The sequence below is a fragment of the Megalobrama amblycephala genome, linkage group LG12 (assembly GCF_018812025.1).
Source record: "Megalobrama amblycephala isolate DHTTF-2021 linkage group LG12, ASM1881202v1, whole genome shotgun sequence".
NCBI classification, from domain to species: domain Eukaryota; kingdom Metazoa; phylum Chordata; class Actinopteri; order Cypriniformes; family Xenocyprididae; genus Megalobrama; species Megalobrama amblycephala.
Window position 1 is genome coordinate 7317124 of NC_063055.1, and position 135697 is coordinate 7452820.

General features: G+C 36.8%; 1 protein-coding gene and 2 long non-coding RNA genes across 4 annotated transcripts; all 3 read left to right on the top strand.

Moving 5' to 3' along the window:
- Nucleotides 1–16475: 16475 nt before the first annotated feature.
- LOC125279970 lies at nucleotides 16476–20631 on the top strand. Its single transcript, XR_007187497.1, has 3 exons — nucleotides 16476–17245; nucleotides 17455–17576; nucleotides 19809–20631. It is a non-coding gene; the product is annotated as an uncharacterized LOC125279970 (long non-coding RNA).
- A 24284-nt stretch (nucleotides 20632–44915) lies between these two features.
- LOC125280695 lies at nucleotides 44916–49525 on the top strand. Its single transcript, XR_007187702.1, has 3 exons — nucleotides 44916–45900; nucleotides 45988–46058; nucleotides 49054–49525. It is a non-coding gene; the product is annotated as an uncharacterized LOC125280695 (long non-coding RNA).
- Nucleotides 49526–57930: 8405 nt separating this feature from the next.
- On the top strand, nucleotides 57931–113844 carry tafa5l (TAFA chemokine like family member 5, like). 2 transcript variants are annotated; one of them, XM_048210588.1, is made up of 6 exons: nucleotides 57931–58283; nucleotides 58737–59386; nucleotides 77839–77988; nucleotides 87590–87717; nucleotides 107754–107801; nucleotides 112951–113844. In XM_048210588.1, the coding sequence occupies exons 2-5, from the start codon at nucleotides 59290–59292 to the stop codon at nucleotides 107775–107777; spliced, it is 399 nt and encodes a 132-aa protein (XP_048066545.1). In that variant the 5' UTR covers nucleotides 57931–58283; nucleotides 58737–59289; the 3' UTR covers nucleotides 107778–107801; nucleotides 112951–113844. The 2 variants fall into 2 exon arrangements, with proteins under 2 accessions (XP_048066545.1, XP_048066543.1); XM_048210586.1 differs by lacking the exon at nucleotides 57931–58283 and having other exon boundaries at nucleotides 58351–59386.
- The last annotated feature ends 21853 nt before the right edge of the window (nucleotides 113845–135697 follow it).

Consider the following 135697-nt stretch of genomic DNA (forward strand, 5'->3'; position numbering starts at 1 on the left):
TCATCAAAAATATCTTAGTTTGTGTTCTGAAGATCTAACGGGTTTGGAACAACATGGGAGTGAGTAACTAATTTCATTTTTGTGTGAACTAACCCTTTAAAGAGACGGACTGAAGGGTTTTGGTTTTCACTGTGGTACTGAAGCGTGGCTGGGTAATACCTAGCAGACACGCTTCAAGCGGCACAAATCATAATCTTAAATACTGCTGAAGAACAGTAGATGAAGTCTCAAACCACTGTGAAAAGGCATCTACCATTCGCACGTCCATTTAATCTCCCAGGGCAACCAAATTATGCAGATGTTTATGCTAATCAGATGTAGATGATCTGATTATCTCTCTTGTCCCTTTGAACCCTTGTTTCACCTCTCGGTATATTTATTACCTCCGGCTGATTCGTTTCGATTGGTGATTAATTGTTCAAGTTCTGGATCTTTCCAAAGTAGATGTGTGGTGATCATAAATTGGCGTGTAATGCGAAATGATTTTCTCTGACTTAACAGAAGCAAATATTTTCATTAAAACCTCTAATCATTTCGTATAACTTGGACCAAAACCCTGCATGGATAATCTGAATAATAAATTAAATAAGTGTCTTTCTGCTTTAATTATTGATGCAAACGGAGGATATTGATTAGAGGAAGGTGTCAGAATCAGTTAAAAGTTATGCTGTTGAACTTCTAGCTCAGCGCTGTGGAGGATTTGGAGTTTGCTGATGTTTAACGCTTGAATAATGTACATTTTGTCGGCTCGCTGTCCTTATTCATCTGTCAGTGACATTTGAAACCACCTGCGCCGTACGGTCTTGCTGTTACAATCTATTTTTGATGAAGCATTTGCAGTGCTGCACTCTTATTTTGAAGTGAACTGGAATGTATTCCTTTTTCTTTAGGTTTATGTCTTTGCATAGTTTAATGAACTGATATTCACTCCAGAGATAATTAGTTTGCTCGTCACCCCTTTAAAGTGCACTAATGAAAGGGTGACTTTTTGTCGAGGGTTGACATTGCTGACCCTGGTGAGGAGATGAGGCGGTAATTATTCATGAGATGCGTTGAGTGAACTTACAAATTAGTTCCCAGTTTTAGTCTTTTGAATGACATGAAAGTTTGAATTGACTGTAATAATGAATCTGTTGTTCTGTTAAAACTTGTTTAAGTCAACATGAAATCAAAATGGACACCACTTTCTTAATACATACAGTATTGCTGGTCTTATTGTTCATTAGTGTACATTGAGATTTGGCCTTCATAATCTTCATCACTGCCTCTGAAACACCTTGTCACTTAAGCTAATGGATCAAGTTAACCAATAACCATAAAGATGCCCTTGAGGGTGAATTTGACCATCAGGCTCCATGTCCGACTCTTAAAATGTGGGTGCTGGTCAATGCCTAATCAAAATGTTTTATCTTGCTCTAGTTAATCAAAAAAGTATTTCTTAACCAGTTATTGCTGAGCCAAGTACTGTACACCACAGTTCAAAAGTGTGGGTTGGTAAGATTTGTTTTTAATGTTTTGAAAGAAGTCTCTTATGCTCACAAAGGCTGCATTTATTTGATCAGAAATACGGTAAAATCAGTAATATTGTGAAACATTATTATAATTTACAAACATGTTTCTATTTTTCAAATGCAATTAATTCCTGTAATGGCAAAGCTGAATTTTCAGCATCATTACTTCAGTCTTCAGTGTCACATGTTGATCTGGTGATCAATAAACATTTATTTTCAGGGCTTGACATTAACTTTTTTGCTCACGAAAATTACTAGCCACTCAGCATTTTCACTGGACACAATTTTGACATCGATACCATGAGAAAAACCTGCCATATAGATATTTTTAATAGCATCTCAAAATGTGGCATCGGGTATAATAGGCTGCTGTCACTTTAAGACCTGACGCACGGATCCATTATACTGTTACACATGCGTTTTCTTTCTCAACTGTTTACGTTCACTTAAAACATGACTGACTGTGTTTGCGTGAATACTCGCCAAGACTGGCATTTTGACATTATTTTGTGTGAATTTGACTGTTTAAGCACAATAAGCAGCGAAAAAGAACTCAATTTAGTACTGAGAGGTGGCTTTATGTGTGCGTACTTTGGGAGTGAGAAAAAATCTGCAGGAATAAATAAAATTATGCACAGTACAGCAACACTACATTGCACTTAGTTTTGTACTTTAGATGCCTTTTTAAAAGACTACAATTAAAAAATGTATATATTATATATAAAATTTAACCTGCCAAAGTGGTTAGTAGGAGTGACTGCGTTACACACCACTGCTGAAATCCACATGCATTTGGTGGGTTGGTGTGTGTTAATGTCAAGCCCTGTTTATTATTATCTTTGCTGAAAACCGTTTTGCTGCGTAAGATTTTTGTGAAAGCCATGATACTTTTTTTTTTTTTTTTTTTTTTTTTTTTTTTCCAGGATTCGTTGATGAATAGAAAAAGTTCAAAAGAACAGCATTTATTTGAAATATAAACTTTTGTAACATTAAAAATCTCTTCATTTTTGATCAATTTAATGCATCATTGCTGCATAAAAGTATTAATATCCTTCAAAAAACACTAGTGTGTATACTTCAAAAGCAATTTTCTTTCATTTCAATTAGAGAACCTACTGTATAAAGCTCCCAGCCAATACAATGGCTTTATTGAGGAAGGAGGATATGATTCTGCAGTAGTTCAGGATCTCGCATGATGATGCAGATGGTGTTTCAGGGGCAGAGTAGTCCTTCACAATCCACTGAAAACTCGCATACAGCTTCATTCTGGTACAGTATGTAATGATTACCTCCCATCATCTGATTTACCAATGATTTACATCCATTACCAATTCCTGATGGATAAAATATTAACGTCCCACCCTGCATTTTGTTCTGGAATATTCTGTTCCACTTAAATTGGTTGCAAATGCCATTTCATGTTGACTTTTACACTTCTGGGCATCTTTCATCATGAATGTTTTTGAATTTCTCAGACACATCTTGATTGTATTACATCTATTGCCTTTTCCTGTATGTGCATTCATACTTTGTTTTCGGAAATACACATTAAACCACAGGTTTTTGATTATTTCATCTGCCTATGGTACAAACGATGAGTATTTTCTTATTGTGAATCTTAGGCCCCGTTTACACTGGTATTAAGAAGCATTTTTCGACCAATTCCAGAGGTAGTCGAAAACTCGATTCGATTGCTTTCGTAGTGTAGATGCTCATGTGGTCGAATGCGTTCAAACAGACACAAAAGACCGCCTACTCTCTCGCCTTCTGACCTGTGGAAACACTATGGGAAGCTAGCCAGATGGGATTTAAACTTTGTCACCTGAAGACCCAGGTTTGGTTTAAAGATGAAAAAGGTACCAAGGACAATGTTCTCTCACCATTCACACACTCACCAAGCTGATGCTCTCCTGATGTTTTTCTGTTATCGTCTTTCGGATTCAACTTATTTGTCCATTACATCGAAAGATCTGAAAAAGCCCATACATTTACCCATCCATAGCCCCTTCCTTTAAAGAAATCAGGTCAGAAGTCTACTTGTGATCCAAACAAACAAAACGCATCTTAATACCAGGTGGAAACAGGTCCTTACTCATGTTGTTCATGATTTCATATAATTGTTTTTTTGTTGCTGTTGTTGTTGTTTTTACTTTGTTCTGGCCTTTTTATTTTGAGCGAGTCGACTGTGGTTGGTAGACTTGATGTTTTTTCCTTTTGTTTTATTTCGTTCCCTTTTTTTTTTTTTTTTAAAAAAAAGAAAAGGTGTGCGCCCTGCCGGTACGGCCACCATGTCTATTTATAGACATGTCCTCTGTCTTAAGTTATTTGTCTCCTTCCAGTGACTTGTCCTGGGATTTCCTGCTCTTTCCTTCTCTCCATTTTGGGCACTCTGCTTGACATCATTCCTCCTTTCATTTATCCATTCTATCCATCGGGGCTGTGTTTGAAAGTTGGTTCTTTTTTTGATTTATTCAAAATGTACTCTATAATTTTAGGATCAAATATTTGCCTTCGGTCTGCAAATAGAAATGGTGCTTCTACTTGTATTAGTCATTCTACTTGTGGAGAGGGTGTGTTTTTTTTTTTTTTCTTTTCTTTTCTTTTTTCCTCAGTTTTATGATAATGTAGATGTGGAAGAACAGTACTGTGGTTTATGCGGCTCATAGCATCATGATTGTGTTCACAGTTTGCAATGCAAATGAGTCTCTGTAGCAGCTTCATGGTGCGTCCTGATGCCAGATCTCTGTTGTTCTTTTATTTGTGTTGTTTCCCCCTCTGCGTAAAATGCCAAAATCCTTGAGTCACTGGGTTCTTCTTGCTTAATCAGTGCTTTTGTAGTCCACGCTGCTTTTAGCCTTAAAGAAAAGAGGAAACGTGGGAGTTTTCTGCTGTATGTTTGATTTTTGGATTCTATTAAACTGTTGCTACTCTGTTTTAATTCCATTATTGTGTGTATGTGTGTGCGCGCGCATGTGAAGAATGACCGCGTCCTCTTGATGAGTCCAGGCAGCTGACGCTCGGAAGCGCCCTGTGGAAATGTCAGCTGTAATTAGCGCTTGTTAAGCAAATGGCAGGGTTAATGACCTCGTCGTCTCCCTGCCCACAGCCACAGTCTGTTGACTGTTGACTGACTGCGACCGAACCGGCATTAAACATTTATTATTCAATTTGACCGTTCCGTCCAAGGTGTTGATGGCCATTCCAGGATGCTGCGAATTTCGGGGGAATTATGGGACATTATAACAGCTAATTGAGCCGTTTGGCGTTTATTTTTAGCCATCCTGTCAAACATCAGGACACTTACGGGGGAAAGAAACCAAAGGACAAAAGGTGATTTCACAGCCACGCCGATATTGGGTGACAAGTAAGTCCATAGAGAGAGTGTACTGAGAGAGAGTACGCTGACGGACTGGCAGGCAAAGTGTTTTGGGCCTCAGCGGTGCACTGTCCTCATGAGAAATGACGAGGGAAGATTTTTAAATGAGTCATTTTGAATTATGTGAAATGTTTGGCCTTTACATGTCAGCAGCTTTCTGCTTTAGGGGGATCTATGTTGGAGCGTACCGAAGGTAACGGCACGCAACCAACGGGGCACAGTGACAGAGCAACGCAAGCTTTGGTTAAAGGGGTAGGTTTTTTCTAGGCAGTAACCCTTTTAACTGTGGTAAAAGCACTGGGATGCACAGCCTTGAATGGTGTATTGCTTTTATTAAAAGGGTAGAATAAAAGAAAAATGCAAATGTGCAATAAATAATTGCATTTATTATTAATAACCACATTATGATTTTGTAATGTGTGTCATTATCCTCACTGCTGGCTAATTACAGCAACATAAAGATTGGTTTTAAGGGTTTTAGGGGGAGTCAACCTACAGTGTATGAATGGCTTACTAATAATAATTGAATGGCTCTCTGCAATACTTGATTCTGGTTGATCAGTTGCAGCATTCTCTCATAAAAAAAAAAAAAAAATGTATTTCTGAGTGCTTATCCAGCTACCAATGTCCTACATACCCATGCTTTTATGTTTCTCTCGTATCACAAGGAACAAGAAACTAGTAAGAGACACAAAGACTTCGATGTGAAAGAACTTTAAAAAGAGAATAACTTTTTTTTTTAAGTAACTTTTTCAGATTATATAAATAATAATATCTAAATTAATATTGTTTTGTTGTTCCTAGGCCAAATTTCTCCATGCAGTAATGAACTATTATTTTAAAGAGAGAGATGTATATTAAGCTATAATTTATTTGGTACCAGTATAGGTCAGCCGGTTAAAGACGCACAGCTAAAGTAGTTCCAGGCAGGTCTTGACCGCATTACAGTTCCATATCACTTCGCCAAATTATTTCAGTTCTTTCAAACAGCTACAACAGCAAAAGCAAATACATATAGTAAACAATAGGATAAAAACGACAAATTAGTGTCATGGTTTTTGCCACAAAATACGATTTATTATATCCTAAAAGGTCATACTCTCTTTCTCGCGCTTTTTCTCTCTCATTTAGATGCACACGCGCACAGAAACATGTTGTCAGCGCTGCTCTGACGAATTAATCAGTAAAATAGTCTAGCAACTTAAAAGCTACATGACATTTCTCACCAGCGAGGTAATAACGGTGCGGTTCGTGAGGTAGATAAACAGTTTCGCTATTAGACTGCTTCTGAACACTGATAGATGCACAAACTCAGGTACGTTAGGCTACTTTTTGTGCACCAAAAAAACAAAATAATGACTTTTCAACAATATAGTGATGGACCGATTTCAAAACACTGCTTCGGAGCTTTACGTATCGAATCTGTGACTCGAATCTCCTATCAAACGGCTAAACTGCTGAAATCACGTGACTTTGGCGCTCCGAGTCACTAGCTGTGTCCGAAACTGCTCACTCGTTCACTCATTCACTATTCCCTATATAGTGTATGGCATTTGAGTGCACTATATCTGCATGGAGTGAACGAAATGAAGTGAGTGAATTCGGACACTGACGTATACACTGTGCGTCGGAGAGCTGGAGCTGTCGCAGAAACGGCTCGATGCGATAAAACAATTTTATCCTACATGTTACTTACATTATAAAATAATGTTAATAACAATAACAATCATAATGACTTTATTTTGTAATCATACATGCCAGCTTTGTAGTTTAATCGATTGTATAATTGGTTTGTCATGCTTAATATGTGTTCATAATCATTAAATACTATAAAATACTGTAAACAAAAAATAAACACATTAGCAAGTGTACATTATTTCATGTATTTATTCTTTTTAATAAAGTTTTTTTAGTTTGTTATAAACTCTCACGCTCACAGATGAGGTGGTGTTTGAGCGCCCTCAGGCGACCGTTATGATTTGAATACGCTACTGATGATTAACGACAGTCCTCTCCGCATTGGATTTTGGGAAATAGTGCTTCAGCGAGTGTACATCGAATGTACACTCGAAATCAGAGAGAATTGTGGGGAAAAAGTAGTGAACGAATGTAGGGAATTAAGTCACTCACTCAGAATTCGGACACCACTACAAAATGGCCGACACCCGATATAGTGGACTATATAGTGGATAGGGAGCGGTTTCGGACACAGCTACTGATTCGATTCGCAAAGCTTCAAGCAGTGTTTTGAAATCGGCCCATCACTATATTGTTAAAACTGCAGTCCACAACTTTTTTTTTGTTAAAAATTGTCCAAAATCAAATTTTGAGCAAGTACATAACCAGCCAGTGTTCAAAACGATCTAATTTTCTTGTCTCGATTCACAATGGTAAGCTTATAATGTTTTATAATAAGAGCGACATGGCGGATTTCTGCGGGAAATTTGAGCATGCAGCAGTTCTGTGCGTCATTACGTCACGTCCGTAAACAGAAAGGAAGGAGTTCCGTTCAGGCTAGTCAGTTTTATCACATGAGGACGCTGCTTGTAGCGGATCATTTATAGCCTTTTCAAACAGCAGCTTAAATAATTAAACTTATCATTTTGATGGCGGATTGTAACCCAGAAAGATCCAAATGACAATCATCGGTGACAACTGGAGATTCACCCGTTGTGGACTGTGGAGTGGCTACAGAAATTGAAATCTACAGGTAACGCTAATATACACATTGTCACGCAATGCTGATGTTGTTAACATTAACAATTTGAGAACAATATAACAGTAATAATAATTTGCACGGTTTGGCGTGATCAAAGCTAAGCGATCGTTACATTTAATCACCTTTGGCAGCGTGATTTATTGTAGGCCTAATGCTTTTCCCCTCAGTTGGTCAGAACAAAAGTGTCAGAAATGTTACTTACTTGTTCAGATGATATTTTCCAGTGAAAATTCTTATATTGGTCATACTTTCAAGACGTTGAATCTGTTATTCTGAAGTTCAGTATCCACACCGGTGCGGTGACTGACAGCAAGCATTAGATTCATCCGCGCTGACGAGCTGTGCCGAGGCACAACGCACGTACAGATAACTGTTCCGCATATGACTGCAATTGCAGGTTTTAAACAAGAGATGGCGACAAAGAGGAAAAATCGCGGATTGCAGCTTTAAAGTCGTCATTTTGTTTTTTTGGCGCAAAAAAAAAATATCCTCGTCGCTTTATAATATTAAGGTAGAACTACTGAACTTGAATGTTTTAAATATGTTTTTAGTACCTTAATGGATCTTGAGAGAGGAAATGTCTTTGCTGTGAATGCAGGCTTCACTGAGCCATTGGATTTCATCAAAAATATCTTAATTTGTGTTCTGAAGATAAATGAAGGCCTTACGGGTGTGGAAGTAATGACATGAGGGTGAGTAATGAATGACATTATTTTCATTTTTGGGTAAACTAACCCTTTAATATTGTAATTTTATTATTGCTAGTCCAATTGTTTTTCATGCTTTATTTATTTATCCATCTATTTCACAGGATATGATAATGTACAGTCAGCCAGGTATTTTTTGCCAATAAACCCATTTAGGCTGATATACTGTTATGATCATCCTGTTTATTTTGTGATAATGACCAGCTGACTTGACATTATGACACAACTACTTACTAAGCAAAATGGACATAAAATATTAATTTTTGAAATTTTCTTTCTCTGTATAGTACTATATGGTGGGATGGTAGAAAGTATCAATGTAAAAAAAATGCTTAAAATTAACTTAAAGTTACCTTTAAAATTACAAAATTACTTTACTTTACTTCATACTTTATTTGTCCCTGTTAAGGGAAAATTGTCTTGGGCAATACAGGTAAAGGGATGGGAGCTCTGGGGGCCGTGGATCACCGGTTGACGCAGGAGAAGTAATTAATACAATAATTAACATACACAAAGTTTTAAAATTTAAATGTCCTTTTCATATTTTTATTATGTAGTAGTTTATCTTTTATAAAATCAATAATGCACTTTGTTGTGCTTCCTTTATTCGTGACCATATTAACAATATAGCACAGCCTCTCACTTCATTTTAGATTCCAGCTACACTTCCTCCCCCCCTCAAGCATACTTTCTACTTCCTGTCACTCTCCATCTCTCTGTCTTTCCGCTTGGTTTGCTCTCATCCACAACCCTATTTGCAGGTGGACCATTGTGATCTGTCTAAATATTACTTCTCCTGCGTCCCCGGTGCTCCACGGCCCCCGGAGCTCCCATCCGTCAGGGCTGATGGAGGCGCGGGAGGCAGGAACGGCTCTCCCATGCAGAAGGCCTCAGTCTACGGCTGAAATATTGATCACAGCAACTCATGGAAGAGCTGCCACCCAAAGCCCGTGACAGCACTCGGGTCACTGTGACAAAGACAGAGGTGAGTGATTTTGTGTGATTAGGTATAGCCAGAGGCACTTGTGGCATTTCCAGTCTCAAGTGTGCTGAAAGGGATGGAAACGAAGAGCGCCGGGGGGGGGGAGAGAAGAAAGAGAGCGAGAGACAGAGGAAGTGAATCTACTTCTAGGTCCTTTCAACCGGAGTGCCATTATTCAGGGAAGCTGATTCAGGAATTCAATAATGGATGGAGTGAGCTCTCTCTTTCTCTGTGGAAGAGTAAAAGCTGCAGCTGAAAGGTCATTGATGCTTCTCTTCCAGTCTCTCTCTCTATCCTCATTTCCTCCCGGTTCCCATCCAGTAGCTAATCAGTGACTGACAGCTCAACCCACGTTCTCTCTCTCTCTCTCTCTCTCTCTCTCTCTCTCTCTCCTCTCTCTACACCTGTGTTTGTCTCTTATCTGCAGATGGAGGGATAATGGTGTGATTGTGCCTTTGAGTAGTCACTGAACATGTCTGAAGGAACAGAACATTAAGACGCTGTGCCATTAACGGAATAATGTCCCCTGTTCTTTACACAATCTGAACAGAAGGTCAAGAAGTCGGAGTCGTCATGTTCCACGTGACCGTGTTCTTGCTAGTGCTCGGCAACATTCGGGAGGTTTACAGGTGGAGATCTGGTTTCGCATTCAAATGGCAAGGGCTGGCTGAAATCAGCAGTTGCATTGCGATGTTTCAAAGCATCTTATTTACATTTATTTGTTTTGCAGATGCTTTTATTCAAAGCAAATTAGTCAAAGTTAACTTTAGAAACATTTTTAGCACATCGCATGACAATGGATAAAAAAACATAATGCAGTTCCTTCAGTAAACAACAGCAGCTATGTTTCCATCCAAGGTTGTGAACTTAACTTGTTCGCAAAATTACCAGAGTTGGGGGTAACGCATTACAAGTAACTTGAGTTACGTAATCGGATTACTTTTTTCAAGTAACTAGTAAAGCAACGCATTACTTTTTCAATTTACAACAAAATATCTAAGATACTTTTTCAAATAAGTAATGCAACTTTGTTTTCCTGTGTATTGACTGACAATTCTCCTGTCCCCATGTTGAGAGAAATAGGGTAAGTGCAGAGGTGTTGTGTGCGCTGTGTGAACATGATGGTTATTGTAGTTCTAAATGTGAACATGCATTTACTTGCATCTCACTTGCACAAAAAACATTCCTCAAAATGAATAAAAACAGTGAAATGCAATCTCAGAATATTGCTCAAACCTGCAATAATTAAAGGTGCCATCGAATTGAAAATTGAATTTATCTTGGCATAGTTAAATAACAAGAGTTCAGTACATGGAAATGACATACTGTGAGTCTCAAACTCCATTGTTTCCTCCTCCTTATATAAATCTCATTTGTTTAAAAGACCAGGCAAATCTCAAAATAACACCGATACTAACACTGTTACGTAACAGTCGGGATCATTAATATGTATGCCCCCAATATTTGCATAGGGCAGCTCATGTTCAAGCATTAGACAAGGGCAGGACATCTGGATGTGCACAGCTGAATCATCAGACTAGGTAAGGACAACAGCGAAAAATGGCAGATGGAGCAATAATAACTGACATGATCCATGATTACATGATATTTTTAGTGATATTTGTAAATTGCCTTTCTAAATGTTTCGTTAGCATGTTGCTAATGTACTGTTAAATGAGGTTAAAGTTACCATTGTTTCTTACTGTATTCACGGAGACAAGAGAGTCGTCGCTATTTTCATTTTTAAACACTTGCAGTCTGTATAATTCATAAACACAACTTCATTCTTTATAAATCTCTCCAACAGTGTAGCATTAGCCGTTAGCCACGGAGCATAGCCTCAAACTCATTCAGAATCAAATGTAAACATCCAAATAAATACAATTCTTACGCGATTAGACATGCTGCATGATGAACACTTTGTAAAGATCCATTTTGAGGGTTATATTAGCTGTGTGAACTTTGTTTATGCAATGATAGAGTCGAGATCTTGGGAGGGGGCGGATAGCGTGAACAATTAAAGGGGCCGCAGCCTGAATCGGCGCATTTCTAGTTATGCCTCAAAATAGGCAGTTAAAAAAATTAATCAAAAAAAAAAAATCTATGGGGTATTTTGAGCTGCAACTTCACAACACATTCAGGGGAGACCTTAGACTTATATTATATCTTGTAAAAAAACGTTCGATGGCACCTTTAAATATATTAAATTGCACAAATATACTTTGTATTTAATATCACTTTATTAACCAATTTGTTTGCTGCTGACATTCAATGATCTAATTCAACCATACTAGTAAGCAAAAATGACTTTAGATTTATAAATAAGAGTGTTGAACTTCCTTCTCCTGTATCCTATTCTTCAGAATGGCAGCACAGCTGAAAGGTTTGTTTGAGCTGCACCCTCTACTGTACAATATGCATTTCCTTCAGCCTGAGGCTTATTTCTTTCACTTTTGGTGTGAAAGGCCTTAAAGGGATAGTTCACCCAAAAATGAAAATTTTATGTTTATCTGCTTACCCCCAGCGCATCCAAGATGTAGGTGACTTTGTTTCTTCAGTAGAACACAAATGATTATTTTTAACTGCAAACATTGCAGTCTGTCAGTCGTATAATGCATGTCAATGGGAACTTCATCTATAAGAGTAAAAAAAACATGCACAGACAAATCCAAATTAAAACCTGCGGCTCGTGACGACACATTGATGTCCTAAGACACGAAACGATCGGTTTGTGCGAGAAACCGAACAGTATTTATATAATTTTTTACCTCTAAAACACCATGTCCAGCTGCCCTTCACATCCGGTTGGTGAGGTCAGAAAACACATTCTGATGACGGAAGTGATGTCTCGCGCTTTGCTTCAATGAGTGCGAGACATCACTTCCGTTGTCAGAGCGTCCAGTTATCCAATCACATCCACTGTTGAGGCAAAGTCATGTGAGTTTTTTGTTGCACATTGAGGGATTTATTTAGCAATATTCCAGAATTTGCATAAAATGAATGGAAACATAGTTAAGTGACACATGTAGTAGACAGTCACATGGTCTAAAAGGTAACAGTAAATACAGACTATAACACCAAAAGGTGCACAGCGTAAAAAAAAAAAAGAATTGACAGTTAAAGTTGGTAATATATACATAGTTCAACAGCTGTGTGCTATGATTGATTTGTAAGTACTAAGTGAATAAATATATATTATATATCAAATATTACTATTAAGTGAATAAATTATATGCAGTAATTGCACATAAGTGATTTAATAGAAAATATTATACTTTCAAATTGGGTAGAGTGACGTTGAACAGGTCCCACTTTATATTAGGTGGCCTTAACTATTATGTACTTGCATTGAAATTAATAATTTGATACAATGCACTTATTGTGTACGTACATGTTTTACATTATATTTTAAAAATACCAACATCTGTAATTATATTTATAATTACACTGTTGACCCATCCCTTACACCTTAACCCACTACCCATACCACCAAACCTGTCCCTAACTTTACCCATATCCCACCTCAATAGTGTTTTGCAATACAATATGAACTTGATTTTTTTCATGTAAGTGTATAGTAGTTAAGGCCACATAATACAAAGTGGGACCTAATAGTAAGCAATTTATTATGAGAGCCAACAATATTTGTAGTGCACAATGCCAAGTTTATGATATCCCAATATAATAATAGCACAGTCCACTTTTTAATCCTAAAGAGTGAAAGGAAATTAGTAGTTCCACTCAATGCAATGTCTCTAAAATTTCCTATGGGTTTTTACAGTGTGGCAGTTGATTTCGAAGTGAAATGAGATCTTTGATTCATAGATTGTCTTACAAAATGTGAAATGACAATCATCAGAAATTGTGTATGTGTTAAGAAATGAGTATGTACTTTTCTGTTGATCTTATAGATCTTACACAATACAGTGTTTGAAGTATCAACCTGATAAATTGTAAATTGTGTCTCTTAAATGTGTCCCTTAAAAACCTGACCGTTGTATAAAGCCAGGCAGTCTTATTGAAATTGACAATTTCCACTAGCTCTTGCCATTGTTGCGCTCACTTTGCATCAGACAGTCAGTAAACGGGTCCATGGCCAAACCTTGCTACAAAAAATTATATTTCAAATAAATGCTGTTCTTTTGAACTTTCTATTCATAAAAGAATCCAGAAAAAAAAAAAAACTGTATTACAGTTTCCACCAAAATACTAACTGTTTTCAACATTGGTAATAATAATAATAATAAATGTTTCTTGAGCACCAAGGATCATGTGACACTGAAGACTGGAGTAATGATGCTGAATATATATATATATATATATATATATATATATATATATATATATATATATATATATATATATATAGGAATAAATTATATTTTAAAAGATATTCAAATAGAAAACAGTTATTTTAAATGGTAATAATGTTTAGTTTTTGCCTTCTTGATCAAATAAATGCAGCCTTAGTAATCATATTTTCAAAAATATTAAAACATCTTACCGACTCCAAACATTTGTACAGTATTGTGTATATATATACGGTCAAAAGTCTGCTTGCACATATCATGTAGGTGGAAATGACCTTCCATATTGATCTGAATGCCTCCACCCACACCCGTTTAATGACTTTTTGAGTCACCTTTGAGACTCATGCAAGTCCTGTGTTGATTAGAAGTGTTATGAATCAAAAAAGAAAAAAATGTTTGCCCCTTTAACTCTGCAGATCTCATATCTCCAGAAGTCTCTGAGGCTGTGCCATTTGGAGGGTGTTATATAATGCACAAGTCAACCAACAAACATCAGACACACATTAGGCTTGAATAAATATCACCAACACAACTTCATATTCACAAGCTCACGGGTCAGGACACATGAAAGGTCATAGTTGGGTGTTTGTGTATTATATAAATATACAGTGAAACTGACAACTTCTGCTGGTTCTTATGGATCTAGGATCATCCTTGAAGCATTATGTGTTTCTGCTGGTTTTCTTTTCTTTGTTCCCACAGATGGATTGAGATATTTCACACTTATACCTCCTACACAATTCTCAGAGTTTGTAATCAACATATGTTGTGCACACCTTCAAAGACGTGCTAGTTTGCACATAAGAGTCAAACAACTTCTGAGAAACACAAAAATTGGTGAATGTGTGCCAAACATTATAGCAGACAAAGATGGAATGGAATTGTTTCAATTGCATTAGCACGAATGGCGACTGAAGACGTGTTGCACCAGGTTTAACGCCAGTAAAATATTATTGGTTTTCCATTGTCACTGAAGTTAAACTTAGGGCATTGAGTTTTCATGCTCCATATTTTAGTGTACACAGATGAGATTTGAGAGCTATGGTGTAAGAAAAAGGATTTTTTTTTTTAGCTCAACTGTAGAAATAAAAGCTATATATAAAGTTTTTTGTTCATTACTATTTTTTAGTAATATTGTATGGCAGCTTTACAGCACATTTTTATATGAATAATTTTAGTGAATTGATTCTTTCATTTAAAGGGGTCATAAAATGCCAGTTTTACAATATGTAAAATAAGTCTCTGATGTCCCCAGAGTGTGTAGGTAAAGTTTTAGTTCAAAGTACACTACAGGAGCTCCTGTTAGCAGCACTGCAGCTCCGATTAACTGCGTTACCTCACGCAGACTCACTGAAAATGATAGAGACTTTCCAGCCTTTCATGTTCAAATCGGAGTTGGACACGATGGAGAGACTCAAGAAGAAGTGACACGTAGAGTGCAACAGGACGTTTCTGAACGGTTAATTGATGAATTTATGTAGCTGATGTAGAGTTAACTAAAGTCATTAATTAGCATATTCTGCATCTATAAATGGCTCATGTGGGAACGTGTAAGATGCCTACAGATCCAGAGAATATATGCTGCATGAAGATAGAACAGGTATAGTTTAGTTTAATTACAGATATAACTTGTCATGTTGTCATCTTGCTTTTATGACATGCTATTGCATTTGTGTTTCATACTGTATTGCAGTAATATGGCCCCACCCCTTTGTTGCGTGTTCTCGGGGGCAGGGTTTATGTAAATTTTAGAAGAAGCTTGTTGTAGTCCTTAAAAAAAAATATTTAAAAGAAAATATCTCCCTTATGCTCAAACAGCAACATTACACACTAACTAAAGTTAAAAAAGTGAAATCATAATCAACCACTCCTTTAAATGAGCCAGTTCATAAAGTCGTAACGTTTAGCATTGTTAGCTATGCTTTCAAAAGAATATCTCAGCTATACAGTATATCAAAAATCTAAAAATGTTATAAAACATTCTTATCCTTAAAGCTGCTTTGAGTAAATGTGTCTGCAAAATGAATAAATGTGTTATTTTAGTACTATTTATATACCTTTGTAGTATTTATTTTAAAAATGATTAGCTTTCATAGCTTTTTATATTTAAAGTTTTTTTTTAGTTTGTCTTAGTAAAATTATGAATTTAAAGGTGCTACAGAGGATCATTTCGTCGACTGAGAAACCAAAGACTGTTAGTGAGTTTTTGAAATGAGCGCATGCATAAGAACAACCCCCTCCTTCACAGCTCATTTCGAGGGAACGCCTCCCAAAACTCGTGCACGAGTATTGGAACGCGAGTGTTTACCACCGGCATTCGCTGTGTCGTGTTAGTGGATTCATTATGTCGGACTCACCGCAGGTAACTCATAATCTGCAGTTGTTACTCCTGTCTCCTGACAAAAACACTGCATGCGGCGCCTGTGGAGTGTGGAAAGTTACTGGAGCGCGCAGCCGCGCACGTCTCTCACAAGGAACGTCACGGCAGTGATTGACAAGCCAGAGGGCCAATCGTTTACGCGATCATCGGCTAATGTTTTTAAGGCCCTACCTCGTGCACAGATGATGTATATTAATATTATTCCTTTTAGTGCACCTAATAAATAGTCTTTTATCAGTTAGTAAAGACAGTTTCAAGTAATATTGCAAAAATGTAAAACAAAACATCCTCTTTAGCACCTTTAAGTATTTCTATTTAACTTACATTTTTAATATTTCAGTTTTAGTACTTCAACTTATTTTTTTATTTCAATTAGTTTCCAAAGCAAAATTTCTAAGTTCTGTTTAAATGTTTTTGTTTTGTTTTATGTTATGTTATGTTATGTTATGTTATGTTATGTTATGTTATGTTATGTTATGTTATGTTTGACTGTTTGACTGTGTTTTGTTTTTTGATTTGTTTTTGTTTTGTTTTGTTTTGTGCTTTGCTTTGCTTTCAATGTTTTTGGTTTCACTAAATGTTTTCATTCATGAGTAGCTTGTAGTTTGACAAGCTAAAATTTCATGAAAGGAACAAGCCCTGGATTGCAGCAACGTGGGTGAGTAAATTACATAATTTTCATTTTTCTTTGAATGTAGTCCCATTTATTTACATTCATGTACCGATAAAAGTGAATATTACTGCAGAACTGTTATCTGAACTTATCTCTCTGACGGTCTATGACAGGTGCCAAACAGGCTTTATGAATGTGTAGTGAGGTTATGAATGCAGCCTGAAGTCATGATGAAGGGATTTAGATGGGTTTACAGCTTTAAACTTAATCCTAAATTGGAGGGTTTCCTTCCAAACCCCCACATGGCCCAAATCTCTCAATAAAACATGAGCGAGGCAGCAGAGGAGCCTGGATACATATTTAAACAGGTTATTGAATATAGAGAGAATGCGTCTTGTGTTTAAATATGTGTTTTAACAACTGTGTGTACATGTGTGTGTTCATTTAGCAGCCTCATTGTCGAGGCACTTCCTGTGATTTCTGTTTCCTGTGTTCTTTCGAGGCTTGCTTGAGTTTCAAACGCGGCCTGATTCAAATATTCTTTTTCTTCTTCAAAAACCCATAAAGTGCTGATAAATGGTTTAAAGAGAGACACTAAAAGCATGAAACTCCAGAGAAGAGAAAGAACGGAGTGAGTGCGGTATCAGGTGTGTAAATATGTGTGTGTGTGTGTGTGTGTGTGTGTGTGTGTGTGTGTGTGTGTGTGTGTGTGTGTGTGTGTGTGTGTGTGTGTGTGTGTGTGTGTGGCCAGCCCTGTCAGTTATGTTGGATAAATGATGTGACGGGTGAGAGTGTGCTGGAGTGTTTGAGAGGTGGATGAGTCTGTCACACTGATTGATTTTCTTTCTTCGAGCAGCGCAGGCGTCGATGGGGAATGCAAACAAGTGGCCATCTCACTCTCCACCATCTGCGCTCTGAAGACAGCTTTTCAGCGGCCACAAGCATTCTTCAAACGCTCTTTGGAGACTGGTTTGGAAAGTTTGTGCTGCTGAATATCTCTCTGTTTTAAACTCTAAAGACTAAACTTTAAAGTCACAACTTTTTTCAAAGGTTTTTAGAAGTTTGATCTCTTGCGCCTTTTTTGTGAACTAAGGCCACATTCTACGCAAGTATGCAAACATAGATGCCAGTTCTTGGCCCAGTGCATTGCAAGTGCTCATACTTGTCTTTACTGTAGTTGTGATGTTACTCCAGTACTCAAGGGGGTGCTAGAGTTACTTTCAAAATTCTGTGCCATTAAACTAGATGATTTATTACGTCAGAGACTTGAGATAAACAAAGACAGTGCAGTCTTTGTCACCTGATGGAGTTTGGGTTCCTTGCCGCTGTCGCCTTTGGCTTGCTTAGTTGGGGACACTTGACATTTGATATTCAATAGTATTCTTGACATTTATTCAACAGTGCTTCTGATCTGCCTGCATTGACACTATTATTTAAGAGCTGCTGTGCAGCCAAATTATGTACCAGCTATCAATGTAAAGCTGCTTTGACACAATCTGCATTGTAAAAAGCGCTATATAAATAAAGGTGACTTGACTTGACTTGACAGTCATATTACTATGAGTGGGAGAAAGTGCAAAGTGCAATATGGCGGAATAAGCCCCGCCTTCTAAATAAGGTCATTGCATCGCTGCCAGTGCTTGAAATGGGCCGGTATGCACAGACACTTTTCACATGTTGTCAGATTTCATTGCTGATTTCAAATGTGAAGTTTAATAGTAAGCTTGGTGAACAGCTTTGTAGAATTTGATGTTTCCCCATTAAAAGAGATAGGAACTGTACTCGCATGACTGAAATAGCTGCCTGAGAGGCGTTTCCAAGATGGCCGCTGAGTGTGATTACTTGTCTTAAAGGGACTTTGTTTATATTCATGTACTTGCATAAAATATATTTCAGTTTTATGTGAATGTGACTAGTCCCACAAAAATATTTAAGTCACACTTTGCATTCACCTGGGGCGTTGATGCTTGATGGAGGCCATTTCTGAAGTTTGGTGCTGATGCTACAGTCTTAGTGACAACATCCAATGCTAACGTCTATTTGCATAAGATGCTCTGATTGGTTGACGCCTGCATCAGTTAAAACTTTTCAACTTCTGCCACGAGCAATGCCAGTGACGCAACGCAACGAAACCCACAATTCAGTTCGGCAATGCATGAGGTCACCCATTCAAAGTAAATGAAAAGCGTTAATGCCAATGCCCCGTGTGAATGCACCGTTAAGTCGCACTTAAAAATATTTTATAACTAGCATTGTTATTTTAGCATTGTCTATATACAATTTTAGTATTTATTAATTTTTTGATTTTATCTTTATATTTTATATAAAAAATATATAATTTACATTTATTATAATAAACATTTTTATAATGAAAATATAAAATATTTACTTTATACTTTTATATTTTCATTTTAGTTTGTTTTTAGTGTTTTTGTTGTGCTTTTTTCATTTTTATTAGTTAGGTGTTTTTTTTTTTTTTTTTTTCTTGTTTTTACTCATTTTATTACTTCAACTTAAAAAGCTTGGCAACTAACTAAAATAATTTTAAGTTTTTCATTGAATGTTTATATTTTATTTCAGCTTTATTTTAATTTCTGAAAACTGTACTGGCATCTGCAAACAAATAGTGCTACAGTTTTTCTCAGAACTAATACAGCGTTCTTTACTATGTCATATTGTGGGATATTCCTACTGGATATCTCTGACTTACAACCATACAGGTGTTCAACAAGTGGGAGTGCTTTGCAGTGTTCGACTGCTGACTAAGAAGTCTCCTAGCAACTAAATTGTAGAGGATAATTGACATGATGCAATGCTAGCAATTGTTTTGCAGGTGTAAAATAATCAAGAAATCATTATAATAATTATCAGAAATGCTCATTTACTAGATTTTGCACACTTGCCTCTGCAATCAGTTTTTTTAATCATGTGACGTTTGGGCTCATTGTTGCATTTCATTTTATTTAAAGTACAAAATGTTCCTGGATCAACATCTTTAATGATCCTGGAACAACATTGTGTTGTTCCAGGATCAACAAAATAGGTTGATCAGGAACGCTTTTAACTTTAACTAAAATTTTACAGGTGTTTGGGCTGTGACATTCAGATGTTTTTAAGTGTCCAAAAACTTTTTGGTTGCCACTGAAAAATTACAGTCCAACAAATGGAAGTGCAGTATCTATAACAGTGTTTTTTCTATATTATTCCTAGGAGATCTTGGATAGCGTTCTTCAGGATGTTCCTCACTGCCGTTTGTCGGATAATAACCTCGGTACGGTGGCCACCAGCATCCTCCTGCCCTCCGGACCACGCAGCCCTCTCTACAGCTGGAGGTGGTACCCGCAAACATGCCTCTCTCTGACAGGCCTCTCACCAAGATGAATTCATCGCCAGCACGGGTTGAAATACTCTGGCCAAAACAAGTAATTTGATTGCCCCGACCGCAAATTAAGTTAGTGTGATTCAATTTTCGATTTGGAGCTATCCAGCAGCCATACATCACAGCAGACATATTTCATTACCCAGCTAAAGCAGGTTCGGGGCGGGGCCAGGGGTGCAGGTCTCCACAGGAAGACATCATAGCATTGTTATGGCACACATTCAGTCCCTCACACTCCTTTCCTCCCAGCTACAATGTGGCTATTTATAACACACAAACACATATGGCTGTCACCACACGCACTCTCGAGCGCATCAGATATATCTAGATAATTGTGATTGTCTCTGTCCGTTCGGTGAGAGATGATGTAAACAGCATTATCGCCACTGTTTTGGAAAGGAAATGTGTGTGTGTGCATGTAAGAAAAACGGCACTCTGTCATGGAGTGATGCAAAACGACACTTCTCGCAGTTTATGCCTCTGAGAATTTTTGTCCGTTTCCCTGGTGACCGGCCATCACACTGATTGCGCTGACATAAATAATATTCTGAGTGCTGTTCGTAGTCTGATGAGGGTTCTGTGAAAAATGAAATTTTTGTGTGCCTCCATTTCTTTCCCGGTTGTTTTGTATTTTTATCATTAACAGTGTTATTTTAATATTGATAAAATATGATTGAAGTATTTATTAATATTTTTGCTTAATAAATTTGCTTTTATTTTTGTCATTTTAGTTATAGTCATTTTTATGTCATTTTTATCAGTTTTGTTTTTTTTATATTTCTTTTTAGTTTAATTTATTTGGATTTCTTATTAGTTTTAGTAATTTTAGAACTTATTAAACCGATTTATATCAGTTGAGGTGCCTCCCAATGTGCATATGCACTATTTTATGATGTTTTGTTGTATAATTAGTGCGAGTAGTGTGTTCACACTGAAAATTTCAAATAGAAAAAGTGCACTTTAAATGATACACTTAATTTACTGAAAAAACAAAGTGTGGAATGTTGGACACGACATGCACTCAACTGTCGCAGCTTTAATAGATCCTTTTCACAGACTGTGATGACGCGTTTTAACGGTCATCAATATCGTAAATCATGCAAAGTTTTTTATATTCTTTTTTTTTTTTTTTATGTAGGTACATTTATAACACTATACTTAGTATTATATTACCTTTGCATCAAATTTAAAAAATCTAGTTAACGCTGCTGTGATTTATTTCACGATTTTCATGAGTGACAGTAAAAATGACATCCTTCTCTCTTCTGACTACCGTTAACAATCGCTCTCTATTTTTTTCTTCTTTTTGAAAGTTGTGAAAACACTATTGTGGAGTTTTTCTTTTCCTATTTGCTATTTAAAAATATATTTAATGTATTCTCTTATTCACCGCTATGGAATTTTAACCAACTATGACGACTTCCGCTTCTGAGAATGTGAAATGTGAAAAGAGTCTATTACGTAGCGGAGGGGGAGGGGCTACCAGACTCCAACGTTGAATGACAAAATAACCTTATAAAATTCACACAATACACGTTTGAGTACATAGTGCATAAGTACATGGTGTATAGTGCGTCATTTGGGACACGGCTTTAGTTGCCAAGGCAACATTTTTAATTTAGATTTAAGTTTTTAATAATTTGTTCCCTTGTTTTACTAAATCGTGCACAGTGCACACTATATAATAATTAATTCCCTCATTTTGCTAAATTGTGCGCATGATATAATAATTGGTTCCCTCGTTTTGCTTAACTGGCACACAAATAATTAGTTCCCTCGTTTTACTAAATCATGCACATGATATAATAATTAGTTCCCTCATTTTACTAAATCATGCACATGATATAATAATTAGTTCCCTCATTTTACTAAATCGTGCACACGATATAATTGACCCTTCGCCGGAGTTTGATTGACAGGTGATCTAACCAATCATAACGCTGATTCCACCATTTTGTCCGACAAAGCAGTCAGGAGTTAGAAGATGAACCTCGGTGGACTTGAACTTGAAAATGGTGTGTACTGTCGTCTTTTTGCATTTGAAACAACATTCCTTCTCATGTTCATTCATGTTTAATGCTATAAATTAACTAGTAGGAAGAGATGATTGGTTTACAAGCCGCTTGAGCTGGCTGAGGCACCACAGCCTGTCACGACACATTAAAGAGCGTCAAAATGGTTTTTATTGTTCAAATTTCTTAAAAAATTACACAATTTGAAAGCTGGGACTTTAATATCATAAGTATCCTGCTCTGTCTTGTCTGTTGACGTGTTGTCAGTGTCCTCTTTGCTCCGCGATGTATTTTTCACTCTGTGTGGCTTGACAGCGCCATGGCTTGTCGGACAAAGCAACAGTAACCAAGGGGGGCGGGTCTTTGCGAAGGGTCAATTAGTTCCCTGGTTTTACTAAAGCACGCACACGATATAATTAGTTCCCTAGTTTTACTAAATCTTCTGCACCAGGGCCGCCCATAGCATAGGCGACATTGGCAGTTGCCTAGGGCGCAAAATGACTGGGGGGCGCAACACAAAAGTATTTTTTTTTCTCGGAAGAGCGCCCTCTTGTGGCCATCTTGTGACTCTTTGCTTGAGTTAACTGCTTATTTAATTTTACTTTATTTTCTATAAAATAAATGTAAGCTTCTGCAATGTTGTTTTAATTTCAGTTACATTACTGCTTGCTTTTAATTCACCAAAAAGTGCAGTAAATGTCTTTTGAAAAAGACCATGACTATGACTATAATCTAGCATTCATGGATTAAAATAATTTAATTAGCATCTCAGTGGACTTGCTGTCATCAGCATCAATAATGATGTTTCTCAGAATTTGTCATTTGATGCAGTCATTGATGACTTTGCTGCAAAGAAATCCAGGTGTGCTTAGTTTTGAAACTGTTCTGTAATTTTGAAAATATAATAGTTTTTTGCACTTTTTTGTTGATTTGCACTTTAATTTCTAATTAAAATTTTGTGTTATTCTTCAGGTGACTGTGAGTCAAATTTGTTTTTTATTATCACAATTTATTCACTACTTATTTATGTTAATACTTATCAGTATGTTATATTATGTTATATTATAGTAAAGTTTTGAAAAATCTGCATTTTCTGAATTTTTTAATGGTGGTGGGGGGATGGGGGGGGATCTAAAATCTCACCTGGGGCACCAAAAGAGCCTGGGCCGGCTCTGTTGCGCACAATATAATTAGTTCCTTCGTTTCACTAAATTGTGCGCACAATATAATTAGATCCCTAGTTTTACTAAATGATGCGCACAATATAATAATTTGTATCCTTGTTTTACTAAATCAAAATGAGGGAACGAATTAGTATGATGTGGCCACAATTTACTGAACTGAGGGAATGAATTAACATTTTGTGTGCACAATTTACTTAAAATGAGGGAACAATTTTTTAATTTGTGACTATAATATATATTTTTGTCCACATGTCATGTACAGGGCACTGTAATGTCAATAACTGAACACAATTTTTTTTATATAGTTTTAGTTAACAATAACACATCATTAGCTATCATTCCAAGTGACATCTGCAAACAAAGCTTTAATTTATTTCTAATTCACCTAGTTTTACTTAGTAATTTTAGTACTTAAAGGATTAGTTCACTTTCAAATTAAAATTTAAAATGTTATATGTTTTAACCATAAATGCTCATCTTGAACTAGCTCTCTTCTTCTTCTCTATTTGAAGTCCAGCAGTGTAGACACTGCTAAGTGTATTACTGCCCTCCACAGGTCAAAGTTTGAACTAAATTGTCATATACAATATGCTAGTGCAAGTATACAACAATTAGTTCAAACTTTGACCTGTGGAGGGCAGTAATACACTTAGCAGTGTCTACACTGCTGGAATTCAAATAGAGAAGAAGAAGAGTGCTAGTTCAAGATGAGCATTTATGGTTAAAACGTATAATATTTTACATTTTTTTTAGAAAATGAGTGATGGTTTCTCTAGATAAGACCCTTATTCCTCGTCTGGGATCGTGTAGAACATTTTGAAGCTGCAATGAAACTGTAATTTTGACCTTGAGCCGTTTGGAGGCCATTGAAGTCCACTATATGGAGAAAAATCCTGGAATGTTTTCATCAAAAACCTTAATTTCTTTTCGACTGAAGAGAGAAAGACATGAACATCTTGGATGACGTGGGTGAGTAAATTATCAGGAAATTTTAATTTGAAAGTGAACTAATCCTTTAATCTTATTTATTTCAGTAGTTGCCCAGGCAACATTTCTAATTTGCATTTAAGTTTTTCATCTAATATTTATATTTTATGTTTGCTTTATTTCAATTACAGAAACAATGATTGCTTGTGTTCTCGCAAAATGGTTGTGGAGTCGTGCAATGTGACAAATACACTCTAAAGTGTGCACTTCTTTTTCAGCATGCTGGCTGACTTTTGAATAGTCACTTATTGACGGATTTGTAAACAGAATATGGTGTTTATGTCTGTTGCCCCTTAAGCCGAATGTGGCAATCTATGTGGTGAGATTGGGCTGTTGAAGTGGAAGTAAACAGACTGAGTTATATTTCATTATCCTGATCATTTCCCACAGATGTATCTATGAAAACACTGATTAAAATGCGTATAAAGAATTTTTATAGCTCCGGGGAGGAAAAGAAGTGGTGTTTGAATCACAGCTGAGGCCGTATTGAATCTGCGGTCAATTAGGAAGATGAAAACACATTTTCTGAGCACATATTAAAATAAGAAGAACCCAGGAAGGGGTGAGAGCCGTTTCCATGTTTCTAGTTTGTTAGGCTCGAGGGAAGTCTAGTGGAGAACTCTCGCAGCAGTCCGTGCTGCTAACCGCTTTAAATACAGCACGAATTTCCTGCGGATCTCGGCCGGTGTAATTGGAAAGGCGTGTTATTGATTGCATTGGAGACTATGACTAATGAATAGATTTAGCTCGAGTTCCCGCTCCTGTTTTTTCAGCTCTCAGTCAATGACAGCGGCGCCGCAGAGCAACAGGCCGAGATTACTGTAACAATCCTGTTATTCTGTTCTCTAATTAGGACGGGTCACTCTATTTACCGGTATGATGCAATTCATGTTGCGAATGGAACTCGGTCCATTTGCGCTCAGTCATTATTTTCCGGTTTAATGGGGGTGTCGAGACAGGGTGTTTTTGTGAGTCCGTGAGCTCTTTAAAGACAATTGGACTTGTAATAGACAGAGAAATGCTTGGCTGGTTCATTGCAGCTGTTGTTGTCAATTATATCGAACACCTGAACTTGTGAAACATCAATACTTCTTTCTCTCTGCCGACGCATTATTATTATTATTAAATGTATCTGTTGGCATGATAGTGTGTAGTAAATGTGCTTTAAGTGTTTTTTAGTACACCTTGCATCTCTGACTCTGCCTGTCGTTTATTTTCTTTCGTTTGCTGACGTCAGATTGGCTGACATGTCTTTAGAGGCGGGGTTTTGGAGAGAGGGTTTATGGCTGAAGTTAAAGCAAAAGTTATAACACCTTTGTAGTTTCTACAGTAGCATAATTTTGTTTATTCTTTATATGTAAATAATACAATTAGCCTATTGAATTTTTGATGGCCTCAGCCTTGTTTAGTACTTTGAGCTGGTGTGGTGTATTGGTTAAAGGTGCCCTAGAATCAAAAATTGAATTTACCTTGTCATAGTTGAATAACAAGAGTTCAGTACATGGAAAAGACATACGTTGAGTTTCAAACTCCATTGCTTCCTTCTTCTTATATAAATCTCATTTGTTTAAAAGACCTCCTAGAAAACAGGCGAATCTCAAAATAACACCGACTGTTACGTAACAGTCGGGATCATTAATATGTATGACCCCAATATTTGCATATGCCAGTCCATGTTCAAGGCATTAGACAAGGGCAGCCAGTATTAATGTCTGGATCTGTGCACAGCTGAATCATCAGACTAGGTAAACAAGCAAGAACAATAGCGAAAAATGGCAGATGGAGCGATAATAACTGACAAGATCCATGATTACATGATATTTTTAGTGATATTTGTAAATTGTCTTTCTAAATGTTTTGTTAGCATGTTGCTAATGTACTGTTAAATGTGGTTAAAGTTACCATCGTTTATTACTGTATTCGCGGAGACAAGAGCCGTCGCTATTTTCATTTTAAAACACTTGCAGTCTGTATAATTCATAAACACAACTTCATTCTTTATAAATATCTCCATCAGTGTAGCATTTTGAGCTGAAATTTCACAGACACATTCAGGGGACACCTTAGACATAACATCTTTTGAAAAAACGTTCTACGGCACCTTTGGTTAAGGCTCAAAACGCAAGTATTGGAACACAAGCACTGCTAGCTAACTTGTAGTCTCAGCCTCAGTCGGACCGTTGGCTGAAAGTCTGATGAATATGGCACACTGAACTGGAAACATTTCAGGATTTTCAAAGTCATCATCTGGTTGGTTGAATTCTACAGGATGTCTGGGAGACGTGTGCGTTGCGTTCTTTAATTGTCCTCCTGGAAACAAATGCTGTGATGCCAAACCCCCTCGCGGAAGAAGAACGCTGTCATGTTTACAACTGTGACAATGAGCGTTTATCAGGATCAAGTATGTGAAGTTTGAAGCTCCATTGTTGCAGTAAACTTGCACAACGTTCTTGAATGAATAATTTATTAGATGCATGTCGATCTGTTATTGTAGGACATCGACTTTACATTTACACGCCCCTAAATATGACTCGGAACAAAATGATCTGTAATTGGTTGCGTTACATGTCAATCAAATGTCCTATTGGGCGGTCCTTGGCCAATGAAAGCTGCAATAGAGTCCATACCTTCTGCCGTCAGTCCGACGGTCTGGCTACGCGAGACTAGCTAACATGTAGATCCAAATCACGAATTAATCAATATGTGTCAGATTTCAAATCCATCAAGTCGTTTATTATCTGAACAGTAGAAGAACATGTGAAATCTGACTTCTACAAACTTGATCCAAACCAGTAATGTGACTAGATTCATCCATCCTGGTTTGTTTTTGTTTGTTTGTCTACTTATTTATTTGTTTATTTATTCATGTTTATTTTATTTGTGTTTATTCATCCATGTTTGTATTTATTTGTTTATTTATGCATTTGTGTTTCTTTTTATTTCATTTATGTGTATTTATTAATTTGTTTATAATTTATTTATTTAGGGTTAGGATTTATTAATTTACTCATGTTTATTTATTCATTTTTGTTTGTTTATACATATGTATTCATGTTTATTTATTTATTCATATTTATTAATCTGTGTTTTTATTTATTTGTTTTTGTTTATGCATTTGTGTTTGTTTTTATTTGTTTATTCATTTGTGTTTATGCATATGTATTCATGTTTATTTATTTGTTTATTCATTCATTTGTGTTTATGCATATGTATTCACATTTGTTTATTTGTTTATTTATTCATTTGTATTTATTATTTATTCATTTATTCATGTTTTTGTATATTTGTTTACTTTTTTTTATGCATTTGTGTTTATTTATTTTTATTTGTGTTTATTTATTTGTTTATTTATTTATTTATTTATTTCTGTTTTAATTTCTTTAGGGTTAGGATTTATTTATTCATGTTTAATTATTTATTCTTTCGTGTTTATGCATATTTATTTGTATTTGTTTTGTTTTGTTTATGTGTTGTGTAGACTATGAACATCTAAACAGATTTTGATTTAGATCCATTTGTTTAGATCCATATGTTGAATTGTTTTTAGTGTGAACAGCAACAACAACAAAAAATCTGGATCTGTTTAAATTAATCCATGTGGTTTGTAGGATTCTGATTTTGTGTGTAATTTGGATCAGGTTTGTAATATGAGGTTTATTCTGTTCATACTACAAACAATTAAAATGGATTTGAGTCTGATTCTTTTGCATCCTATTGTTTTGTTATTTGTGGCCTGAGCAACAAAAAAACAAACAGAAAAACATGAAATACGATTGCAATCCTGATCTAAACCACATACGAATCCAACTCTCATCTGTTGACTTGTTTGTAGTCTGATTAGTACAATTCCACATAGTAGTGTCATAGTAGAAACCAATTTTTTTCACTCAGATATGGTCAAAAAAAAAAAAAGAAACTATTTCTGCTGTGTGTCTGAACAAAGCCACTGATCTGGAGGTTGTCTGAGATCATGATTGATGCGTTTGAGCAGCAGTGATCTAAAGGAACTCTCGGCACATTCTCCTGCAAATGATGATTGCTTTGCCTCACTGCTGAGGCAGAAGCCCTTGCTGGAATACCAAATTATATCTGTACGTTTTGTAGATTGTATTCACGCCTGATTATGTCTTATCTGCTCTTTCTCTTTCTCTCCCTGCAACGTCTCACCTCTCCCTCTCTTCTCACTCATCTAGTTCCTCGCACTCTTTAAAGCAGTTAGATTAGTTCTACTGTTCTTGTCTTGTCTCATTATTTAGTGAGTGCTGGAGCTGAGGAGCTAGCGCTGTAACCTCGAGAGACGGGGGACACTTATTTCAGTCGGCCCTCGTCTTACGTCTTCCTCAGAACGATTGACTCTCATCTCTTCAGTTTCTCAAGGTGTCCATTTAGGTGCATTAGCCTTAACGTAAGATTAAGACCTGTTTTGCAGGAGCCCGTATGCAAAACAGAGGCATCATATCAGTATGCATGAGGTTGTCACATCTTTCTGAAAAATTCATCGGAGCAAATGGAGCTACAATGCAAATAGTTCCCCCGCTGTGCAGTGATTTCTGTGCTGTGCCAGGTGCCCTGTTCAAACAAATGTAAATGAAAAGAAAGCAAAGGTTCCATTATGGCGTGGAAAACAGCGAGACGTACTCGGGTCGGTCGGCCGCGGCTCGACGTATAGCACGTGTGTGCGCCGGGGAGGATCGTGGGACGTTCTCTGCGGTGAAATTTCATTGCACATTTACATCTCATCCTTCTCTGTCGCAAATGGAATTCTGATGGGAAAATTATTTAAATGTTAAACCAAAAACTGTCACCTAGAGCATTAGATGCATTCATAAATAGTCAGAGCGAGAAAACAATATGACTTATTTACTTCCTCTCCATAACTCTCGCTCTACTTTTTCACTTTTCACTTCTTTTTCTGTCTTTTTCCTGCTCTGAATTTTCGAAGGCATCTAATGATCAAAACATTGACTATTTGAAGTGCGCAAAATAGACAGTAATTGCGTTTGAAGGATTTCTTGGAAATGTTACAGCAGAGACCTTTCTGTGATCAAACTCTAAGGACTGATAACAGCAGGGATCTGATAAATGCTTGATTATGTGTTTCACAGCAGTTGCCGGTGCTAGAGATTAGTAGGTGCTTATGGGACACAGTGTTCTGGCCTCCTTGCTTGTAGGTACTGGGCTCTACGAAGTTAAATTGGGAATTTGGAGGTGCTGATTCTGGTTTCCAAGATATAACACAAACCCCCATAATGCATGAAGCACAATGATTAAAGAGGTGGTTAATTATGATTTCACTTTAGTTAGAGCGTAATGTTGCTGTTTGAGCATAAACAACATCTGCAAAGTTACGACGCTGCAAAGTTCAATGCAACGGGAGATATTTTCTTTTGAAGAATTTGCTGTTAAGGACTACAACAAATGGCTTGTAGGGACTGCAATGAGCTTCTTCCCAGGTTAGTGACATCACAAACCCTAAAATTTACATAAACCTTGCCCCTGAGAACACACAACAAATGGGGAAGAGGAAGAGTTGTTGTAGTAGAGTGTTGTTGCCATGACGCCTTTGAGTGCTTTGACTGCTTCACAAATGAGGGTCAATTCTGCTGGATTTGCACAAAAGATTAACAAGACAGCACATGCTAGTTGAATCAACTCCACTGCAACTATAAACTCATCCACTAACCATTCAGAAACGTCCAGTTTCATTCTAAAAGTTGTAACCTCTTCCTGAGTCTCTCCATCAGTGTCCGACTCCGGTTTGAACAATGTAAGGCTGAACACCGTTACTGACAATCCTCATTTTGGCTGCGTGAGATTCTCCAGCTTTGTTGTTGTTGAGCAACAGAAGCTCGAGCTGTTAAAGCTCCACCATCTTTGGAAAGGGGGCCGGGAGCAGCAGCTCATTTGCATTTAAAGGGACACACACACAAACGGTGTGATTTTGCTCACACCCAAATAGTGGTAAATTTGATATGCTATAATAAATGATCTGTGGGGTATTTTGAGCTGAAACTTCACAGACACATTCAGGTAACACTTGCATCTTGTAAAAGGGGCATTATAGGTCCCATTTAATGTAATTCACTTAGAATTTTGGGGCAGTCGTGGCCTCATGGCTAGAGAGTCAAACTGGTAACCCGAAGGTTGCGGGTTCGATTCTCAATTCTCAACCTAACCCGCAATCGCTCCCCAGGTGCTGCGTTGAATGGCTGTCCTCTGCTCCGGGTGTGTGTGACCACGGTTTGCAGTGTTTGTGTTCTAGTTAATCAAAATAACTGAGCTAAATGAAGTCTAACTACAAACAGAAAGAAAAAGGAGATGTGGCTTAATGTGACGTGACGTGTAGTCAAGTATGGTGCCCCAATTTGTGCTTTGCATTTCACCTGTCCAAGTGCACACACACAGCAGTGAGTATTGAACACACACAGAGAAGCAGAGGGCAGCTATTTTTTGCTGCGGCATCCAGGGAGTGATTGGGGGTTAGGTATCTTGCTCAAGGGCACCTCAGTTGTGGGTAATGAAAGTGGAAGAGAGCATTATTCATTCACTCCCCCCACCTACATTTCCTGCTGGTACTGAGACTTGAACCTGTGACCTTTGGGTTACAATCTGACTCTCTAACCATTAGGCCACAACTAGCTTAGGTGAAATAATGTGATATGTAATGTAAATTATATTAATATGTGTTCATGATTAAGACAAAAAATGCACTCTAAAGTGATTTTCTATTACTTTTTCAAATCACTGAATAGAGTACCCATAAAGCTGTCTCATCCAATAGAAATGCTTTGTTGAGCAGTTGAATGGGATCTGCATGACAATCGAATTTTGCTATTCGGATTACTAAAAAACTAAACTTATACATAAAATGCATGTATATAGATCCAATTTTGTTGCTTATAATCTGAACAAAGATCCATTTTGATGATTAATATATACAGTGGCATGAAAAAGTATGTGAACCCCTTGCAGAATCTGTGAAAATGAGAATTATTTTAATAAAATAAGAGGGATAATAAAAAATGCATGTTATTTTTTGTTTAGTACTGTCCTGAGTAAGATATTTTACATAAAAGATGTTTGCATTTAGTTCACAAGACAAAACAATAGCTGAATTTATTAAAATAACCCCATTCATAAGTATGTGAACCATTGATTCTCAATACTGTGTGTGGTTACCTGATGATCCACGACTGTTTTTATGTTTTGTGATGGTTGTTCATGAGTCTCTTGTTTGTCCTGAGCAGTTAAACTGAGCTCTGTTCTTCAGAAAAATCCTCCAGCTCCTGCAGATTCATCAGTTTTCAAGCATTTTTGCATATTTGAACCCTTTCCAGCAGTGGCTGTATGATTTTGAAATCTGTGTTTTCATACTGAGGACAACTGAGGGACTCAAACTCAACTATTAAAAAAGATTCAAACATTCACTGAAGCTCCAGAAGGAAACACGATGCATTAAGAGCCGAGGGGTGAAAACTTTTTGTTTTGTCTCTTATGCTCACCAAGACTGCATGTAATTGATCAAAAACAAAGTAAAAATAGTATTATAGTGAAATATATTTTTACAATTTAAAACAAATTTTTTCTATTTTAATATGTTTTAAAATGTAATTTATTTCTGTGATGCAAAGCTGAATTTTCAGCATCATTACTCCAGTCTTCAGTGTCACATGATCCTTCAGAAATCATAATGATGATTTGGTGCTCAAGAAACCTCTTATTATCATCAATGTTAAAAACAGTTATTATTTTGCTTAATTTTTTTTTTGTGAAAAGTGAAAACCATGATACAAAAAACACTGCAATTAGAAATCGTTTATAACATTATAAATGTCTTTAGTTATGTGATCAATTTAATTAATTCTTGCCTAATCTTATTAACCCCAAGTTTCTGAATGGTAGTGCATATATTTTTTTGTATCCAATATTTGTATCTTTATTATATAGTGGTCTTATATTAGTAGCTTACATAAAAAAAAATGTAGCAACACTTTTCAGTTGCGACTATATTCATAATAGCATATCCACTCGTAGCTTATTGCTTCAGTATATTTACCGTGCAATGGGTCACTGGGTACTGTGAGAGTCGTACCAGCTCATTGACTTGGGCTTGTGGGTTTTGTGATGCTTATTGATACTTACAGTCATGATTCCCTACAAGGAAGATACTAGGCTCTGAAAGCAACTTACTAATGGCACAGTTTTGCACTCTCAAAATTCAGTGAGCTGTGCTAAAGCTGGTAGTGGATGAATACTGTATGATAAATCTATTTTATAGTAGCCAAAACCCTAGACGCATGAATGAAAACATGAATCAGAGACTGGAGTTGCAAAATGATTCATGCATGCACGACGAGTCAAACCCTGAGATGTGCACGAACAGGCAACAGGCTCTTAGTGCAATTTTTTGTTGATGTTTACTCAGTTACGCCTTGTGGTTAGCGGATATGCTCAACACACTTACTGTGATTTCACTAAGTAGGACATGTTCCTGGATCAACAAATCGATGCAAATTCGCTAATCATGGGTTAGGCTTTTAGTTCAAAGCTTGCATTTTATTTAGAGTTATTTTCAGACTTGTGCTCCTTTTCCATCTTTAATGACAGTTGCAGATAGTCTAGTGTTTAATGCCAGTTGGTTATAGTTTTCAGTGCATTAGTGCCATAAAATGCACTGATATGTGTAGCTGTAGTGGCAGCAATTTTTTGCATTTGGTGGAAATGATAACTGATTAACATATTACCTTCCATGTTTGCTCAGAATACAATAACTGATGTTAACTTGTCCTACTTTAAATGTTAAAATGGGTAACACTTTATTTTACAGTGTCATTGTTACATATGTTACATGTAGTTACTATAGTAATAACTATAAATTATGCATAATTACATGCAACTAACCTTAAACCAAACCAAACCCTAATTCTAACCCTATAGGAAGTACATGTAGTTACTTAATATTACTCAGTACTTAAATGTATAATTACAGCGTAACAAAGGCACCTTAAAATAAAGTGTAACCCTTTATTTTAAGGTGACGTAGTTATAATGTACTTACTCAAATAAGTACTGAGTAAAATTAATTAACTACGTGTACTTGTAGAGTTACGGTTAGGGTTAGTTACTTGTATAATTTACTGTTTTTAATAAGTACATGTAGTAACGTGTAACTACGTTACCCTAAAATAAAGTGGGTTACACTTTATTTTAAGTTTTCTGTATTACAGTGTAATTATACATTTTAAGTACTAAGTAATAATAATTAACTACAAGTACTTACTATAGGGTTAGGGTTAGGATTGGGATTTGAATTAGGGTTAGTTGCATGTAATTATGCATAATTTATAGTTATTACTACAGTAACTACATGTAGCATGTAACAAGGACACTGTAAAATAAAGTGTTACCAAATATTGTTACAGTACTTCATGATGCTACTGTGTTAAAGGTATAATTCACTCAAAAATGAAAATTCTGTCATCATTTACTCAATATTTTGAAGAATGTAACTGGGTTGTTGCGGGTAACGCATTACAAGTATTTGAAAAAAGTAATCCGATTACATCACTCGGTGAGTTACGTAATTGGATTACTTTTTTCAAATAGTGAGTAAAGTAACATTACTTTTAAATTCACAAAATATCTGAGTTACTTTTTCAAATAAGTAACGCAAGTTACTTTTTCCCATTTATTGACTGACACCTGAGAGAAATCTCAGGTGCGCCCTCTACTGTACAGATGTTAATTTGCATTTCCTTCAGCCTGAAGCTTATTCATTTCACTTTTTTGTGTAAAAGGGCCATTTTGCCAAAAATATAACTTTGTGTTTTTTTGTTTGTTTGTTTGTTTGTTTGTTTGTTTGTTTGTTTGTTTTAGTTAAAAACAAACAAGCAAGCCCAGCCCAGGTGAAAAAAGTAACGCAAAAGTAACATAATGCATTATTTTCTATACAAAGTAACTTAACATGATTAGTTACTTTTTTAAGTATGCAATATTGTAACACATTACTTTTAAAAGTAACTTTCCCCAACACCTGTATTCATTTTACCCTATCGACTTTCATAGTATGAAGTTGAACACAAAAAAAGCAAGATATTTTTGTCAATCTAACTTGTTTTGTGTGTTCCATAGAATAAATGAAAGTCATACAGGTTTGAAACCACATAAATAATGACACAAGTTTCATTTTTGGGTAAGCTATCCCTTTAAGTAATGTTGAACTTTATTGTAAAGTGTTACCAAATCCATTCCTTTTCAAAACATACACACAAAATATTCACGGTTGGTAGGAAAGCAATTTTTGCAGTATGACAAGACCAGTGTACCAGGACCAATTACCAAAATCACACTCACCCTCTAACACACTGAGTTTGAATCCGGCTCGTAACTTTGCCTCCTCATCTCCCTATATTTTTCAGTCAAATCTAAAAAAAAAAATATATAATTCTGTCATATCTTTCACTGTACTATCTATGAAAGTAGCAAAATAGGCCAAAAATAATTAATAGGAAGGATTTAAATCATCTGATTCTGACCTAACAGACCATAAACTGAATTCTCCCACACACAATGTTCCTTTTGTGGTTTCTGCTCCATGTAATTTCCAGCTGCTTTAAGTGGCCAATCAGTATGCGGCATCCAGCTAGCAAATCCTTGCTGACAAACACGACTGCTTAAAATCCGTTGTAAGGCTCCTGTCAACATAATTTAGTAGTCGATAGCACCACTTTATGATTTTGTGCTTGGTCACAGTCATGTGATCAGACTTCAGGTTCTCTCTTCATGTTACAGTATGTGGTTATCGTCAGAATCTGCACGTTGCTTAGCAACCCCACACTATTCATTTTGTGAGCTGGTATTCGCCCTGTCAGTGGAGGATAATGGTGAGATTTGATCATAGACTCCTTTTTCATTTCTCTGCAACTTATGCACTTCGATTTATTTTTTTTTAGACTGTTAAGCTTGGAATAATGGAAAGGAAAAATAAAACAGTACAATAAAAGTCTCACGCAAGAAGAAACATCACACGGTAGTCGCTAATCACTCCTTGCTGTCGTTCCAGGGACATGTTCAGGTCTGTTGCAACCGAGGGCGCCTCGCAGTGCTATCACTCACAAGCCCGATGTGAATGGGAAGAACTTTCCAGAACAAAAGAAGCACAAGCCCAGTGAGCAGACAAAGGGGAAGGGTGTCTCGAATACTATTGCGAAACCAAAGTCTGTACAGGTAGCACTTCTCAAAAGTGGAAAACACAGTTTCTGTCTCTTCCCGATGAGGCCGCGTTTCCCAGAGAGCAGCTAATGAGGAGAATGCAAGTTAAATGAGAGAGGAGAAACCTGCAGATTGCAAGAAGAGAGGTTGTTCTGTACACTGTAAAAAATTATAGTAATTTTAAATGGTAGAAGACTGTAAAAATGCTATGGTACAAAATGTGTTAATTTGTTAACGGTAAGTTCCCTTAATATATATGGTGATCTTACTGGGTATGTTAAATTTAAAGTTTTTGGAAGTGAAAAAGAACATGTCATCTTATACTTTACAGTGGAAAAAATGCAATTTGCCATTCCCAGAATTCTGTGTGACACTTCATATTATATTATATTATATTATATTATATTATATTATATTATATTATATTATATTATATTATATTATATTATATTATATTATATTATATTTTTCCCCAACAGTTGGTTTAATTTATTTTACCTATTTGAAGAATGATAAGCCCCCAAAATATTAATATAATTTTAAAAATTTATATTGTATTATATTACATTTTATACAAAAATGTAAAAAAAAAACAAAAAAACTTTTTTGCCAACAGTAGAGTTAATTTCTTTGACCTATTTGAAGAATGTTAGGCCACCAAAATATTAAATGTAATTGTAATAATTTATATTACATTATATTACATTATATTACATTTATACAAAAATGTAAAAAAAAAAAAAAAAAAAAATCCCAACAGTAGATTTCATTTATTAGACCTATTTGAGGAATGTTAGGCCCCAAAATTATAATTTTAATAATTTATTATATTATATTATATTATAGCATATTATATTATAGTTTATAATATTGTATTATAGTATAGTATATTATAGTATATTACAGTATTTTATATTAGCCTACAGTATAGTAGCACCAAATGGAAATACAAAAATATTAACTTTTTTTCAAATAGGTTTCTTGATCACTCACCCTGTTCGCTGTTGGTTAGACAAGCACATAGTCCCATCCCAGACGCTGTGATGTTCAACCAGAGTTTTTAGACTTTTCTTGGGATCAACCCAAGTGAACATGTTCTCATTACCAGCTGTGTTTTTGGTGCTTGTCAGTGTATTATAAAGGTATAAAACAGATTTTAGTATTGTACTTCAGTAGATATTTTAACATTATTTCAGTCATTGAAATAGCTGTACATATATTTTTAAAAAGTTAAATTCATAAAACCTAAAATGTTTTTACGGTAGTTCTGGCAACAGATGCCTTTTTTTTTTTTACAGTTCTCCAAAGCTCTAGGCACCAGAGTGATAATCTGCTTTATACTGGACTGAGATGTACAATATTTGGCGGAGGGCTTGATGCGTGTGGTTAGGGCTTTGGCTTGTGTGCACAGAGCTTGGAGAACCGAGTACATGTGAGGTTCTGATGCTGAGAATTCATCATTCACGGAGACCGGCGTGATAGCCATCTCTTATCGCATTGCTCTAACAGAGCCAAAGCTTTACCTAAAACAGTATCTCAAAGGCAGCCGTTGGAAAGCAGCAATGTATCAAACCGCAGGGCGCTCCCAGGAGCGGTTGTTCGAGAGCGATGAGCTTAAAGCGGCGAGCGCGACTTCTTACATTCACCATAAGTGCGTCTCGGTGTCGAGGACCCAGACTAACAGCTTGTAGCAACTTTAACCTATGTTTTAAATATGAGGCGTGTCGGCAAGCTAGTCCGAGTGCATTTATAGTGGCTGAAAATTGCTCTGAGACCAAACTCTATCTTTTATCACACTTTTATCTACCCTCAGAACTGCTGTCTGTCCGAAATGAAAATCAATTTGTATTCAAATTTTATTCTGTCCACCCAGGCCGCTCGCAAAATGCACAATTTCCCGGAAGGGGAAGATTTTTTTAAAGAGCATCTTCTGGCTCCCTGGAAAAACATCCCAATGAAAAATGGATGTTTTGCTCTGTGCTATACCTGCGCTTTGAGTTGGCCGTGAGCCGGGGAACATTCCTGCCACTGTCAGGGTGAAGCTGCATTAGCGAAAACGACAGAGACAGCCGAGCGTTCTCTGGTTCGCTCCACCGCCTGACAATCTGACAATTCTACACAAGCTCTGCACTGCATGTTTTATGTGCTCTGCTCTCCAGACTGGCCTAAAGTTTTTTGGGGGCAATGGTGTGGATGCTCTGACGAGACAGGCCTGACTGTGCGAGGGTAGATACTTCAGTTGTGGTGGTACAGTTTTAGTGTTAATCTTTGTCAGAAAGATGGATGTTTGTAAATTCTCTTGGTACAAAGCGATGTTGAGGTGTCACGCAGGGGAGCGCTCACTGCAAACAACAACAAGGCAAATGCTTGAGATTATTGGACTGCATTATGCAAGAGCTGTGTCTGTTTCTGTGCTGTGAATTACGTCAAACATGAAACGTCTGTCCCAGGGCTTTAGAAAACAGTCAAATTTAATAACATGCACCATGAAAACCCTTATTAGCCTATATTTTTACACCATAAATATGGTGTAAAGTCATTGATGTCTGTTTAAGCATTATTGTGTGCATTTAATTACTAATATAAATGACCATTATGAATGAATTTTCATGAAGAAAATTTAGCCTGTCATTCTTTATTTTCTTTTATGATGTTATTTTAATGACGACTATGAATCAGGGCATTTTTTAAAATATTATTTATAAATTCCTATTTTTCTTAAGTTTTCTCATTATATTCTTACCACTGTAATGCTGTATTTTTACAGTAAAATCAGCATAAATGAAAGACGGCAAAACTAAAATATTAATGATGATAATAATAACAGTAACAACATTAACAATTGTTCACAAGTGTGATTAACTTGTTAATTTGTTAACAGTTCCCTTAATATATATGGTGAAAAACTAATAAATCTTAATGGATATGTTAAATTTAAAGTTTTTGGAAGTGAAAAAGAACATGTCATCTTATACTTTACAGTGGAAAAAATGCAATTTGCCATTCCCAGAATTCTGTGTGACACTTCATATTATATTTATTATATTATATTATATTATATTATATTATATTATATTATATTATATTATATTATATTATATTATATTATATTATATTATATTATATTATATTATATTATATTATATTATATTATATTATATTATATTATATTATATTATATTATATTATATTATATTTTTCCCCAACAGTAGATTTAATTTCTTTGACCTATTTGAAGAATGTTAGGCCACCAAAATATTAAATGTAATTGTAATAATTTATATTACATTATATTACATTTATTCAAAAATGTAAAAAAAAAAAAAAAAATCCCAACAGTAGATTTCATTTATTAGACCTATTTGAGGAATGTTAGGCCCCAAAATTATAATTTTAATAATATATTATATTATATTATATTATATTATGTTATATTATATTATAGCATATTATATTATAGCATATTATATCATATTATAGCATATTATATTATAGTTTATAATATTGTATTATGTTCTGACGTCATTCTTTATTTTCTTTTATGATGTTATTTTAATGACAACTATGAATCAGGGCATTTTTTTTAAATATTTTTTATAAATTCCTATTTTTCTTAAGTTTTCTCATTATATTCTTACCACTGTAATGCTGTATTTTTACAGTAAAATCAGCATAAATGAAAGACAGTAAAACTAAAATATTAATGATAATAATAATAACAGCAACAACATTAACAATTGTTCACAAGTGTGATTAATGAAAGTAAAGGAAATTAATGAAAGGACAAATGTAATACTAAATAATTTGTAAATATGTAAGCAAATAAGGTACGAGAGGCTGTGCTGTATCGTGAATAAATCACGGCCGAAGGGCGTTGTTAGGCACGATGCGAAGCAACCCCTTCAGCCGTGACTTATTCACGATACAGCACTAGCCTGGAGTACCTTATTGCTTTTATAAAACGGTTACCAATACAAATAGTAAAGCCAAAAATATGTATCAGTGCAACTCTCATGAAGTAAACTTTCACTAAAGCCTTCCTTCCGCCGGAAAAAAAATAGTCCCTGACCGTGAACAGCAACAGAATTTACATTATTACGCCATTAGATGGCGGCAAAGACTGTCTTAATGAGTGTGTCAGTCGGTAGCGAAGACTTTTACATTGAAAAGACTGAATTGTTGTGAACACGGAACAAGACGCAACTGACAAATGCTTTGACTAGCGCTGTCAGTCACGGGAAAACCCCTTAACTGTTAAAAAAACACAGCTATTGACCAATCAGAATCAAGGTCAGGAACTAACTGTTTTATAAAATATATTATAATATTAGCCTATATATATTGACATATTAGGGTAATGTCCTGTATTATCATGGAAATATTGTCACAATGCAAACAAATGTTAATATTAATTTATATAAATTACTTTATTAATAATATTATGTATTTACAAATTATTTAGCGTATCATTGTTTTTCTTTGCATTAGGATAATGTGCTTACTTATCATGGAAATATTGTCACAATGCAAAGAAATACTAATATGTATTTTAATAATATGAATAAAGTATTGTATTACAATTAGTAGTATTATATATTTACAAATTATATTTAGAATGATTTGGGGGGATGGGGGGGGGGGGTTGTGAGAATCTTCCCACAATGTTTTTACATTTACAATGTTTGAGTAAAAACCACTAGCAGCACTCAACTGCAAACATGCATTGCTGAACATCGGTGATTCTTCTAGAGGAATCCTCTGTTAGCTTTGTGCATCATGATCTGTAGGTGAAGCAGGGACAGTATATGTGCTTTTCTCCGCAGATCAGTGCACGCTTGAACTCCTTCCATGAGCAGCACTAAACAATTTTAAGGCTGTCTGTGCGTGTTAGACGCTGAGACCAAACCGTTTACTTTGGGGGGTATCCACAGAGACCAGTCTGTGCAGGAATGTGTGTGTGTGTGTGTGTGTGTGTATATGTGTGTGCGCGCGTGTGTGTGCGTATGTGTGTGCGTCTGTGTGCGCGCGCTTGTTTAAGAGAGAGAAAAATAGAGTGTTTGTGTATTCTGGGATCAGCGCTGAGACCACACGTGACACGTTATGATGCTTAAACTGTGTTCACTGTTTCTGGTCCTTTTTTTCAGTGTCTTTCCTCTCAGAATATGAAATCAGTTTTATCTGAAGCCATGTTATATTATGAGAGCCTATGAAATGGTTCAATTTCATTGTGTGTGTGTGTGTGTGTGTGGTTCAAGTACACAAATATGGCAATATCCGAAATCCTTGTCCTTGTGGGGACATTTTTTGGTGCCCATGAGGAAGGCAGCTTATAAATCATACTAAGTGATGTTTTTTTAAAAGAAAAGTTTTCTGTGAGGGTTATGTTTAGGGGATAGAATATACAGTTTGTACAGTATAAAAAATGCTGGGTTAAAAACAACCCAAGTTGGTTTGAAAATGGACAAACCCAGCAAATGGGTTGTTTTAAGCCAGCGGTGGTAGTTTTATTTAACTCAACCATTGTTTAAAAATTACTGTATTGCTTGTTAAATTAACCCAAAGTTTGTTGGAAATTAACATTTATTAGTAAGTTTAATGAATAATAATTAAACAAACATTAAATTGCTTATTAATTAATGTCCAGCTTTTGATTATGCAAACTCCTCACCTTTCAGTGACAACTCACCTTTTTGCGATCAAAATAGGTCACTTATGGGATTTGCATAGATCCAATGAGAAAGTGTTTTTATGGGTTGGGGGGGGGGGTAATATTTAAGCCAATATTGTCTTAAATAACCACTTTATCTTTTTATAACATGAGATAATTTTTTTTTTTTAAAGATTTATTTTTGGCATTTTTGCCTTTTATTATGATAGGACAGTTACTAGACAGGAAGCGAAGTGGGAGAGAGAGAGGGGGACGGGATCGGGAAGGACCACAAGCCGGGACTTGAACTCGGGTCGCCCGAACTCGGGACTCGAACTCGGGACTCGAACTCGGGACTCGAACTCGGGTCGCCCGAAGCACATTGACGCTACATGTGGCCCATGAGGCCATCGGCGCCGACATAACATGAGATTTTGACCAAATGTAGCCTATTCAATCTTGATTTTGGTGAGATGTTGCAACAGTTTTTGTGTGTGTGTGTGTGTGTGTGTGTGTGTGTGTGTGTGTGTGTGTGTGTGTGTGTGTGTGTGCGTGCGTGTGCGTGTCAAAAATGACAGTTTTGGACATACAAGGTAATAAATAAATTTAAAAAATCCATTAAAGTAACTACAAATGAATATGTAAAGCAAATATCTTTAAAAAAAAAAAATCTGTTCGAAGCATGCCCCCACCCCACTCAATGTTCTCACCTTTTTCCCCCCTTACCTGTTTGCATCCCTGTTATTAATGTTGCCTCTAGTAATTATGTGTCTGATTTTTAATTTCCAACCCATTTTGGGTTCATTTTAAGCCAGCCATATAGTAATTTTTAAACAATAGTTGGGTTAAATAAAACTGCCCAGCACGTTGGGCTAACATTTAATCCAATCGCTTGGTCAAAACAACCTAATCGCTGAGTTTGTCCATTTTCAACCCAGTTTGGGTTGTTTTTAACCCAGCATTTTTAGAGTGTATAGTATATAAATCATTATGTCTATGGAACGTCCCCATAAAACATGGAAACTGTGTGTGTGTGTGTGTGTGTGTGTGTGTGTGTGTGTATTGAATCTACTCTTGGACGAAAAGTTTTTCTTTCGTTGCCTGTCTCATGCTAAATGTTTCCTCCAAAGTAACTAGAGAAACATTTTGTTCCCTTTTCCACCGATGAGCAAAAATGAAACTTTGTTTTGACACCTTTGAAACCTTGATTTACCTTTTATCATGACAGAATCTCCCCTTCCACCCAATGTGAAAAATGATCAAATATCTCTTGAAACTTTTGTAGGAAAGTTTCAGTACAGATTAAAAGACTATTAGAGACCGTGATGATAATTTAAACAGAATGCTTAAATTTCTGGATGCATGTGAAAATGTAGTAGAATGGACGTGGTTAATTGGTGTCTAAGTGAACTTGGTTGACAGTGCGTGTTGATATACTGAGGATAAAAAGTTATTAATGTCACATGTGATTAGCTATTGTTGCTCTGAGTATCTTTGAGCTCCTCTCCAGTGCTTTTTAGCCATCATGTTTTTTATGTCATCCGTTTCCTAATATCCACTCTCTGTTTAGTTGGGTTCACAGGAAGTTGAAAGTTAAACCCCATTTTTCTCTCCGGACAGACAATTTTTTAAAGTATTCAGTGACTCGGTTAAGAGTCCGATTGTTGCGTTAATCTCACCAGCACTTGTGGAAAATGTTTTATCACTGTTTTGTAATGTTTCAGAGACATCAGCACTTGGTGCTGCATGATTGTGTGTGAATTTTAGAGCTGTTTTAAGGCTGGATTTTAGCTTGACCATGTTTGAGGATAGAATATTTTTGTAATTTTAATACAAATGATCTATAAAAAAAAAAAATGATTGGATCATGAAAAGTGTTTTCTATATATATATTTCATGTTTACTTTGAGAGTGTTAGATACATGCTGCGAGTGTACTGTATAACCTTTTCTTCTATCTTACAAAAAAACACATTTGTGCAACAACAGTATAATTTTCAGATATGCAGATATTAAGATTTCACAAGCCAAAGAAGAATACAAAGATCTCAAAGCAGTTAATTATGAGCTTTTTTAATTTCCTGTCTGCTGTTTAGCCTGAATCAGGTACCTGAATATCTCAGCTTTGTATTTGCTGCTTTTGACTTTCTCTTTCATAGATGCTCAGCACACAGAGTTGATGTTCATTTATTCTTGTATCATGCCATATGTCTTTAACTGCTGACTTGCACATAAAGAGGTCCAACTGTGTGAGTGTGTGTGTGTGAAGGAGAAACGTTATAGTGTTTTACACTCTTTATAACCTATAACTCTTTATAACAATTTTTTTAAACCTCTCTACAGCATATAGTGGGGTTAAAAAAAACTAAAGTTTTGGATTTTTAAACATTTATAAAATGTTAAGAAAATGTTTTAAGATTTTTCACTGTTTCTAGACACTCTTAAAAATAATGTTTCTTTATTGGCGTTGATGGTTCGATGAAGAAGCATTAACATCCACTGAACCTTTCCATTATAGTGGAAAACAGATTTTCAGATTATTAAAATGTTCTTCACATTAAGAAAAAATTATTATTTTAAAGGCCCACTGCTGGAACACGCAGCATTATTCAATGTGTTGACGTAATAGAGTGCCCCAGGGATGACGTGTTTTTGTAGGCCAAACCGGAAGTTAGCGGCGCACGGGTTCCCTCGGTTGAAAGCCTATGCATTTTTCCCATAGACTTTTGGAAAATCGCGGAAAATAAGCTCTGTGTTTAACAAAGGGTTATGACACTTACACGTTTTGTCTATCAAGATAATCTTTACAAGTTAACACAACATTTATAGATTTTGAAGCCTAAATAAAGTCGTCAGATATAAAAGGCTAACAGTAGGCTATAAACGGACTACAGCACACCATGGTCGCGGATCAACATCGTCACCACCAAGCTTCCTCAAACTTTATTTAGAAAACAACTTTATTTAAAAACATGTTCACTGATTATGATCTGCGCTGTTATGAATACTTATCCACTTTTTCATGAGAAATGCTGTCCAAATGTCCCGTTTTTAATGATGATGTCTAAAGTCCCCGCCAAAGGAAGTAGTCCCTTTTAACAATTTGTTAGCAACCGCCGTTTTTAAGACACAGTAAAAGTTAAAAAAATCACAAGTGGGTTATAACTGGTGTGTTTTATATCATAGATCAAAACGTGAAAGTATTTAGAGGCTTTGTTAACCACAGACCTTATTTCAGGCGATTTAGCAAAAACCCATTCAAAAAACCTATAGACTTGACGGCGTCGGAACCGGAAGTCCTAAAATGCTAACTCGCTTCCGGGTTTTGCCTACAAAAATGCGTCATCCCTGAGGCACTCTATTTCAACTGAAACAGGAAGACAGGGCGGGATATATCGAACAGCTCCTCCCCCTTTTAAAAATAGCCAATAGCGTTTCGTTTTATACCACTGCTCGGCCAGAGCTGTTGCGCTCAATAAAGCCTCAGTTTCCTTCTAATCTCTAACCGTTTCTGCTTCTAATCTCCTCCATATCGCTTTAAAATATTGTATTCTGTGCAGAATTCAAATGGGTGACCGCAGTTCAGTGACCGCAGTTTCAGCGTCTATTTATAATGTAGTGTAAGGGACACTTCAGATTCTAGAGAGCATTTGATTGGACAGAAGATCTGATGAGAAGCTGAAGTCTGCCGTGATGTCATGAAAATCCGTGTTCCATTTTAGCGGAAGTGAGAGACTGTAAGTTTTGAATGCTAATATCTCCTAAATGCGAATTTTGTCATTGTTTTGGAACACACCAGCTTATCTTAAGCCTAACACATTCATAAAAGGTAAAAAACTTTAAAAACTGATCATTGAGAGGTTCTTTGGGAAACCAAAAAAAAAAAAAAAAGGTTCTTATGGCATCACTGTGGATCCTACTAATTTTTTATATTGATCATGGGAAATAAGATTTCCTTGCTTCCATTAAAGCACAAGATGTTTTTTGGAATAAATCATGTCATTGCTGGAGAACACAATCATCAGGTTTTATTCATGTCCGCTCCATTGCTTATTTTCAATTCCAGTTTTTCTTTGTTATGCTGAGAGTATGAAAAAAGGTTATTAAATTATAGAATAGAAGCTTGGTCTTATACTTTGGACTTGCTAATCACCAGCAACATTTATCACCAATGATAACTGATGCTCAGAGCAATAACAGATTGTAAGCAGCATTAGCATTTCTGCATTGCATATTTTCAGCTGCATATGTTTTTCATTCGAGGTGAAGTCTAGAGAAGATGAAATGTGGGTTTGATGTCGTTTGGAGGCAGCTAGCTCTTGTTTCCCCCACAAAGACCCTAGATGCTATTTCAGTGGCCACATTGGAACAGAAATACCACAGGATCACACAGAACATTTGTGCAGGGCTGATGTTGCGTGCTCCACGTTGTGTAGGAGTATGGATCTGGATCAGCTTGTTTTGTAACGTTTAAAACATAAAGATGTAAGGAAATAGACATGGAGGGAGAGAGAGTTTTACCTGAAATACATTAGCATAAATGTGTGTGCCCTCACATAGAAATCATTTTGTCTCCTGTTGTATGCATGTTTTTTCCTCAGAGGTGGAACATTGTGTTTATAATGTTTAAGTTGCTAAAACTCCCAATTCCAGGAAGGCTTTTGTTGTTGTTATTGTTTGTGGAAAAACCTTCATCCAAAATCTGTTGTTCCAGCAGATTCCGGAAAGCAATGCAGTCAGTGCGCCGCCTCAGGCCTTAAAACCATTAAAGCAAAGTAAACAAGAGGTGCCTACAACCAGACCCTCTGATAACAACAATTCAATTTAAAACAAAGACACAGAAACCTGTTGTGCTGTTTTGGAGGTGGCTGTGGAATCAGCAGGTAAATGCATCAGAAGTTTAAAATGTATTTACAAGGTGGTTTGTGCAATAATAAATATTGTGCTTTTTTTTTTTTTTTTTTTTTCAGAACATTTACATTCTCAAGAGAACTTTTGCTGAATTGCATTTTCAACATTATAATCAAGGCAGAAGCAATAGGTGAGTACTGTTTGAAAAAGCAAGGCAAGATATTAAAATAACTACAAATGTTTATTACCATTCTACCATATTATGTTTTGTTATATGTCATGTCATGTCATGTGTTTTATATTATATTATATTATATTATATTATATTATATTATATTATATTATATTATATTATATTATATTATATTATATAAATGAAAAGAAACTATTTTTGCCCAGTAGTATTTAATTTGACCTATTTAAAGAATTTTAGGATACAAAAATATATATTTATATTTTATTCTTTATTTTTTATTATTATATTAAATGATATATAATATTCTATTCATGATATATGATATGATATGATATAATATAATATATGATATCATATGATAGAAATGTAAAGAAAATATTTTTGCCCAGTATTTAATTTGATCTATTTGAAGAATTTTAGGCTACAAAAATATATATTTTATATATATATTTATTATTATATTATATTATATTATATTATATTATATTATATTATATTATATTATATTATATTATATTTATTATTATATTATATTGTATTGTATTGTATTGTATTATATTCTTTATTTTTTATTATTATATTAAATGATATATAATATTCTATTCATGATATATGATATGATATGATATGATATATGATATCATATGATAGAAATGTCAAGAAAATCTTTCCCCCCCAAAATTTATGTGACCTATTTGAAGAATGTTAGGTCCCAAAAAATATTCATATAATTTTATTAATGATTACATTACCTTACATATCCCAGACTCAGTTCATTGAGTTTCTGTAAATCATCATGTACTGTGGCTGTGTTTTTCCAGTTCAAATTGTATTCTTCACATGCTTTGAGCTCTCCTCAAGGTTGTACTGCAAAAAAAAAAAAAATTCTATTTTTCATTGTTTGGGTCAATAAGTATTCTTTGGAGCTTGACGTTAGAGTTTAGTATATATATGAGGTCCGGTCATTGAGGTGTATCACAATAATGGCTTTCTGATCATTTCATTATAAACAGATTTTTTTCAAACTAGACTAGATAAAACTTCATCTCAGCTCCAGTAACACCATGTGACCTTGAGAGCCTGCTGCACGGTTCTTTTCGTCCCCTGTGATTTGGAGAAAATAAGGGAGAGATCTGGTCGTGTATCGGTTATCACAGACGACTGAATCACTACATTTTAATGAGCAGATCTGGCCACGTTCTGGAGCGTTTGATGAGCATACTGTCGAGTGTTTCTTTCTTCTGTAAAGAACTTCCTATTTACTGCTATTAATGCAGCTGTAATTATTCACTCCCAGATTATTCACTCCCAATACTTCCGCTATAACGAGCTCAAGAAGATTAATGATTGGACGGCCATTGTCCACAAAGTACATTCACTAATCACTGGAAGTGTAAGAAGAAAAAAAAAAGCTATTAAACAATGCAAATCAAACCACATTCCTCAAACCAGCTCGGTTCCACTGTTCGGGCTGATAGCGGAGAAATTGCAGATAACTCCATTAGGGGGAAGAATTGAAAATACGATAAAGCAGAGAGGCTGATGTATGATGTTTCCTCTGGCTGCAGGTTCCGATAAAGAGCTCATTTCCAATGAAAGAAGCACTTGACAGAGGCAATTTTGCTGTTTTAACGAACACTGTCGTTAACAGGCGTGAGATAAGAAACACAAGTGATTGCCCATAATGCCATCATCAAAACGCACGCTATTATGCTCTGTCATTAACAAAAATCTCATCTGCGTGATAGAGTAAAGATGTAAAGCATAACGGTTTTTTAACATCTGAAATTTGTTATATACCGGCTATGTTCCTTTTGGCTCTTAAAACGGACCTTGTGTCACTTTATTTCTCTGGTTATCGTGCACTTAGTTTTGTTTGTTTTATTCTTCTCAGCATTATTTATAAAGGAGAAAGACCACAGAAGTAATTCCCCTGTAAGTCACAGCTTCATCCAAACAAGGAAGTGACTATGCTGAAACATTTTTCATTGAAATGGGATTTTGTGTGTCTAAATTTATAGGTCAAATTTGCTTTTATATATATATATATATATATATATATATATATATATATATATATATATATATATATATATATATATATATATATATATATATATGTGTGTGTGTGTTATTGATGACTTTATAACAACATCCAATCATTGGAGTTTTATTTTATAATATTGATTTAACCTTGAAGGCTTTATTCTGTTGTTTGTCAGCACTGACAGTCTGGAGGCCTTCTAATTACAAATGGGATGCTGTTGTCATATTACCATCCCTTAATGAAAGTCATAATTCTGGGCATGTCACGGACCTTTCTCATAAAGTAATATGAATGAGTTATAAATCCTAAATGGTCATTCTTGTAATTGCAAACACAGATGGCCAATACAGAACCCTGTTAATCAAAACCAATTTGCATATCATCCTACTTTGTGTGCTGGGTTGATGAAGAGTTTCATAGATTAGACCATAGTTTCTCACATCTGAAAGGAATAATCATTCAACATACACAACGAGTAAACTTAATTTTGTTGCTCATTGTTTCCAATTTTAGATTGTCTTATGTAACCCCTCAGCTTAATCAATAAGGCTTATATAGTAAACTATGTTTAAATGTATTCAGATATATTCATACTTATAATATATTTATAATATGTCAGTATATTTAGTCACAATCTCCCATTTAGTACAAAAGTGGTTTATCACACATATATATATATATATATATATATATTTAATAATTCATTATTATTATATAGGTAGATAAATACATAAGGAAAAAAATATCTGTGGTAAATTTATTTATAGGTTACACTTGTTAATGTATTAACTAACACGAACTAACAAAGAGCAATACTGTTACGGACATATACTCAGGAGAATAGGTATATCACAAAGAGGGTGTTACAACAACGGCGAATACAGCGATGCAGGGGATGTGCAGATGTAATGATGATGATAGTGATACAGTCTTTTCTTACAGGTGCAGGAGGTCGTGGATGGATAGATGGATGATGGAGGGAAGCAGACACACACTCAACTGGAAGTAAGTTGTCACACGAAGACACAGGAACACACAGACGAGGAGAACACACTGGAGGATCGTTGGAGAACAGTACTGGGAAACAGGAGATAATCACACAGAGGATTCGTAGGAGAAACACATGGAGAAGGTCCTCTACATTCAAACGAGATTTGTCTTTGGAGTGAGGTGAGGAGTGTGCTTAAGTGTAGCTTGTGTGATGAGGTGACGACGGAACAGGTGCGGGTGATTGCTGAGTGTGAACAGGTGAGTTGAAGGAGGGATTATGGGAAATGGCGTTCAGTGAAGGCAAGACAGACGGTGACAAATACATTTGTTATGGTATTTATTCATCTTTGTTAATGTTAGTTAATAACAATACAACTGTTTGTTCTTGTTAGTTCACAGTGCATTAACTAATGTTAACAAATACAACATTTAAATTTTAATAATGTATTAGTAAATGTTGAAATTAACATTTAAAGGTGCCCTAGATTATGTTTTTAAAAGATGTAATATAAGTCTAAGGTGTCCCCTGAATGTGTCTGTGAAGTTTCAGCTCAAAATACCCCATAGATTTTTTTTTATTAATTTTTTTAACTGCCTATTTTGGGGCATCATTATAAACGCGCCGATTTATGCTGTGGCCCCTTTAAATCCCGTGCTCTCCGCCCACAGAGCTCGCGCTTGCCTTGAACAGTGCCTTAACAAAGTTTACACAGCTAATATAACCCTCAAAATGGATCTTTACAAAGTGTTCGTCATGCATGCGGCATGCATGCGTCGGATTATGTGAGTATTGTATACTGTTATATTGTTTACATTGATTCTGAATGAGTTTGAGGCTATGCTGCGTGGCTAAAACAAACATTACACACTGTTGGAGAGATTTATAAAGAATGAAGTTGTGTTTATGAATTATACAGACTGCAAGTGTTTAAAAATGAAAATAGCGACGGCTCTTGTCTCCATGAATACAGTAAGAAACGATGGTAACTTTAACCACATTTAACAGTACATTAGCAACATGCTAACGAAACATTTAGAAAGACAATTTACAAATATCACTAAAAATATCATGATATCATGGATCATGTCAGTTATTATTGCTCCATCTGCCATTTTTCGCTGTTGTTCTTGCTTGCTTGCCTAGTCTGATGATTCAGCTATGCACATCCAGACATTTTGCCCTTGTCTAATGCCTTTCATAATGATAATGTTGGGACCGTGGGCTGGCATATGCAAATATTGGGGGCGTACACCCCGACTGTTACGTAACAGTCGGTGTTATGTTGAGATTCGCCTGTTCTTCGGAGGTCTTTTAAACAAATGAGATTTATATAAGAAGGAGGAAACAATGGAGTTTGAGACTCACTGTATGTCATTTGCATGTACTGAACTATTGTTATTTAACTATGGCAAGATAAATTAAATTTTTCATTCGAGGGCACCTTTAAGATTAATAAATGCTGTATAAAAGTATTAACTCTTAGTTCATGTTAACTAATGTTAGGGCTGGGCGATATATCGCATGCGATTGTCACGCGCATTTCGTCAGAAAGCCGGTTCCCTGATTACCGCTAAATCGCCATCACCTGCTTTCAAATGGAGCGGCATTTAATAGACAGAGCCGTAGTTCACTGATAAGCCACGCAAATATCGCGTTCATTATCGAAGGCGATTCATCTGCGATATGAACGCGATATTGCGTGGCTTTTCAGTGAACTACGGCTCTGTCTATTAAATGCCGCTCCATTTGAAAGCAGGTGATGGCGATTTAGCGGTAATCAGGGAACCGGCTTTCTGACGAAATGCGCGTGACAATCGCATGCGATATATCGCCCAGCCCTAACTAATGTTAACTAATTGTACAGTGTTACCTATTTATAATACTGTATAATAATTGTTAGTAAGCAGTGTTGGAGGCATTACAAGTTACTTGTTACGTAATCAGATTACTTTTCCAAGTAACTAGTAAAGTAATGCATTACTTTTTCAATTTACAACAAAGTATCTAACTTACTTTTTCACATTTATTGATTGACAGCTGTGCCCATGTTGTGAAAAAATAAACCGCAGAGGTGTTGTGTGTGCTGTGTGAACATGCATTTACTCATCTCGCTTGCACAAAAACATTCAGTATTCCTCAAAATGAATAGAAACAGTGAAATTAACTATTACATAAACATACTTTATTTATTTAATCTCACTGTATTAACCAATGTCTTTGCTGCTGACGTTCAATGATCTAATTCAACCTCACTAATAAGCAAAAATGACTTGAGATTAGATTTAGAAATAAGAGTGTTGAACTTCCTTCTCCGGTATCCTAAGCTGCGTTCCATTCGACAGGGTCCCTACGCAGTGTTCACTGCTCCCTACTCCCTGAGCATGGTATATCCATTGAAGTGGACTTTGCTGACAATAATTGCTCATTTGGAACGCCCTGCAAACGTCATCAAAGAAAGTCAACGACGGTGTCGCTCAGATTATGATATAACATAAATAAATAGATATTATAATTTACTTTCGAATTTAAAATTGACTCTGAACAGATTTGAAGCTGTAACTGTCATGCCATATGAAAATAAATTTTCATTTGGTTAACTGTATAAATGTATTCTTAATCTATGGTCTGGGCCTCATCCCGTGCGCTTTCTTTTCCATGCGCGGCCGCATAGTAAACACTTCTGAGGTAAATAAAGTAAAATAAAAAAATGTCATGTTTATGGAACGCATCTCGATTCTTCTTTAATCCAGAATGGCAGCACAGCTGAAAGGTTTGTTTGAGCTGCGCCCTCTACTGTACAGGTGTAAATATGCATTTCCTTCTGTCTGAGGCTGAGGCCTTAACATTTGCCAAACTTTTTGTTGTTATTAAAAAACAAAGCAAGCCCAGCCCAGATGAGAAAAAGTAATGCAAAAGTAATGTAATGCATTACTTTTCATAAAAAGTAACTAAGTAATGCAATAGTAATGCAATATTGTAATGCATTGCTTTTAAAAGTAACTTTCCCCAACACTGGTAGTAATAGTTCTACTACTTTGCATTTCCCATAAACATTTAACTGCACAAACTAAGCAGTTAATTGCAAAGAGATTAATTGTGTTTACTTCTTTTGACAGCCCTAATATTTTTATTTTAAAGCCTTAATTTTTGTTTTATAGGTTTAACAAAACTGAAATCTCTCCAAGTACCCGCTGGGAACACGTACCCCTTGTTGAGAATCACTAGTGTGTTTGACATTAACATACACTATATTCATATATTCATTGTAGAAGAGACTAACAGCATCCATTATGCGCTTCTACATAATTGTTTTTATACAGTAATTGGATTGCATTTATTCCCACTTCTTACAAATTGGCAGAAAATGTCAGCTTACAGATTGTGTTGTGGCAGCACAGTTCCGCAGAACCATAACTGAGGACCAGTACAGCAGAAAGTGATAAAACTGAGACAATGGATGCAAAGGCACAGCCACAGTTGTAAATATTGATTGCCGTAGAGTGAGGTCTGTTCTTACCACACTCTTGCAAGAGTAATGATGTTCCACAGACAGCCAAATTGTGATATTTCTCTCAAGGTGCGAGGTAGAGGATGCTAATAATGAAAAGCAAACACTAACACTAACCATATGCTGCCTCTGCATGGATGAAATCCTGTGATTCAAAGCAGCTGATTCCTTTTGGATGGATTTCCAGACATCTGCCAAAGAGACACTGAATCCACTCGGTTCTCCCCAAGCGACAGTGGTGACATAGCTAAAGAATTCACTTCAACTCTCAGACCATTAAAATGAAGGATGAACAGCCCGGGGGCCGATGACAGAGGGTCTTTTTTAATAGACTTTGGTGCCAAAGGTCTTCCAATCCTGTCACGCTCTCTCGTCCTGAAGAATAACCCGCATCACCTTTGTGAGATCATTGGTAAAGTTGTCATCAACATCAGATAATTACGTCCACGTTCACTGCGAACATTTTCCGTGGGACCCTGATGGCGTGAGAGTGTCCCCTCAGACCGCAGATGAGGCTGGTGGTTGTAGGGTCTGGGTCTGAATTATTGATATGGTTCTGTATGAGTGGGGAGTTTTTAACGACGGTCATTTAGAAGATGGAGAGGCATCAGCAGGGCGCTAAATCTGACAGCGTGCTCCACAAACAGCGACTTTATTGGCCGCACAGATGGCCCGTGTGTACTGACTTCAGAGCGCCAGTACATCACACACACACATACGCACAAAGGGCTAGAATACAATATATGAAATTAGATTTGTGTCGATGTGTGATAATGCATTTAGATATGTTTGCACGGTATGTTTCAAGGTTTGGGTCAAAAGAGAGAGCGTTTTGTTGCATTTTCTCAGGCACGTTTTCTTTTCTGAGAGGAAGTGAGTGGTGCTGGTTTAAGATTATTGCTTTTTAAGGGCTGCTGGTCACGTTTCTGAGCTCAGATGCTCTGTAAAATATAGCTTGGGTGTCATCTGTTGTTTACTGTTGTGTAGCCCATCCTAAAGAAGACTGTAGACGAGGGCAAATCGATGTAGAAAATCTGTCAGTATGACTTCTGAAAAAAGGCTTAATGGACATTTAAGGGTTTCTATAAAAAAGTGTGTGCCCTGTGCTGTCTGCAGTACGTGAAAGTCTTGCTAGGACATAGAAAATGCTTAATTAGTAAGTCTTTCAGTGTACTTAAAGGGATAGTTCGTCCAATAATTAAAATTCTCTCATCATTTACTCACCCTCATGCCATTCCCGATGTATATGAATTTCTTTCTTTAGATAAACACAAACAAAGATTTTTATAAAAATAATCAATCTCTATTTAATGCAAGTGAATGGCTGCTGCTTGGTTGACGCTTAAAAAAAAAACACACACAAACCTGGATCATGACAAGGGTTTAACGTTAACAGCAGTGGCGTGTAATGCAGTCACTCCTACTAGACACTTTGGCAGGTTAAATTTTATATATAATATGTACATTTTTCAATTGTTGTCTGATATAAAAAAAACTGTGCAATGTAGTGTTGTTAAAAAATAAAAAAAATTTCAGTACAATATCTGAAACGCTTCCAATACTCATATTCCGCAGAATAGATACCAGCTGCGCTTTCACGCTCTCATCTCTCCGTCAGCAAGTTGACACACAAACCCGCCTCCCCTCACTCACTCGTTTCTTTTGCTCCGGATGAATAATGTTGGTGTTACAGAGCTTGAATTTCGCCATGGGATTGCATGCTTTGCGCATAATTTTACTCATTCCTGCCTCTAATTTCACTGCTTATTGTGCTTAAACAGCCAAATACACACAAAATAATGTCAAAATGCCGGTCTTGGCGAGTATTCATGTAAACACAGTCGGTTATGTTTTAAGTGAACGTAAACATTTGAGAAAGAAAATGCATATGTTACAATAACAGATCTTAAAGTGACAGCCTAATATACCTGCTGCCAAATTATGAGATAATATTAAAAAATATATATATGGCAGTTTTTCCCAGTGGAAACAATGTCAAAATTGTGGCCAGTGAAAATGCTGAGGCGAGTAACCTGTAACAGTGGCTGGTGAGCAAAAAAGTTTGTCAAGCCCTGATTGTGACATAATCCATACAACCCAATCAATGTCTTTTGAAGCGAAGCCATAGGTGTGATACTAATGTTTTAATCAGCCATATAGCCCAAGACTGGTTGCCCACTGAAGCTAAGCAGGGCCGAGCCTGGTTAGTACCTGGATGAGAGACCTCCTGGGAAAACTAGGTTGCTGCTGGAAGAGGTGTTAGTGAGGCCAGCAGGGGATGCTCACCCTGTGGTCTGTGGGGGTCCTAATGCCCCAGTATAATGATGTGAACACTGTACTGTCAAAAAGCACCATTCTTCGGATGAGACGTTAAACTGAGGTCCTGACTCTCTGTGGTTATTAAAAATCCCAGGATGTCCTTCGAAAAGAGTAGGGGTGTAACCCTGGCATCCTGGCCAAATTTGCCCATTGGCTTCTATCTATTATGGTCTCCTAATCATCCCCATATACTGATTGGCTTCATCACTCTGTCTCCTCTCCACCAATAAGCTGGTGTGTGGTGGGCGTCACATCATCCAGGTGATGCTGCACATTGGTGGTGGTTGAGGAGATTCCCCCTTCTATATGTAAAGCGCTATATAAATGTAACAAATTAAATTAACTATAAACCATCATTTGGGGCCAACTGTCATAGGCGCATTTACAAGCTCAGCATGACATAAGCATAAGTGTTTTGTGAAGTTCGCATGAGAAGTATAGTAGACAAGCTTCACAATGCATTTATGTCTCGTGCCACAACAGCCCTCTTGAGAATGCACATATGGCAGTATACCGGAATCAATGATTTATAGTTTAAAAAGTTAAAAATATTAGTATTTTTCTTACACACCCATCGCTTCGCTTCAGAAGACATTGATTTATTCACTGGGGTCGTATGGGTTACCATCTCGATCGCTGTGTGTGGTTTCTCAAGCTTCAACCAAGTGCCGCCCTTTAAATGGCATTATATGGACTCACAGAGATGGATTATTTTCCTAAAAATTTTCGTTTCTTTTTATCTGAAGAAAGAACGCCATAAACATTGGGGATGGCATGAGGGTGAGTAAATGATGAGAGAATTTTCATTTTTTTTGGTGAACTGTCCTTTTAAAGGAAAAGTCTACCCAAAAATACAGATTCTGTCATCATGTTCTTACTCATACTATTGTAAAGCTGTATTTTAACTGCATAAGATGATGTTTTGACTTATGTTAAAACTGCTTTTTCGATGCAAAAAGTTTTTTTTTTTTTCCACTTGTGGAACCAATGACCACCAAGCTCCAAAACAGGACACAAAAGCATAATAATAAGAGTCCAAAAGAGGAGAAAATATATATCCTACAAGTTGAATACTTTTATGGTGTCTTGTTGTCTTTTTGTCATTCTTTGAAAGGAAAAGCACAACATTTTTTCAACATATCATCTTTTGTGATCCACAAAAAATGTCAGTCATACTGGTTCAGAAAGACACAAGGGTAAGTAAATAATAATTTTATTTGTTTTGTTTTTTTTTTTGTTTCTTTTTCTTTCACATTGCCTGCTAAGGATGGGGAATTTTCTTTTCATGCCATTAGCAAAAGGAGAAAAAAAATGTCTAATGGTGGTTTGCCGTGAACGTTGAAAGATGCGAATGGATTGTACACCAGCGCAGTGCAGTACAGAATACCAAAATATGGAGATGAAGCACTGTACCTGGTCTTATCTCCCAGGGAATGACGTGCAGATTTTGGGAGGGAGAGAGTGAGAGGAAAAACAACACACTGAGAGCACAGTAGAATTTGCAATGAAAAAAACAACTTGACTCCATTTGACATTTTTTTTGTGGTGTGTTTTGTGAAGCATTCTCATGTCAGTCACTCCAGCTTATAGAATATTTCTATGAATCGCCTGAGGTATGTGTCTGTTAATCTCTTTATGATGTATGATCTTTCCTTTGTAATGCCGATAGTTGTATATAACACCATTTTTAAACCTGTGTTACATAATTGTATATATATTCCTTTTGCATTCTAAGTTAGATAGATTGTGACCCTGCTTAAAGGGTTAGTTCACCCAGAAATGAAAATAATGTAATTTATTACTTACCCTCATGCCGTTCCACACCCGTAACACCTTCGTTAATGTTCGGAACACAAATTAAGATATTTTATTTGAAATCCGATGGCTCGGTGAGGCCTCCATAGGGAGCAATGACTCTTCCTCTCTCAAGATCCATATAGGGACTAAAAACATATTTAAATCAGTTCATGTGAGTACAGTGGTTCAATATTAATATTATAAAGCGACGAGAATATTTTTGGTGCGCCAAAAAACAAAATAACGACTTATTTAGTGATGGCCGATTTCAAAACACTGCTTCAGGAAGATTCGGAGCACAAATGAATCAGTGTATCGAATGAATCTGCTGTTCGGAGCGCCAAAGTCACGTGATTTCAGCCGTTGGCAGTTTGACACGCGATCTGAATCATGATTCGATATACTGATTCATGTCATTGCTCCCTATGGAGGCCTCACTGAGTCATCGGATTTCAACTAAAATATCTTAATTTGTGTTCCGAAGATTAACGAAGGTCTACGGATGTGGAACGGCATGAGGGTAAGTAATAAATGACATTATTTTCATTTTTGGGTGAACTAACCCTTTAATACAATCTAACTTCATGGAAATGCTGTTGTTTAAATCATCCTGTTTGGATAATGCACACAGCTCTATGCATATTGCATTAGAAGAGGTTTTTTATCTGCTGATATTTTATGTATATATATACACCAATATAAAAGAAGGCATTCCATTTATTTATGTGTGTATCTAATCCTGTATATTATTCATATCTGGATTTCATATTAGACTCTTATTTAGTTGCAATTCCAGTCACAACCCTATACTTTGTTACAAGATTTTGTAATACTTGGCTGGGTCATTCCACAAAAACGTGTTTTGTGTAAGCAATGACTATATGGGAAAAAAAGTGGTATTGTAATTTATTTTAACAATTGACAATAAAGGGTCTTCTCTTTTGTATCTCTTGTTAGTTTTTTTCAGTAGGAGGTGATCTGAAAGTCAACCTGTTAGCGTGAGTTTGAAAAGTAACAACTAATCATTAAAAATTGGATATTTAGAGGTATGTAGAAAGGCATATATATGTAAAAATCTCAGCATAACATTATCGACGGCTATGACTAAATGAACTGTAAAACTTGGTTACTTTTCAAAGGCACGGCTATGTAAATATATTAACATTTTTAATTTAGCTTGAACAATTCATTGATGTTTAAAGACCATCTTTGTCTGATAGAATGGCTAAATATAAAAATATAATTTACTTAAAAAATAGCCTTTTCAAAAATGGAAAGCACGAATTTAGTGGAATGAACCAGCCATTCAGTATTATTGTTTAAAATACGCCTATATGTCTGCAGTCCTGAAGGAGTGACTCTAATGAACCGCTTCTTTTTATTGACTCGAACACCGACGACGCGAGCAGTACAAATCGATTCCCGAGGGAGTGACTCTGAAGAGTCGGTTCATTTCATTGAATCAAACGCATAAACGCGACCAGTATTATCCGAATCCCGAGGGAATGACTCTGAGTCGGTTCTTGTCACTGAATCTAAACACACACAGCGCGACAGGTAGGCTATAGTGCTATTTACGAACGAATAACTTTTACTTTTATAGTCCTTATGAAACGTATGCATCTTACGTAGTTGGTGTACAAAACGTGAAAGTCTTTTGAGGTCATGTTAACAGCAGAATTGAACCTTGCTACATTTAAACCCTATAGAAATATTGGTTTGAAAATAAGTTTTAGGACCACAAACTGAACTGTTCCATTGCATTTCTTATTGCCAAATATTTCTTCTTCAAAAGTAGGCTACTAAAAGAAACGTTAAGGAACCGGAATAGTTAAATTCCTTACGGTCCCCATCCCTTCTCCCCACATATGTGTGTGCGCGCGCGTGCGTCCGTGTGTTTGTGTGTGTGCGCGCGTGCTGGAGGAGGGAGAACTCTTAGCTCTGAATCCAGCCACGAATCACGGAGAATGTGCGCGAAATGCTTCACTGCTGTTCTCTGTAACTCCACAGGGCAGATTCTGTATTATATGACTGCACGAAGGGGTTTGGAGTGACATTGAAGAAGACGCATTTCTGAAGACCCAGAACCGAACCTCCCTCTCGAGCTCATCTACAGTCAGCATCCGTACATTCTGGACCTGTTACCACTCGACTGGTATAACACTGACCATTTCACCCTGTGTGGATACTTCTCCAGACCGCAGAGGATTCGCGCAATTTCCAACGGACCAAATTATGACTCATTTTACTTTGCTTGGATGAGTTTTCCATCTATTTTATTTGCTTTGATTTTCGACCATAACACATGTAATATTGTTAAATGTTTAATTGATCAAATAACAATTAAATAATGACTTTTTAATGCCCCTCCCTTCAAATTAAATATTTTAATGCGTTTTATGAGATGCGTAAAATGGAATCCACTGCGCGTAAATTCACGTCGGATTAACTCTCTCTTCGCATCCCGGCCACATTCCCGTGAAAATCTATGGAAGTAGCCGAGTTTGCTTTGAACTTGCTCTAGGCTGGGTGCCGGGAGTATTTTCTGCGGGACGTAGTGAGGATGCAGTCGGGGATGCGGGCGCTCTGTGCCGGCGGAGGCGCGTCTCTCTGCTGCCTGCTCATGCTGTGGATGATCTACACCCACATCCTAAAAGAAGGCAAGTGTTGAACATCACTATACATGACTTTCTCTATGGTAACGGGGTCCAAATATCCTCATATTTTTCTATGCGTAGGCTCACCTCTGATTCTGTCCTTATTATAAAGTTGTTTAAAAATACAGCAGTCAGATTTCTCTGAGCCAAGCTTCTGTGCCTTAATACCCAAGGGGAAAAAAACATAGTGTATAGGACAGAAACAACTCCTCTGAAAGACCCTGGGGAGCTTGTGATATTATTATGGAAATCTATAGCATAATATGGAGGGCATGCTTCACAACCCAGAGGAAAATCGTATTGCTTAGGGGTTGCACGTTCATAGCTCAAGAGATTTATTGGAAATCTCATTCATGTAACTTTGTCTCAGAGGTTTTTCCTAAAATTCATTTGAAGAAATAAAAATTGAGATTATAGGTGCAGGATAAACATGGACCACAAATGTAAAGAATTTAACGAGGAATGGTTGAGATCTCTGACTGCAGACTTGAGAAATCTGAGAACAATTTGTGTCATTGTTGAGATTTCTCTGTGAGAAGCAGCTGAGAATTTCCTTTCCTTTGAATGGCTTTTAGGGGTGCATTCATTGTGTATGTCCAAATATTTGTAGTGTGAAGCTCATGGGTCTCTGAAGTTCTTGTCTTCTACTTTTTCTAATGCCGTGAATGATTTATTCAGGCACCAGTGCTTTTGTGTGCATGCTTTTGCATCAGTGCCTACCGATACACATCACACTATATTTTGTTGATTGCGTTGCGTGTGCATGTCTCTCCGGCGTTTCCCTGTGTGTTCTAGAGGTAATGAAGAGGATAGTCATGATTTGAGTCAGGGGTAAGAATGACTCACATTTGATAAGCTAACTGGCCTAAAAAGGCACTGGGAGGCATGTCATACGTGGCACAGCATTTGTGTGCTGATGTGGAAGTTTTGCAGATGGCTGTCAGTCGGGGGTGGGGGTGGGGGGGTGATTGGTTTTTGTCAGGGGGTTGAGTTAAGATAGGATATAATAAGAGATATTACAGACATTAACACTTCATCTCACGGTGGCGTCTTCGCACGGTAATACTGCAGATTTATGGGCACCCCGCTGCACAAATCCTCACATTTAACTGAGACATTCAGAGCACTAAATGTTGGTAGGCGGGAACTGGTGTCTTGTATTTGGGGGATCAAACATCCCTTCTAGATCCTCTCTACACATAACAGTAAAATACAGTACAAAATACACTAAATTTTTTTCTTCAGACTACCATGAAGAAACAAGAAAAAGGAGCTTGAAATTTTTGCATCATGTCCAGCTGCAGAGGCTGATAAATCAGTCATCAAATGTCACTGAATAATTTTATGTATGTTGTGTTTTACAGGCATGCTGAGGGGATATTTCATATTTCTACCATGAAGTCTTTGTAATGTTTTTGTATAGATTGATTGATTTACTCACCCTAATGTCATTCTAAATCTGAACAACTTTCTTTTATCTGTAGAAAACAAAAGAAGACTTTCTGAATTATTATTATTATTCATGTTTTTTTTTTTTTTAAATGTTGTTTTGGCCCCATTAACTTTTATTGTGTACAAAAATAGCTAGATTATATTCTTTTGTGCTCTGCAAGTTTATACACTCTAGCTAGTATAAAAAATGTTTAACTGTTTTATTTATTTAAGTCTGGTGGTGTTGCTCTCTAGTGGCATTTTCTGGTTTCATTTAGTTTACATACTATGGACTCGGAGCCCTGCGCATGACGTGCAGACAAAAATATATACATATCGTGGCCACAAATTAAGAATTCATTCTCTTGTTTTAGTACATCTTGGCCACAAATTAAGAATTTGATCTTACGACTTATTCATTTGTTCCCTCACTTTAGTAAATCATGGCCACCGTGAACTGATTTGTTCCCTCGGTTCGATTTAACTAAATCAAGGGAACAAATTATTCCACTGTGGCAACGATTTTCTGAAACAAGGGAATGAATTAGTAAAACGTGCTGACATATTATTAAGTCATGGGAATGAATTGTTAATTCATAGATATACATTTTTACCACCGCATGTCATGTGCGGGGATCTGTTATATAAATTTATGCATACTTTTATCCAAAGTGACTTACATTGCATTGAATACATTTTTCATCACTTCATAATGGTTATATATATATAATTGTTGGTTTAACTTAAAAAAAAGTAAGTTACCGGTTGCCTTAAATTTTTGAGTTAATTGAAATTAAACATTTGAGTTAATACAATGAAGGCGAATGGTTTAATCAATACAAACTCAAAATATTATGTTATCTCAACCACATTAATTATCTAAGTTCATTTGACAAAAGAAAACAATTTTTACAGTGTGTGTGTGTGTGTGTGTGTGTGTGTGTGTATATGTGTATATATATATATAATTTTTTTTTCCTATTAAAGAAAGAATGTTGAATGACGTGTGAGGAAATAATGACAGAATTTTCACTTCTGCTTGAAGTGTCCATTAAAGCAACACGATCTTGTTCAATAGCTGGATGAAATGGCAACTTTTGATTGCTGTGACGGTTTAGTGTGGTGGCCATTCATTTCGATAATGATATCCGTGACCCTACTGAAGTTGTGGGTCAGATATTGATTGATCAATGTGTGTGACCATCGACCTTTTCCTCTGTTTGGCTCCGAGTCATTTACAGATGAAAGAACATGGCTTCGAACGAGGCCTTGACCCTTCAAGCTCCATAGGCATGTGATGAAAAACCCTCGTCGCTCTTGTCTTTTTAATGGCCTTTTTAAAGATCCAGCGTACTGATGCACATTTTAATACTACATTAATTGTGGTACGATGTAAGTGATACGGAGATGTGTGTGTGTCTTTGTGAGCCATCAGCGTGTGTGTTACAGTCGTGATTTAATTATGCCGTCCTCCCAGGCCAGAGCTGTCATCCAGAATCACAACAGAGCTGCTGCGATGACATCACTGATAATGCACAGAACGTTTTCATCACTGATGCCCAGCGTAACAAGAGGGACAGTGATGAGATGAGAGATTTACAAGATTAAAATCAATTGTCAGGAGTCCAATTAAAAATTCTCTCTTCTTCCATAGTGGAATTCCCCAGAAAGCTTGGAGCAAAAGATTAGTCGTTTGTTAAATATTGTAGAAAGATTTCAGTTTTGTTGAGCACCTCCCGCACCACTGAGCGTTCAAACTAATGCATGTGCAAATTTGATTCAGCTGCTTTTTTTTTTTTTTTGAAATGAAATGCAAACAAGCTCCTCTGCATGTGCAGGTTGTTAGGACACAGGCTCATGTCACTGACTGTTGTCTCCCTTTATCCATCAAGTGCACCAAATGCTGCCCTGCACATCAGAGATACTGCTCTGTTTGGTTAAACGTGATGCGTGACATTTTTCTGATGTTAAAGCACTTTCTTGTTTCTAGCATAATATGCAGAGACAACTGTAAGCCGCTCGTAGGTTGATTTCAAGGAGTTTTAATAAACCTGAAGAGCTATCCATCTTAAAGGCCGTTGCTCGGCTGGTGTTTGCAGCCTGGATTCTGCTGCCTTTGCTTCAGTTTCAGAAAGATTTTCTGAGCCAATCACCTGAGCAATATATATGTCTTTGATCGTTCTATATTAGATGCCTTGCAACAGACAGGGAGCAACATAAGTCTATTTCATGCTGTTAAGAGCCCTGTGAGAAAAATAGGTCAGTGGTGAAACATCTACAATAATATTGAATGCCTACTTTTCAGTGGCCGTCACAGGATTATTATATTTTTGAATATTTAAAGTTCAATGTGACATGTGAAGGACACGCATTTAAAGGGTTAGTTCAACCAAAAATGAAAATTCTGCCATTAATTACTCACCCTCATGTCGTTCCACACCCGTAAGTTCATCTTCGGAACACAAATTAAGATATTTTTTGATAAAATCCAATGGCTCCGTGAGGCCTCCATTGACAGCAAGATTATTAACACTTTCAGATGCCCAGAAAGATACTAAAGATGTATTTAAAACAGTTCATGTGACTACAGTGGTTCAACCTTAATGTTATGAAGCGACGAGAATACTTTTCGTGCACCAAAAAAACAAAATAACGACTTTTTCAACAATATCTAGTGATGGACGATTTCAAAACACTGCTTCATGAAGCTTCGAAGCTTTACAAATCTTTTGTTTTGAATCAGTGGTTCGGAGTGCGTATCAAACTGCCAAAGTTTTTAGTAAACGAGGCTTTGTCACATCATAAGTGTTTCGAAATTTCAATGGTCCACCACTGGGGGGCGTGACTTTTGCAGTTTGATACAGATGAACAGTTTTAAATATGTTTTTAGTACCTTTCTCGGCATTGAAAAATGGAGTGTTATTGTTGTCGATGCAGGCCTTACTGAGCCATCAGATTTTATCAAAAATATTTAGTTTGTTTAGATTTATGTGAATTTATGCATTTGTCATTGCATTGGAGACATTTTTATCAGGCCCGATTTCCAAGTTAACGAGCTCGCCGACAGGTCGGGCTGTGATCGTGGGCAGGTGATCAGCAGGTGATTGGCGTTCGCCAATCTTTATGTGTGAACTCTTTAACGACGCATCAAACTGACACCAAACAAATATCTAGCATGATAAATATCTGGAGCTGTCGGCCGACTCGACATCCTGTGGCGTCAAGTGTCGCGACGAGCTACAGCCAATAAAATATACACTGATGTCTATGGAAGCAGCAATAACAATCCGTTCAAATATAATTTGCTGAGGTTTATTCATATCAGATACACATTGTGTAAGTAACTATAAAGCTCACTCTATTCTTCTCTCAGTTCACCGGCCACATATATTTCTGGACAAATGGATGAATTCATGTGCTGTAGCCTATAAATCTGACTGACAGGACTCTCTGAACCAAGGCGCAAACAAACGAGGCGTCGCCCATCTCGCGTTATAGATTAAAGGTGCAAAAGAGGATCTTTTCGTCGACTGAAAAACCAAAGACTGTTAGTGAGTTTTTGAAATGAGCACATGCGTAAGAACAAACCCCCTCCTTAACAGCTCATTTCGAGGGAACGCCTCCCAAAACTCGTGCATGAGTATTAGAACACGAGTGTTTACCACCGGCATTCGCTGTGTCGTGTTAGTGGATTCATTATGTCGGACTCACCGCAGGTAACTCATAATCTGCAGTTGTTACTCCTGTCTCCTGACAAAAACACTGCATGCGGCGCCTGTGGAGTGTGGAAAGTTACTGGAGCGCGCAGCCGCGCTCGTCTCTCACAAGGAACGTCACGGCAGTGATTGACAAGCCAGAGGGCCAATCGTTTACGCGATGATGGCTGATGTTTTTAAGGCCCTACCTCGTGCACAGATGATGTATATTAATATTATTCCTTTTAGTGCACCTAATAAATAGTCTTTTATCAGTTAGTAAAGACAGTTTCAAGTAATATTGCAAAAATGTATAAAACAAAACATCCTCTTTAGCACCTTTAAGATCAAGATCGTGATGTAGGTTTTTAAATTACAAAACACTCACTTGCACATATTTGAGAATTGAAATATTAGATAGTTGATGACATGGTGAACAAAGCGATACATCAGTAAAGGGAAACGTTCTAAAATAATGGTCCCCTTAACGCTGGGAGATCAGCCAGAATGTTTTAAACTTATGTGTGAAAGGGTTATTTTAATTTGAATTAAATTTAATTCTAAATCTGTTTAAAGTCCTGTAGTGTGAACTTGGCATTAGTCTTAACTTTTAGGGCATTATATGCTAATGTTCTCCTAAATATTGACTTTATTTTTAGATATATACATTTAAACTTTACAGTCTTTCTCTTCCAGGAAAACAGGCCAAAATCCTTGATGAGTCATCCTGCACTAAACAGATATTTGTCCAGTCAGATGCTCTGTAGAATGAGATTGTCCCTCCCCCTGCAATCAACCAGCACGCATTGAATAATTGTTCATTGTAGTGACATAACTAAACCCTATCGGTTAATTTTGCAATATGTCCCACCTAAACTTCGGTTAGACTTTATTTTAATAATCCACTGTAGACAGTAACTTTGCAACTACATGTTAACAAACACTCATTAATTTGCAACTACATGTTTAAGTATAAGTAGACTGTTAGGTTAGGGTTAGGTTTAGTAGAATAAGTTGACATTACCCAAAGTTACTTATAGTCAGTAGAATGTCTGTTGGGGGAGCATCAAAATATAGTGTTATCAGTTATTAAGCAGAATGTCTACTAATACTCTATTGACTGATAGAATGGACTATTGAAATAAAGTGTTACCTAAACTTCATGTTTCAATAAAAAATACATCAACACAGGACAGAAAACCTATGGTAGCTCGTCAGACAGTTTCATGAGATCTTTTCTGGATGTGCACTCAAAGAGGGTAATTTATCTGTTGATTTTTGGCAGGTGAAATTTCATAACCACCTTTGACAACCATCAGCAATGATTTAAAATGGCATGATTTGTAGTAGATGTTGTTCCCTGACTGTTATCCAAAAATCCCTCTACAGACGAGAATAATTCATATTAGTAAACGTGTCTACGGCTGAGAGACAGATGGAGGGTGTTTGGCTTAGGAAATGGATTTACAGTACAACAGAGTGATGTAATAAAAGGGCTACTGTGTGCTTTTTAAGACAGGCCCATTACCTGCAACACGTGCTTTGGTCTGTCAGGCCCTTTTGGGGGTTCGGTAACAAAGAAATGTGTGGGTCGCTGCGAGTGGCTGTGAATTCTGCCCTGACAGCTCCCCCACAAAGCGCCGCCATTCGTCATGGCAAAGACAGGAAATCAAAGTGCGCTTGGCTGTGGGTGTGCACTCTGGGCCACAGAACAGACAGATGGATGAGCTGTCACCAACATCAGCGCTGCCAGTTTATTTAACAATACATTTGGAAATGTCAGTGTTCCCTCTACGGACTTTTCGCCATGCCACCGCCGACACCTTTCGGCTTCCACCGTTAAGCTTGGGTATCAGTGGGTGGGAAGGGATGTTTCTAATTATAATGCGGCAGAAGTTCTCAGCACATCCTGTCCTGCACGAGAGAAAGACTCCAATAGCCTTGTGTTTGTTTTTCTGGAGTTCTCAACAGTGTCTCAGAAGAGTCAAGAGATTTTAATGTGAACTCAAACATCACATCGAATCCTTCCAAGACCAAATTATTTGAGACATTCCCGTCTGTCTGTCTGTCTCTCCTATTAATTGTTCTATTGTCCTGTCTGTTTTTCTGTCATTCTGTCTTGTTTTTCTGTCTATCAGTCTGTCTGTAATGCCTGTCCGTCGTTCTGTCTGTCTGTTCTATTGTCTATTTTCTATCATTTGGTCTGTCTGCCATTTTATCTATCTATCTATCTATCTATCTATCTATCTATCTATCTATCTCTATCTATCTATCTATCTCTGTCTGTATCTGTCTGTTTGTCGCTCTTTCTGTTTGTCTGTCTTTTCTATCATTGTTTTTCCATCCATCCATCCGTCTGTCTGTCATTCTATCATTATGTCTGTCTGTCTTTCATCCATCCATCTATCCGTCTATCTGTCTGTCATTCTATCATTCTGTCTTTCCATCCATCCATCCGTCTGTCTGTCCTTCTATCATTATGTCTGTCTGTCTTTCATCCATCCATCTATCTGTCTGTCATTCTATCATTCTGTCTTTCCATCATTCCATATATCTGTCTGTCATTCTATCATTCTGTCTGTTTTTATCTGCCTGCCTGTCTGTTTGTCTGTCCTGTCTATCATCCTATCTATCTATCTATCTATCTATCTATCTATCTATCTATCTATCTATCTATCTATCTATCTATCTATCTATCTATGTCTGTCTGTCTGTCTATCTATCTGTTATCATTCTGTCTGTCGTTCTGTCTTTCTGTAATGCCTGTCTGTCTGTCTGTCTTTCCATACATCCATCATTCCATCTATCTGTCTGTCATTCTATCATTCTGTCTGTTTTTATCTGTCTGTCTGCCTGTTTGTTTGTCTGTCTGTCTATCTATCTATCTGTTATCATTCTGTCTGTCGTTCTTTCTGTCTGTAATGTCTGTCTGTCTGTCTGCCTGTTCGTCATTCTGTCTGTTCTATTGTCTATTTTCTGCCATTTTATCTATCTATCTATCTATCTATCTATCTATCTATCTGTTTGTAGCTCTTTCTGTTTGTCTTTTCTATCATTCTGTCTTTCCATCCATCCATCCATCCATCCGTCTGTCTGTCATTCTATCATTATGTCTGTCTGTCTGTCTTTCATCCATCCATCCATCCATCCATCCAATATCTATCCATCCAATATCTACTGTATCTATCTATCTATCTATCTATCTATCTATCTATCTATCTATCTATCTATCTATCTGTTTGTAGCTCTTTCTGTTTGTCTGTTTGTCTTTTCTATCATTCTGTCTTTCCATCCATCCATCCAATATCTATCTATCTATCTATCTATCTATCTATCTATCTATCTATCTATCTATCTATCTATCTATCTATCTATCTGTCTATCTGTTTGTCTGTCTGTCTTTCTATCATTCTGTCTTTCCATCTATCCATCCATCCATCCATCTGTCTGTCTGTCATTCTATCATTATGTCTGTCTGTCTTTCATCCATCCATCCATCCATCCATCCATCCATCCATCCATCCATCCATCCAGCTGTCTGTCATTCTATCATTCTGTCTTTTTTTTCATTTTGTCTGTATGTCTGTCTGTCCTATCTATCGTTTTATCATCCTGTCTGTCTTTTCTATCATTCTATCTATCTATCCGCCCATCCGTCCATCACTATCTAATGGTGCACAACCTTGTAGAAGAAACATCTGAAACAATTGATACCTAATAAAAGATAACCGAGAACTCCATTAATTCTCTCGAGCTGTAAACGAGCAACCTCTGAGCAATAAATTTGTCCTCTGGGATTACTTGGCTGAACCACAAGGTTTGAATTCCTGGTTATTTTTGCACTCTCCCTAAATGCCATTGTCATAATGTTGTGTAGGTGGGCAGGACAGATATGTCATTTCCAGCAGCACAATTTGCAAAATGCAATTTCTTCCTCAACAAAGGGCACCAGCTCCCAGCATGCCAGATGTTAATGATGGCCCGTATCATAAATTTAGTGGCGAGAAACCACTTGTGCCTCTGTAGGTAATGAAGCCGTAGAACTGAACGAATATTTATGGAAAATTCAAAAGCTTTTTAAGGCAAAATCAATTGTGCAGCATTGTGCCACACAATTTTTTAAATTTTTCGCTGCTGGGTATGTATAAATGTAATTCATGTCAAATGCCACCCTGCTCTATTTCGTTGTTCTCTCTCTCTCCCCTTCTCTCTCTCTCTCTCCTAGCTGAGAGGAATTCTGGAGTGTCTAATATATGAAGATGAATGATATGATGTTCTGCAGTATTTTAGCTTCACTGCTTTCTCTCTCCTCCTGAGAAATGCCGTCTGAGTTTACTATTGTCAGATGTTGTGTGAAGTGTGTGACCTTTGTTCCCTGTCTTGTTGCTAACTTGTATCATTTTTTTGTTATAGCTTTCCTCATTCCACTTGAGGTTGATGCTAAATGACATAGATGTTTAAACAGGTTCTTAGAGGGTTAGTGTGGGTTAATTAGCTCTTCAGTACACAATGCAGGAGGTTATGGCCGTCTCTATTGCTGAACATAACAGTTAACAGCAAAGACAAACTCTACAGAGAGGCAGTTTTTAAACTGTGGCTCAAGCTGCACTCCTTTCCACTCGTACAGTAACAAAAGGATTAGCTTGGCTGTCTGTGGACTGAAGAGATGTATTTGAGTGAATCTCATGATGCCTGTCAAGAACATCATATTCCACCACAAAGAAAGAGAATAGTGCATTTTAGTCACATTTTACTCTCATGTCATTTGTGGCGCACCAAAGAGGATGTTTAACACAAATGTCTGAACTGCTCTCTTCCTGGTGATGAAAGTGGACTGGGATCAGGATCTAAAAAGGATGAAAACAAGCACCATAAAACATCATGAAAGTAGTTCATATGACTTGTGCACTGAAGTCTGTATCTTCTGATACAAAAAAACAAACAAAAAACAGTACAATAGCTTTGTCTGAGGAATGGACTGAAATTTAAGTTATTTTCTGAAGATCTTGCTTGTCGTGCCCAATACGCTACAATGAGCTTCTTCCCGGGTTGGTGACATCAAAAACCCCAAAATTTATGAAAATTTATAAACCATGTTGGGCTGCTTTAGAGAAGAGGAAGAGTTGTTGTAGTAGAGTGTTGTTGCCATGCCGTCATTTTACGCCGTACTGCTTCACAAACGAGGGTCAATTCAACGCTGGATTTTTGCACAAAAGATTAACATGACGGCACATGCTAGTAGATAAATTGAATCAACTCCACAGCAACTACATACATTTATCCACTAACCGTTCAGAAACTTCCAGATGCATTCTAAAAGTTGTATCTTCTTCCTGAGTCTCTCCATCAGAGTCCGACTCTGGTTTGAACAATGTAAGGCTGAACACGTTACTGACAATCCTCATTTTGGCTGTGTGAGATTCTCCAGCTTTGTTGTTGTTGAGCAACCAAAGCACGAGCTGTTAAAGCTCCACCCTCTTCTGGAAAGGGGGCGGGAGCAGCAGCTCATTTGCATTTAAAAGGACACACACAAAACTGCGTGATTTTGCTCACACCCAAATAGAGGCAAATTTGACAAGCTATAATAAATGATCTGTGGGTATTTTGAGCTGAAACTTCACAGACACTTTCTGGGGACACCAAAGACTTATATTACATCTTATAAAAGGTCCCCTATTACATAAAATGTATTACAGTATTTTGTTACTGTAGCACAGTAAAACTTACTATTACAGGAATGAGAACCCAAAAACGAATTACAAAAACTTAAAAGTAAAATATTCACCCATTAGTATTAATAATCTAATTATTATTATCTTCTACCCATTCTTCAAACCACTTGTCCTATGTAGTGTTGCATTGTTGTTGTTATTATTATTATTTTGCATAACAGCAATGACAATTGATAAATTGAATTCATAAATGTTTCTTTATACAAAGTATATAAAATATTTTACCTTTTGAATTTGTATGAAATATAACCTGAACATGTTCTTGACGAGTTTCATGAGATTCATTCACTCTCATTGTGTGTTAAACTTTTAGCACTCCCGCTGATTCAAGTGATTGAAAACCAGTGAGAGTTTGCAGTAAAATGTTTTTGTCTAACCCTTATCTTTTGTTGCAAACTCTAGAAAGAAACAAGTGTCATCTTCCTGTCAGTTGTCCTGTGGTGCTGTGCTTGGAGAGGAGGTGGTGTTTTGAACCGCACTAGCTTTGAGCTTCATGTTTCCTTTGCAGTTGTACCTATATCTTCAGGCTGAAAGTGACACTGCAGACCTGAATGTACTTCCTCTGAGAGGGGAAGTAGAGTCTGAAGAAGAGCAGAGCTGAGTTTGTTGACCTGGTCTGCGCTGCTCTGTGCTCAGGTGCATGTAGATCCTTATCGTTTGATTCGCTCTGTCGTGTCTGGACTAAACAGGCAGAAAAACCTCCTGTCATATCAATTAACTTAACAACCTGTGATGGAATGGCTGTCAAGCTTTTGGCACATCAAACCCTCCGACTCTATCTCTTTCTCTCTCTTTCCATCCTGTTTTCTGAGGCTTATCTCCATCCGTCCCATTCATCCTCTGGCTGTTAAACATGGACAGAATGCTGGTATTTCATGCCATGGATGTTCCTGGCCAGCAACACACAGCTGTTTTTATGGGTTTGTGTGTCGTTTTGTGCGTGTTTCTTCAAATACAGGCACATTTATCTCCCTGGGGTTGATTTTTATTAAAATTAATTAAAAAGTATTAAATTAACTTTTTTCCCCTATTTGTTACATCAGGGGTTCTCAACCTTTTGCAAGCTGGGCCCCCCCCCAAAGCTGGTTCATTGCAGTTGGGGCCCCAGTGCGTGTGAGCATTTCACAAAAACTAAAGGAAAGCTTTAACTGTAGCCTATATTCTGACTAGTTTATTCGTTTATATATATATACAGGGTGCGATTTGTGAAAAAACAGAGGGAAGGATGTTTTGAATTTTTTTTTTTTTTTTTTTTTTTAATTTGTTAAAAACCACAGTGCTATATACTATTTTTTGGCAGCTGTTACAGAAACATTAAAAAAAAAATATATATATATATAGAGAGAGAGAGAGAGAGAGAGAGAGAGATATTTGCACCACTAAAATGACATTAATAATTCTTAATTTCTGATAGAAATGCAAAATCAATCGGTAGTTATTAATAGAATAACGAGACACAAACCTTTACATTCAATCGCGTTTGGCCCCATTTATTTTTGATCACAGTGCATACACGTTTACCTCAGATTTTTTTTTTATATAGAATAAGCCGGGCCGTACGCAGGGTTTCAAGGCCAACAAAATGGATAACAATAGCTTTAAAACCATGTTTACATGCATGCACAGTTTTGAGGCAGCTTTAATCGCATGTTTGGCAATTTCATGACTTCACTTACAACAGAACAACGACCATCATTGCTCGTAGTTTCTTTTGCGCTTTATTTAAGCTATAATAAAGTCATTATGCAGCGCGCGCCGGCGCATTTGCGCATGCAATTCTTGAGTGCGCTCCACAAGCACAGTATAGCGGCTGATAGGACAGTCATGTTCATTTTCTGAGTTTTACAGACATAGCCTGACAAAATCTCATCTGACCGCAATTCACTGTTGTTCAACTGAAGCTCCCTTGTCGTCACCTGCACCTTTTCCGCTCTAGTTTGACTTGAGCCTGGCACTGAGACGAAGTCGGAATGCGCGTCTGAAAAGTGTCCTGTTTGTTGTGGTGGTAAAGAGACAGTTCTATAGGCTAAACGCAGCGTTTTACTTGGCGATGTTTTAAAAAAAGATTTTTATTTTTGGTATTTTATATGCTCTGTTGGTGGTTTGTGGAATAGCATCACCCGGGGGGATAATTTTTATCCCCACCGGGGATAAAAATATTTCAGCAGAGGGAGGGATACATAGACCAGAAGGGGGGAAATTCCCCCATCCCCTCATACAAATCGCACCCTGTGTGTGTATATATATATATATATATATATATATATATATATATATATATATATATATATATATATATATAACTAAATACGACCTCACGTTTTATACGTTTGCAGCCTCTGAAACTTCCGTCCGTCATAAAAATTAATTCGGATGGTTCGATTTTCTGCATTTTTCGCATCCGTAGCAAATATTTTGAGGGGTTTTTGACAATTGATCCACCAAATGACGAATATGAAAAAACGAATACGACAGTTTCGGACTGAGTCAGGGTGCAAGGACCTTAAACTTTTGAGGCTTGTGCAGTTTCTCGAGGAGAAATCAAACAAATGAGCGCCGTTTTTTAAAGTCTATGAGCGCAGCACACACAAATAAACAAAATTGACATACTGCAGTTAAATTTCAAAATGTGGTGTTTTTATATTTATAACATTTGAATACAGTTCAGCAACATACATCACACGACCTGACGACCAAGAGAGCTGACAATTGACCATCACTTAATTGACCATCACCTCGCGATTGAAAATGTGACACTGATATGACAGTTCAACAAACAAGTTAATAATATTAAGTCACTTACATTTTAGACAAAATAATGACTGTCTATTTTAGCAGCGAAAATAGATCCGATGAATCCAAACAAAGATCACAACATAGCGCATCTCACAGCAACACTCAACCGTGTTTTGAATGATTCAGTGTTTTGAACAAATCGTTTGAGTCAAAGATTCAATGACCCATTCACAAACATCTGTCTCATTCTTGATGAATCGGCCGTTTGAACGAATCGTGAATGAACGACTCAGTGACTCGCTTAATAAAACCGCTTATCACCTGCATTTGCGCCGATTTGCGCTCACTATCGACAAACCAATCAAATTGTTCAAAACTTTTTTTTTTAATCAGTCCAAACACATTTTAATTTTTATTTAGGAGTTATGTATATACAAAACTATAACGTTTTATGACAGTAGTTTAGTGATAAAAATTTTGCAATTTTTTTTTTTTTTCAGTTTTTTTTCCTCCCATCCTGGGGGGGCGCGCCCCACCGGTTGAGAACCACTGTGTTACATGAAGGTCACACTCTCTTGGAAAATGTTCAACATGCCTTCATTTCTTTCTTTCTAGTTTTCACAATGCTTGGGTGTAATTTTGACCTATTTAAATAAAATTATTGCATATAATTATTGAATTTTTAAACATGACAATCAAAACAAAGAGTCAAATAAACACTAACAGTAAGAAAATGTACATTTTTTTAAAGAAAACTATAATTTTTGCCACTAATCACTTTTTAAATTTAGTGTTTTTGGTTTCCAAAGCTGACTGCAGATCATAAATGAAATAAAATATGAAACGTGATATGTGAAGAAAATCTAAATAAATAAAAAAATCACTTTTTATAATACATTTATAAAATATTTTTATTGCACTTAATTTCCAATCAAGCTCTAACTTCAAGTTGATGTTCATGGCTTTCAGAATTGGAAAATCCCAGAATTCATCTGTGGTACATGTATATTTGCTGTTGTTAGCAGACAAATTAACTAGTGCAAGTGTGTAAAGTACGAATTTATTTTCTAACAGAGACAAAAGCACCCGTAGTTGAAGAAACACCTCGGTATGAAATGAAACAGAATAAAAAGGGGCAAACAGAGAAGCATCAGAGGACTCAAGGAGGGGTTAATTCTCTTATCTAAATTCTGAGCTGTGGAGGATTAATGTGGGCCGTTATGGAAAGAGGTTGTGGCTCTATTTTGGAGGAGGCTGATCAGAGCGAGAGCGCGAGCGAGACAGAGAGAGGTGACCTTCAGCATTCTCCATAGTCTTTACAATAATGATGTCTGCTGGGATTTCTCATCTCCACTCAACAAGATGCCCCCATCGCCGTCAAGGTTAAAACAATTTCAATAGACTTTGCATCTGACACGTTCGGCCTGAAATTGCATGTAAGTTTTGCTCTTGGTGTGTGTTTAGTATTCACTGTAAACCCTAAAGCTCAAAATACTTAAATGGTTTGAGTAGGACAAACTTAAATGAAACAAATTAGTTCAGTTAAATCAACTGTTATGAGTATTTAGAACTTTGTTTTTCTTTTGAGTTCACAGCACTGACATTTTTCAAGTAAACTGAACTGTTTCATTGTTTTGAGTTGAATTATCTCATTTCTTTTAATTTAGACTAACTTAAGTTTAACTGAAACTGGGCTGGGATTTTTTATTTCCCAGCATGCTTTTCCTATGGTACTCGAGAGTAAATGCTTAAATAAAGTGTTATATAATGTTTGTTTGTTTTGTGCAAGATTAATGGGAAGGGAGATTTAGCAGTGATTATGTTTAGTTATGTTAATTTAGAAGAGTTTCTATTAATGTGGGTTTTTGGAGAGTTACCATCATGGTCACAAGTGGTGCATGCGGCTTGGTTTGAGAGAAGGTAAGTTACATGTTTTAAGTTTCTGTACTCATTGCTATACTATGCTATTATTAACATGTTAACTAGTTGGCATTTTCTATTTTTGATAATTTTAAGTTAAATGTATAAATTAGTGTACTCAAATATTTTAAGTTAAGAACAATAACAATGTATAAGTACAAAATAAAAATGTAACTTAAACTTTGAGTTTCTTAACTTACATTCTCATTCAACTTTTTTGAGTTCAACTCAGTAAAAAGTTAATCAGTTACTTTTTTGAAGTAACTTAGTACTTCAAGTTAGGACCAATTAACATGCATGAGTACTACAAACTCAAAACTTGATAGTTCTGCTTACTTAAAATTGGAAACATAACTCAAAAATTTAATTTTTTGAGTTAGTCCAACTTATTCGGGTTTACAGTGTTGTGCTGTTGCAAGAGGAAACTTTTTTTTTTGTGCATCACAAGCGAGAATGGTCTGAAAATTAGTTCATGCAGTGTTTTTAGACACTATCACATGTCCTTCAGAAAATGTACATCTAGTTATATTAACAGCTCCCAGTGTTTTAAAAAAATATCAAGCATTTTCAATGTAGAAATGGGCCTGACTGTCTGTCCATTGCACATTGTGTTCAATTCCTCTGGTATCTTCCAGTAAAGGCAGGTGCCTTCTCGAGCTTGGCTGACCTTAACCTATTGTTTTGAAATAGTAATTGTTCAGGCCACTGGACTGTGAAACCAATTGGTCGTCCTGTAGGGAGTACAAGCTTTGCGTTCAGCACGTCCGTCTTAATCAGCTCAGTCTGTGCCGACTGTTGACCAAGCAGTAGCGGTCATCAGCTCTACACTGCTGTCTTTGCATTTCAATGGGTCAAGTGCTAATCCAACGGGAGGGTGGTTTTGCTGTTTTTGTGCATGTTGGGGTGGGGAGGGTGTAAAATATGATGAATAGCAATAAGCCGTTCAGCCCTGCAATCAGCAGCCGCTTAAAGCTAAAATCAAGGCTGGCACGTTGGCGAACAGAGAATATGGTGCATGAATAGAGTTTTCTGATTTCTTTTTCGGACTGTCTTTCATCAAGCGTTGATTAAAGTTGTCCTGATGCAGTGTCACTGCATTTTGGAGACAATAGTTAGCCATTTTGCCCTTTTTTTGACGATGAGATCTGATTGGGTCTCCGTTCGGTCTGATCGGAGTGAATTATTGCGCCCTTGAGATGAGCTTCCTGTGAAAAGGAATCTTAAAGCAGGAGACGGTGGTGATTCATCACTGTTCCCGAGTTCTATTACACATATAAAAATCCCCTTTCATCACATCTCTGTTGGCCCTTCAACGGTATCACATAAGATTAATTAATATTGTAAATCTGCTTTTATTGCCATTTTAAACAGCTGGATTCATAGAGTTGTACCCAGCCACTTTTCCTTTTTGATCAAATACAAAGAAAGAGCAGAGACAGGAAGTGAAGGAAAGAGGAAGACTTTTTTTTTCCGAAGTGAATTATGATTATGATTATGTATGAGTCAGCTAATGCCTAGCCAGACTTTATGAACTTTTCATTCTTTTTCTCCGAAGCTTGCTGGTCATTGTGGTCACTTGAATAGAAGTTGTAAGCTTTGCCATCACACTAAAAGTGTCAAAAAATACTCAGCCAAGCGTTTATGCTTGTCAGAGAAAGCGTTGAGGGGAAGTGGTCTCTGAGGATATAAGAGAGAGAGATTTTGCTTGATAAAAGGCTTGAACAACAATGAACACCTTAAGAGAAGTAAAAAGCTACCATTTATAAAGAGTAACACTTTAAAATGGTCTCTTCTTCTAAAGACATGACGAGAAACCAAAATGAGTTTTACCTATTCTGAAACATTCTGGTTTGTTTCAGATGTCTAGTAAATTGGTTGTCTGGACATGTTTGGAGAGATCTAGTATTTGTCTTGCATGATTTTCATAGTATAGCCAATGAGAAAATCAGATTTTATGCAGGTATTCAGAGCTGTTGAACTAGATATATATTTTAAAGGAATATTTCACACAAAAATGACATGAAAATCCCCCAAATCTGTCAGCCTGTTAGTTTCCATATTACATTGAAAAATGACTGCGCTTTCAAACTTCAAAAAGAACAAGAAAGCATCATAAAAGTGTTCCAGTCTTCTGATACACCGGGGGAAAAATGGTGTAGAAATGATTTTCAAAGAAATAATTACAAAGAAATGTCAAGCAATGCCTTGAATTAAAGGTGAAATTTTGAAGTAGAAAGACTGAAATAGTATTTTCTTGTAATAATTTTTTACAGTGTATTTATCTTTGTGTGATGCTCAGTCAGATGTTCCTCATTGTTAAACTGGGTGTATCTTCTGAGACCGAATCACTGAGTCAGTGAGTTGAACTAGAGAACCGAATCAGTCCGATTCATGAATCATTCAGACCAGTTTTGTGAGCTTGATCAACCAATTCATTTAAAATCTCAAACACTCAAAAGAATGATTCATTCACTAAATTCCTCATACAAAACAATTGTATAACTAGAAGATTTGGAATATAGTTGTTGAGTCAAATGAGCCACTTTTTAAGTCAAATGAACCACTTTTGTGGTGACTCAGTTCTCGTTCACTTTCATTATATTGATTTACAAATACCTTTGTGTTCTGCAGAAGAAAGAAAGTTAAACTTTTTTCACGAATTACGTGAGGTTGAGTGAACAATGACTGTGTTCTTTTTTGAGTGTACTGTTCCTTTAAATGTTTTGTTCTATTTTACCGTAAGTCGTCTGTGTTTATTTCCCTCCATGACTGCTTTGGCAATGACTCTCAGACTGGTACATAACAATGCACTCAAAGATAGGGTCATTTTAAGGGATATTAAACCTTCATGATGAAGTTTATATAACAAGACTTGACTATTGATATTCTTATTTTCAAAGCCATGCTTTCTGAAATGTATGTGTGTGTGTGTCCTCCACAGGTCAGTTGGCAGTAGGCACATGTGAGATAGTGATGTTGAATAGAGACAGCAGTCAACCCAAGCGCACTATCGCCAGGCAGACAGCCCGCTGTGCCTGCCGGAGAGGACAGATCGCTGGCACCACACGGGCCCGACCAGCATGCGTGGACGGTGAGATGCAGCCCCCGCACACACATTCTCACATTGTGTGCATGTGCACACACACATATATCCGCTCACAGCATGCAACAAGCCACGTCATGTCATTCGACTTCACTGTTGAATTTGCATTGCATTGTTTTTTTTTGTCTCGTGTCAAAATCTTGTATCACGCAATATAACACAATAGTCAGACTTGCTACATGTAAAGAAATGTTCCTCTCTGCAGTGTGTGCTGTGACGGCCGAGGATCGGTGAGAAGGGAAAGAAAAAATGTAATCTTTGGATTTTGATTGTCACTGTGGTTTAGGAGGAATATTTGAGCTTGTCTGTTCTGCCGAGCGCCGGATGTGGCGGAGGATCTCATGGGGTTGGAAGCTTTTTGCTTTTCTTAGGTTGTAAACCTGAATATGATGGTGGTAGTTGTTTTTGTAGCAAATAAACCCAACTCTCCTGACAGCTGGGGTCGTGTAGCTAGTTTCTTCAGTGCAGTGGTGATTTTGGTAATGCTACAGCTTGAGCTCTTCAACGACACATTAGTAGCACTTTGTAACGGCAAGACCAGAGTAATTAACCAAGAGAGTACCATAATTACAGCTGTGGGAAATTGATTTTTATTGGCTTTCTCTGCTGCCTTCATGCTCCATTAGTAGTGGATCCATTAAAGAAGGACCTGTTGCATACACACGCACACACACACACACACACACACATGCTGTACAATATACCCTGTGACAGCTGAACAGAGACAATTCAAGTTTTAAAGAATGTAGAAATTACAGTAAATGTCCATCTAGCATCTAGTCAGTCTACCTACTACTTCTCATCTCATCATCATATCTCCTGCATTATAGAGCTCAACAGAAGGACTATGGAATTTTAAATAGAAATGGATTTTTTAGTGTAAATGTATGAAACCATAAGTCAGTGTGATTTCAGCCTCATTTACATGGAATTGGAGCACTATATATGCATGCACACACACACTGTTCAAAAGTTTGGGGTCAGATTTATTCTTTTTTAAACTCTCTTAAGGCAAGAATGATAACTATAAAGATAATAATAAAGATATAGTATTAAAAATCACTCTTACAGTCCACACCACAGCTTGTAACAATAACAGCACAAAGAAATGATATCGTCATTTCGGAATCATGATCATGATCGGAATCACTTTCAGAATGATGTTTTCCATATGATGAATGATAAAGCAATTTACAGCCAATCAGAATCCATCCTGCTTAAAGAGCTTGAGCATTTAAAAGGACAGATGACAAAACTGCAGCACACTTATGATAAACAGAACGATATTGTGCATTAGTGTGGACGCTAATATAGAGTCAAACCAAAATTTATTCAGACACCTTCAACATTTCACACATTATCACAGTTTATTTGCTATAGTTTAAAAAATGGTAATAAAATATGACAAGATATCAGAATTAAACAGTGTAAGACAAAATTAATCCTAATTATATCAGATAACACTTAAGCAAAACATGGTCTGGTCAAAGTGTCTGAATAATTTTTTGGTCCCAAATTTTTTTGTATCAATTTTACTAGTAGTCCACTGTATGAAGAATTTTTTTGGGGTATAATATGTCACAGTTTACTTTATTTTGCTATCCTCACTTACATAAATGAACTATAGTGTCCTGCACCCACTAGTAAAAATATTAAAAAAATTATATCTAGTATCTGAATAATTTTTAGTTTGACTGTAGTTATCGTTATCTTTATAGTTTTCATTCTTGGCGTGAATTGGCCTTTATGGTATAACGCTGCATTTATTTGATCAAAACAAGTTAAAAACAGTAATATTAAACAGTATTATGTTCAATAATTCAGAAATGATGCTGATTATGCTAATCATGCTAACGCAGATGTTGAAAACCGTTTTGCTGCTATATGTTTTTGTGGAAATAGATCCATTATTTTCAGGGTCTTTGAAGTATATTATGTAAAAAAAAAGCATTGATTGATTGAATTGATTGAATTGATTAGATAGATAGATAGATAGATAGATAGATAGATAGATAGATAGATAGATAGATAGATAGATAGATAGATAGATAGATAGATAGATAGATAGATAGATAGATAGATAGATAGATAGATATTGTTAGTGGTGGTGCTTTATTTAGGGACTGCTTTGTTGTTGTTATTTTCCATGCTTCAAGTTAAAAATGTTTTAAAAATGCTTCAGGGCTTCTGGTTAAGATTAGTCAACAGATTAGTCGATTTGTCCTTCAGGCAACCCGTCCCAAATATATTTATAGTTTTGCACTACTTTATTGAATTATTTTCTAAGTTAGAGAAAATGAATGGAAATCTATTTCCTGAACCCTGCGCTCACTGTTGTGCTCTCTCCGGTTAGATGGCAGTCTGCAGGTGAGGCTGTGTCTGGCAGATGAGTCCGGGGGCAGATGGTCAAGGGTCTCGGGAGCGAGGGAGGGCATGTGCGAGTCAGGTCCCTGTAGACGTCTAAATCAGCGTAGGTGTGCTGGACGGAGCCGGCTCAGGTGTTGCATGCACGCAGAGAGACGAATTGAGTCGTGATGCAGAACAGAGGTACCATGGGAAACAGTGTGTGTGTGGGTGTGATTCATCCTTTTTGAAGCTGGACTCGTTCTCTCCACACAAACGCACTGGTCAGTGGGTGGTATCTTTTTTTAATATGCAGAGAGGAACAGGAAATTATCTGGTTTTGTGGGCTGTTTATATTGATTCTTGTTCCGCTGCTTTTTCTGGGGAGATTTTGCATATGCCTGCCCCATATACAGTGACCCTGAAAGAGAAAGTATTCTTGTTCTATCTATTTGCACGCAGTTAATGATCAGTGAGTTTGGAGCAGAGGCACACAGCTCCCCAGGAGGCCATGTGTTCACTGGCTGCCTCTATAGCGGAGAGCGCAGCTCAGGAGCCTCATCAGGCTTCACATGAAACAAATAGGGTACGAAAATATCTGCTAAACTCCGTGTGCGCTGTAATCTGCCGGTCTCTGCTCCCTGTGTGGCCTAGTTAGAGCACTTCACCATACCCAATGAGACGTGTGTATTTGCATCTCACATGCATTAATGATAATTAAGGCTATATTCTTATTTTACATTAAAGGCTTGTTTTTAGATCAGGGCTTTAAAGGCAGCGATGGATCAGCACCTTTTCGGTTTTGTTTATAGTATACAAGGTGTTTCCATTTTAGGATGAGATGAAAAGGGAAACGGATTTTTCTGGAAATTACTGAGGAAAACCGGTTATGAATATTAGAGAGACTGAATGTGTAGAATCTGTTCTAGTTCTAGGCCAGCAATAATGCAAATATGAGTACTTGTACTAGTATGAGTACCAGTTCAAGTCAATAGTGATTACTAGTTATACTAATATGTGTATCAATTGCACTTTTGTGTACCAAAGGCACTTTTAGTGCTAGTGTGGGTACTAATTCAAAGTCAACACTAACGCTAGAATGAGTACTAAACTGATACTAGAATGTGGGAGATTTTGTTTCAATTATCTGTACTAGTACTACAGTCAGTATTAGAGCTAGTGGGCATACTACTTCAAGATAGGGATTCACCAAAATAATTTTTTTACCAAAATTTTCATTAGCAGAAAACCAAAGATTATTTAGTAATTAATCAGCACTCAAAAAAAAAAAAAAAAAAAAAAAAAGTTGAAGAGTTGTATAATATATTAAACTGCACATAAGGTGGTTTTTATATCTACTTTTTAATTACATAATTGGGTCTTTAAAATTTAAACATTTAAATGGTAGCTGTAATAACTTCAAGATTTATTCAAATGTACATGAATAGGTTAAGTAAAAAGTCAGTACTAGTTCAAAGACAGCACTAGTGTAAGTATGAGTGCCAAATCAAAGTCAGTATTAGGGCTAGTAGATGTACTAGTTTAAAGTCAGTTTTAGTACTAGTTTGGGTACTATTTCAAGTGCTATTGCTTATTCAAAGTCTGTATTGGTACTAGAATACCTGATGGTTCAAAACAAATTTTGTATGCATACTAATTCAGGTCATTTCTAGTACTAGCACTAGGGGCCTCATTTATAAAGCATGCGTACGCTTAAATCCACGCCAACGCTCATATTTTTTAAAATGGTCTTTGACGTGGAAAAGTGCTTAGAGCCACGTCAGGGTCTGAGCAGACATACACACTTTTCCTGGTCAGATTACTGCAGGTTTTTGGAAATCTAAGCTATTTTTGCAGCTCGCCAAGGATTTGGAGGATGACTGGTGATCTTTTATATGTAAATTACATTAATTAGGTGTCATTTAAAACGCAGAGAACTGAAACCATTCAGCTGCGCACAAGTTCAAGATCATTTGCAATTTATAGATTTCACATCTGAAAGAGAGGCGTACGCTCGTTTTCTGTGTGTACGTTCATTCTATGAATCACATGTATGTACATCGGAGAAATTATCGTAAGATAAAATTTAGGATAGTTTCTGCAGAATATTTTATAAATGAGGCTCCAGGATTAGTGCAAAGCTAGATCTAGTGCTAGGTCTTGCAATGTGTAAGTTCAGTACTAGTACGAGTACTAGTTCAAAGTCTTCGTGTTAGTGCTAGGTAGTGTTTGGTACCAAGTCTCTACTGAAATTTTAAAAATGTGACGATACCAGCATTTCCCCCTAGCATTTTGAGCGCTTTTGAGCGGATTCTTAAACACTTCCGATTGGCCATTGTGTTCATACACTCAACAGATGTCTGTGATTGGCTACAATGATCAATGCTTCAAAAACATTTTGTAAATGTTTGATGCTCTTCACTGAATGCTTACACAAATACACACGGGAGTGTTTGAAAGCAGGCGTCTATCAGCAAACCAGTCCACTGATAGACGCCGGTTTTTTTAAACGCTCCCGCTTTCAAACACTTCCTTGTACTTTCAAACGTTCCTGTGTGTTGATCATTATAGCCAATCAGAGACATATCTGTTGAGTCTGTGAACACAATGGCCAATCAGAGGTTTAAGAATCCACTCAACAGCACTCAAAATGCTAGGGGGAAATGCTGGTATTATCACATTTTTTAAGTTTCAGTACCAACTTGGTACCGAAGTCAGTACTTTTGACAACACTAGTGCTGGAAGTACTAGGGCCCTTTAATACACCCGGCGCAATGCGCCGCAAGGCGCAGCGCAAGTGTGTTTGCTAGTTTGTGTCCGGCGCCATTCGCGTTTTCCCGTTCAGCGCCACGTCCTTAAATTAGTAAATGCATTTGCGCCAGTTAGTGCACCCATGGTCTAAAAAAGTGTGTGTGTTCAGGCGCATTGCCGGCGCATTGCTATTTTAAGGAGCTGAAAATAGACTGCGCCATAGACCAACTCAAACCTGGTCTAAAGTCTAAAGTCAATGGCGCAATATTTTTTTGTTAGAGCGCATTGGTAGAAACTGCGCCTCTGGGCGCGTCCACAGTGCGCGTTGACTTAGCTTATTACACACAGGGATGTGCATCACACAAACATGCCAAATATTAAAAACAAAAGGATTACAGTGTAAAAGAATATTATTGTGTAGGCTACATAAATATGAAAATGTAATGATGAATAGTCATTGCGTGTATTAGAATTAGGCTACCTATTTTCAATTCAGCCTATTACTACTTATAATGATGAACGAAATTGGCTAATTAATTGAACAATCGTGCCAATACACACACATATATATATTAACTGACCCATCGCGCGGAGCTATTTGAAAGCCTGCATCCAATGCAGACGACTGAAAGATTGACTGGCCACTTAACAGGTAATTTCAGCAAAACATCTGATGCCAGAAGACGAGGACACAATCACTGCTAATTCATCCCACGCCGCCTTCACCTCGGGAAGCTTTGGTGGATTCCTGCTTGTCCCGTAGATGATCTGCTTGCGCTTTATCTTCACGCACGAGCAGATCGGTTTCTTCGCTTGAAAAGCATTCAGTTTTTCCGCCAACAAATTCCGCCATGTAAATAGCAATCCGCCATGGCTCGAGCGCATCTCGCTCTTAAAGGGAATGGGAGATGACACTCTGATTGGTTTATTGAACGTTACGCCCATTACTCATTAAGAGAATAGGGACAACCCATTTCAAAAATGCGCCCCGGCGCACGGACCGTTTTTCCGTCGTTAAAATAGCAAAAGTGGATTTGGACACGCCCTGAGTGCACCTGCGCCGTGCGCTTTACACTTTGCGTTTAGATCGTTAAAATAGGGCCCCTAATTTAAAATCTGTTCTAGATCATAGATGGTACTAGATTTACTATGAAAAATCCGTACTAATACTCTGCTAGTGCTAGTATGTGTACTAGTTCAAAGTCTTAATATTACCTCTAGAATGAGTACAGATTTAAAATCTGTTCTAGATAAAAGATTACAATGAACAATACACTGTACTAGTTCAAAGACAGTACCAGTGCTAGTATGAGTTCTAGTTCAGATCAGTAATGGTACAGTTTGTGAATCTAGTATGATCTCAAGTTCCTTATCAGAGTTTGAAGTTTTATTATAAGTCAGTTCTAATAATATTATGAGTAGTTTTACTTGTCACATGGATCTGGTACAATAGCAAGATGTTTTTCATTTGACATGTTGGGCCAAGATCGTGCCCAAAGAAAGCATGCCTAGTGCTCAGGTGCTCTGTGTGCTTTCAGCAGAAATTTCTCACTTATGTTAAAACTAGTCCACACACCCCAGTACTTCTTTCAACTAGAATTCCAACTGGAGTGTGCAATCACAAGCGTTACCTCAATATAGCCATTCCTCAGCATGAGGCATCGCGGCTCAGACACCCTGACCGACTGTGCGCTAAATACCTCGCTGAAGCATTCCAGCTTCATTTAAGCCCATTGATTTCCTTTAACGCTCTTTGTTTTCTTTCTTCATGGCCCAGTTGTATTTGTGCTTTTGAATACTGTCCCTCAGAGGGAGGCTTGTTTATGTGATGTGGGATGGATTTGATTGTTTTCGGCCCCCCGGGGACAGGAGGACTTGGATGAGATCTGTAGAGCTGGCTTGGCCATCCACAGCTTTTGCTCCGGATCGTTTTAAAGACATAATCCTTCATTTCAGCAGCGCCACTTTACTTTGATAAATTCAGGGATGGAGCTTTGATAACGCTTTCACACTCAATATTCATAAGAACTGCCATGAAAGACCTGCTGTGTTTCAGATCAAGAAAATGGTTGTAAACATATCTTAAGCGTCTGGTGACAGGAAATTTCTAAAAAGAAGCCGAGCCTTTGTGCGCAGAAAATTGCATGGACAGAGTAATCAAGGAACTGAGGTCTCACGGGGATGGTATATTAATGAAATTGAGGATTTTGTAGAATTTAAGGATAATCTAAATCCTGGGAATGTATTCTGTGCACATCCATGTTCAGTTTCGTTAAGTATCAACTTTGTTGAATTTCTCACAACATTTCTTCAGGGAAATAAAAATAGAAACAAAAATGTTTCAGTTGTTGACTCATATTGACCTTGGTATTCTGGCAAATCTGAGCTGAGTTTGAGATCTTTTCTGATTCCCTAGATATAAAGAGATAACTAGGAAATTTCTTTCAGTAGAAACATCTGAAAAGCAGGAGATTTAAGCAAATTGCTATCTTGGAGAATCAACTGAGATATTACAGGGATCTCATTTGTTATTGTTCTTTCCCGGTGTGCAGACGAGACGCAGCCATCTTCTGATTGTCTGATGCTCTACATCCTCTTTGACCTGTTTTGTTCCCATCACCTTCTGAACACTGGTTGATCTGCGTCTGAAGCGCAGGAACAGCAGGGGTTTATGGAATTTTACATGGATCTACAGAGCAAACAAGAGAACTGAAAGCGGGAGCCTCAGTGCATACACATGTCTGATGTAGCTCTCTCTGAGTTGTTTGATGGTTTCGGTTCTACAACGTGAAGATAATGAAGTGTGCAGTGAATCAAGGCCTGCAGGCTGCTTACTGAAACATGCATGACTTTGCCATAATCTCAAATCCACTTTCATACACAAATCCATATTTTATGTTGAATATAAAGGTTGGGAGGTTTTTTGTGATGCCTGTTGGATCTCAAAGGTTTGTAGTAACAAAAATCTTTCATAAAAACCCATTAAAAGAAGAAATGGGGTTATACGACAGACGTTATATACACATTGTCATTTCCAAATCCTCTCATGTTTACTCGTTTTTGTTAAATAATATATAAATACCACATTTGGAGACTTGTCAAGGATATCTAAACAAACACAAAGCACATTTTCATTTTTTTAAGAAATGGTTTTTAGATTACAATACGGGTGCACTAATATGCATTAATTCATGCTAAACTAATTCTCAGATAATCTTGAGTAAATGTATGTCTCATGAAGAACTATGCCATTCATTAATGATTACTGCATTAGCAACTAAAGTCTAGTTTTTTATTCTAGTATAGTATGGCTTAGTTCTTAGTTCATGAATTTATGTATATTAGTGCACCCGTATTGTAAAGTTTTACCAGTTTTTAATTAAAGAAACCATTTAAAAAGCAATATTTCGAATTTGAGCCTTTTTGAAGAACTGGTTATTGCCTTTGACCTTTCAGCATGTTATGCAGCTTTAAAAGTTAGGTGTTTTATCAAATTTGTTACATAAAATATACATTTTTTTAAAATGTTGCCCCTCATATGTACTATTCTTTACACTACAGCACTTTCCTAAACACCTGTTTTAATGCAGAAATGTGTTGTGCATAAGTTGAAATTGATTTGTTGTGATTTGATGTACAAAGTGGGTTCATTGATTTATTTGCATAGAAGTAGTGTTACTCTGTTATACGTTGCCCCTAAAGGGACACGGTGATGGAGAAAAAAATATGAGATTGGAGAAAAAAATTATAGGTCAATGTTTTTTGCGTTCTCTCGCAAATTTTGTGTTGCTCAGAGAAACTTTGCATTCACTTACAAATGTTTGAGTTCTTTGTAGCCAAACGCAAAAATTTTGGATTCATGACAGATTTATTCAAAAATGCAAGTTTTTGTGAGGAAATGCAAAGTTTCTCGGGGAATGCAAAACTTTTGTGAGCAAACGCAAAGTTTTGGGGGGGATCACAAATCATTTGCGAGAAAACGCAAAACCATCCAAATACATTTTTTCCTCCCATCTCATATTTTTTCCATCACCATGCCCCTTTATGGGCTCTGTAGCAATATTGAATTTAAGAATTTAACATTTATTTTATTGTATGTTATACCTAAATTTGAACCAAGAATCACAGAGTTAAAGGGATAGTTCACCCAAAAATTAAAATTCTGTCATCCTAAAGTTGTTCCAAACCTGTATAAATTTTTTGTGTGTCTGCTGAACACAAAGAAAGATATTTTGAAGAATGTTTGTAACCAAACAGTTGATGGGACCATTGACTTCCATAGTATTTTTTTCCCCCATACTATAGAAGTCAATGGGGTCCATCATCTGTTTGGTTACCCATATTCTTCAAAATATCTTCCTTTGTGTTCAGCAGAACAAAGAAATTAATACAGGTTTGGAACAACTTCATGGCGAGTAAGTGATGACAGAATTTAAATTTTTGGTTGAACCATCCCTTTAAGGCAGTGTTGCTTAAAAAATGTCTGTGTTTGTAGCCCGAATAGTGAAAAGCAAGCAGTGGTGTGAGATGTCCCCATGTTCAGAGGGCGAGATCTGCGGACTGCTCTTCAATCGCTCCGGATGGACCTGCACCAAAGGCGGCGGCCGCATTAAAACCGTCACGGTGAGACACGTTCTAAATATCTGTAACATTTAATTTCTTCACTTGGTTGACGCAATGTTGCATCATTCATACCACCTGTGTTTCAGCTCATTGGATAACACGTTCTAATGACTTTCATTAACCGACATTATTTCTTTATATAATGCTTAACAGATCATTAGTTAATGTGCATTCAGATAGATAGAAACATCATTAGGCATCTTAAATATTCATATATATTTATATTTTAATGTATTGTAGTTCAGCTACTGATCTGTTAAGCCGTAAATAATGTTTGCTCATTATGTATTAATGAAAGTTATTATGTAAGGGTTAATGTAGAGTCAGCCTATCATTATTGCAAAATAAACCCTTATGGGGTGATCAGGAACACAAGGCGATGTGTAGAGGTCTCGTATGACCCTGAATGGGGTTATTTTTGTGATAATTGCCACCTGACTGTATGATATTTCACTGTAAACAGACACTTGAGTTGGAATTATTTTATTATGTGAGAAGAAAGACACCTCAGAGTGATGTGAGCAACTACTGGGACAACAGTCAATTATAGTTTAATGGTTCTTGTGCTAAAATAATTGATAGCAGAATGCAGCGATTGACCAATCAGAATAAAGTATTTCAGTGTGCAGTGTAATAAAAAGTAGTACAAAAATAAAAAGACTATATACAGTAGTGGTCAAAAGTGATGTCCGGAGGGGATATTTGTTTTTGTTTTTTATGACCCTACAAGTTTGATTAAACCATCAAATTATGAGGACAATATTTAATATTTTTTTTTAAATATTTTAAATATGAAGGAAAAACAAAACAATAAACTTAGTTAAGGTATTAATCTGACAAAATTAGTTGGTAAACAGCTTATACTTGTATTATTTTTACTGGTTTTATTTTACTAAATACAAAAAACAGAATGCATAGAAAAACAAAAAGCTCACAGGAAAAAGCATACATTGACTACAACATAATCAATTATTAATATTTTGTTGGTTCTCTCTTGTTTTTGCATGTGTTCGTAATTCCTTTTTTTTATGGTAGCCTGGCCAAAATGTTTGCTCAATTTGGCATATTTCATTGCGTTATCACAAATAAAACGATTGACTCCAAGCACAACTATGCAATATGCCTACAAAATGTTAACATTTTAATATTTAAATAAAGGGTGAAGATGTCAGTTTTCCTAGGCCAGACATCAGTTTTGGCCACTACTGTATATGTATATGTATATGTAGCATATACCGTTCAAAAGTTTAGGGCCAGTAAGGTTTTTTTAAGAAGAAATTAATACTTTTATTCAGCAAGGGCGCATTAAATTGATCAAAAGTGACAGTAAAAATATTTATAATGTTACAAAAGATTTCCATTTCGAATAAATGCTGAAAATGAAGCAAAACATAACATTGATAATAATGAGAAATGTTTCTTGAGCACTAAATCAGCATATTAGAATGATTTCTGAAGGATCATGTGACACTGAAGACTGGATTAATGATGTTGAAAATTCGGCTTTGCCTTCAAAGGAATAAATTACATTTTTAAATATATAGACATAGCTATTTGCTATTTGAAATTGTAAAAATATTTCACAATATTACTGTTTTCAATGTGTTTTTAATCAAATAAATGATAAAAAGTTCATTTCCCTTGGACATAACTGTACACTATAGCATTTGTCTTTATTTCTTACCAATAACAACAGCAAAAAAAATGTTGTTTGCCTAAATCACTTGAGCAAATTGTTGCATTCTTTTTTTGTGTGTTCTGCATGAATTTACATTCAAATTGGGTTGCAATGTCAGAAAAGTGCAGGGGGCAAAATCACCTTTTTTCAAAAATTCATCTTGACAGGCTCCTGCTTGTGTGAGTGGCCGTACAGGAGATGAATTGGGCTCTGTGGTGTGATTCGTTGTTTGTAATGCGTTGCGTACATCACAGGCATAAGTGCTGAGCTCAGGGGGTGTTTGGGCTGTGCTGACCCTGCAGGCTCCCGCCCCATAATGTCTTGAGTCATTCTGTTTTTTTGAGTTGCTTTGCACAAAATGACAAGGAGCAATTATGCTGAATTAGAGGGTGTTTTCGAAAAGAAAAAGAGATGGAGAGGAAGCGAGGCTGCATATTAAACAAGTGCGGTTCTGCTCGGGTTAGAGGGGTTGCGCCATTCAGCCAGAAGAGCTGAAATCATTCATGTGTTACTGAGGGTGTGAGTGTTCATCGCTGTGTGCATATTTACGGCTTTATTTGCAATGTTTGCATGCGTGCCTTTGCTTTTTGTGTGTTTGCGTGTTCACTCAAAGTCAACATAAAATCAGAATTCACCTTATTATTTGATGCACATTCTTTATCTTATTGTGCGTAATTAATCAGTGCACGTTATTCCAAAAAAAAATTAAAATACAGTAACTTGCGCCATCCTTTTTAACGTCCACTTTTTACAATCCAATCAATTCCTGATGCATAAAATCATAAAAAGCATAAAAAGATGCATAAAAAGTCCTTTCCCACATTTTTTTTTCTGTAGAATATCTTATTTCACTTAGTTTATTTCTTAAGATTTCATGTTGATTTAAGATTATCTTAATTTTTCTATGGTATCTTCATTCTTTCTTCTTTCCTTTTCTCACTCTTTCTCTTCCAGATTGCTTTTTTGCACATTTGCAGGTCACTGCAAATAGGAAACACTCTTAGTGGGCCCTTCCACAGGGCCGTTAGCTAAGTGCACAAAGTGTCATTTATGATCACATGATAATGGTGCAATTCATTTTAAAACCTGAGCTAATTTACTACAGTATATTACCTGGTATTTAAACCAGCCGCATGCACTCAAGGCCTAAATGGGGAAAAATTCCTTCCTGTACATATTTTCATATCTTCATATTTGGGTAACACTTTATAAGTATACAGTAACAAAGTACTTTGCAAACTATTATTTTATAGTTAATTAATAGTTTATAAACTTTAGTTAACACATTATAAAACTATATACAAATAGTGCGTTCTTCATTAATTGTCACTGTAATTAACTGTTATTGTTTAATTAGATCATATATAAAGAGTTAGATAATGCTTTGTTAACAACTTAATAACCATAAATAGTTGTCACTTTAGATTAGGTCATGGAAAACCGGAAAATGTCATTAATTAAGTGGTTTAAACCAACCTTAATTGCATTAATTGCATTCATATTCAGTGTTCCTTAAAATGTTTACAAATACAGTAAGCACACACACACACACACACACACACACACACACACATGCTGGTTTTCCATAAATAATGATTTTTATACAGTACAAACTTTATATTATATGCCCTACCCATAATCCTAACTGATATATTTTAACAACGTGACCAAATGAGTATTTGTATGACTTTCATAATAATAGCATTATGTTATATAATTTTTTAAGTGGTTATGTTTAGCTTTGGAGATAGCCTTAGTCTGTTAATGTACATGTATTAAAGGGTTTGTTCACCCAAAAATGAAATTTCTGTCATTAATTACTCACCCTCATGTTGTTCTACACCCATAAGATCTTCATTCATCTTCTTAACACAAATTAAGATATTTTTGATGAAATCCGAGAGCTTCCTGACCTCTGATAGACTGCAACGTTAGTACCAATTTGTCTATGTCTGTGTTTGTAGCCCGGATAGTGAAAAGCAAGCAGTGGTATGAGATGTCCCCATGTTCAGAGGGCGAGATCTGCGGACTGCTCTTCAATTTATACTACCCAGAAAGGTAGTATAGACATCTTTAAAATAGTCCACGTGACTACAGTGGTTCAACCTTAATGTTATGATGTGATGAGAATAGTTTTAGTGTGCAAAAAACAAACAAAAATAACAACTTTATTCAACAATTTCTTCTCTTTCGTCAGAACGCCGACTCATTATTGGCCGGCTCCTGCATCAGCAGCACACGCATGCTCACGTGAACAGCGTCGACCAATACTGAGTCGGCGTTCGGATGTTAACACGGAAGCACCGTACTGTGTTTACTATGTGAACAGCATAGGAGACTGGCATGGAAGAGAAGAAATTGTTGAATAAAGTTGTATTTTTGTCTTTTGCGCACAAAAAGAATTCTTGTCACTTCATAACATCAAGGTTGAACCGAAATAGTCACATGGACTATTTTAACAATGTCTTCACTACCTTTCTGGGCCTTGAAAGTGATAATGTTGCTGTCTATCAGAGGCCAGAAAGCTCGAGGATTTCATCAAAAATATCTTAATTTGTGTGCTGAAGATGAATGAAGGTCTTATGGATTTGGAATGACATGAGGGTGAGTAATTAATGACAGAAATTTCATTTTTGGGTGAACTAACCCTTTAACTACAGTTTATAAACTATTAATGAACTATAAACTAATAGTTTGCAAAAGATTTGTAAATACTTTATTACTGTATACTTTATTATAAAGTGTTACCCATATTTGTTTTTACCAAGTGCTACATGAAGAGGAAATATTTTAAAAAGTTTGATTTGCTACAGCTGTAGGTAATTTTTACTGCTGTGTTATCAAGGATTCATAATAAGTGGCAGTGTCGCATGTCTTTGTGTTGTTTTTCATAGCCACCTAAGAGACTCACTTGAAGCGCTCTGGAAATGAGTTTGGTGTAGTGATGCTCACTTTTCAATGGAATTCGCCTCTCTCGTTCTGACCATCCTTCTTTTGTGTCTGTGTACTTGCTAACACTGCATTGGTTAGTGTGTGTATGTCGTTGTGTAGGCATGTGTGTGAGTGTCTAATCTGTGTGCGTATATGCCTGCAGCCTTGTGTCTCTGAGCCTGGGGCAGCTGCCGCAGATTTCATGCCCCTGTTTCCTGCACCATATAATCTAGTCTGACAGCGGAGAGGAGTTTGCATGGGAGTTGTTTACTTATATGAGTGTGTATTGAGTTGAAATGTGTCTGTGTGCGTGTGTACAGATTTTTACGTCTGTGGGTGATTATGGATAAGTGTCCATTTGTGGGTGATTGCATTTAGGATGTGTGTGTGTCTGTTTGTGAGCGTGTGCATCCTTAAAAATGAATCTCTTTATGGTGGACTGAATGCTACTGTTACAGTGTCAGCAGAGGCAGTTTTCAGCAGATTTGTGACAGCTATTCTTAGGTGGAGAAAGATATCGATATGCATCTGGAAAAGTGTTATGGTCGTTATTGTGAGGTCTAGCAGGAAATTAGCAAGATAGTATGATTACCAAGTGAAGCAGGTGGTTCATAAATCAGTGGACCTGGAATAAAGAAGGTTGCACTTCCTAACAAAGCAGTGAAAAATGAAATTATGTTGCAGTTTCTGACCCATATGGGTTATTCAATAGCTGATGGTGATATCTAGAAAGCAGTATTATGCTGATTTATATTCTTAATACATTTTAGCCTAATAAAGCCTACTGCATCATATTTGATGAATGAATATCTAAGGCCCCTATATTTTCATTATGATCAAAATTCTGTTGTACATAATCTACATCTTTCAACATCAAAATCTTTAATGACTTTTATAAAGTAAACTTAAAGTCCCCCTGTAGTCAATAATTTTATCCCTTAAAACTCATCTTTGATCACCAAAGTTACATATTTAAAAAAAAAAATTGGTATGAAAAAAAATTTCTTCATGCCTTAAAATAGCTTGAAAGTCACTCTACACCCTTGCTTCATTTAATATACGTGGCTCTATGAATATGCTAATTAGCCCCGCCTCTACTCACCTGCATGAGCTCAGAGATCCACTCGGTCAACTTACTGAGCTAAACGCTGCACAATGGTATCGCTCTTTCCAACGTCAGACACATAAGTAGAGATGCACCGATATATCAGCCAATAATTGGTATAGGCTGATAAAAGCAATTTTTCACACTATCGGTTATCGGCCGATAGTTTAAAAACAGCTGATAGTCAGGGCCAATATATCCTGTCAATCAAAAGAGGGCAGGAAAATGCACTGAATTTGGGCTTTGTGTAAAGAAAATGCTTAGAAACCAGTTTGATGTTCAATATTAATAGTAATTATAAGAATTAATAACATTCAGAAAGTTAAGAAATATTAATGTAATCTTCAGAATTTAGTTAATGTGTTAATATTAATTTGAGTAATGTGTTTGTTTATAACTGATACCAGTTACTCTGAAACAAGTTGATGAAATTGAGAGAATAAAGGTTTTATTTGCATTTCTTTCAAAATGTAATAATTAAAAATATAATGATTAATTATTAATTATAATGAAATTATCATTATTTTAAAAGAAGGTATAAAAGGCAGAACCCCCAAATTATCGGTATCGGTATCATTATCGGTATCGGCAGATATCACTCTGAATAATCGGGGATCGGTATCGGTGGAGAAATTTAGTATTGGTTGCTAATGTTACAAACCATGTTCCCATTCGCCATCTGAGTCAGACAGCTGCCTTCTAAAAATCAGTATCCTTCGAAACAGGTTTACTTTATCCATACATCATGTTAAAATGTGGCTTTTGAGGAACATTTGTTTGTACATCGCTCAATCATTGTTGTATTGCATTGCATTGTATGTTTTGATCATTAAAAAAAAGCATTTAAATATCTTAAGATGCATTATTGGGAGATAACAACTGATATTTATATGCATTTTATTCAAGTAATGTTATAAATATTTACATTACAAGCTATCAAAATTTCATCTCGATTTTTGGTCTTAAGAATGTCATTGCATATTTTTGTTTGGGCCTCTGATGAGGTGTTTTTGTCCTCAAGTATGAACTTCATGTTATCACTATATCATATTATATGAGCCATAAAAGCCTGATGTATCAAATATAATACAAAACATTAAAAAATGCATTTTTTTCCCTAAAACTGTTCCATCTTAAAATATGAGATTTTTCCTACTCTTAGTCCGAATAGCAGGCCTTACATGGTTAATAATGCCAAAAGAGATGTACATATTTGCTGGAGTTACATGCACATAACATTTACTCAAAATGCACAAACTTGTCCTTGTCACACAATCATCTTCAATAGTGTGGTCAGGACATTGACACAAAGATGAGGGGTCTTGTATCACTCTAAAGGGGTTTATTTTGTGCTAATGCTTGAATGACTGTAAATTATCACTTATTACATGACTGCTTACCATAAATAAATAAAGGGGCATGAAATATTGATTTAAGTTTTATTATTTTATTATGTTAGATGAAAAAGACCACAGAGTGGTTTGAAAAAAATGAAACTAGCAAAGGAAATTGGTTGCTTGTAATATCTGGAGAAAGCTATCCATTAGCATAGCCATTCATCTCAATGGCAGCTGCACGGCTGAAATATAAGGTAATGTAAGTCTATTTCATAGCTTTGAGAGCTTTCCAAAAAAAGGTAACACTGGTAAAACTATTGTATTATAATGAAAAATGTGACTCTGGATCCACAAAACCAGTCATAAGTCGCAAAAGTATATTTGTAGCAATAGCCAATACATTGTATGGGTCAAAATTATCGATTTTTCTTTTATGCCAAAAATCATTAGGATATTAAGTAAAGATCATGTTCCATGAAGATATTTTGTAAATTTCCTACCGTAAATAATTCAAAAAATTATTTTTGTGAGTGAATATCCATTGCTAAGGACTTCATTTGAACAACTTTAAATGCGATTTTCTCAATATATATATATTTTTTTTTGCACCCTCAGATTCCAGATGTTTAAATAGTTGTATCTCTCCCATATATTGTCCTGTCCTAACAAACCATAAATCAATGGAAAGATTATTTACTCAGCTTTCAGATGATGTGTAAATCTCAATTTCAAAAAATTGACCTTTATGACTGGTTTTGTGGTCCAGGGTCACAAATTAGCAATTTATATGTTTCTTGAAAAACAGATTTTTTTTTTTTTTTTTTTTGTCAGAATATACAGCTAGTTTTAAATTGCTGTCATTCTTATCAGCCAAACCATGATCACTTACAATGATACATTTTTTATTAATTCAATTTTATTAATTTTTAAATTTACAGTTTAGTGCTCATTATACAAAATGTTTGATCATATTTTGTCATGATAGACCCATGAGAATTACATATACCAGAAAGCTGTGTGATTAACCATTGTAAGACTATTCATTGTATGAATTTCTTAAAGTGATAGTTCACCCAAAAATGAAAAAATGGTCATTGTTTACTCATCCTCATGTTGTTCCAAACCCGTAAGACTTTTGTTCATCTTCAAAACACAAATGAAGATATTTTGAATGAAATCTAAGACATTTCTGTCCCTCCATTGACAGTCCACGCAACTACCACTTTGATGCTTAAAAAAAAACATAAAGAGATCATAAAACTAATCTATATGAATCTAACGGTTTAGTCAAAATTCTCAGAAGCTCAACCGAACTTGCTTGACACACGAGAACAAACCTCATTGGTTTATGCAGAAGCTCAAACAAGCTGCGTAATGAGAACAAACCTCATTGGTTCTTACGGAAGCTCAAATGTGCTGTGTAAATGTGCTGAATCTCATTGGTTCTCGCACATCAAGCAAACGTGCTTGAGCTTCCGTTTAACACAACGGTGTTACACAATTTGTGTGTTGATGAATGTTTATATGTGAATATAAGCCTAAATTCAATCTCTTCATCATATAAAGGGATCAAGTCTCTTTTGGACTAAATTTGGACTAAACCGTTCAATTTACATGGATTAGTTATACAATCTCTTAAAGCGGAACTCAGTAAGATTTGCGAAGCTCCCCCTACAGGTTCCTTCAGTGAATCACACTGTCGTAAATACTCCAAGCGCAGCTCTGGACTACAACGACTACAACGCTCACCAGCGCAGTAGTTTTGCAAATACAGTACAAGAAATCTCAATGAAGGTGGGTAATTTTCGAAATTGTCTTATAAAGTCATAATTTATACATTGTTTTTGAATTACCGTAAAGCATTTTGTCACTCTCGCGTGAACGTGAACATGAGGCGAGATTGTGTCGGGTCAGTGCAACTCAACTTGCAAGTGCTGTTTTCTGGCGTAGACGTGCCCGAGGGGGTTAGTGCACGCCTCAAACACACCACTACAAGTCAATTAACCATCGTAAGGACTTAGAAAACTATTTATGAAGGTAAAAAAAGTTACTTAGTTCTGCTTTAATGAAATTTTTGAAGCATCAAAGTGGTAGTTGCATGGCTATCAATGGAGGGACAGAAATCTCTCAGATGTCATTAAAAATAGATTGCAGTGGGACTGCATTTGTGCATGTTGCAATTTGCAATAACATTGCATTGAATTTGTGTAACAGAATTGCTGTATTCATATTATGCAAAGATGACTGAATAGCAAATGCATCATGGGGTGGCGAATCAATGGCAACAGACGGACCACAAGCACAAAGTGCAGTTATTCGTAGGCTCAAATCCAGAAAACATGTGCAAACGGAGTGTTTATGTCTTTTATGTGTGCATACATATGCCGTCTTTCTGCTGTTGCATGCACACGCGCGCCGCATCTGCAACTTTCCTATTCCCAGCCCCCCCCCAATGTGCAGGGGATTCAGACAGAGCCAGGTTCTGACCCACTAATGGAGTTAGCATATGCAGCATGCTGAATCCCTGCCAGGCATTAATACAGATCACTCACGAGGGCCCCTAAACACGCTGGCCATTTGTCTTCACTAGTGAACTGCTGAAAGGTTCAAATTTGCCATAGTCTCGGGAGCCCACTGCTTTGGCATGTCATGCGCTGTGGAGATATTCACAGAGATGGATATGAATAGGAAACAAAGAGGACGAGAGTGTGAATGGGGCGTATTTTCTGTTAGCGAGGCTGGGGAGAAGGGTTTGAGAGTGGGTGGGCAGCATGTGAACTCTGTCCGGTCACAAACCACTGAGTCATGCTGTCAGGTCATTTATAGTCCCTGTGAAAACATAATGCTCTTGCAGGAACAAGGATGTTTCCAAGGAAGAGTCATTAGATGTGCTTTACCGGATGCTTTCTCAACATGTGGTTTTCTCTGTTGCTTTTTATTTAGCTTCTCTGCATGAGCGCATATTTGATAGATAACATGAAATCAAAATTAAAGTCACCTTGAAAGCAAAATTGACTTTTTTATGGCATATTGCAGTTTTTATCATAAATTATCTGTGCACATCATTTTTTTTTTTAAATTCATGTGCCCTCATAATCTTTAATCAAAATAAGTCCCCCACCCTCTTGCAGCGACATCTCTGATGACGTTTTTTTCGGTGTGAGGGCGGGACAACCTGTCTCTCACATGAGATCCACCAATATCAAACCACAGCGATCTGTCTATCTGTCTATCTGTCTGTCTCTTTCTGTAAGGCATTTAAACCTTCAAACTTGAGACTTTTTAAAGGTTTCAAACAATTCTTTATCAAACTTTCAAACAATGCTTTATCAATCCAACAAGTTTATCTGGACAGTTTTGCTTTTCTAGTAAAAAACAAACAAACAAACAAACAAATAGTTGTATGATTTGTTTTGAATTTCAGTTCATTTTAATTCCACTTGCATTCAAATTTTAATTTTAATTTTGCATTCTGTTTGGTACCTCAGTTCAAATCACCAAATTAAATTCAGGAATTTAATTTGGAAAAAAGACATCAGTTCAGTTTTAAATGAAGCACAACCCTGATGTGCAAACGTAGAATTAGGAGTAAAATTCACGTTATTGCTGTTTCTTAGCTCTTCCTAGGGAGCTTTTCCTTGCTATTGTTGCCTCAGGCTTGTTCACTGGGGCATTATTTTTCCATTCTTTTATCTTCTTTATTTGTCTAGTTTCTGCTATGCTAGTTTTAACAATTTGTATTATTATAAGCTATGCAATTATACTGAAACAAGCATATTTTAGTCAAACACCAAAAAAAAGTTGAATCCCCCTCCAAATCGAAACCTGTGTTTAAACCAAAGCTACTCCCTTGCTTCTCCGCCTGTGATTTTTCTTTTTTGATGGCATGTCTTTCTCTGTCTTAATCTCTACCTCCCCTCGGTTTCTTCTGGGTAATGGCATTGCTCTGTCACTGCACAGTCATCATTACCGAGAGAGAGGATGAAGGAGACGTACAGAGGGAGGGAAAGAGCGACGGAGCGGTGCGGAGGAATGAGGCGATTGTTTTCAGCCAGCCGTCGTATTTAGGGAAGGGGAACTTCTCGGTGAGATCGGCTGCGACAGGGTCAGAGCAAACACAGCGTCTCATCCACGAGCCGTCTCCCCCGCTCCGCCTGCTCGCTTTCCGCTCACGTCCGCCTCCGTTTGCTCACGCCTGCACTGTTAGAGGCCACTAAATATCTGACACACTGGAGAATTGGCAATCCTTTGAGAGTCTGTACCCTTTTCAACCTCTCCCCTCTTCTTTTTATTGAATACATTTATGGAGCCGAGCGCGTGGCGCAGCGGGTCGCCTGATTTGATTCTGCTTCGCCTCATCCGTGGGGAGGAGGGCATCCAAATTCAGCTCCGTGGGTCCTCAAAGAGGCCTGTGCGACACAGCGGTGTGTGCCTTTATTCATAATTGAGAGAAATACATTAGTCAAGTGCCAGCGTGGGGTGTTTTTTGTAATTGAAGTGGCAAGGTGTTAGCAAAAAAGAAAACACCCTTACTCTCAGCGGAGTGACGCTAGGAAATCTATCTAACTTGTTATCTGCTGTCGCAGGCTGTGGATTTATAAAGCCTGGCACAGATGCAGTTTTGTTTGTTTCTTATGATATAATTATATTCACAAATCAAATTTTTCATTGTTAGCACGATTGTTATGCATTCGGCCCTCGTAATGAAAGGCTAATTTAGTTGTTTGTTTTTTTATTTTTGCACCTGTTCGGTTGTGCATAATCACTAAATAATTACTGAAAGCTCATGATCCTTTGTCAACAAACCTCAAACAACACTTCAAAAAGGCACAGAAAAAGAGTTTTATGAACCAAATTGATGAGAGACTAGTTTTTGTTCATTCTTTTTTTCCCATTACTTGGTCGAGTTGATGTAGCTATGCAATTTTTGCTAATTAAATGTCTCCTTGCAATCATGAAAATATATGGTTTGTCAGTTTCCTTAATGCAGTATCAATTTACAAGAACAAAGGATTTTTATATTAGAAATGCTTTAGTTTTTAGCATCATATAGAAAGCTGTAATTTCTACCTCATTTTATAAAGATAATACACTTATATGATCATGCACTCAGTGTGGGTTTGAAGTAAGCAATTTGTATTTGAATGATTGAAGTGAAAGTGACGTGATGGTGTTCCATACTTGGAATTTGTGCTCTGCATTTCACCCAGCCAAGTGCACACACACACACACACACACACAGCCAGGGTTGCACAACAAAACCTGCACAATTGCTACTCAAATCTAGCCCAAAACTAGCCCAATCACATTTCGGGGGGGTCCCCCGGTAAAAATCACTTTCCGGGGGATAAAATCCACTTTTTGGCAGGGTTCCCCTGGTAAAATCTGCATTCCGGAGATAAATATCATGTTATTTGGGGTCGCTTCAACACGCGGACATGTAAAACAACCCGCGGCAACACTGTTAAAGTAGCCCAGTCCTGCAGGAAAGCCGCAGACTTGGCAACACTGCACACAGCAGTGAGTATTGAACACACACTGGGAGCAGTGGGCAGTCATTTTTCCTGCGGCACCCAGGGAGTGATTGGGGGTTAGGTGCCTTGCTCAAGGGCACCTCAGTTGTGGGTAATAAGAGTGGAAGAGCACTCCCCCACCTAAATTTCCTGCCGATACTGAGACTCAAAGCCACAACCTTCAGGTTACAAGTCCGATCTCTAATCATTAGGCCACAACTGCCCCCAATTTACTAATGATTTCCCAATTATCTCTCTTTCTAGTTACTAAAAAAGGAAAAATTCACAAATAATAAATGTTTACAGTAAGGCATTTGAAACTTGAAACTTGAGATCATATTTCCATCATCATTCTGTCATCATTTCATTCCAAAACTATTGGTTTATTGTTAGAACATAAAAGATGATATTTTGAAGAATGTTGGTAACCAAACAGTATTTGTTACCAGTGATTTCCAATTTGAAAAAAGCAACAAAAAATATATATATTCTCGTATGTTACACAGATGAAAGAATGTCATATAGATTTGAAATGACACAAGTGTAAGCAAATATGAGAGATTTTTTGCGTGAACTATCCTTTTAATAAAACCCTACAACAGAATACATTTTCTGAATTTGCAACTTACTGCACTGACAGATTTTTTCACTTGCTTATGCATTTACAATTCACACTGAAAAATCTTCCAGTGTTGGAAAAGTAATACAGTGTATTTTGATGGTTATTGATAAAATGCTTTGAATGTCAAATAGAATAGTTTCACTGTTGCTTTACAGATATTTACATTTTTGTCAAGTAACTCATTAAGTCAAATAAATCATATCAATTTCAAGTGTACGCCTACCATGTCAAAACACAGGTTTGATTGAAAAGCCCTGAGCACATCCACGCAAGTCTCATTATGTATTTGGCGCTCAAGAGATCATTACGAGTATCAAAGCTGCTTCTAATCAATATCATAATGTTTCCGTTTCTTTCAGAGCACAGAGAATGAGCACAGCACAACAATGCAATTACATCTAAATGTGCCATTTCTGTTCAGTTAGCTGGTCGACAGATACAGATTGCCTTGTTAAGGTTTGAGTGAATTAAACACGCATTCTGTTCTTTGAGTTTTCTTTGCACGCATCGTTTCTTGATTTCATGAAACTCTCCTCCCTCACCGCCTCTCCCTCTTAAAACGATTCCTTTATGTTTTTGGCCTCTTCTCATTCCCGTTAGAAGCCCCTCTCAGCCAGCCGCCTCGTCACTTAGACCACGTTTAGGCCATTTTCCATCTGAAGGATTGCCAGGGTTTCTTTGAACTATCGTTTTTGCATCCCACATGCAGCGCTTCACATTTCCCAGAGGAATATTTCGGAGATGTTTGCTGCGGGTCTATCAGGCCATGATCAGAGGATGTCTAATATTGTCCTTCTTCTTTGAGGCCCCCCGCTACCGTTTTTTTTTTTTTTTTTTTGAAGACATATTAGCATACTGAGACTAGAGTGTTAGCTCTTCTACTACAGGATAACCAACAGGATGAAAAATTCATTTGAAACATCTTCCAAAGAAGGTGCTTTCAATAATGCATTTGTAGTGATTGAAACCGGGATATTTCAAAGTATTCCAATGCCGAGAGATGAACATATAACGATATCTCTAAACTACTCTCTGTACCAGTTCGTATATGCATCTGTTAATTTATTAATTTCTTTATTCGTTTTATTAACTCTCTTTGTCATGGGAGCCGTGCATCGAGCCGAGAACAAAAGCATAGCATTAAAAAAAACACATGAAAGCCAGAGAAATGCTCTCACTCCATTGTGACCTGCTCTCCCACAGGCGGCTTGAAAAGCACATATCGCACCAGGGAATCTAGCTTCTTTTTGAAATTCATTTCATTGAGATGCTTGATAAAGCCTGAAAAATGTCTCCTAACTATTCACTGACTGGAGTTTAGCAGTCATTTTCAAAGGCTACTCCATCAATATACGCTATATTACCCATCAGGTTCGTCCCTGCAGTTTGCCAGTGATTTATAATTGCCTTAATTGCTGCTCTCGCAGCCACTGGAGGAGATTAATCAATCCTTAAATTCAAAATCCAGCCGAGGCCAGTCGGAGGAACGGCCCTCGCCGCCTCCCACAAAGGGCATGTATCGCTTTTAATTCGTAGCCATGCCTGCTGTTACCGTGGAAATAGAGACTAACGTGAGTGTGTTAATGCACGTCTCCCACGGTTACAAAATCACTAATCCCTGTCTAAACGGCATGAGGTTGAACGTCCGCAATCTTCCAAATGCCGTCCTTAGACACGTGACGTGTGAAGCAGGCCCGAGAGCGTATGTACAGTAGCACTGCTGAGAAATCGCAACGTGATTTTGTGCTTTCACATGGTAAATTGGGAAAATAAAAATCAGTGCTTGTATTTTGAATGCACAATAGTATGTTTGTAAATTAACATTAACCACTAATAGATTAATAAAGACAGTGAAAAAATGATGCTCATTGTTAGTTCATGATACCTAATGAATTATCTAATGGTACAAATTGAAAATGAACCTTACTGTAAAGTGTTACCACATTTTTACATTACATAATGGTAATCTGATCATTATGTAATGTTTATTCAAATATTTAAAGGGATAGTTCACCCAAAAATTCTGTCATCATTTACTCACATGACTTACTTTCTTCTGCAGAAGATGTATTGAAAAATGTCTAGGATTATTTGTCCAAGAAATGAAAGTCAGTCAGTTCCAGTGTTGTTTGGACCACAGTGACATTTATTTTATTGACAAAAAAAGTTCAAAAAAAGCATTCTTCAAAATATCTTCTTTTGTGTCCTGCAGAAAAAAGACAGGTTTGAAACGACATTAGGGTGAATAAATGATGACAGCATTTTCATTCTTGGGTGAACTTTACCTTTAAAGGGGTAGTTCACACAAAAATAAAAAATTACCCCATGATTTTCTCACCCTCAAGCCGTCCTAGGTGATTATGACTTTCTTCTTTCAGACGAACACGACTGGGGATATATTTAAAAATATCCTTGCTCTTCCAAGCTATATGATGGCTGTGAATAGGGGGCCCAATTTTGAAGCCAAAAAAAGTGCATCCATCGATTACAAAGTACTCCATACACACAAGCGAAGCGATGCATTTTTGTAAGAAAAATATCCATATATAAAACTTAATAATCTAAAATAGATATCTTCAGCAGACGACAATGTCAAATAACTGTTTTCCATTTGAATATATTTTAATATGTAAACTATTATGCCTTTTCTGGCTGAATTTTGAGCTACCATTAGTCTTCAGTGTCACATGATCCTTCAGAAATTATTTCTAATATGCTGATTTGATGCTCAAGAAATATTTCTTATTATTATCAATGTTAGTTGTGCCGCTTGATATTTTTGTGGAAACCGTGATGCATTTTTTTCAGGATTCTTTGATGAATAGAAAGTTCAAAAGAACAGCATTTATTTGAAATAGACATTTTTTGTAACAGTATAAATGTCTTTACTTTTGATCAATTTTATGCATCCTAGCTGAGTAAAAGTATTAATGGGGCAGTTTGTAAAAGATAATGACATAGCTGTATTTATTCTTTCAGGCAGTAAATAGTTTCACCGTTACTAATATTGTATCTGTTAAGCACTTTTTACCTCCTGCGACGCGAACACCTGGAGCAGTAGCATCATTTGCGCTAATGATAGCTAATCCGCTCAATTAGCAAAGTACACATTTGTAATCTGGGCCTCTCTGCTAGCAGGCAAGTTTACATACTCTTCATCTTCCTCTTGCAGACTAATGCCCTACGACATTCACAGTACTGTGGCAGCACACAATCCCCTGTGGTAACATGCTAACAGAGGAGCTGTTTCATTCGATTGTTTGCAGACACAAGAAATGGCTTCTTCTTTCCACGTGTCCCTCTCCCTCGGTCTCTTACTCAGTCTCATTCTGCCTCTTTCCGTCTTTACCACAAGAGACCGCATTCACCTTTTTAGCCCATTAATTAGCATGAACAGTTAATAGTGCCTCCCACAATAGCTGCCTCAGCAGTTTTTTCTCAGAGTTGGTGTCACCAAATCAATATCAAGTCGAGCAGAAAGCACTAGAGAAACTCAGTTGTAAGAAGCAGGCCTGTGCTGTTATGGCCGTTTCTTTCAATGATTTTTCTGTTAGAAGCAAGCCATCCCTGAACCAATATGCATAACACCATGTGATTTTGTTTTCTGTACTTTATGACTGTCTCTTTAATTATCAGATTGCACAATATGACGCCAGTGAGATCAGATTTTGGTAGCTACTGAGCACTGACAGGACGTTTTACGTCATCAAAAGAGTGCATTAAGGTCACAGTCTTTTTGTCTGATTTTCAAAAACTTTTTGTTGCGTTTCACCTCATAGCTGGCCGTTTTGGTTCATGGCTTATAATTGTTAAAGGTGCCCTTGAGTGAAAAATGTAATTTATCTTGGCATAGTTAAATAACAAGAGTTCAGTACATGGAAATGACATACAGTGAGTCTCAAACTCCATTGTTTCCTCCTTCTTATATAAATCTCATTTGTTTAAAAGACCTCTGAAGAACAGGCGAATCTCAACATAACACCGACTACGTAACAGTCGGGGTGTACACCCCAATATTTGCATATGCCAGCCCACGTTTCCAACATTATAAAAGGCATTAGACAAGGGCAGCCAGTATTAACGTCTGGATGTGCACAACCAAATCATCAGACTAGGTAAGCAAGCAAGAACAATAGCGAAAAATGGCAGATGGAGCAATAACAACTGACATGATCCATGATAACATGATATTTTTAGTGATATTTGTAAACTGTCTTTCTAAATGTTTCATTAGCATGTTGCTAATGTACTGTTAAATGTGGTTAAAGTTACCATCGGTTATTACTGTATTCACGGAGACAAGAGAGCCGTCGCTATTTTCATTTTTAAACACTTGCAGTCTGTATAATGCATAAACACAACTCCATTCTTTATAAATCTCAGTGTAGCATTAGCCGTTAGCCACGGAGCACTATCAAACTCATTCAAAATCAGAAGTAAACAATATAACAGTATACAATACTCACATAATCCGATGCATGCATGCCGCATGCATGACGAACACTTTGTAAAGATCATTTTGAGGGTTATATTAGCTGTGTAAACTTTGTTTATGCACTGTTTAAGGCAAGCGCAAGCTCTGTGGGCGGAGAGCATGGGATTTAAAGGGGCCGCAGCATAAAATCGGCGCATTTATAATGATGCCCCAAAATAGGCAGTTAAAAAAATTAATAAAAAAAAATCTATGAAGTATTTTGAGCTGAAACTTCACAGACACATTCAGGGGACACCTTAGACTTATATTACATCTTTTAAAAACATAATCTAGGGCACCTTTAAATAAAGACTTTTCAAAAATCCCAATGGGAAAAACACTTCCGGAACCAAGGCTGCTGAAAAAGTGGGCGGGCACTGTTTGTGTCATCATTGATATGCTAATGATACTGCACACAGCTAAATTACAATTTGTTGGCTCACGCTGGCTGAAAGAAGGATTTTGTAGACTGATCAAGGTCATTTTTTAGTAGAATTGTAATAATGGGAACTCTAATGAACAATGATTTATCTTATCATGTAGACAAGTTCTTTATCTGACACTGTTGCTTCAACTTTCAGACACTTCATCTGAGGCTAAGATTCATCGCCAAACCAATTAACCCACTGTCGATCATGTCACACCAAGCAATCAAAGATAATTCCCAAAGTTTGTCTCAGACAGCAAAGCTGTGGCAAAAATCGTATACAGTAGTGTGCGCTCAGCTTACGTGATAACACTCTCAGAATTCTCCTCACATCTCGAGGAGAATGAAGAATGTGTCTAGGATCTTGAAGAACAGAAATTGGAAAAAATCAAATCAAAAAGCTTGCAGCCAGTTGCAGGATTGTCTTGTTTGCTTTTGCTGTCCTTGTTGTTTTCATTTAACAATACAGCATGAGTGCTTAGCATTTAGATGACATGTTTGAGGAAAGGTGCAGCAGATCAGATGCACTGCGTGAAGGGTTTCACAGAGAGCGCCAGGCTTCCAGGGCGGAGAGACATACGGGCAGGCGGGCACTGGAAAAACCGGCTCTACCCATAGAATCACGGGCACTGTCAACACCATTGTGAATGACGCGGTGATGAGCCAATCAGCACGGGTGCCAACGAACAGCTTAGAGTGCCTTCTGCATGCCAATGAGTGTAGCGGCTCCAAGAGCCACGAGCTTGCCAATGAGGGACTCAAAGTCTTGAGGGGTTAAGAGGTTTTTATAAACATTGAATGAGCAAGTGGAAAGTTGGAAGTTTCTTCAACTTGATCTGAGAGTAAAGACTTCAAAAAAGCCCTGTGAAGTGCAGAATACAGGGCTGGCTAATTTGAGGCGCTTTGAGAGCATAAACCAGACAGCGAAGGACTTGAATTAGTACCATTAGCAAGGTTGATAGTGTTGCAGACAGTCAGGCAGTGCTGGGCATTGACTGTCTAAAATCAATACTAACTTGGCCATATCTTTCAATGGAGAAACTGTATTGGATGGATGGATGGATGGATGGATGGATGGATGGATGGATGGATGGATGGATGGATGGATGGATGGATGGATGGATGGATGGATGGATGGATGGATGGATGGATGGAAAAAAAAAAATGTTAGGCAGAAATCATGTTCATGGATGAGCTAATGTTTTAAAGTTTTATTAACATTATTGCGGTATGAAGCAGGGCGGGCAGAGAGCCGCGGGAGTCGACGGCAGCTTTTATTATGCTAATGCTGCAGTTGGCCGCTTCCGCTCTTTGCATTGTGTATGTGGGGTAATGCAGCGCTGTTTTACATGGTTAAAACAATCATACTAAATACTGTACATCTGAGTGTATTGAAAGTTATGTTATAACATTACTTAACATAACACGTTCACTCGGTGCAGTGGCTGGTATAAGAGAATTGTTGCACATTGCAGTAAACTAGATCGATATAAGAATGTCATATTAATTCAAACTGGATGACTTGTGTTGCTAAATGACATGCAATTAATTCATATATATATATATATATATATACTGTATATAGTATGGTGGAGAAAGCTCTCTGATTATGTTAGCCACTTGACAAAACAGTGTCATCTCTGAGGCATGGTACAAACATGATACTCATGGTAAATCAAGAAAACAAACGATGAAAAAAATAAGACTAACAGTGTTGAGCTATATAACAATGATTGGTTTTCTGTTGATAAATGTATCCTAATAATTAAACATCGTAAACATCGTCAACTGCCAATTTAGGGGACATCGCCCAACCCTATTTATCACCATATTTTGTCAATTTTTCCTGTTATTTGCTTAATTTTAATGATAAAATATGTATTCATTCATATGTTATGTGGAGATAACACAGTCTAGTGAAATATCTGACCTCTATTTCTTTTTTATAGCCTCTGCCCAAGGAGCCATCCTAAAGGACTTAAGATTTCTGCGAGGAGGTGAGTGGTGCTTCAGAAAGATTATCTCTTATCTTGCTCTGTTTGCTTTTCCTTAGTAAGCCATCATTGTCTCTAAATCTAATACGCGATGACGTAGGTCGTCCAGCGAGCAGGTCCGAAGCAGAACAGCGACAAAACGTGGCGAACGTCAAGAGTGCTATCGCAGCGTTCGCTTTAAAGCAACATGACAGATACAGAGCACAGGTACAGAGGTGGAATAAGGCAGAGCAGAAATCGAGTGGAAATCTTATCATTTATCCAGCCAATTGTGCCCCGGCGGCGCTGATGAAGTTGTGTTAAGAGTGACGCACCTGATCAGCGGAAGGGCTAAAGCAGGATTAGAGGGCAGCTGGGGGCGCCGGTTTTGCTGCGGATCGGGAGATGAAGGGAGAAGATGATGTTGCGAGACGTGAGCTGAAACTCAAAATCCCTTGCGCTCTGCCTCAGTGGTGATTGCAGATGGCCTGATGGTAGCAAAGAAGAAGATACGGTTATATTTAACAAGATATATTTACTTGCCAGCTGTTGTTTGTCTTTCTGTCATGCTTCGAGCGATTCCCAGTGAGTTTACATGGCTTGGGAAAGACTAGTTTTGCAGTGCGGGAAGACAATATGAGGACAGGAATTTGCATAAATGTATGTTAATCCTTGAGGCAATTAGCACCTGTCAGTTTCTGATCAATAGCTTTCCTGTCTTTTCATTACATGGCAAAATAAAATGCTGAATATTGTTATAAAACCAATCCCAACACCGGGTTTTCTGTGTTGAAAAGTATCCTTTGGGAAACAATGCCTTTTCACACCAGTGTAATTCCAACAGTCAAAGCTATATTTGAGTTGAACATGCTGTTATTTCTTTGAAAGCATTTTATTAAAAACCTAGTCATAAGGGAAGACTTTTTATTGAAAAGCTCCATTATAAAAGGGTCCAAAGTGAGCACTTAAGGAACATCTCAGAGGGAAGCTGTTGTGTAAGACTTCTGGGGCGGATTGTAGGCTTTGTGGGCTCCACGGTGGCTCTAGAAAATGAAATTCTGTATGGCCGTTCTGGTTCATGCCTATGTTATCAACATTTCCAGCATGTTTCGGTGTCCTTCCTCAAGAGAGCGCCACATTTATCGCAGACAATCGTGAATAGACGGAGAACCAGCGAAAAGGGAGCACCATAAATATTTACTTGGAGAGGAACTGGAATGTACGTATTTGTGTTCTGATTTTGGCAATTACATTGGTGTGCATTAAAAATTGATCTGGGTAATGTGGGGGAATGTCTGATTTTCAAATCCCAATTGCGAGTTATTTATGAATTATAAATTCTGGGGATTGTCAGTTAAACAGCAATGAACTGATATGATGTTCTTTTCTCTAACTCAGGGATTCCCAAACTAACTGCCATAAAAAAGTGAGATAATTGCATAATTGTTTTCAATTGACCTATTAAGATGGATGATAAATACTTAGTTTTGTGGAGAACAACATGCAGTTGGCAGGCTAAACACTGAAAGCCTGATGGTAGCCTTGACAATAAGATTATTATTTTTGGAAAACATTTTGACATTTCAATGTCTTTTTGTAAATTTTAGAGTGAATATAATTTATGCTCTACCCTGGAACTGGCACATTTCTTTAGCTGAAATCGTAGAACATGGTTCTGGCAATTGGTAACTCATGGGTTTGATTCCAAGGGAATACATGGAGTGATAAAATGTATACTATATCTTGAATGCATTAATGCAATGCAAGTTGCATTGGATAAAAGCGTCTGCTAAAAGCATAAATGTAAGTGTCATCAATATTGCTGATGTGTTGTGTAGTGTAAAACTGGCTAACAAGCCATAGTGATCAGACAAATCACTGATGCAGAAGTCTCAAGAATAGAATTTGTCATATGTACTATATCTAAAAGAAGAAATGTTTTGCTTGAATCAAAAGACAATTTAAAATAATTTTGCTCTTAAATTACAGTATATTCATTATCTATTATATAAGATTGTAAGGCTGGGATTCTTCACCTAAAAAATAAAACCACTGAACAACTTTTCTGAACTTTTAGGCAAGACTGTTTTTATTCTGTAAATGTCCACTCATTAGTACATTTTTCAGTGTTTTACCCAGAGTAAAAGAATTGGAAACTGCCAACTGGGTTTGCTTTTCGTCTAAACCATTCCCTCGTATGCCTCTATGCTTACATTTAACATCAATAAATGCATTTAATTCTCTAGTCCAAGTCTCAGATTCAAATTTGTAAGTGAATCATTTTTGAATCAGTTATTTTAAGTGAACTGGCTGAATTGTTCACAAATTGGTCTGAATGATTCATCAGCGAATTGTCAAAACTAGCAAAATATCAAAATTATTACAGCAGCAAAGCACAAAAGAAAGATCAGTAACACTTTAGAATACTCTTCCGTCATTAATGATTAACTACACGGGAACAAGTGAGTAATGCAATAACATTCTAGTAACTACTATTAACTACCAAGAAACTCTGAGTAACAAATTAGTAATAGCACAGAACTTGAATGTGGTAGTTCACTATTAGCTAATCGGTAACTACTATTTTTTTCATACTTCCTGGAGGAATAAGAACTACCATATACAGTTTCATAATTTCAAAAATGACTGCCCACTGCTCTGGGTGTGTGTTCAACACTCATTGTTGTGTGTGTGCACTTGGATGAGTGAAATGCAGAGCACATATTCTGAGTATGGAACACCATACTTGGCTACATGTCAGGTCACCCACTCATAATTAATGCGAGTAATGCATAATGTATAATTAAATTCTAGAGTGAAGATCATGGTAACCTACAAGTAATGACTCAAGTATTACACTTATCCTTCAGAAGGAATTACTTATTATTTGGAGCAGTATTCTAAAGTGAAAAGCATGATAACTACCTAGTAATAACCAAAGTCATTTTAAGCTTTTGAGGTCATTTTAAGCTCTAAAGAGGCTACTTTAGAATTAATTACACATTATGCATTGCTCTCATTAAAGGGTTAGTTCACCCAAAAATGAAAATTCTGTCATTAATTACTCACCCTCATGTCGTTCCACACCCGTAAGACCTTAGTTTATCTTTGGAACACAAATTAAGATATTTTTGATGAAATCTGAGAGATTAAACCTTGAAGCAATGAGAATACTTTTTGTGCACAAAAACAAAAATAATGACTTTATTCAACAATATCTTATCTTCTATGTCATTCTCACACATTTACGTGAAAGTTGTCAAAACTACCGACTTCAGTACCAATCAGTACTGAAATTTTAAAAATGTGATGCTTTGAGTGCTGTTGAGTGCTCTGATTGGCCATTGTGTTGACATGCTTATCAGATATGTCTGTAATTGGCTACAATGATCAATGCACGGGAGCATTTGAAAGCACACGATAGTGTCTGAATTTGAAAGCGGGAGCGTTTGAAAGCAGGTGTCCGCGATATATGCCTGCTTTCAAACGCTCCTGTGTGTATCTGTGTAAGCGCTCGGTGAAGAGCGTCATTGATGACTATTTACAACGTTTTTGAAGCGTTGATCATTGAAGCCAATCACAGATATATCCGATGAGTGCGTCAACACAATGGCCAATCAGAGGTGATTACGAATCCGCTCAACAGCGCTCAAAGCATCACATTTTTAAATTTCAGTACCGACGTGGTACCGAAGTCGGTACGTTTGACAGCTCTAGTTTGCATCCAGTGCTTCCAGGTTCTACATCAGAATGCTGACTCATTATTGGCCGGCTCCTGCGTCAGCATCACAAGCATGCGTCGTGCTGCTCACGTGTGCATCTTTCGCCAATACTGAGCCGGCATTCAGACGTAAACACGGAAGCCTTCACTGTGCTTACTGTGACAATTACGTAAGGATAATGACAGGGAAGAGAAGAGATTGTTGAATAAAGTCGTTATTTTTGTTTTGTTTTTGCGCACAAAAATTATTCTCATCGCTTCATAAAATTAAGGTTGAACCACTGCAGTTACGTCGACTGTTTTATGTACCTTTCTGGACCTTGAAAGTGTCATTAAATTGCTGTCTATGGACGAGTCATAAACCTCTCGGATTTCATTAAAAATATAGGTGGAACGTCATGAGGGTAAGTAATTAATGACAGAAATTTCGTTTTTGGGTGAACTAACCCTTCAGTTATGAACCTGTAGTTCTTAGTAGTCTTCTGGGAGGTGTGAAAAAAAATAGTAGTTAATAGTGAACTACCACATTCAACTGAGCAATATTACTTACTAATTCATTAATCAGAGTTTCTTTTGACTCTTAAAAACAAAGGTTCCAAAAGGGGGTTTTCACAGTGAAGCCATAGAAGAACCATTTTGGGTTCCCCAAAGAACCTTCCAGTGAACAGTTCTTAAAAGAACCATTTTTATCTTACATTTTAAGAATCTAAAGAACCTTTTGTGTAAGGGGAAAAGGTTCCATGGATGTTAAATGTTCTTCACAGAATCAGAGATGCCAATAAAGAACCTTTATTTTTAAGAGTGAACTAGAATGTTAACGCTTTGGTACTCATTTGTTCGTGTGTAGTTATTCATTAATGATGGAACAGCATTCTAAAGTGTTACCGAAAGATTCATTATGCACTTTGATTAAAATAAAGCTGAGAACTATACTAAAGCATGATTGTATTTAAAATAACTGAATATCTTAGCAGGACAGCAGCTCGGAGGAAACGATGCTGATTAGCACACAGGCAACGTACATTTACATATTCAATTTTAATTCTCTAAATGCGAATTAACACTCAGACAGACAACGGGTGGCATAATTTCCCCTTTAAAAAAAAAACTTAATGGTGCCACACGACGCGCGCAGCCACATTGAAAGGCCTGCGTGTAACAAAATAATCATTTTACTAAGGCTTTCGTGCTAAAGAACACAGGCATTCACCCTCTGCCATTTACATTTTTCAAAAGCATGTGCCTTTCAAAGCAGACGCTCTTCAGAATGCTGTCATATAAAAATCATCACTCACTAAGTAAACACAAACAAAAGAGCCACACAAGATCAACAAACATGAAAAGACGAGGCAGGAAAAGGTAATGCGTGTCGTTTTTTCCTGCCTTTGATCATGCCGCAAAATGCATTTCCCTAATGTCCTCGCCGATGGTTTTCTCTTTGTGTGTGCACAGGTTTGCCGACATTCACAGGAGCGACGCCAAACAGGAATCATCCATCAGCCCCCACACATTTGTGTCCATCCTCTCATCTCGGAGCTAAAGATATCAGCTGCCCAAATCCACATCACCCTCAAACAGGAAATGGAACCCGTGCGCCATGGTTACAGTCAGTCCAGCATCTCTACGGTTACATGCAGGTCATCGAGTCCCGACGGTCGTCATCATCTCACAGCAGGGGACGTGCAACATTTCTTAGTGAAACCTTGACATAATTGAACTGTTTCAGTTTTGATCTCAAGATACATTAGCTAGGAGAACATTTCACTCGCTTTCCAGTTAAGCAGACAGGGAAGACTGTTCGCGCACCTTTCAAACTAAGATTATATAAGTTCCTCGCGAACGGCAGCGTGGGTGTTGTGTAAGAACGATCTTGACGGACCCCAGCTGCGTCTTCAGAGCAAGGACATGTCGTCGACGAAAGGCCAAGGATGTGCAGAGACCTTTAAATATACACCAGAGATCGCCTCTCTGTAACGAGATAACTTGTTTTCCTTTAAAATTGCGGATGAATTGAGAAAATCGGACAAAGCAGCAGCTGACTGATGTATCTTGTAGATTTGACCTCACGTGGTTTGACCATATGGATTGTGTGCTGTTGAGCTCTGTCTGCGAATGGCAACGCGTTGATGCCGTCAACTCTAATCATGGGTGATTTAAAGATTAGCAAACAATGTGTGGATGTCATCTGTCCCTTCCTCTCTGGGGCGTCTCTTTCACTCTCTGCTTTAAATGTCTGTCTCTAATGGATATATCATTTCTATCAATACTTTATTTTGACTGTAAATTGACACTTGCGATGGGGTGTTGAACTAGATAGGAAATAAAGGGTGTGTCCATGTAAATGTGCACAACGCTTTGGGGAGTCTCTCCGTGGGCTGCGCTGATTCGCTGCTTAAAGTCAACATGAAATCATAATGCATCGTATCGAGTTTATTAATAAATATTTCTGGTCTTATTGCAGTCGGTTCACTGGTGCGCTTACACTAACGGTCAAAAATCTGGGGTCTGTAAAATTAATTATTTTAGAAAAAAATCTCATGCTCATCAAGGCTGCGTTTATTTGATCAAAAATACAGTAAAAACAGTGAAATATTATTACAATTTAAAATAACTGTTTTCTATTTGAATATATTTTAAAATGTAATTTATTCCCGTGGTCAAAGCTGAATTTTCAGCATCATTACTCCAGTCTTCAGTGTCACATGATCCTTCAGAAATCATTCTAATATGCTGATTTGCAGCTCAAGAAACATTTCCTATAATTATCAATGTCATGTTGCTTTATATTTTTGTGGAAACTGTGATATATTTTTTCAGGATTCTGTTAAGAATAGAAAGTTCAAAAGAACAGGATTTATTTGAAATGGACATTTTTGGAGCATTATAAATGTCTTTACTGTCACATTTGTTCAAATTAGTGTTGAATAAAATTCCTTGTTGAATAAAAGGATTAATATCTTTCACACAAATATATATTTCTTACACACACAAAAAAAAATTCTTACATCAGATATTTAAAGGTAGTGTCAGTCTAAAAATCGTTTTTGATTATTATCCTTCATTAAAACTTTATATCTTTCTTGACTTTTTTTGTCTAATTAAAGCATTAGTTCACTTCAGAATTCAAATTTCCTGATAATTTACTCACCCCCATGTCATCCAAGATGTGCATGTCTTTCTTTCTTCAGTCGAAAAGAAATTAAGGTTTTTGATGAAAACATTCCAGGATTTTTCTCCATATAATGGACTTCAGTGGCTTCCAGACAGTTGAAGGTCAAAATTACAGTTTCAGTGCAGCTTCAAAATGTTCTACACAATCCCAGATGAGGAATAAGGGTCTTATCTAGAGAAACCATCACTCATTTTCTAAAAAAAAAAAAAAAAAAAAAAAATATTATATACATTTTAACAATAAATGCTCATCTTGAACTAGCTCTCTTGTTCTTCTCTATTAGAATTCCGGCTCTGTAGACACTGCTAAGTGTATTACTGCCCTCCACAGGTCAAAGTTTGAACTAATTGTTATATACTTGCACTAGCATATTGTATTTGACAATTTAGTTCAAATTTTGACCTGTGGAGGGCAGTAATACACTTAGCAGTGTCTAAACTGCTGGAATTCAAGTAGAGAAGAAGAAGTCAAGTCAAGTCAAGTCAAGTCAAATTTATTTATATAGCGCTTTTACAATTGGTAATTGTTTCAAAGCAGCTTTACATATTAGACGCACAGAAAAAAGGGAAGTGGTTAAAAATAAGCTGTACAAACAAGCGTGGTAATATGTAACATATACAAGATGGTGCTACATTAAGCCAATGTCGGCTGACTCCCAGGGGTGGAAAAAACCCCCTAGGAGAAAACCCAGCGTGGGAAAAAGTCCTAGGAGGGAAAAAACCCCTTGGAAGATATATATAATATATGTAAATGGATATGGAGATCAAAATCTGAATTATACATTTTTATTATAGAGATTAAAAATAGATTATATATATATATATGTAAGCGGATACGGGGATTTAAAAATCTATGCAGCCAGAACTGGATCTGTAGGCCCATTGTCTCCTGGGCTGCGTTGTAGTCAGGTCAGACACAGGTTCTCCATCTGATCTGGATACGGCCTGGATCCAGCACCCGGAAAACCTCGGGATAAGCAGAGAGACAGATATTAGCGTAGATGCCATTCTTATTCTGATGTACAGGTATATCTAGTGTTATAGGAAATGTTCTCGGTTCCGGCCGACCTAATTATTGCAGCGTAACAATCCTTTAACGGATTTGAAAAATGTTAATGTATTGATAATGTGTTATGTGTATGCAAGAGCAAAGAGATGTGTTTTTAGTCTAGATTTAAACTGACAGAGTGTGTCTGCTTCCCGAACAATGCTAGGAAGTTTGTTCCAGAGTTTAGGTGCTAAATAGGAAAAGGATCTGCCGCCTTCAGTTGATTTTGATATTCTGGGTATTATCAACTGGCCTGAATTCTGAGATCGCAATAAACGTGAAGGACTATAATGCATTAAGAGCTCACTTAGGTACTGGGGAGCTAAACCATTTAGTGCTTTATAAGTAAGTAGCAAGATTTTAAAATCTATACGATGTTTAATAGGGAGCCAATGTAATGTTGACAGAACTGGGCTAATATGGTCATACTTTCTGGTTCTAGTAAGAACTCTAGCTGCCGCATTTTGGACCAACTGTAGTCTGTTTAAAAGCCGAGCAGAACAACCACCCAGTAGAGCGTTACAGTAATCTAGTCTTGAGGTCATGAATGCATGAACCAACTGTTCCGCATTTGTCATTGAGAGCATATGTCGTAATTTAGATATATTTTTTAGATGGAAGAAGGCGGTTTTACAGATACTAGAAACATGACTTTCAAATGAAAGATTGGTATCGAAGAGCACACCCAAGTTCCTAACTGAGGACGAAGATTTAATGGAGCACCCGTCAAGTGTTAGAGAGTATTCAAGGTTTTTTCGTGAGGAAGTTTTTGGTCCAAAGATTAGGATATCAGTTTTTTCTGAATTTAATAATAAGAAATTTCTTGTCATCCAGTTTTTAATGTCAGCTATGCATTCTGTTAGTTTTGTGAATTTGTAGGTTTCGTCAGGGCGCGAGGAAATATAGAGCTGAGTATCGTCAGCGTAGCAGTGAAAACTAACACCATGCTTCTATACCACCATGCAAGAAGAGAACTTGTTCAAGATGAGCATTTATGGTTAAAATGTATAAAATTTAAAAATAAAAAAAAATTAGAAAATGAGCGATTGTTTCTCTAGATAAGACACTTATTTCTCATCTGGGATCGCTGTAAACTGTAATTTTGACCTTCAACCATTTGGGCTCCATTGAAGTCCACTATAAGGAGAAAAATCCTGGAATGTTTTCATCAAAAACCTTAATTTCTTTTCGACTGAAGAAAGAAAGACATGGACATCTTGGATGACATGGGGGTGAGTAAATTATCAGGAAATTTTAATTTGAAAGTGAACTAATCCTTTAAGGCAGAAGAGGTGAAGAAAACTAATATTAGCCAATAAAATCATATTTTTGCACAATCCGGTCAGATCCCAATAGATGAAAACAAGTCCAGCTTTTCTTACCAGATATTCTGTTTAACTCATAAATATATAAAAACTTAAGTTAAATGCTTTGCAAATGCTGATTCATGTTTTCAAAAAGTCAGAATTGACCTACTTCTTAAAGGGTTAGTTCACCCAAAAATAAACATTCTGTCATTAATTACTCACCCTCATGTCGTTCCACACCCGTAAGACCTTCATTCATCTTCAGAACACAAATTAAGATATTTTTTGATGAAATCCGAGAGCTCTCTGGCCCCTCCATAGACATAGACATTACCACTTTCGAGGTCCAGAAAGGTAGTAAATACATCGTTAAAATAGTCCATGTGACTACAGTGGTTCAATCTTAATTTTATGAATCGACAAAACGTTTTGTGCGCAAAAACAAAACAAAAATAATGACTTTATTCAACAATTTCTTCTCTTATTTATTCTTTATTCAACAATTTATTCTCCTATGCTGCTTACATTGTATAGACAGTACAGCACTTCTGGGTTATACATCAGAACGCCGACTTGGTATTGGCGGACGTTGTTCATGTGAGCACTACGACACGTGTGTGATGCAGACGCAGGAGCCCGCCAATAATGAAATACTCAAAAATATCTTAATTTGTGTTCCGAAGACAAACGAAGGTCTTACAGGTTTGGAATGTCATGAGGGTGAGTAAATAATGACAGAATTTTCATTTTTGGGTGAACTAACCCTTTAATGTGCACAATACATTGGTGCATGTTAATCCATTGTTAATTGATGTCACCAAGTCCACTTATCTCAACCAACAGGCTCCAGTTGAGTAATCCCAAAATTTGACCCATTTCACCATCCAATTAAATTCCATGGGCTGCTTCATAGTGCTGTTTCATGTTGACTTCAAGTATGTGAAAGATGCTTCTTTGTGTTTTGCTCTTTGTTTCCTCTAGTAGTGAAGCAGTCTTCTTTTCACAAAGTACACAGATCGATTCTCAAATCGGTTCTCCTCATGGCCGGTGAAGAAGATCAATCCATATGATGGACGTAACTGGTTTCATGTAGCAGACAAAAATAACCAGCGTCCCAGAAGATGAAAGAGCAAAAGAATATGGTCACTTTCAGTGAACAGTAGTAATTCATCAGTCTCACGGGCTAGGCCCGGCTCCCTGAGTTGTGAATTTTAATGGTGTTTTTATGGTTCCTAATAAAGTCTGTTATGCTTCTGGCAAATATGCAGAGCACGACATCGCTCGCTTCCAATTACTGAGAAACTCAAGGAGATTCAGTATTCATTCGTTATGGCGTATAGTTATTTAGGAATAGGACTATCTCTCTTTCTCTTTCTTTCTCTCATGCATTCTCTCTACCAATGTACGTGGAGTGGAGTGACAGTAATTTCTCCTCCTCCCTCTTCTGTGTTCTGTAATCACTCTTGACCAGATCCATTCCAGGTTTTCTTTTCTTCGTCCTCACTCACTCCTCACTCACTGGTGAGAGGATCCAAGGGGTCAAGGTTTGGCTGGTTAGCATCATAGACAGTAAAAAAAAAAGATGGACGACGACGAAAACACATTATGTCGGTGTGATAACAGTTCTGGAAATGTAGAAATTGAAGTTAAAGCTCCAATCTTCTCCCAAAGATCAAGAAAAAAGTCTGTTGGTGCTTCAATGACTACTTCACTCAGAGAAGCTGTCAATCTCATCAAAACCCACGTTTTTATAGCATCAAATAACTAACTAAAAACAAACTTTTTTTAAAGAACAAACAATTAAACATCAGTGTGATAAAAACTGCCTAAAATGACAGAAACCGTCTTTGGAAAAAAATATATTTTGACATGTAATTTGACTGTTTAGTTTGTCTCACGTCCCATTACATTACATGGAGAGGGCGGGGTTTATGACCTATACTGCATCCAGCCACCTGGGGGCGATCGAGACACTTTGGCTTCACTTTCTTTTCAGGACTTGTGTGGCACGCTTGGTTAACACGGTCCAGTTTGCCCCTACTGGTAAATATTGTAACTACACCATCTTGTCATAAACAGCATCTTTTTTTATTGACGTCCATTCAAATGTTTTTTTTTTTTTCCCAAGCATCATTTAAGTAGTATTTTATTTTATTATTTTAGATATTTAGAAATTTGATTTTATATTTCATATTTTTTATATTTTTCTATCTGCTCTTTGACGTCACTGCATAGGGGTGCGTTTCCCAAAGCGAACTATGGTCGCACGTTCCGTCGTAACCAATAGAGTTCAATGGGACTTACAATCATAGTCGACTAATGACGCTTTCGGGAAACGCACCCCAGGATAGTAAATTACGGAAGAGGATTAGGGCCAAGCAATAATAAAAAAAATAAAACCATCTCGAGATTAAAGTTGTTAAATTTCGAGAAAAAAGTCGAAATAAAATGTTGAGAATAAACTCATTAAATTACGAGAAAAAAACGTGTTAAATTTCGAGAAAAAAGTTGAAATAAAATGTTGAGAATAAACTCATTAAATTACGAGAAAAAACTCGTTAAATGTCAAGAAAAAAATCAAGATAAAATGTTGAGAATAAAGTCATTAAATTATGAGGAAAAAAATCGTTAAATTATGAGAACAAATTCGTAATTTAACGGATTTGTTCTTGTAATTTATCGACTTTTTTCTCATAATTTAATGACTTTATTCTCAACATTTTATCGACTTTTTTCTCGAAATTTAACATTTTTCTCATAATTTAATGAATTTGTTCTTGTAATTTAACGAATTTTTTTCGTAATTTAATGAGTTTATTCTCAACATTTTATCTCGACTTTTTTCTCGAAATTTAACAAATTTTTTTCTCGTAATTTAACGAGTTTATTCTCAACATTTTATCTCGACTTTTTTCTCAAAATTTAATGAGTTTTTTCTCGAAATTTAACAACTTTAATCTCGAGATGGTTTTATTTTTTTATTATTGCTTGGCCCTAATCCTCTTCCGTAATTTACTATCCTGGGGTGCGTTTCCCGAAAGCGCCGTTAGTCGACTATGATTGTAAGTCCCATTGAACTCTATTGGTTACGACGGAACTTGGCTCTAATCCTCTTCCGTAGTAAATAATGAAGTCCATTTCCAATTTCTTTTTTTGTTTTGTTTTGCAAGCAATATTTGAATAGTAAATATTTAATTTTATTATAGTAGATATTTTGTCAGTACCAGATGTTATTGTGAAATGGACTTTATATTTTATAATATTAATTGAGCACAGGATAGTTGCGCCTCAGAGTAAAAAAAATATTTTAAAATATAAGATAATTGCAAGTTTATTTTTTGTAATTGCGACAGTATAGGTAAATTTTGACCTATCATTCTGATTTTATTTGTCATAATTGTGACTTTGTTTCACAGTTACGTTTCTTTATAATTCCAACTTTATATCCATTAATTGTGTGTATATGAACAATACTTCTTTTATTTCTCATGACTTTTCATTCCTGTTTTTACACACTGGGGCAGAAAAAGGCTTCTATATGTATAGGCTGTCCATCATTCATTTTCACTAAGCATTTTTGTTCAATGTTCTTGCAATAATACCAACATATTTCTTTCAGAATCCTAACGCTGTGTTTAATACATGACGGTATCGGAGCGTTCCTGAAGCGATGGTCTGACTTTCAATAAAACGCTACTCGCCCCAGGCAAAAATCACACAACTCTGCATCTCTTCGCAGCACTCACATACTCTTCTGTCTTCGAGTTTATCCCTAAAGTGCTGTTGTTAAAGGCCTGATGTGTACTGCTCTGACAGCATTATTCTTTTACATTTCAGATGACATCCCAATGTGATCCTACAAGTCCTCAAGGCTTCTGCCTCCACTGTACCTGTGATTTATTATTTATCAATAGGAACAACCTCGTTAATGGCCTGAAAGTCGGCAATCTTCATTTTACTTAGACATCAGCATTATTCCTGTGATTCCTAGGTGACATTTATGTACATATTTGCTCATTGTGAGTGGTGCTTGTGGTTATCGGATCAATAAGGCCATAACATGAAATCATGAGCGCAGAACGGTCCTGAGAGGTGTGTTATTACGGCAATATCTCTGCCGTCGGCCCTCTGTATCAAGCTCCAGTACTCTCGTGCGATCTATCTATCAATGCTAACCATGAATGAAGCCATCATGTGTCACATTCTCCTGACTTAAGCCCACATATGGATACAGTGCATGTAATTGCATGTATATTCCACCAGGACTTGAGCGTGTTCTGCAGGATGCTGATGTTGAAGGAGTTAAGGATGTGTCTCCTCACTATTCCAGGGCTTCTCTAGTAGTTATCCACCCGGAGGCATCTGTCATTAAGACTATATAATACAAGCGTAATTGGGGTTTATGCCCGGATTAAGAGATCGTTACACTTAATTACAACGAATCATGGTGTTCAAAGATGTCTGGGCCCGCAGATATAAAACAGCCGATAGTGTGAGAAAGAGTGAAGCATGCAGAGGCATAATTACCATGTTTTGTCATCTTTAAAATCCTGATATTTAAATTACATGCACAGAATTTTGTAATCCATTGATTTTTTTTTTTTTTTTTTTAGCACTCAGATTTGAAACTATTTTTTATATATACAGTGCCCTCCACAATTATTGGCACCCTTAGTAATTATGAGCAAAAGCAGCTGTGAAAATAAATCTGCATTGTTTATCCTTTAGATCTTTTATTCAAAACATTCACAAAATTATAACCTTTCATTTAAGGAAAATAATTGAAAGTGGGGGGAAACTTACTTTATGAAATAAATGTTTTTCTCCAAAACACATTGGCACCCTTTTATTCAAAACTTTTTGCAACCTCCTTTTGCCAAGATAACAGCTCTGAGTCTTCACCTATAATACCTGATGAGTTTGGAGAACACTTGACAAGAGATCAGAGACCATTCCTTCATCCAGAATCTCTCCAGATCCTTCAGATTCCCAGCTCCATGTTGGTGGTTCTTCTCTTCAGTTCACTCCACTCATTTTCTTTAGGGTTCAGGTCAGAGGACTGAGATGGCCATGGCAGAAGCTTCATTTTGTGCTCAGTGACACATTTTTGTGTTGGATTTGATGTTTGTTTTGGATCATTGTCCTGATGGAAGATCCAACCACAGCCCATTATTGGATTTCTAGCACAAGCGGTCAGGTTTTGATTTTTTTATCTGTTGGTATTTGATAGAATCCATGATGCCATGTATCTGAACAAGATGTCCAGGACCTCCAGCAGAAAAACAGGCCCACAACATTAAAGATCCAGCAGTATATTTAACCGTGGGCATGGTGTACTTTTTATCCATGTGTGCACCAAACCCATCTGGTGGGTTTGCTGCCAAAAAGCTATTTTTTTGTTTTTGTTTCATCTGACAATAGAAGCCGGTCCCGTTTGAAGTTCCAGTCTTGTCTGACAACTGAATATGCTGGAGATTGTTTCTGGATGAGAGCAGAGGATTTTTCTTGAAACCCTCCTGAACAGCTTGTGGGGATGTAGGTGCTGTTTGATATTTTTTTTATCGCTTTCTGAGACTCAAGACTCAACTCTGCAATTCTCCAGCTGTGATCCTTGGAGAGTCTTTGGCCACTCAAACTTTCCTCCTCACTTCACATTAGGTCGATTTAGACACTCGTCCTCTTCCAGGCAGATTTGTAACATGTTTAGTTGATTGGAACTTCTTAATTATTGCCCTGATAGTGGAAATGGGGATTTTCAATGTTTTAGGTATTTTCTTACAGCCACTTTCTATTTTGTGAAGCTCAACAATCTTTTGCTGCACATCAGAACTATATTCTTTGGTTTTACTCATTGTGATGAATGATTACGGGAAGTTGGCCTTTGTGTTTCCTCATGTTTATACTCCTGTGGAACAGGAAGTCATGACTGGACAATTTCATGTTCATGATCACCCTGGTGTGCTAAAAAAATGTAAATATGAATGGGAATATACTTCAGAGATATTTCACTCATAAGAATTTCTAGGGGTGCCTAGTGTCTATTGGAGAAAAACATTTATTTCATAATGTGACTTTCCCCCCACTTTCAACTGTTTTCCTTCAATGAAAGGTTAGAATTTTGTGAATTTTTTGAATGAAAGATCAAAAGGATAAACAATGCAGATTTATTTTCACATCCACCTTTGCTCATATTTACTAAGGGTGCCAATAATTGTGGAGGGCACTGTATATCAATGCAGTAATATCAGTGCAAAATGTCTGCAAGTATGAATTTCATTTCTGACCACCAACTGTGTTGCATGCATTTGCACCTGTGGTGGTCCGCTTTGCAACGCTCTCAAAGGTCCAGAAATAATCACAGCTTGAGTATGCTGAAATCTGGCTGAGTGCAACACAAAGAAATGACCTGTAATATAGAAAATTATACTCCTGACTGGATTTGATATGGGGGAGTTTATGTTAGATTTTACATTTTAAAAAAGTTATGAACTATCAGGGAGGAATTCATTAACTTCACCACACAGTATTTCAGTGCGCAAACCTGTCGTCTTCACAAATCACCCACAATCCAGTGTAACCAGCCACTAAATGCATAGAGTGCAAACACACAATTTAGTGTTATTATAGATTGCATCTTGTTTACAAAATTCAATGCTATTTGCTTGGTGCAATTATACTAATACCACTCGATTGTGAGTGCGGCCTCCCTTTCTCATGCTAATTCCAGTTGGGAGCCTGTGGCTGTAAGACAGTTATCCAAGGGAAAGGGAGGTGCTTTTGTGAGAAAAGTGGTTATTCTGTCATACAAGTAAGCAAAATTTTATTTATTTAAATTGTTTATTTTATTTATTTGTGCGATCATCCGCTGGAAGCTTGTTATTTGAATTTATGAAGTTTTAAATATTTTTCTTACAAAAACACTTCCATTCGCTTCAGAAGTCCTTTATTAACCCCCTGGAGCCGTATGGATTACTTTAATTATCTTTACATTACTTTAATTATCACAACCATTGTAAACCTTGGAGGACAAAGGATATTTTTAAATATATCTCCGATGTGTTCATCTGAAAGAATATAGTAATATACACCTATGGCATGAGGGTGAGTAAATCATGGGATAATTTAAATTTTTGGGTAAACTATCCCTTTAACCCATGTAGTTACCTCATATTATTCAGTACTTTTTTTTTTTTTAAGTACAATGTAAGCACATTAAATGTGCACATACAGTAAAATAAAGTGCAACCCTGTAAATGGAGAAAAGTTGCTCATGTGACATCTGTATGGTGTGGGAGTGGCATAGGACAGTTGTCACAGCGAGCAATAAAGGTTGACATGAAGCATGATAAATCTCAAACCTCTGAGAAATCAACGGTTTTAAACAAAAGGCTTGGCTTTTTGGGATTTTAAATGTTTGCATAATTCGAATTGGCATTTTTATTGCTCAACAGGTAGGTATTTTATTGAACAGATAAATTGCCATATTATGTAGCTCTCTAACAGAGTTGATTGTAAAGTGTTATCTATTGTGAAGGATCTTTTCATTATGGTTATTTGTAGCTCTGTGCTGTAATTTATTTTCAAGGACATACCGTGTCTATTAACGGGTATAGCTACAGTAATGTCTTCAGCTAGTCAGGCTGAGATCATTTCCATCTAAACTGGTTAAATCTCTTAAGCCTAGTAGGGAATGTTTTATGAGCAGTAAGATAACCATATTCATCCGCACAGTTAAAGCACAACCCCTCCAAAAAAAGTTCTTAAGTCAAAAAATTACCAGAAACAAACTTTTTAGTCAGTTTTTTTATTGGCATATTTTGCTAAAGTTACATTTGGCGGTATGGCTCTGTTCTAAATTCCCCATCCTTTTCATGAGCTCCATGAAAGCTAAGACCAGGAACAGCAGCAGCTTCTGGGGTCAACCTCCCATTTTTTAACTGGGAGAGCAGCACAGAATCCCCCTATTGAGAACAGAGCATGCATCAATGACAACAGAATGACACTGATTAAGTTAAACACAGGTTTAAGGAGGAGCTGGGGAGGAGGTGGGTTGCAAGCAGAGTGCAGTGGAAGCAGCCAAGCAAGCAGAGAGACAAAAGCTGCATTTAAGTAATGCGCCTTATTTGAGAGTTGCCAACAGAGTCCATAGAAATCTATCCATAGCTGATATGGGTGGGGTTGGAATTTCCGAATTAGCTGATAGCGGAGCTTGACTACGAGGCCTGCCTGAACTAACGCAGAATGCTTGATTTATATAATGTTATGATGCTTAGACCTGGTTTTACAGATGGGGCTTATATTAAGCCAGGATTATGCCTTCAATTAGGATATTTAAATAACTTTTATGCACATTGCTGGTGCATCTTGAGATGGCACTGACATTTTTTAAGATATGTCAGTGCAAGTTGCTTTCAGTTAAAGCAGCTCAAATATGCATTTTAGTCTGGGACTAGACTTAAAGGGTTAGTTTACCCAAAAATGAAAATTACCCCATGATTTACTCACACTCATGTCTGTAGGCGTATATGACTTTCTTCTTTCAGACGAATACAATCGGAATTATATTAAATAATGTCCTGGCTCTTCCAAGCATTATAATAACAGTGAATAGAGGATGAGATTTTGAAGCCCAAAAAAGTGCATCCATCCGTCATAAAAGATATAAGGTTAATAAAGGCCTTCTGAAGCAAAGCGATGGGTTTGTGTAAGAAAAATATCCATATTTAAAAACTAAAATAACTAGCTTCCAACAGTCGGCCGTACGCATAGATTTACGGTGAAAGAGTGACCTCTGACCCGACGCATGACGTATTGATGAACGCGGAAGTGCAGAGGATAGAGCAAAACAAAACACTGGTTACGAATTAGAAGTCTAAGAATTTTTAAAGAGAAATGTTGGAGGATTTCGAAAGAGGAGCTTGATTTTGTTGCCCAGGCCTATTTGTTTAAACCCTGAAGGCGTCCAAGCTTAGGCCACTCCTACATCCTGTGTCATACATCGCATCAGGGGTTACTCTTGTGGCGCAAGTCAACTTGCACAGAATGTCATCTGGTGGAAGCTAATTATTTTAGTTTTTAAAAGCTTTAAATATGGATATTTTTCTTACAAAAACCCATCAGTTCACTTCAGAAAGCCTTTATTAACCCCCCTGTTGATATCTTTTATGATTGATGGTTGCACTTTTTTGGGCTTCAAAATCTCATCCTCTTTTCACTGCTATTATAAAGCTTGCGAGAGCCAGGACATTATTTAATATAACTCTGATTGAGTTCGTCTGAAAGAAGAAAGTCATATACGCATGGTTATAGGGTGAGTAAATCACGGAGTATTTTTCATTTTTGGGTGAATTATCCCTTTGAGCCTCGCCTATGAAACCAAGGGCTAATATTTTAACCTTCCTAAGAAAAAAATGTGAGAATATTCTTAAGAAATCTTTTTAGGAATACAAAATATTCTTAATTAACTTGTTAAACAATGCAAATAACATGTGCTTATAAACAATGCTATTCACCTTATGTTGCAACATGGAAGTAAGCTTTTTCTATAAATGTGCGAGACGTCCGATTTATTAACCAACTGGAAGAATAACTGCAGTAAATGGTCAAATAATTTGCTCCACAAATCAGTGTGTTTATGATTAAAATAATACATTAAAATAATATGATAACAGAATAACAGCCTGTTTTTGTACAGCTAAAATAACTGGAAGGGGATGAGACCAGAAGCCTCGTTACAATGGCCGCATCCCCTCTGTATATTAAGAATAAGGTGAATAAGTGGGTGTAGTTCATTGTTAGTGAATGTTAGTGAATCCCCCCTCAGAACCACAGCCCTTGATTGAGGCTCTGGTGATGTAGTTGTTTATTTGGATGGAGAAAGAGACCTAGAAAGAGGAAGGAAACCCTTAAAGATGACAGATGACCCCTGCAAGAACCCACTGGCCCATTAAGGTATGAATGTTAGAAATCTGCTCCTCACCCACTGCACCCTGAGCATTCACTCGGAAAACACACTCTCATAGAGACGCTCATATATGCAGCCGTACTGGTGCAGAGAATAAAACCTGACATCCGCCTACAGTCAAGCCCTCGGGACACTTCCCACATATGTGTGTAGTCATTTTCTGACACCTCCATGAAATTTTAAATATATAGTTTTTAGCTGTAATTAGTAGCATATGAAAATCATTTTTGTTTATACTCTATCCCCCAGTTTCACAGACAAGGTTTAAGCCTAGCCCTAGACTAAAATGCATGTTTGAGCTGTTTTAACTGAAAGTAACTTGCACTGAAATATCTTAAAATATGTCAGTGCCATTGTTTTGTCTCAAGATGCACACCATAATGTTTTCTAAGGCATGTTTATAAAAGCTACTTATAAAACGGTTAGTTCCAGTCCTTGATTCTTCACAATAAAACACGGCTATGACCGCTTCACCCAACGGTTTTATGTATCGCAGCACAACACCCTTAGCAACATAAACATATGTTTGTTCTCATTGATACTGTTCACTGAAGCTGCATCTATATAGCATTTTCCTTCAGGTCAGTCCTATGTTCATATTAAAAATAAATCTGTTTGAATGTCAGCTGCGATATCTTGTCCTTTTAACAATTATGGGGTTTTCCCGTGCCCTGACACTGACAGCACTAGTGTTCACGACAGTATCAGTCCTCTCAAAACAAAACTCTCCACTATTGACTCACTCAAACAGTCTTTGCCACCATCTGACTTTTCCTAGTCTGTTTTTAGTTGATCTCCGTGAGATGCACTCTGTTATAAATTCAGCTGTTATGAATTCACTGTAAACCACGGCTTCTTGGGGCTTATTGCTTTATTAAATGTCCTAATTGAACTAAGGCCTAATCTTGGCTTAATCTAAGCCCTGTCTGTGAAACAGGGCCTATATATGTGTAAATTAGCTTTCTCTGACTGAAGAAATAGGCCTATGATTCATAAGTCATATTTCAGAAAGCACCCAGCCACAACCGTACACAAGCACAAACTTGCATTAAAGTATATGAAATGGCATTTACTTATTTTACTTCCATAATATGATGCATTTATGAGTGAAACCGGATATTCTATAAGAATTATTTATTATTGTGTTCCTGTAGATCAAACAGTATCACTGTAAAAAGTCCAACTTCCATTTTGTTAGGCAAAAACTATTTTAAAGTTTGACTGAACTATCAAATGTTGAAAAAACTGACATTACATTAAATCTGTACCCAATTTTAGACCATTTAGTATGAGAAACTTAAAATATTAAACAGCATGAACTTAGAATATGAAGTTTGATGGTGAGGGTCCGACTAACAGGCTGCTGAGCATAATCCGTTTGATCACTGATGATGCTTTTGAATAATTTGTGTTTTTGGTCAAAGCATGGGAACTTATGATGACCAAAAGGCCTATTTGTTATTCAGAATTAATAGATATTTTAAAGCAAAAATTGTGTTTTCAAGTCACGATTAGAGTGATTAATGTTCTGTGAGGTTTCTTCCATTTCAATTAGTATATGCAACTTGTTTTGGTGTATAGAAGTAACTCTATATAACTTTTTTCAGATAGCTCAATGATCTGTGAAGCTTCTACATACATACTATTATGTTATGTTAATGGCCAGTTTAACTCAAAATGCAAGCGTATTGAACTTGGATCCAAAAGTACAAAAAGATGAGAGTCAAAACATTTTTTTCCCCCCATAATAATAACTGGTTGCCTCAGGTACCACAAGCACAGCTAAAGTCTAGATTCTCTGGGAGTTTATGAATTGATAGAATGTACACTTTGAATGTCAGAATGTGTAAATGCAATCATTATTATATTGATGAAATGTCTCAACTATTTAGTAGACTTTAGAAAGTCTTCATTACCTTGCAAAAGAAGTCTAAAACATTTAAACATTCATGCATTTTGCAGATGCTTTTATCCAAAACAATGCTGAAATATGTACTTGCTCTGCCTGGATGACATGCCAAAAAGGAAATTATGCAAATGATTACATTTCGATTATGTAAATAATTATATTTATCCTTGCTATAATGTGCACTGATTATTTACACGCAATAAGCCTGGGAACATGTGAACTCCTCAGTGATCTCAGAATGAGTCAGTGAGACGTGTTCTTTTCCTGCTTCAGTTTACCCATGCAAAACAGCCAGCACGCTTTTGGCATCCTAACTTTACTTTAGTGCAATAAGAGGGTGCGTAGCCTCAGGACATCTTTCAAAATGCATTTTCCTGGAAATACTGACGCTGTGTTTAATATTATTTGTCTTCTCCAGGGCACTCGGCCATCTTTGTGCTGGTATGCCAAATTGGATTGTACTTCGCGGCTCGATTATTTTTCCCTTTTTCTCCCGTTTTTCGTTTTTGATGTCAATCCTGCAGCAACCACAGAGACCTAGATGAAATGAAACTTCTGTTTTGATAATAATTTGTCACAATAGTAGAAAAGAGATTTGCTTTTGCTTTTGATGGGGGTAAATTGAATAAGAGACAGTAAGCAGGCAGTGTGTTTAAAGAGATTTTTATATATTTAAAAAAACAAAAAAACAAATATCCCTGACATAAAATCTTCAGTTCGTAAATACGTGCATCTTCGTTGTTGTTATTCCGGAGGGAACATCAGCTCGGGATAGGATCAAAGTGTAAAAACGCTTTGCAAAACAGCCCCCAATGAGAGTGGATATGGAACAAGACGTGTGATTAAAATCAGGGAGGCATAAATAAGACAGCAAAAAAGCAGGCTTTGCAGAAAGAAAAAAATATCACAGAGTTGCATCGATTCATTATGGCGTGCTGTGTGAAATATCTGTGCGTTTGTAGGCAGCGGTTCGGGCAGCTGGCTGCAGGGCGCGCACACACGCACACACGCACACACACACACACACACACACACATACATACATTTTACATACATCATCGAATGCGAATCTAACACTTCACCTCCCACTGCAGCAGAGAAAACCAAAGAGACGGACATCAGCTAAATTATGGAGCAAATAAGTAATAGTTTATGTAGCCTACTTGTGCGTTCTCCCCAGCTTGTTTCAGAAGGTCACAGCCACCTGATTAGATTCTATATGTACACAGAAATATATTTCAGCTCCAGGGCCTGAGTGGACATGATTTTTGCCATGGAAACAAAACAGAGGTAATAAAAATACCCTCAGCCAAGAAATTGCACAAAATTTGTGTCATAATAAACAACAGCCACAACAACACGTGAAGCTCCACAGCTCCAGTAACTGTAAGTGCTGTTTTCTTGAGAAAATGTAACCTCCTTGGTTAATTTAGTCTTCACCGTTGAGTAAACTAAGAACGAAAGTGACTTCTCAGAGTCAGACATAAGGCGTTCTGGATCACTAGATGTTAATCAAACTGAAGCTGTGTAAACACATGTGGAGGAAGGCAGCAGCTGCGGTTCAGCGGTGCATGGCAAAATTCCTCCGTCAACCATAATGCCACTCCCAGTTTTGCACTTATTTACTCAAGTTAGGCACAGGTGCGCACGCTTTAGCAGTTATAATAGCCATAGGAACCTGCAATTGGTTCAAAACGAGATGGATTTGCATAACTTTCCACCGCAAATTGTCTGTAAACGCAGCCAAGCACTCGTTTTCAGCAGGCTGTTACTGTAAAATCAAAAGAGTGTGTGTGGCTGGATTGTCATGTTTGCTGACAGTGACACAGGCTATTAGCCGTTTGGGGCAAGTCTATGTTGTTTAAACCTCTTAGCCTCAGAGATCAATACGGTATAATTGAGTCTGTGAATGTCTATCAAGTTGACATCTCTCCGTCGCACTGCCGCAGCGAGGGGAATTGGCACAGCTGTGTTTTGCAGGGTGGGGATTTTGAGTTTGGGCCACTTGAGGAAGCAAAATGTCAGGAAAATGTCAGAAACTCATTTAGAAAGTGGTGTTGCTACAGAGATAAATCTCATCTTAATTATGTGAGCGGAGCGAAAAGGCCTTATGTTTGAGGACAGTCATAAAGATGGAAAGGTTCTGTGTGATCTGGGAGTTGACGGCGCACCTGGCGTAACTCTTTACGCAAGTATGTGAAGGCAGACGCAACAATCCTCAGTACTCAAGGGGGCGATAAAGTTCCCTTCAAATGTCTGTGCCATTAACCTGAATGTTATTCAAAGAAGTTGGCATGAACATGATACTCAGGCTGCGTCCGAAAACTGGAAAATGCTGCCTTGTGAGGACACATTTCAAGGTAAGAAGGCATCAAGGCACGTCCGAATCCAGTGTTAGCTTCACTTCCTGTCTCATGAGATACCTTCCTCAGATCGATTTTTGAAGGAAGCATAGATGTATCCTTAGCTGCCTTTGATATCCCACAATCCTGTGCTTTCCATTCTGTGACAGTTGAGCTAGAAAAATAAAGATGGCGTCTGAAAGTTGCGTTTGCTGCTCAGTTTGTGTGTAAATGTACGATTTTGATCAACATATTTCAATTTTGATATTTCTATCGAGAAATTACTACTGTAGTAATTAAATATTTGTTTAGTTCTCACCAAAGTTTGTGCTATATTGCTGTAGATCATTAAACTGTTACGCTGCCTCAGAAGTCTGTCCGAAATCAATTTCGTGAGGTAGCCTACCTTCATGCACAAATGCTGCCGTACAAGTCATTCTCTTATAAGACAGCGAGGCAGCAAGACATCTACCTAGGTTTTCGGACGCAGCCTCAGTGGTGTCTCCAGGATTTTTTTTCTCTTCTTTCTGTGTTTTCATATGTTACAGGTTTTTGCTACGGTGCTTTTTAATGTTTTTATTATGTTAACTTTTTAATGTTGTGTTAGCTCATGCCTTCATCTTCATCTAATATTGCAGATATAGATATTCACATGCTCAGTCAACTTGCTCTGGAATGTTCACTTTGACTGTTCCAATATGGCGGACGGCTTATGCAGCCCATGGAAACAGCCTGGTCATCGGAACAGATAATTGGGGCTTTAAAACTGCAGTGAACTAAAAGAAAGAACGTGTTTGTGGTTTTAAAAGCATTAACAAAACTGAAAAGAGTGCAGAGTGTCAAAACGTGTTTTTAAAAGTTGAACTTTGAAACGCGGCACAAGAAGCTGAAATAGCAGACAAGACGGTCAAAGGTCTGTTTAACGCATGTTTAGATTGAAAAGAAACTTTTCTCTTTGTCATCACTATAGGCTAGGGCAAACAAAGTGCAATAATTTATATTAAAATCTATATTATTTGATATTATTTGATTTTGACCAAAGTAGAATAGAAGAGTACAAGAGGACAAATGCGTCTATTCTGACGTGAATGATGTGTCTGAAGTTTGCGGCCTTCATATTTAAGAGCTGTGGAAAATTACAAGTGATCTTGAAGCTTCATACATCTTTAAGGGATGGATGCCATGGTAAGTCTATCCAGAGATTGTATTATTATAGGGATATGAGAGTGTCTGTATCAGTGTTGCCAGGTTTTCACAACAAAACCCGCCCAATTGCTCCTTAAAATTAGCCCAAAACTAGCCCAATGGCATTTCAGCGGGGTCCCACAGTAAAAATCACATTTTTAGCAGGGCTTCCCTGGTAAAATGTGCATTCCAGGGACTAAATATCACGTTATTTTGGGTCGATTCAACCTGCGGCAACAATGTAAAAGTAGCCCAATTCCACGGGAAAACCGTGGACTTGGCAACACTGGTCTGTATCGCTGACCACTGGAGAAAGCGTAACAGCTAACTTAATCACGTGCCGCACCTCTCAGCCTATCGTGTCGCTGTTCAAAACTCATCCCTGTGTACCGACAATTAGACGATACGCTTCTTTGGCTAAAGGTTGCAGGTTTGCCTTCCAGTGGCTTTGATCTATCCCTCACAGCCTCGCTTTCATACCTGTCATGGTGCTGCTCTGCAAGCCCCGACCAACCGCTGCCACTGATGATACTGATTTGCATTGTGTTATAATTTGTGATCTGACCAATTTGGAGCTAAACAACAATCATCAAAGCTTGCTAGTAGTGTCTGTGTACTTGCATAGAGAATGTTTCAGGCCTTATCATTTTTTAACCTTTTTTTGTTTTTTGTTTGTTTGTTTGTTTTTACTTGTATTGATTTTTTTTTTTATTATTATTTATTTGGGCATCTGGGTACCCTTATAGGTCCAAAAACCTTTTAAGGAAAATCAAATCAAAAGTTTGAGTCTAGGCTAAGTATGCATACTTAACTGTTCAAAAGTTTGGGGTTGGTAATACTTTTAAATGTTTTTAAAATTAGTGTTTTATGATCACCAAGGCTACATTTATGTGATCAAAAATACAGTGAAAATGGTAATATTGTGAAATATTATTACAATTTAAAATTTCCATTTGAATATATTTTAAAATGTAATTTATTCCCATGATGGCAAAGCTGAATTTTCAGCATCATTACTCCAGTCTTCAGTGTCACATGATCCTTCAGAAATCATTACTTATTATCATCGATTCTGAAAACAGTTGTGTTGCTTACATTTTATTTCAGGATTCACTGAGCAAACAATTCCAAAGAACCACATTTATTTGAAAGAGAAATCTTTTTAATGCATCCTTGCTGAAACACAATATAGTAGAAATAATAGTATTCCTGTAAAATTATAATAGTATTTATCTTTCTTTCTCTTTCTTCACCTGAACTCTGAAGAATCGTTGTTGCTGTGTTGATGCAGGCTTATTTCTGTAATGTCTAAACAAGGTTGAGAAGTTCAGAATGAGGTGTTTAGTTTCAGTAAATGTTCTTTCTGAAGTGGGTTTTGAGTTCTAAAATATGTTTTCATAGTAGGGGAGAGCAAGACACAACCTAACTCTTTTTGACTTTCTCAGTTTGTGTAAATCTACTTAGGATTCAGAGAATTTCTTTTGTTCCACATTCATTTCACACATTCATTTCACACATGGCTTTGTTTCATTAATACAGTGTATGCTTTTGTCTTTATTTACCCTGAAAGAGGAGAAGTGAAATGTGACAACATGCCCCATAGGTGGGGCACATTGTAACATGACCATATTACAGTTTAAAATGTTACCTGATTTAATGAAAAAAATATACATGACAAACTAAAATATGTTGTCAATAAAAGACGATTATTATTTATTTATTTTCATATAAAATAATAGCATTATTTTAAAAATTCAAATGTAAATAATTTTGTAGTTTGACAATGAACACTCTGCAAATCACAGGTCAAAACAATACAGGCAAACAGATAAACAAACCTATTCAGACATTCAGAAAAACACAGAGCTGAACAAAACACTCCCCTCCCTCCACTCACAGCTCTCACAGAACACGAGACAAATAGACGAGCCAGTACAAATGCTGTAAATTTCTTGAAATATTTTTTTCTAAATGTTCAGGTTCTTCCTCTCAGTCTTTTTTTCCCCATAGTTTCTCAACAGAAATTCAGAAAAGTTAATTATGCCAATTATATCAGTAACTGTATAGAATAGTAGTTCTAATAGCAGGACACATTGTAACGCAGTATTACAACAAACCCTCTGCGCAACTGAAATTTAAATCTGGTTAGTGTCTTCTGCTAGTTAGTGAAGCGGTCACTGAGATTTTGCCAAGTAAGACATGTTCCTGGATCAACATCTTTATTGATCCTGGAACAACATTCCAATCGCCCAATCAGATGTGAGGGACAAGTTTACCATTTATGTCAAGTTTAGGCTTGCAACCAGGGTTAGGTGCTTCTACATCAATGTCCCCTCTGATTTTAGGGATAAGTTATGGGTAGGATTAGGTTTAGGGGTAGGAATAGGGTTAAGACTAAATTTTCAGACTGGAATGTTGTTCCAGGATCAACAAAATATGTTGATCCAGGAACATGTCTTACTTGGCAAAATCAGCATTAAAGACCTATCTAAACTGCTAAATAACACAAAAAAATATAGATGAAAAATTAACTTAAGTAGCCTTAAACATTTACTTTTGCTATTGTTCAATAAATGTACAGCGATACCTCCTGAAGATTTCTGAATACTTGTACATTTTTTTCTCTATATATTGTCGATATGGCAACTAGTAAGTGTACGAAGATTCATCATGCTAGCATACAGTATGTGGAAGTATTTAACCATGTGTGTTACAACCAACCCCGCGTTAGGTTGTACCCCACGCTCCCCTACACCAAACGTTTATAAAAAGAAATTTCAGTTACTCATCATTTGACTCTTTTCAACTCCTTAAACATATCCCAGAGATGAGCATGACTCATGAATCTAGCGCTGCATTAGAAACAGCTCCTCCATGGCAACAGCACTTCAGAGATCCACCACTGAGCAGCTGTGCTCTGCCTGCTCCATCATCATCATACACTACTGTTGTTTATCTATGAATTATCTTTTTCTAGCTCATTTCTTTCATTTGTTTAATAGCTCAGATCAAAGTACTGTATCTTGCTTATGGTTTTATTTGAAAGAAAAGCAATTATTATAAGTACACGCTCCCCGCAAGGAACATCTCGATTCATCAAAGGAGAGTTCACGAGGCCTTTTCGCAAACAAATGTTACTGTATTCAACCCTGCGAGCCGCCCACTCATTCGCCCTCACTTAATGCTGGTCCACACTAAAAAATAAAAAATCTTATCAGATTTTCAAAATGTGAGAGACAACAAATATATACACACTATAGCGTGTGGAGTGCC

What these genes read in the sequence shown, in the direction of transcription:
- tafa5l (XM_048210588.1), top strand. Translation starts at nt 59,290, where the DNA reads ATGCAGTCGGGGATGCGGGCGCTCTGTGCCGGCGGAGGCGCGTCTCTC. An exon ending in CCGACCAGCATGCGTGGACG is followed by an intron (nt 77,989 to 87,589) that starts GTGAGATGCAGC and finishes CTGTGTTTGTAG; the next exon opens with CCCGAATAGTGAAAAGCAAG. An exon ending in GCCGCATTAAAACCGTCACG is followed by an intron (nt 87,718 to 107,753) that starts GTGAGACACGTT and finishes TCTTTTTTATAG; the next exon opens with CCTCTGCCCAAGGAGCCATC.